Genomic DNA, 137,422 nt, shown 5'->3' on the forward strand with positions numbered 1-137,422 from the left:
TTCAGCGAAACCTGGCTCACGGTTTAGAGGACTGGTCTCCTCAATTTCACAGCTATACACCAACTCGCCTCGACCGGGCAGGCATAGGCAGTGGTGGAGGTGCGGCTATTTATCTCCAGCGTCATTATTCTTTTTTCACATAGTTGATGCTCTCACCAGCAACGATGGCGAAGTAGAATGTTCAGCTGTACAAACTAGACGCCCCACCCCTGGATACAGGCCGCATATTTTTTAATGACGAACGTTAACTTTGATTTGCGCACACATTATTTACCCACTCGGGACCTGAAAAACCTCATAATGTCCTACGGTCGTGAGAACGCCGTTTCCAGCCTTATTCGTATTAGAACTATTCCACAAGTGCAGATGATGAAATAGCAAATCTTAACGACTCGAGCAGAGGAATTGACGTGTGATCTTACTTATCATCAGCCATTTTACATTGTCACCCAACGTTTAGTCAGGAAAGCCATGGATAGCAACTATTATTTTGAGCGTCTGATTATATTAGACTCCTCCCTTAAGGATTAGACAATTGATCCGGATCATGTTCGACTCCTCATTGAAGAAATTTAGAATATACATCGAATAAGCAGATTGCACTTAAGAGTATTATGAAGAAAAACGAAAAAGTGTATGACTCATTTATAGACATTCTTCAACACTACAATATTACTGCTTTTCACTTGCAAAAGGTAAAAAATTGGACGCCTTGTGTTAATGCAGGGCTTAACAAAAACAAAAAAAGAGCAAAATCTTGCCAAGTGTCTTGCCAGGAAGTGTTATGCCTTATTTATTGAGTTTAGGCTCTTTCGAAGCAAACTAAAGAGTGACCTAAAGAAAGCAAAGAAAGACTACTGTGAAACGCTTTTCTCCTGAGTAAAATCGGACCCAAGAAAAATATGGACAGAAGTCAATTTCTTAACAGGAAAATGTCAGACTGGCAGCGCACCTCTACAAATAAAATTGATAAGAACTTTTAGAAGGTCAGTCAATTCCTAGCGGATGGCGTAAATAACGAGTTTGCGCATGTAGCAGCGCCTGCGACAGGCAAGGTGGAAGATTTGAAGATGAAGTGGGACTATGATGAAACTAGCCAAACAAATTCTGCTGTGTTGTTAGACGTCAGCCCAACTGAGGTCGCCCGGTTTATAAAAAGATTAAATGCCACTACTGCGAGTGGATATGACTGTATTCAGGTAGCACTAATAAGCGAGGTCTCGTCAACAGACTGTCTAATACTGGCGTTCCTAATAAACCTTCTGTTTCTGACTGGAATCTTTCCACAGTAATTGAAGGTGGCCAAAGTAATTCTCTTCCATAAAGGTGATCCTACAAATGATATCTCAAACTAGCATCCAATTTCAGTCCTGCCCACATTAAAAAAAATCATGAAAGCCTGATTCATGAGCGCCTTATAACATAGCTACACAATTGCAACATACATGGGCCATCTCAATATGGCTTTTAAAAAAACAAAACGACAGAAGCAGCCCTCGTAAACGTTAAAACTCGATTTATGGATAACCTTCTAAGAAGCTGTATACAATAGCTACCTTTCTCGATTTGGGGAAAGCCTTTGATTTGGTGAATCACGACGTCATGCTTAGGAAATTGGACAAGTATCGAATTAGAGGTATTAACTTAGGTATTTTACTGACTTTCTTGTCACGGAGGCAACTGTACAATAATTTAAACAATGTGAGGTCCCAGAAATTATTTCCAAAAGCAGGTGTTCAACAAGGTTCAACCGGGACCAGCCCTATTTTTCTTCTACATTAAGGGTATCATTGAGCTGAAACGCACACCTGTAATCACATTATTTGGAGGTGACACAAACATACATTTTACAGACGGCAGCATCAAAGAAATTACAAATGAAGCTAATGCTCGTCTGGTTGAATTGTCGAGATGGTTGATAAAATAAGTTGCGCCTTAATACACAATACCAAACTCAGTCTCCAGACCGTTAAGCACAATGCATATGATGATATCCAGATTAAGTTTGAAGACCATTACTAGGAGAAAGTACAGGCGCGAAAGTTTCACGGAATATAGTTTCACAAATATTTGTCGTGGAGTTATGTCAATCGCTTCATTTCGGAACTCGTGCGTTGTGTTGGACTTACTTTTAACTTAAGTGGCCTGTGTCCTACCTGTGGGGCTGAAGTTATCAATATAATACACATGTGATGCGGCGTTCGTTCCCATGGCTTCCTTGCTGAAATGGCGAGCCGGAAGCTCTGTGCAATCCATTGGTGACGGAGGAGGGATTCTTTGCCAAGAGCATTTGAAAAGCATCATCGGCGATTCCCATGAGGTTGTTCTTGACCTTGTCGGTCTCTGGCGTGGACGGGTTCACACGACTGCACAAGTCAACAATGTCCTCGATATAGCTTGTGTAAGATTCGCCATTTGGTTGAGCGAGGGCACGGAGAAGTTGTTCAGTGAAGAGCTTACTCACGGCGGCACGGCCGAAGACCTCCTCGAAGATTGTTTGGAAGGATTTGAAGGCGGACCTCGTCGGGATGTCAGCTTCGTGGTTGCGAAACCAATGATTGGCAATGCCCGTGAGGTAAAAGAGCACGTTGCTAAACTTAACGAAATTGTACCACCTGTTGTAAATGCCGACGTGTTCGTATGAGGCCAGCCAGTCGGCGACGTTGTATAGTTGTCAGCACCATTGAAGATAGTAGAGTCGCGCTGCCGTTGCGCATCATAGCACACAATAGTTCGAGAGACCCGCGGTGACGTCTGGCTAGCAGCGTCCGGCATCCTGGCCAGTGAGCGTAACGTGAGGCTTCAGGGTTCCAGGATGAGGAGAGGGATAAGAAGCGAGCTCTACAGAATACGATTCAGGGCTCAGTCTCAGCCCTTCCTTGCTGAAACGCTGAGCTGGAAGCTCTGTGTGATCGTCTGATTGTCGTTGTTGCTGTTGCTTTAGTGGCATGGCCCAAACCGCGTTGGTACTGCTCCTACTCGTCTTCGTCATCTTGTAATTGGCGTCGCGTTCTCTGACGCCGGTATAGTCCATTACATACGCCATTTTGTTGCAAATTGAAGTATTGCAAGCTGGGATGGAGTACTGCCACCAAATATAATTATTAGAGAGTATTAGTTCTGCAGAAGCCCGCACTTCGGATCGTATAAGATCATAAATTTCCAGTGTGAAACCTGCCGACACATCCACCGTTCTCCAAATATAATAGATATCCTGCCAGTTAAAAAATATGTACAGTTCAAGGCTGATACAATTGCTGTACAAAGAACAACTATTTGACGTTGACGTCTACCATATGTTCAGGAGATAATAGGTTATAAATCATGAAAGAAAGGTTAAAAAATCCAGAATAGACTATGGCAAACAAAGTATCTGCTATCAGGTATCTAAACTGCTCAGCCTACACGAATCTGATGTTGATTTCCGCCAACCATTCAGAGACTTCAAACCAAAATATCAAGAATTCTTGTCCTCTCCCGAAAATATTTTTAGAACCAGGAACAAACAAGGCGTACCAGTGAAGATCTTATAAAAATTGAAATATACCTGCGCTTAAAAGACACGGACTGAAAGATAGAGACACACACACATAGCGCTGGACTTACAACTGAATCTTTATTCGGGAAACACTGCTCTTTATGCACACCAGCAGCTGATAAAAATGGAAGATGGTAACACCCGGATGATAAAAAGTCGACAAACTGTCTCGTCACATGTCCAGTCCTACCTTCCCTTTTGCAAAAATGCCCTTTCCTTTGATAGTAGTGAAAGGGACGTGCTACTCACGCATGCATCCCCACTGTCCGCTATGCTCATGGCTTCAATTATTTCACGCGCCGTTTGGTCACGGTTCCTGCTTACTATCTTCGTCTCGTTATAGGAAGGTACACATTTACACTCTTGACAATGAACCACCAAATTCCCATCGCTTTTCCGTTCCATGTTCTTCCGATGTTCCCGGAGCCGCTCATTCAAACATCGCCCCGTTTGGCCTACATATGCTTTGCCACATGTAAGCGGCAACCTGTATACCACTCCTTCTGCGCATGCGACCATGGGGACTTGGTGTTTCTTTTTACACCCCTTAGTTTTTCTTTCTGGGTACGTTACTATTTTGCATAAGTTTTCCAATTTGTCCGGGGCTGAAAAAACGACCCTAGTTTTTACCTTCGAACCAATTCTTTTAAGATTATGGGACACCCCATGAATGTACGGAATCACCACCGTTTTCTCCTTTTGTTTTTCTCCCTCCTTGCTAGGCACCGTACCCTTTTTGCCAAATTTCTTGAGCATGCTTTTTGCCACCGACACTAAAACCTGATCCGGATAGCCTGCTTCCCTTAGCCTCACCACCTGCTGCTCAAAACTTTCTTTGACTAATTCCGGGCAAGATTTCTTCAACGCATTTTGAAAACATAACCTCACGATTGCCCTCTTCACTAATTTTGAATGTGCAGAGCTGAACGGAAGCAAACCTTTGTTACCTCTAGGCTGGTACATCCAAAATGTCCCATCAGACGCCAGTGACAGCTTGATATCGAGGAAGCGTATCGTGCCTTCGTTCATTTCTTCATATGTGATTATTAGTGGGTTAAGGGTTTTACTAAAAACAGCAAGTAGCTCTTGCACAGCAGAGTCATAAATACCGTCAAGGTGATTAAAGACCACTAAAAAGTCATCCACAAACCGGAACACTTTAACGCCAACAACTTTGTTTTGATCTCGCAACAGGATAGCCAACTTTCTGTCACACTGGGCAAGGAAAATGTTACTTAGAACAGGCGCGATACATGACCCGATGCAAACACCTTTCTTCTGCCGATAAACCGCATCATTCCAAGTGACGCACGTGGCAGCCAAATAGAAGGACAACATTTCCAGAAAATTGCTCACGCACATTCCCGTTTCATTTTGGAATGCTACACTTCCAAACTGATCAATGCAATCAGCCACGCATTGAAGCAACTCCTGATGTGGCAAGGAATAATATAGATCCTTTATATCAAACGAGCACGCCATGAACCGACTGTCTTTGTGATTGTCCAGAAAAGTTATAATCTGTTGGGAATCCTTCACCAAAAACGGATCATCGATACTCAGTAGGTTGAGCTTGCCTTTAAGAAATTCAGCAATTGACTTTTGCCATGTTCCCGACTCAGATACGATAACCCTTAGGGGACAACCAGGCTTGTGGGTCTTAGCCGTAAACATAAATTTCAGACTATTGCATTCACTCTTGTCTATACTTGAAACGAGTCTAGTTAATTCCAGTTTTTCACATAGTTTCTTCCCCTTTGCTTTCAAGCTGCGTAAGGAATTACGGGGAAGTTTCTCAAAAACTGAATTCACAGCCTCCAAAGCTTTTCTACCAAACATCTCTTTCGTTAAAACAACGAAACCACCGTCCTTGTCCGCAGTAAGTAAACATAAAGAGTCATCCCGCAGCACTGAAATAACCCGCCCTATTGGAAGACTGGTTTTCGCAGGCTTACATCTTTCGGTCCGTGTCTTTTAAGCGCAGGTATATTTCAATATGGCAAACCAACTCGCCCAACAAACCACTCTGCTAATCTTATAAAAACTTATGGGGTTTCTGTCATCCTAATATTGTTATTTCTCTTTCCTTCTCGTGCTGCTCTTCCTTAGAATCTAATGTAAGGTAAAACTCAATTGGATTCGTTGTTTCATTAGAAATATCTTGTGTGTGTTTGACATGTTTCAGTTTTTGGCTTAGAATGTGTCAAGCGTGCATGGTGCAGCTGTATCCTCACTAATACACAAAACCTCCAAAATGCACTTGTTTGGTATTTGAAAAGCACCGAAAATATTTTCACCTCGTTGCAACCGCGCGCATATTTAAATTCATGAAAATCTATTTCTACTGCTGCTGCCTGTAACTGTTGTGTGGGGCACTAAGGCTTCGTAAAGTTTTCGAGTCTATAGTCTTACCCCACCCAAAGGGATTCATCTGTATTTTTTTCCTATAGGTAAAAACCAATTTCATTTTCAACTTGTGACAGTGTACACGCCCACCCATGGAAAAGGGCCTGACCCAGTTCTTTTTTCCAGCACAGTTGCGCATTCAGTTCATGTTTTTGTCGCGTCACATTTGTTTTGAATGTTTCTCCAACGTGCATATACATCTATTCACTCAGTGTAGTCCCTGCCCACGGAAGCTGGGTCGAAGCAGGCCGGACATCCGCACGCCATTCCAGGCGAAAAAGAAAACGCACCCGTGTGCTGTGCGATGTCGTCGCACAAGAGGTCGAAATTAGTCCGGAGCACTCCACAACGGCGTTTGCCATAGTTCATCAGCTAAGTTGTCGTTCTCATTATGGCTACTGTCCCTGCTGCAGTACTGGTTGTGCTCGGCTTGTAGGCGCACACGCTTAATGAATCGTGTTGACCCTTTCTAGAGTGCCTCACATCTCATCGTCCTCATCAAAACTTCAGAAGGACCGCTGATTTTGTCTTCCTCTTCCAGGCTGATTACGACACTTGGTCCTAGGTGAACAACATAGTCTATGATGTAGTCCAGTTTTCTCATCATGTCTTCCTCATCGAGAACCTGCTGCACATAATTATTCCATTTCTCACCAGTCACTTGCATGACGCCTTCTAAAAACAGCAGGCTGCACGCCTTTGCGCTTAAACGTCTTGTAAGCACTGGTCACGAAGTCCTTGACGTCGCTCCAGAAAAGCTCTCTCGGGTTCAGCTGGCAGTGGTGGAGTGATAAGCGTATAATGAGGTGGCCATCATCCTCAGCGATTCAGTCCCCTCGGTATCGGTCGCCACCTGTGTTTACGTTGTTGACAAGCTACATAAGCTCCGCTTTCTCCACACAACACCTTTTCCGGAGAGCCAAGCCTGTATGTCTTCTTGGACTACTCATGCGTGGCTCCTTGACCTGCTTCCCAGAGTGATATGGCGCCGCGCTATCCATCACTATGACACTGCCTGGTTGTAGTTGCGGGAGCAGTTTCTGGGCGAACCACGTTTCGTAGTGGTCCCCGTTCATTCGCTACTCGTAGTAGCTCGAGCATTTCTTAGTTCGGAAGACGTCTCCCACGCTCTCGAGGAAACAACGTTCGCTGCCGCAATGCATGAGAACAAGTCTGCCGCTTTTGTCACTGGTGTTTGGAAGGCCAGTGAACAGTGCAGATAAACGTGCTTCGTGCGAACAATTGATGGTTCCGTCAGTACACATTCGACTGCGCATGTGGCCGGCATGTGGCCACATTTCATAGGTGAAAAAAAGGCCTACTCTGGCGTCGCAGCTCCGCTATCTGGCGGAGGTAAAGCCGGCGAGACTGAGCAATGTGTGCTGCTTCGATCGGCAGTGTATAACTACAGCGCTTCTTGCACTCGAAGTCGGCCTTCTTCGTGTTGTTCATTGTCGCCATGGAACCGGCCGGTAGCATGGCGTCTTCTTCGAAACGTTGCGGCAGTTGAAACACCCCCTCTCAGGAAAAAGTGTGACCTCCGCAACACACCCAGGTGAAAATGGTCCAGCTTCTTAGACCGCTCACCCACCGCTCGTCCGCCAGAATGTTTCTCCGGTGACATAACTCAGCCCGCATTCTCTTTCTACGATGCCCACCGATAGAGCGTTCGCTCGCTGACCTGGGTCAGTTCAGCTGTCCTCTTAATGAGCGAATCCATACTTAAACTGCCGCCGCAATCGATGCAGAGCGCTACGAGAGCGTTTAAAGATAACTGCTTTGCCTGCTTTGAGAGACGGCACACTTTCGGCAGAGGGCACAGGGAGACACAACCGACTTGACGGACGCCATGTTTGAAAATAGCGGTGCATCACTACCTCGATGCAGGCCTCCGTAGAGGTGTGTCCGTGCCGGCTTTACCTGTTGATTTAACCAGTGATTGAAACGCTCTCTATACCTGAAAGCATGAGTACAAACTATATTTTTTCTCAATTACTGTGTCCATTCGTTGAAAAATAGTCCGCTTATGAAATATTTGCGAGACTGTTGTGTTCCTATAGCACCGATTGGATGAGGGAGCGCTACCTTGCGTAGTGTTGAAAAAAAAACTTGCGAGGTGGTGTGTATATATTCTTTTTTGTCACTTGACTCCTTTTCCTTTTTCCTGGCTTTAATTTACCTGTTTCTTTTCTGGTTTATGATACAGGCTGATGTTAGTAGTTTGTCTCCATCCGCGTATCAAATGCTGCAAGTCCCACTGCCCCACAAGCCCTCTGATGTCTTGGGGAGGGCCATATATTTGCTTTCGTATACCACATAAGAATAATACGCTATTATTAGCATTCATTCTGAGCGCTACGATCACACTGCGTTTTAAAAATATAATAATAGTGAATTTGGACAGTGCTGAACACAGAACATTAAAGATAAATTAAAAAAACTTCTTGGCAATACTGTTCGCGTAGTCATTTGTCGCAGCCCGTTCCTGAACTAGTCTGACTTATTTTGCACACACTGGACTAGTACGGATACACATGCATTGGTCTGAAAATGTAGATATGCTCAAAGCACATTTTATTCGGTTCTGCCACTACAATATGCCTGCTGAATGGCACGAGAATCGTGACCGATAGCTGCTTTGAGTTTTGGTTAAGGACCGCTATCCGCGCCAGTGTCGATCATTTTTATTTTGTGGGCATAATTTCACTCTCTGCAACACCTGGGCTTCCATGTAATCGTTGCTTCCCTCCCTTTCTCCTCACTTATTTATTTATCTCAGAATACTGCAGGTCACTGCCCAAGCAGGAGTTAATTTGCATTGTTACATAACCAAAAGAATAAAATTATACAATATTAGCAACACACGGATACCAAAAGAACGAAACCAAAAGAATAAAATTATACAATATTCGCAGCACACGGATACAAAACACACATATAAACAATATTAGCATGTAAGTAGACGATTTAACGCACCAGAAAAATTTAGCGAGGAAAAAAAGATGCTGGTAACGAGTTCCAATCTTGCAGTGTTTCAGGGAAAAAACTGCATTTAAACTTCTAGCTTTGGCGAAAAGGGGAGTAAGTGAATGCTCATGAACTCTCTGAGTCGTTCTCACTAGGGGACGCTTAATGCACACTGCAAGTTTGAGTTTATTTTTTCCTGTTAAACTATTAAACAGGCATATCAATCTATTAATATTTCTGCGCATTTCTGGTGTAGGAATGTTATTTGAGATCATTAACTGGTAGCGAGAGTCTTCCTTTTTGAATTTACCGTATATAAACCTTGCCTAATTTTCACAGAAACTGATTTTGTTTTTAGTGTAGTGTAAAGGTTATGACGGACTGGTGGTACCGGTTCGACATAGGGGTGATGCATAACACTGGTTTTAAACTGAAATGTACGCGATTATTTAGGATGTGGATCCAAATAAGCAGGACGTATGGCAACCACAGTGACTAGTTAGGAATTTTAAAAATTATGATAGATTTAAGAACATGAAAACTGACTGAAACTTTCCGACAATGGTTACATTCACCTTTTTAATCTACAGAAGTGAAGTAATACAGCAGCTTAGCACCCACTTTACTTTTCAGTTGCAGCGTTGCCGGGAGAATCGAAAAATGTTGCGGGCTTACTTAGGAAATAGTGTGATACTTACGACCAAGATTGGGGTACACGTCGAAGACACCGCACTTGCTCGTCATGTTTTGATACACCAACCTGTGCCGGTAGCTCTGACGAGTATCTAGGTATAACAGAGAATAAACTGCCATGCGACCATCAAACCTTCATCGAATTTGACAGCTCGCTGGTTCAATCAACTTTCCTCAGTATACGGTTACAGTCTAACGACACTGTTAAGCAGCAGCACTGACAGAGCTTAGCTGTGTTACCTCACCACTGGGGGCATCGTCCAATGTTGCTGCGATGCTAGATAAGGCAAAGTGTTGCCGTTACATGTACTGACGAGCCACAGTACAATTCGTGTAGTTATAGCGGATGCTGTCATGATACTAGATGCGGTAATCGCGTGAGCCGCAGTGGAAACTATTTCTTTTCTCCTGCTCCTCGCCTGTGCGGACGCCAAACGTCACAAAATCGGCCTGTTATTCCCCAAATGAGGCGTCTATAGCCGCGACACTTTAACCCGTATTGAATGACAATGCAGGGGCATAAGTATGTCAGCACTGACCTAAACGGCATGACAAAGTCATGAATGCAATTAGAAGAATATCATGACGGCAATTAGCAGCTTAAAATTTCAGTCATTAATCGAATTGGTGGTTCATTTGTGAGAAACCACTACAGAAAAAGCACCTCTCGCAGCCTTCTAAACAAAGTTGAACGCCCATAAGCATGTCAATACCATACCTGAAATGAGAAACACATCCGGTAACATTTCGGAGAAAACCATAAAATAGGAATAAAAATTTCCAGTAAGAAAAATGATCAAAACTGCCCTCACCTACACTCAAAACATAATACTAATACAGTGTGAAGCCGCCGCCTATGCCAAAGATACAAGGGAAGTCTACTCCTTCCTGTGGCTAACGGACAACGCTAACAGCCGAAGCCGTCTCGAATTTCTCCTCGGTCGTGAAGTGGACGTAGTTAAGCTGATCATGATAACACGAGAAGATTCGTTTCGGTGATGGAACACCGGAAGTGCAATCATCACCACTGGGGCCTATTCAAGGCTGACCCTATATCCTCAGAGACACCGTTTAGTACATGATTGTTCAAAAGTTCATGGACGCTCTTCATGGTTCGAAGGACTCGTCACATATTTTGACAACATCGCCGCGAATCTCTGTAGCGTTTATTTGTTCATTCTTCAAAGCTGCCGGCACGCCGTTTTATCGCTTTGTTTGTGATAAAATGTGTGGTGTGTTTGCGATGAATGTCTTTTATTTCTCAGTGGAAGAACCCACTATTGTCTTCTTTCTGAAATAAACTGAATGGGCCTATTGTGAAACACTTCCAGCTTTTTAAAATGAATTCGGCGTTCCACTTCATTACTTCATTCGTACACACTATTTTCTTCATTCGCCTACAGCGTGGGCGAGCGCCCTCTATGTCTAAAATAAACCACAAGCCAGAATACGGGCTCCAAAAAACAGTCCCGCGCATCTAGTTGCATTCTTTCCAATGCGCAACAGCCGAAGCTCTTTTATTCGTTTCCTTCCAGCACTTTATGCAATTTTTTTAACCGCCCTTCAAAGATAAGCTAACCAGCTATTTGTGTTCTTTCTACGACGTTGAAGGCTATCAGTGTTTCAAGCTTGCAGGTAGAGAATGCCTGTTTTTTTCTGCGCCATTATTTAAAGTACAGAAGTAATCGCTGATTAGAGCTGCGGTAATCTTCAGGCTTCTTCTCACCGCATCGGTGAAGAGAAGAAAAACTATGAGATGAAACCGTGTGAGAAACTATATGAGCGCCCATGTTGTCTTCTTTCTCGTGTGTAGTACGTCTTGGCGCTTAATTCATTTTATTATGCCTGACAGCCAACTAGTCTAGCAGCTATGCGATGACTTCACGGGTGGTGAGATTTCAGATTTCTGCTGCCTTCGCCCACACCCTGCCGTGTGTTGTTGAATGCCTCCGAACATCGCTTCGCGGGGTTTACGTTTGGTGGCATTGTCTTTCTTCCACCGTGCAAATGTTCCTGCATTGCAAATCTATTGCCTTTGTGTACGACGTCGTCAACGAAGCCCTTACCAGTCACTCTACCCTGCAAGAGGCTTGAATGCCATGACCGTAGGAGATGGGGGAGGGGGTGGAGAGGCTGTTATGTCACCATTTTAAATACTAGCATGAAAAACTTCGTAAGCTTCACCTGCAAATTTCGCTCAATCATCCCCTTCGAACTGGTAGAATTCTATCACCTTTTTATACCCTTTAAGGGTAATTGTCATCGTTTCAGAACCGCAAACACTGGATGAAAATGGTCCTCTTTACTGCCTACCGTATTCCGGCCACTTGTATATTCCAATCCATTTTCTTCAAAATGAGGAGATAGAATACCTCGCCTTATAGACAAGAAATTTATTTCGTGCTCTATAAAGAACCGGGCTCCCCGACCGCTGAATCAGCAGTTTTAGGTGTACACTAATTCTCCGTTGTCAAAAAGATGCAATGAAAAACTTAAAATCACTTTCCTTGGTGTCTGTAACAAGTAGCTAACAGCAGCTGCATGTACTATGGCGTGAATTGCTCTATAAGGTTTCAGTGCTTTCTCCAATGCACCCAGCCATAACTACTTTAATTTGCAGAAAAAAAAACCATCACGAAAATTATGACGGCTATAACAGAAGTTTTCATGACATGCTTCTTTTTTGATCAAATATATGCTTACGGTATCCTTATGCACTTAGGCAGCTTCCATCGTAAAGCGAAGATGTTATTAAAAGCACAGCTTTTTACGCTGGAAGTAATGATCGTCGTGTTTACAACACCACTCCAACGCATTCATTTTATGTAAATGCGATCAGTTATTTGCTTCGAAAGTTGCAGATTTGGACGTCGTCCATCGAATTCGCTAGAACAAAAGGGCGGCCTTTCTCTGTGTTATCTTAACCCGCGCATAATTTTTGGCATTTTCGGCATAACTTTTTGGGATAATTTTCGGTCGCGCAAGTCGCTAATTTCCACTACGGTCTTTTCTTGGTACCGATGAATTGTTTAACTAAAAAACGTTTGCCATGCTTGATCTAACAAGTAAAAGTTGGATACTATGAGTCAATTAGTAGCGTTTGACGAAAAGAAAAACATCTGGTCACTTTCCTCCTTTCCAGGACAAAGCGTGCAGTTGGCAGACGCGTTTTCTTTTTTTCCGTTTATGCAGGTCGCTTTCGCCGCAGAAGACTGCGTAGTAGCGTTGAACCTCGCGAGAAACGCTGGAGTTATGTTTTAAGAAGCTTTTTTTAGCTCACTGACCTTTTATCATCAGCGTGTTCCTAGAAAAACGCCCTTTATATGTATTGTTCTGTCTGGAAGAAAAAGGATTATTAAATTTATATTCTTATAAAAGACAGAAAGCAGGAAAAGCTTACTTTGTGCCATTGACGATCTCTATTCTGAAGAAAGATGTATTCCTTGCAGTTATATTCTCCGTGATGTCCACTCGGCAAGTGAAATTAGTAAGATCAGGGGTGCTAGCGTAGGCCGTCCATATCGACTCCGTTGTATTGAGGAACTGCGAAATGTGTACAACAGCATTATTAACATGTAATACAGACTACAAAAATAAACTGGAATATTTTTCTTGAATCATAATCGATGAAACTTTGATAAACGCTTTCGCAGTTAAAGTTACTCAGTTTATGAGCTCACCTTTTATCTTGATATTATTTTTGCGCTATAGATCGCACTAGAATATATACGCTGGTAGAAAGACTTCATTGTTGGTACCCATGGTGCTAAAAATTTTTTCCCAGGTCGACTTGGCAAAGGCTTACCATGAAATCTCTATGACTCTCGCCAAATGGCAATCATGACGCCTTTTAGCCTCTTTCAGTTTCTGCGAATGCCAACCGGCCTTAAGAATGCCACTAATTCCTTTCAATGATTCACTGCTGTGGTAGTTCATGGAGTACCTTTCGTTTTCGCCTATGTCAGGTCGATGACATCCTCGTCGCCAGTAACTTATTAAACTCTCACGTTGAACACCTTCGACTTCTATTTCACCACCTTTAGTTTCAAGTCCTTATCGTCAACACCGCTAAATGTGAATTCGGTGTTCGATCCATCTAGTTCTTGGGCCACTTCCTCAACACCGAGGGCATCACGGCGCTTTCCCGAAAGGTTGAAAGCATCACCAACTCTTCTCTTTCCACTTTCTCGCGACCGCTATGCCGTTTCCTCACTTTGGTGAACCACCACAGGCGTTTCATTTCATCTTGCGCTACTATCGTCAAGCCCTTGGAAATGTTCGTCACCATCACCAGGCTGCATCGCTTTTAATGTGGCTAGAGCCAACAGACGACACCTTCACGGAGATTAGGGCACAATTGGCGAAGACTACATTGATTGTGTTCCCTACCTCCGAAACTCCCACTGGCCTCGTGGTGGATGCATGCGGGATTTCCGTTGGCGTAGTACTCGGCCTAGTAGAAACGGTTATCTGATGTGAAAACAAGGTACAGCGGTTTCGACCGCGAGCTTCTGACAGATTATTTGTCCCTGAAACACATCCGCTATTTTCTCAAAGGACGGCACTTCATTATTTTTAAAGACCACAAGCTTCTCCTGCCCACCTTCGGGTCTTCAAGAATGATTTACTCCCCTCGTAAGATCAAACAGCTTGTCTTCATTGCTTAATTTTCCGTAGAGGTTGAAGACGTCAAAGTATGGGTTGCTCGCATTACAGTTGACGCTCTGGGCCGCGTGAAAGTTTCTGGAATAACAGAAGTTTCGTATGAATAATTCGACGATGTGCAGCATCACAATGATGAGCTCCAGTGCTTAAGATCAGCACCAATCAGTTTGCATTGCAAGATACCACTTCATCAGAGAACACGCTGATCCCTTCTGGCACCTCCACTGGTCAACCTCGTTCTTTGGTCACGATGAATGTAAGATGCAGCATGTTTCATCATTTGAATTCTCTTCCGATCTTCAAATCAAAGATTCCCGAAGGCTTGTGGCTGAGCGCTACGTCTGTTCAGGCATGAATATCGACATGCGACCATAGGCACGTCTTATCTCGCTTGCCAGAGAGCCTAGGTGCATTGTCCAGTCACTTTTACTGCCGACCGAACATTTCCAGAAAGTTCGCAATGACATTCTGGCTTTTTCCTCCATGAAAAAAATATCTGTACGCCTAACCGTTGTTGAACCCTTCACTAGTTGGCCTTGAGCCCCCACTGCCAGGCATCACGAGGGAATTGTGGCACATGCTCTTTTGAGCACCTGGATAGCACATTTTGGCGTCCCAAACTAAACTACCACTGACAGAAGCCGGGCGTTTCAGGGTCCACTATTCCGACAACCAACCACCCACCACATCAAAACAACTGCTTAACATCCCCAAGCCAACAGCCTTGCCGAGCGTCTTTACAGGCACCTTAAAGCGGAACTCATGGCCCATGGCAACTCGGCCCAAAGGGATAATTCATTTGCACTCCTCCTTTTGGCTTTGGGTGCTGTTTCCAAGGAAGACTTGAAGACTTCCAGTGCGCCTCGACCAAACTAATTTATGGCGTCACCCTGTGTCTTCTGGCCAAGCTCCTCCAGACTCTCTCCCTCTACACACTCCTGGACACGCCCTCATTTCTCCAACTACTGCAAAACGCGTTGGCTACGCTTCGACCCATCCAGTCTAACAAAAACTCCGCAAAAGCACCCTCCATCTTCACCGACCTGTATTACGACTCGTCTTTCTTTTTTTCTTTTTTTTTTTTTTTTTTTACGACCGACGCCAATCGGCGATCCATGGAGTCGCTATATATAGGGACGTAACTGGTTTCGGGCCGCCAACCGAAACGCTTCACCATCCGCGTCTGTGATAAGACGACAGTCATGCCTATCGATAAATTCAAGCCTGCCTTCATCGGCAACACCACCATCCATAGCTTTCGCCTTACCTCTCTTTCTATGCGCCCGACCCCCTCACCGTCACCATCTCCAGCCCCTTGGTACCTAAGCGTGTTCATGTGTTCATTGGCTACCGGACTCGCCCTCAGTCGTGGCGCAGAAAATGTGGAGGCAGGAGCGCCAGCTTAGCGTTGCAGAATGAACCAGTTTGAAAGGTTTAGTCATGCCGGTAGGTCACGTCCAAGGCCATTCACGCTTATGCAACAGAGCCTTTAAAAACAATACAGAAGAGGATACCAACTAGTGAGGGTCAGATAACTTCCCCTTTTTTGACGTGCGTTGGAGGTTGTGCTGGAAAAACACGGCACCCTGAGAGAGAGAGAGAGAGAGAGACTCTTTAATGAAATGCAGAGAATTTAGCCGGTGTTTAAAAATCGCTGGCATGCTACTCTGCGTAGGAAGGGGAATTTGGGAGAAAAAGACAGAAGGAGAGCAGCGTGGAAGAGGTAAAAAAAAAAACCCGAAGATAAAATGCGGCCATGAAATGGGTACTAAGGATGCAATGGCGAGTATTGATGTAACCTATGGAATGATGGAGCGCATAGACCGACAAATGGGCTGACGAAGTTCACGGCACCCTGTATACGCAATATCTCCAGGCCGTGAGTGGACCAGAATCTTGGAGGAGCGCTAACTTAATAATAATACACAAGGAAGCATACCGTATTACCTAGATAAAATTACACCGATTAGCCAAGTGTTTGCCGCTATTAGCTGTTTGATATAGTGATCGCTAATAAAATCAGAGCAACCTTACACTTGAAAAAACCTTTGGCAGAAAAAAATCCGGCAGGCTTTCGCAAAGTCTATTCGACAACCTACAAGGACCTCCGGCAGATGTATCTGATTTCTATGTAATGTTATCTAGCCTTGCTGTTGTTTTCTTTTGGATTTGTAGCAGTGAGTTGCGCTGTTTTTTCTGTTCTTTTTTGTTGTTGTATTCTGTTGTTTTCGTTTACTATGAGTACTATATCTGTATCATATTGAATATGTATGTATATGTTTGGATATCAAGAATGTGTTATGTGATGCCGCCAATCTGCCGAAATAAGGGATTGTGGAGCCGTCAAGCTGTCCAAGGACAGCTTTTTTCTACAATCCCCCCATCTCTATTTGATGGCAAATAAAGATTTCATTTCAATTTTCCACCATCAATCAGGAGATAAAAAATGCGCAGAATATAATCAACTCTTATGCATAGCCACTATAGCTTTCAATACCGCATCGAGTAGGTTACAAAACCACCTCAAAGTCGAGCCATCGACATTCATGGAGGCGTTATGAAACCAGGGTGTAGAAGAGGCATATGTGAGGGTACTGTATAATACCCATAGCGGATACAGAGCCACCATATAGCCCTCCATAAAGAGAGTGACCAACTTTAAATCAGTAAGGACGCGAGGCAGGCAGACACGATCTCTTTTGTAACAATCACCGCGTCTTTACAGGAGCTATTCAGAGAACTGAACTGGGAATAACTGGGGATAAATCTTATGGAGAACGCCTTTGCAACCTCCGATTTTGTCATCACATTGCACAGCTAAGTAGAGCAAGCGACGAATTGCAGGCATGGCTAATGACCTTAAGAGGCGAAGCAGAATACTAGGGTCTAGAAATTAACACGCACAAAACTATATTAATGTTCAATAGTCTCAAAATGGAATAGCAGTTTACGGTAGGTGGCGAGGCGGAGGGACGAGTAAAGAAATACAGCTACTTAGCGCTAGTAGTCACCGCAGATCCATGCCATGAGAGTGAAATAACTAGATGAATAAGAATGGGGTGGAGCACATTTGACATGTACTCTTAGATCATCTATAGCAGTTTACCGGTGTCCCTCAAGAGAAAAGTATATACCAGCTGCATCTGACCACTGCTCACCTATGGAACAAAAACATGGAGGCGAACAAAAAGAGTTCAACCTAAACCGGGGCCAACGCAACAAGCTATGGAAAGAAAAATGATACGTGGAATGTTATGACCCAGGAAATAAGCACTGTAGATCATCGAAAAGAATAATTTAACGACATCCTATTCGAAATAAATAAAAATAGATAGCCAATTGTCGTTATGGGTAACGGACTGGATTCCAAGTGAAGGGAAGCGTAGCAAGCGGTGACGAAACATCAGGTGGGCGTGTGAGATTTTTGAGGGAATAGGATGGCCGTAACTGGCACAGGACAGAGTTAATTGGAGGAATTGAGAATTGACCTTTCTTAAGTAATACACGCAGTTGGGCTGATTATGATAATTAATTTTTCGTTATCGGTATAACTTGTAAGAAGTTGGACAGGCTACGTTACCTTTCTTTGCATTTTAATGTGGAAAGTCTATCGATTAGTAGCAAGGCATTTTTTTTTCCCATTTTTGCTTGGCACGTGGTAGGTGGGGACAGAGAAAATGCCCTAAGTACCATCTGCCACCTGCTACGGCTGAGAGATGGAAGCTTCACAGAGATGCCGACTTTCTGCCGTCAAGGCCCTCATAATGCTCTAGAGTTAAAATTCCTGTGTTCTGTGCGATGTCAGCGCACATTAAAGAACGCCAGGCAGCTTAAATTATTCCAGATCCTTGCAATACTATGTCCCACATAGCCCGTGTGTGTTAAACACCACAATTTACAAAATTTATTAGTGTTAGTCCTCCCAAAGGCAAGACAGACTACAGTCATTCTTACATGTTGAAGAGATCTATTGAAGATAAACCTAAGGGGCCACGCATTGGTCATTTGCTAATAGCAGAAATAACGAGGCATGGACTGCACGTTCTGCACGACGCCGAGCACAGACCATCACGTCTAATGGAGATGCAGACAGGCCAACCCATACCAGACATCTTTGTCATCGTCGACCACAAAAGACACCCAAATTTCTCGGGTGCCGTGGAGAAGCAGTGCATTGACGCGGCTGCGGTGAACCAAGGAAATTAGCTACAATGTTTACCCCTACTCTTTATGTGACGCCCATGAAGAAGGGGCCTTTGAGAAAATAGAAATGAATTGAAAGAGCTCCAAGATTACATGTACCTACAGAACCAGCGAGCAGAAGACAAAAATTATATGACGTGATAACATTAATGAGTTAATGTTCATATATGCGGAATCTGTCATTCTCAACTTTACAGTCATATGTCCCTGGGAGTCCTCATACCAGCCCTTGCGCAGTGGTGCAGCGGTTAAGGGATGGGCCACTGCCCTGCAATGGCAGGTGCTGCCACCCGTGGGTCCTGTGCGGCCCAAGTTGCTCTTCCCGAGCAACCTCTCGCGATCAGCCATAAATTTATCTGCCACATGCCAGGGTGGTTAGTTTGCTCACGATCCGGTGGTTAGATTGTGATTATCCTACAAGGTCACGTGATCTAGCTTGCCCACCTAGGTTGCTACTCCGGGGGCGGATGCCTAAGCCACCCTACACCACCCTATTTATCGCCCACAACGACGACGTCGGGTTTTCTAATTAACGGGGTCTTTAATGCTGTCGTGTTAAAATCCGAAACTCTAGATTTTAAAACGCACCGGTTATTCTCAAAATGAACCTTGTTTCAAGCTGTTTGTTAATAGCAACGCATGAGGAAGGTATGCTTTTAAACATGCAGTAACACCGCTCGTAATGCGCATTGCTCGATTGCATGTGTACACACTGTAGTTACTTGCATCATGGAAGATTCGAAATTCTTGAAACTCTGAAGAGTGGCATGCTTTTTTTTACAGAAATGATATGCGCAAAGCGTGTGTCAGTAACAGATGACTGTCTCGTTGTCATTTGCGCAAAGCGTGTGCCGGTAACAGATGGTTGCCACATTGTCATTCTTCTAGAGCTACTAACGCAGAGTGGAGATATTAAACAGAAATCCAGGCCACAAAACATGTTCCGCTTATTGGAAAGCGAAATAAATGCTATACTTATGAACTTCTTGAAAGGAAAGAATGGTTTTGTTGATATAAATCAATACTTAGCTACTTAGCTTAGATTGGAAATTACAACATTGAAGGGTATAGGCGAAAGCCGAAATCGGGCTTGCTCTTGTCAACCAGAACGCTAAAATATACCTAAACTAACAAACAGAATATATAACGCAGAGCACTGGAAACTTTTTATTGACCTTGTGTTTTTCAGAATACCCGAGGCCGAGCATTAAATAGGGAAAGAATCAGCAGTCCTTGTCTGAAGTCATTGATAAACGTCAGCATCCAGCCAATACAATGGTGACAAATTTGCGCAAATTACACAGTCAGTCATTTAGAACTCAAATCTTTCAAAGGCTCAAACCTTTTTTTTTGCCGATGGTCACTCTTACAAAAATCACTGGGCCTGGACACACTTGGTGAAATTTGGAATATCGCAGCCAAAACCTTTCAGACTTCACCACGATTAAGAAATCATTGATAATGAGTCCTACGCATTTAATTTCAACCCCAGAAAATCTCGTCCGCTGCGCGTCATAGCTATTAACGAAGCCTTAGGCAAACTTGATGAGCAAATCAACTTTTGCATCTTACATTATAACTAGTAGCTCCGTGGCTATGTGTGAGTGACTTCACATTCTTCTTCACTCCACATAATGTGAAATCCATGTCATGATAGAAGTACGTTTGAGCACGTGTATCCGTAATTATTTTAATTTCTTTCTCATTACCATTATTTAAATGCAACCACAATAGAATACCAGGCCAAAGGCTTTAGTTGGTCTCCATTCTGATCTTCATTTTTCATCCAAAGACATACATACTCTGTTTAAATGAGGTCGCCTTTGAGGACTCTAACTCTTGTTATTCTTTATTTTCATTGATGCTTGTTATCGTTTTCTGTAGATGCCCGACCTCTGTTTAACGCAGATTTGAAAGAATAACCACGTCTTCTTGAAACAATTTGCTTTGCAATGTATGAACAATGCTTTTTAAATCGTTAGCTGATAAAGGTTCGTCCCTTCGGTAGAGCGTCGTCGTTTTTGTGGCGGTAGTAGCAGCAGTTGTTGGCGTAACAGGAGTGCGGCAACCAGCCTCCGAGTAGGAGACGGGCTGCAACGACGTCACTCATAACATCTGTGTCGAACCATGGCAACGCACCAAGACGAGTGCTCTAAACCAATTGACGTCATGTGTGACAGCGTAGTTCTTCTCTCGCGTAACTTCTCCCACAGCTGCGACGACCTTCCGAAACACATGCATAGACCTTGTCTTTCAGATTCAGGCATTGGTTGAAAACCTCGAACGCACCCTCTCCTGCTTCTTAAACCATAAGCCTTCCTATACAACTATGAACGACTTGTAGGACAGGACGATTTGAACAGAAATTGCCACAATTAACAATAAAAAGGGGTCTACGTCTACATTGATGCCGCTCTGAAATTATTTACCTCAACATATCGTGAAACTAAAATATCTCCACACCTGTCGCTGAATCTCGCGTCACACAGTGGTAACTACCGTGCGTGAGTTTTTCCGCCACGTTGACTTTTGGGTATTGTGTTTACAGGGTTACCAGCCACTGTGTTAAGAACAGGCACAGGAACCGCATTCCCTAATATGTGTCTTACTTTCAGGCCACAACTTGTCGTTGCGCCACATGGTAATTGCAATACTGCATCTCATGCTAACGTCACATCTCGATACCGGCTCGACACTTGTGTATTTGCCTCGGCTCAGTTGTGATGCTGTCATTCACTACTGATTTGGTTCTAGATTAACGCAAACAACACAAACAGCGACGGCCTTAATTCTACATAGCAGGGATGACTACAACAATATTAGTGATGATCAGACCAAATCTTTCATTCACTCTATGATTGATTTCGTGAGTCTGCCAATACCTAACGGCTCTTTTTTAACTAAAATTTGTAATCTGAGGACAAAATTCATTCCGCCATCTAAATGAAAGATCGTCTATGATCGCCGTAACTCAAGAAGACATGTCTTCTTCTTCAGGATAAAACTATTCGCCTTTATGTACAGCTAAGTGCCTTGCCATGGGCGAAGCAAACCACGCGGCATTAAACATTAATCCGCTGAAACAAAGCACCATGTGTTTGCGTTTACTCTATCTGAATGGCTGCGCAGTAGCACTGAGCAGTTTTGGTGTTTAGACTTTGTAAGGCTTGTTTCCGATGGCCCCAGAATTTTCTAAACAACTTTGTTTCCTGTGTCCTGTACTTAGGTACTACAATTGGTCGCCCTTGCATACAAATGGGAATGCCCAATGTGATTTGAAAACGATTGTATTTGAACACACACGTATTCACTGCAAATTTTCAGTGCGTATTCTTAGTCCCATTTTAACATAACAAAGTAAATGCAAATTTCTTCTGAAAGGTATTTGAGAAGGGTATATGCTTGGGCTTGTTGGTTGATAACTGCAAGGTGAAAAACGTAGCGCAAAGAGACGAGGACACAGAAAGACGGACAAAACACGGCGCTAACTTCCAACAATGGTTTATTTCAGAAAGAAAGGTGGTTTTATAACGACATCACGACCAACACGCCGTCAAACCATGTGCTAGCACAGCGTATCAGCCAGATATGCGAGCTCTTTCGCCATCAATGATACAGAGGGGGTACTAACACAATCAAGCATGGGCGTGACCTAGATGATATGCGTGTAAAAGGGTTGTCAGCCCACTGCCGGTCGTGTCACTGCATACCGCTTCTTGAACAATGCATGGTTTTAAAAGTGCACAATAACCGGTTGACACGAGAAATCATAGAAGCGGAATGGATATCACTTTTGAAAGATGATTGTGTTAGTACCCCCTCTGTATCATTGATAGCGAAAGAGCTCGCATATCTGGCTGATACGCTGTGCTAGCACATGGTTTGACGGCGTGTTGGTCGTGATGTCGTTATAAAACCACCTTTATTTCTGAAATAAACCATTGTTGGAAGTTAGCGCCGTGTGTTGTCCGTATTTCTGTGTCCTCGTCTCTTTGCGCTACGTTTTTCACCTTGCAGTTCTTCTGAAAAGCATTAAAAATTTTACTGCAAGTTACTGGCTAAAAGTCTTCTTTGTTTTCTTGGATCCGTTATGAAGCCCTATTTCATTCTCGTTCTTTGTCCTCAGTCATTAACCCCTAGTTAAAATTCTGTGCACGCCTCATACCCAATTTGTTGCCTCCAGCAGACTTTCCGCTCTACAAGACGTTTTGACCAGGAGGAAAAACTTCTAGTCTACTACAGAGAGCTCATAGTCCCTTATGTAACAAAAAACGTCTTACCGCTACAATGTCTGTGCGAGCGCTTTTCACCACTACTGAACTGCCAGATTTCACTTGCGCATTTAAAGTTAAGCAGCTCAGCAGAACAAAGCATGGGAATCGAAATGCAGCCATCCTGTGCTTCCCAGGTGGTTGTGTCTGCGTCTCAGGTCACATCTCACCACTTATATACAGCTAGATTAGCGCAGCGACCTTTTTGTGGCGTCGGCCGCGCGTCTTGTGGTGATAAAATGTCAGAGGGCACAACAGGTGTCCCCCGTATCGTCTTGTTGATTTCACGCATAAGGCTACTGCCGTGCCCATCCGAGGCCATCCATTATGTCTATTCTTTGTACTGCTGCGCTAGATACCTCACAAGATTGTAAAGGAAACAGCCAAAGGAAAAGACCTTTTACTTTACTTCAATTTATTTATTTATTTATTCACGTTTCTACATTGCGCCCAGAGGGCATTACAGTAAGGGAAGGGGTATATTTCAAAAAGTGCCATGTAAAATTAGGCAGAATTGTCAAAACAATCATCAGGAATGGCAAGCCGCCGCGGTGGCTCAGCGGCTATGGTGCTCGGCTGCTGACCCAAAAGACGCGTGTTCGATCCCGGCCGCGGCGGCTAGAATTTCCTTGGAGGAGAAATTCTAGAGGCCCGTGTACTGTGCGATGTCAGTGCACGTTAAAGAACCCCAGGTGGTCGAAATTTCCGGAGCCCTTCACTACGGCGTCTCTCATAGCCTTAGTCGCTTTGGGACGTTAAACCCCATAAACCATAACCAGGAATGGCAAGTCACCAAGGTAACAGTGGCACAGTCAATTGAGAAGACGGCAAGTAGTTAAGGAGCCCCGACACAGGCAAAGCGCCAGCAGTATACTGAGCTAAAACAAGCAGGAAAACAGGAATACAATCTTTACTCTGTAGCCCGTAGATGCTGCATCAGCAGAACTGGAACTGTGTCGTCATTCACTGAGACGGCACATTCTGGCAGTCCGTTCTATCCTTTTATTGCTCGTGGGAAAAAAAGACGATTGGTATACAGATGCGCCAGGCTATCTTCCGTAGCTTGCAACTGTGCTCTTTTCTCGCGGACATAAATGCAGGTGGTTTAAGATAAAGGTCATATCAACTGAAATCTTCCCTCGCGATATTTGCTTCAGTATTGCAAGCCTAAATAAAAATTGGCGTGTTTCGAGACGGTGCCAAGAAGCGCTTTCTACAATGCGGTGAGGATAGTGTTATACATGTAGGAATTAGTTACCAAAACGTAAAGCCCTAATTTGAACAGCTTCTAATTCATTTATAAGCGTAGCGCAACTAGAGTTCCGGACTGCGGTTCCATATTCTTGCATGGAGCAGGCATCAGTAAAATTTAAAGTTTCCTTAACATCACGAGGGGCAGTCCTGAAATTGCGCTTGATGAAATAAAGTGGAAGGCCAGCTTTCATAGCTACTTATTCTACGTGCTTAATGCATGTGACGTTTCAAGAAAATATTATGTCAAGCTATTCAACGCTACCAGCAGAAATTACATATTTTTTTTATCCAAGTAATATATTGCCTCTCCATTTCTGTGCTTTCTTCTGAATGCGATATGAATACATTTTGAAAAAAATAAATAAAAAATAAGAGCATTTGCAGCCGCATGACGTGTTACGATTAGTACCTGTTTGCAGCTCAGCAGCATCGGCCTCTGTTTGATATATTTCGGTATACGACGCAGTCATCAATATTGTCGGATGTGGGAGGTGACGTTAGTACTTATATGTCATTTATGTAGATTAGAAAGAGTAGCGGTGCTAAAACTGATCCTTGAGGAATCCCAGACATAACGGATGATAAATCAGATTCGGAATCGGTGATTGAAACTTTCTGGGAGCGACCGAATAGATATCCATGTATCCATTTAAGAACAGCGGGCGTCGACAAAGATATGAAAGTTTAAAAACGAACAGAGTGTCTGGCACGCTATCGACAGCGTTCTTAAAATGTAATAAAACACAGTCGACTTGCATGCCGGAATCAAATGCAGAAAATATGTCGTTGCAGAATTCCAAGGGCTGGGTGGCGCAGGAAAAGCCTGCCGTGAAAAAATGTTGAGTATTAAGAAAAAAAAAATTTGAACTGAAAGTGATGGCTTCTACTGTCTCATGAGGCTATTCTTTCACTTAAACGAATATGACCATGCTGACAAATTTGTTTCAACGACAGCCTATGTCTGCTGAATCTTGACGTACGTTTTTAAAGAAGACGCGTCTCTATCGCAAAGACATGTGCGTGCTTGGTCTTTGAAGACCCGTAGATTTAGATGGTTGGGTGTGATTACTTTAAATTGCGCAAAGCGCGACACATCAACAAATATGAAGACAAATGGCACGATCCCAGGGCGGAGAGCTCAAGGGCCTAGTGGGAAACTTGGTCATTTAAATTTCGGTCGTACTCAGCACGCACTGAGCTTGTACCGGGGCGTCTATTTAGAACGTTCTTAGACGGGGACAGACAACTGACTACGGCTGGGCTGACCAACCTCTACAACCTCGCCCATAGACACAATAATAATGCTATGAAGCCAACGCGGTTACTTAGTCCTTATGGCACTTGGCTTCCAGAAAGACACGGGTTCGATCCCGGCCGCGGCGGTCGCATTTCGACGCTGACGAAATGCTAGAGGCCCGTGTACTGTGCGACGCCAGTGCACGTTAAAGAACCCCAGGTGGTCGAGATTTCCGGAGCCCTTCACTACGGTGTCCCTCATAGCCTCAGTCGCTTTGCGACGTCAAACCGCTTTAATTAAACAAAACCAAAACCAAACACCATGTTCACGTCATATTTCATGCTGTTTATCCGACGCCCTAAATATGTTCCTCAAAACCGCTGGTGCCGCGAAATTTGCTCGCACGGGGCCGAGGAGGTTGATTTAGTCATTTATTTGGGCTTTAAACTTTACGTATGCACAGCTTCCAAAAAATTGGGAAATGTGGTTTTAGGGGAATCCCCCAAGGTGGAGTAGATTTGTAATAAGGGAGTAATTACTCATTGACATCCACCCGAGCACAGCCATACGGCTACAAAGGAAACCTATACAGCTTTCTCAGAAACTTCGTAGTTAAAGAAAAATTCGTCCTGGTCCGGAGTTCGAACCCGGAACCACCACTACACCGGGGCAGTCGCTCTACCAACTGAGCTAACCGCTACTCCACCTCGGAGGATTCCCCTATACATATGACCAACATAGTTCTGCCTCGCCGATACCAAGCCATGTCTATTCTTTATACTGCTGTGCTGAACATCTCACAAGATGGTAATGAAAACATCCAAAGGAAAAGCATTTTACTTTAATGCAGTTTCTCTGCTGTGTCACAAGATTATTCTGTGAGCTGAAAGAATATGACCCCGGTGATCAAATTTATTTCAACGACAGCCCAGGTATGGCGAATCCTGACGTACGTTTTTAACGAAGACGTGTCTCTATCGCACAGACATGTGCGTGCTTGGTCTTTGAAGGCCCGTAAATGTAGCTAGTTGGGCAAGTCGTTGCTTTAATATAGATTGTCCACAGTGCAACAAATAGACAAAGACGAAGAAAAATGGCACGATCACAGCTCAAAGGCGCATAGGGAAACTTGGTCACTTTAATTTTAGTCGTACTTAGCACGCACTGGGTATGTACCGGGCGTCTATTAAGAATGTTCTGAGATGGGGACGGAGAGTTGAATACGGCCAGGCCGACCAGTTTCTTCTATATCTTCGCTCGCCAATAGACACAATAACGATGCTATGAAACTGCCGCGGTTGGGTGGTTGTTATGCAGCTCGGCAGCTGACCCGAGAGACGTGGGTTCGATCACGGCCGCGGCGGTCGCATTTCGGTGGAGGCCAAATGCTAGAGGCCACGTGTACTGTGCGATGTCAGTGCACGTTAAAAAAAAAATTGGAGGCTTATCAAGGTTAAGCCCAGTGGATGCGAAGCATGTTAAGCAGCTGCCTCAGTGTGGATGGGGCTAAGTAAGCGTTGTCGTCGAGCCGCATATTGAGCGCGCCGCTTGGCTAGGTGTTCTTCGCGTTCTTCATCGGTTTCCGTAGCACGCTGCAGCCTTCGTTTTGCATTCCTATTATTAACGTCCTTATTAACGTCCTATTATTAACGTCCTTACCGCATACACGCCCGGCGCAAAGACGCTGGCGCGGTTGCGGGCACAGAGACTGGCGCGACGGCGGGCGCGCGCCGCTTCATCCCTGGCGTGCCGTCACATATCACGTGATGCAGCGATGGTGGCGCCGCCGCCGCGTCACGCGCGACGGCGCGAACCGAAGTGTGGAGGCCTCCGCCGGGCGACGTCCGACGGCGCGATATGAGGCCCCATCTGCAGCTGGTGTAACGGCATCACGTGACGTCACATCATGTGATCTCACTTCAAGGTCAATGGTGGCCCGAAACCTGCGTTAATATGCTTCGCATAAAATCCCAGGTGGTCGGAATTCCCGGAGCCTCTCACTATGGCGTCCCTCATAGCTTCATTGCTTTGGGGCGTCGAACCACTTTAATTAAACCAAACCAAAATCAAACCTACTGTTTACGTCGTAACATCGATGTATTTCATGCCGCTTGTTCAACTCGTAATTATGTTCCTCATTACTGCTGGTGGCGCGAAATTTGCTCCCACGGAGCCGCGGAGGTCGATTTAGCCATTTTATTTGGGCCCGAAACGTTACGCGCAGCTTCAAAAAATTGGAACGTGTCTAATTGAGCGACACTATCTCAAAGACGCAAGAATAAATTTGTCAGCACAGGCATTGTAAGTCAGACTACGTCCACAGCAGTAAAAAGGTCCCTGCGATTTTTTTTTTCAATTTAAGCACCCTCTGCCAACCCTGGCTAATGTATCTCCGCAGATTTCATCTCCACATTTCACTCTGTAATATTTCGTCTTCTTTCCTTTAGAATAACATTTTCTCTGAAAGTCCACTTCATTACAATACCGTCTCGCCGCAATCAATGTTCTATCCATACCATTTACTTCGCCTTCATTTAGATCGTATACTCGTCACAAGTTTCTCAACTTTCCGCTGCTATCACCAGGGTTAACAAGTGACCTACCCCCAGTGTATGCCGTACTACTAGTGAAGGGACTAACGGCTCCGGTCTTCGTTCTACGTGCAGCAGTAATGCCGAGACACTTCAGTAACCATCAAAGATTCAATTTCGAGCTATTTCAGCTTGCTGATAACAGAGTTTTCCCACTTTACACGTAAGTTTTTCGTTGCCACTACTGCTCTTGGTATTGCCTTGCTCATGCTGCATCCGTCCTGCTTGCTGTTATCCTGAAATATCTTCGAGCAGCCGCGGTGTCTCAGTGGTTGTGCTGCCCACCGCTGGCCCGAAAGACGCGAGTTCGGCCCCCGCCAGGCGGTCGCATTTCTATGGAGACGAAATGCTGGAGGCCCGTGTTCTGTGACATGTCAGGGCACGTTGAAGAACACCACGTGGTCGAAATTATACGGAGCCCTCTAATCTGGCGTCCGTCATTGGCTCAGTCACTTTCGGGTGTTAAACCCCATATTACCTGAAATGTATTCTGCTGAGAAGTGCACGCCTTCGACATGCGATGAGAATTTCGCACGGAAAGGCACCTCCATGACACGCATCGAGTACACTTTCAATTTTTAATTGAAAAATGTAGTGGGGTCCACGCATAATCAATCAGGTAGCTAAAAAAAGACCGGTAATAAGTAACTACAATATGGGGACTCTAAGCTGGGTACAGTTCTTTGGGTTCATCAGGCGCGCCTACCCAGACTGACCACTTTCAGGCTTTATTGCTTGAGATAAACAAATAATTGTCCTACATTTCTGAGTTAGATGAAAAAATGATCACGCTGATGCTCTTGCTTGGAACTGTGCTCACCACTGAAAGATGTGTTAAGCATTTATCTGGTGACGACCTTAAGAAAGCTTTAAACTGACAAGGCAAGGAGTACCGCGGCTTGAGCCGTCGAGTATCAGCTCAACAGCAGTCACTTGATGTGTCAAAAATACAAAAACCAAGACAGGGCCTAAATGAGCTTGAACAACATAGCTGAGAACAGCATGCTGAAATTCATGCTCATGATTCTTGTCAAAGTGAAAGCTTAATGACTGAAATGATTACGCCTGCCAAGCTACTGAACCAACCAGAGTTAACTGCTGGCCCTATTCAACAACTACGGCACTTGTCAGAAAAGGCAGCTCCTCGCCAATTATCATTATGAGATTTGTAACACGGAATCTGAAGTAAATACTGCTCCAGTCTAAAAATTAACATCGAAATAAGGGACACGCAGTTCGATTTTTTTTCCCAGCGGATGACCAGAGAACATAAGATTATGGCATGTGTACACAGCATCTGACCTGGGTTCACGCCTATGTAAAATATATTTCCATTCTATATAGTCCTTCAGTAGCTTACTTCAGACAGACATGCTCTTTGTTGTAAAAAAACAAAAATGCTTTTCGGTTGGTCATGAACGCAAGGAAGCTGCGGAATAAACTTTGGAGGTTTAAGCCTATCCTCCCGAGCTGATTGTCAATTTGTTCTCCTGAATCGTTCAGAACCGTGGCTAGCCAACAGTGCTGATTTCTAATATTTATCAGGATATAGCCATAAATCATCGGGTAGAAAACCGCAGTGGAGGCGTGTCTCTCTGCATCTTTAATGGCGATTACAAGGAAAGTCTGATTTTACACGTATGCTTCATGATTTTGATGTCTGTAGCGTTCATGCAAGGAGACATATTGCCGCGCTATATCGAATATCTCCGGTCGCTCCTACAAGATTCTTAATAACGTCAATTACCTCCTATACTTCGTAAAGGTTCAAAACTTGTTGTCACTGTGGTTCTTTGTAACATCGATTGCATTTTCAGTATCAGTACAGTCGTTAAAATATTCTGTGCTGTGCTTGAAAACAGTCCAAAAAGCTTAAGTAGCCTAAGAAGATATCTTTGAATTCAAAAGCATTGTTTGAACCTTGCTTTTCCAATTCTACGAAGCATAACACTTGCTCTAGGTGCTCAGTTTCGATGTTCACGATCATTTGGTGTGTTAATTGAAACGGCAGCCTACCCCAAAGAACCAATAATCAGGATGGGTACAGATTTATTCCCCTCAACTTGAAAATATTGATCTAATAGAGTGTTTTGAACAGGCGCTATCTTCGCGTCCTTATTTCGAAAGGCACTTAGCACATGGCATATAAGGTCAAGGAAGTCACTGACGACAACAAACTTAAGCTATCCAAGCGCATAAAAAGCGCTAATAGGTTTTTTAACTAGTTCTACCTGACAGTAGACAATGAAAATTGCCAGAATTCAAAAACTTAGAAATAGATTCATCATTCGCATAAAGAAAACGCACTGTAAATATTACCATCCAAGACTAGATAATAGGGTGGATAGTTCAGCTAGTTGGATCATTATTATAATACTCGGCTGTGTGTAGCTTCTATGTTCTTGTTTCTTGTGTCGCGCAGTGCTTGCATAGTATTTCATTAATCTTTTCGTACCCCTGGGAGAGCTTAACAAACATTCCTTGAGCTAAACAGAATTATCCAAGCACTTACATCACCTGATTTAGAAACAGGTGGCGCAGATTACTCCGGTAATTCTTTAGCAAAAAATATAACACCATATCGACGGAGCAGATGCGGAAAACCTGGCCGCTCCTTAATCGCAGTAATTATTGCAGTAATTTCAACATTGCATCTCAGGCTAATTTCACACCTCGATAACGGCTCGACACTTGCGCCTCGGCTCAGTTGTCATGCTGTCATTCACTGGTGATGTGGTTCTAGGTTATCGCATACAGTTCAAACAGCGACAGCTTTAATTCTGCACAGCAGGGATGACAGCGGCAACATTGCCGTTGATCGAACCAAATTTTTCATTGGTTCTATTACTGACTTCGCGAAAAGGTCTATCGATACTCAATGATTTTTTTACAAAAATTTGTAATGCGAGGACAAAATACACTCCATCATTTAAATAAAAGACGTCTACCATCGCCATAGCTCAACAGCAAAGCTCCTTGCAATCGGGGAAGCAAATCACGGGACATTTAACATTATTCGGCTGAAACAAAGCGCAATGTATTTGCTTTTACGGTGTCCGAATGGTTGTAGAGTAGCCTTAAGCAGTTTTGGAGTTTCCACTTCGGAAGGCTCGTTTCTTATGGCGACAGAATTCTCTAAATCACTTTGTGTCCCGCGTCCTGTACTCTGATACTACAGTTGGACACCCTTGGTTAAAAATGTGGAAGCTTAATGTAATTTATTTTATCTATTGATTTTATTTTATTTGACCCTCAGGGCCGTGTAGGCATTGGAAAACGACTGTATATCAACACACACGCATTCACTGCAAATTTTCAGAGCGTATATTTAGTCCCATTTTACCATAATAAAGCAAATGAAAATTTCTTCTAAAAAGCATTGCAAATTTTTACTGCAAGCCAGTTCCGGGCTAAAAGTCGTCCTTGTTTTCTAGCAAATCGTTGACAGACTTTATTTCGTTCTCATTCTTTACCCTCACGCATTCACCCCTACTTTGAAATTTTCTTCACTCCTAAACCCTATTTGTCACCTCCGGCAGCCTCTTCCGCTCTATAAGACATGTTTTGACCAGGAGGCAGAACTTCTAGTCTGCTACAGAGAGCTCATGGTCCCTTGTGTGACGAAAATCGCCTTACCGCTACAATGTTTGTGCCAAAGCTGTTCATCACTGCTGAAGTGCCAGATATCGCTTGGGCATTTACAAATAAGCAGCTCAGAACGAAAAAGCAGGAGAAGCGAAATGCACCCATCCTGTGGTTCTTGGGTGGTTGTGTCCGCGTCTGAGGTCACATCCCCCAACTTATACCGCGTGTTCAAACTAAGACTTCACTATTTTTTTTTAAACGTGAAAGGCGTACTTTTATGCCGCGCGTCCACACCGGTAATGCGGCCAGGCGGACACAATTTGGGGTGATAAATATCGCGGTATGGTCAGTAATTAACTAAAATTCATTAATTAGCTTTTTATTGGATGAAGCTAGCGTGCATTTTGATAATGAGAACTTGGAGGCAGTTGCTTTTGAGGGCTACTTCATTTCGCACAATGTTAGTAACGCGCCTGTGTCCTGAGATACGCACGGCTAAAATTTCGTCCCAGTGCATCTAATTACGCATGCGAGAGAGCGGCTGTCGGCGTCAAGTACTTGACTCTTGTGACACAGATTTTGCTTACGGCACTCCGCCTTGCAAGAGTGCGCAAAAGCAGCGTAGCGGACGACTTTTCGTTCTGGGCCAACGTTTTCCGTCTTGGCGATCGAAACCAATGAATCACTGTGCAGGGTGTGGATTATACCCAGTGATGACTTTCTCGACTAGGCTAGGTGCCAGCGCGTAATTTAAACGCGGATTTCATAAAGTGGGCCTTGCGATGCTTTCCTCTAATTTTATTTCTTATTGTGGAGGTCTGCGGTACACTAAAAATGAAAGCGGTTTCTTAATAGCTAAGCTCGGTTTAACTTGCGAATGCGCATGGTTTCACATATTTGCGCCTTAGGCCAAGGCACATGAAAAAAAAAATCATGAAATTCGTTTTCACGGCAAGAAGTCCTTTCGCAATAGTGTTGGGCCAGCGCACAGCGTCAAACGAGGGCAGAAAGTGTTAGCACTTTGTCAGAGATATTAATTGGAGGTAGTGCTGTGTTGTATGTATTGCACATGGTGTGAGCAGTGAGCTGAAATAATTCTAAAGGGTCGAGGCTTATCAGATTGAGGCCTACAAAAATTGGGCACTGTGGTTTGGCGGCTTTTGACTGCCTGGCCAATCTAAAGCGGTATCGCGCCTTTGCATCCGGCTGCAGGAGCAATCTGTCAAGATTTCCCTTCTTCCGGACCGAACAGTGACTCATCGGTTTCGATCGCTCGCTGAACACTCCTGCAAGGCGGAGTGCCATAGGCAACAACTGCGTCACTCGAGGGAGGTGCCTCCAAGGCGAGAGCCGCTGTCTCGCATGCGTAATTAGACGAACTGGGACGAAATTTTAGACGAGTGCATCTCAGGACACAGGCGCGCTATTGAAATTGTATAAAATGGAGTTGCCCTCAATAGCAGCTGCCTACAAGTTCAGAAATTAAATATGCCCGCTAACTTCGACGAATAAAAAGCTAATTACTAAATTTTAGTTAATTACTGAATTCACGAGGACAATTATTACCCCAACTTGTGTCGGCCTGGCCGCATTACAAACGTGCGAAAGCGTAATTACCGTACGACCTTCCACACGAAAAAAAAAATCAGCGATGGCTAACTCTGAACGCACTGTATAGAGATAGATTAGCCCAGCGCCTATATTGTGGCGTCAGCCGTGCGTCTTGTAGCGCATGAAATGTCACACGGCACAAAAGGTGTTCTCCGTATCGTCTTGTTTAATTTCACGAACATGGCTCACTGCCGGGCCCTTCCCAAGCTATCCATTATGCCTAAAGTTTGTACTGCTTTGCTGGACACCTTACAAGATGGTAATGAAAGCTGCCAAAGGAAGGAAAACTTTAATTCCATTTATGTGCTCTTTAACTGGATTATTCTTTAAGCTAAATGAATATCAGCCGGGTGATAGATTTATTTCAACGACAGCCCATGTGTGGCGAATCCTGAAGTAGGTTTTTAAGAAGACGTGTCTCTACCGCTCAGACATGCGTATGCTTGTTCTTTGAAGACTCGTAAATGTAGCTAGTTGGGCAAGTCGTTGCTTTAATATAGGTTGTGCACAGTAAAACAAATAAACAAAGACGAAGAAAAATGGCGCGATCGCAGGGATCTCAATCACAGCTGAAGGGTCCATTGGGAAACTTGGTCATTTTAATTTTGGTCGTACTCAGAACGCACTGAGTATGTACCGGGCGTCTATTAAGAATGTTCTGAGATGGGGACGGAGAGTCCAATACGGCCAGGCCGACCAGCTCCTTCTACATTTACGCTCCCCAATAACGGTGCTATGAAACCGCCGCGGTGTCTCAGTGGTTATGCTGCTCACCGCTTACCCGAAAGACGCGTGTTTGGCCCCGGTCGGGGCGGTCGCATTTTGATGGAGACGAAATTCTAGAGGCCCGTGCACTGTGAGATGTCAGTGGACGTTAATGATCCCCAGGTAGTCGAAATTATACGGAGCCCTCCACCCAGGCATCCGTCATCGACTCAGTCGCTTTGGGGCGTTAAACCCTAAAATACTTCAAATGCATTCTAATAAAAACTGCATGTCTTGGACATGCGGTGAGAATTTCGCTCGGAAAGACACCTCCATGAAACGCATTTATTTATTTTTATTTATTCACTTCTACATAGTGCAGCTCCATTCGCAGCTATAGTGGGAGTGGGAGGTGTGCATAGAAAATCCAAGATGACCTATACAGTGCAGTGAAAAAAAACACGAAAACGCAAGTATAAAAGAAAGTACAATTTCAATTACAGTTTAAGAGGTTAATCAAATGGATCAATATAAGGGGCAATTTCGTCAATAAATTCATGTAATTTAGGGGTGCGGAATGAGCCAGGAAGCATATGCCAAGCCTCGATGGTACGAGGGAAAAAGCTGTATTTAAATTCGTTGGTACCAGCATAATAAGGGACGAGGCTAAGTTCATGGAAATGTCTTGTGGTAGTGAGTTGAGATGGAATAATATAACTGGGACAAGAAAGTCGATAATGAGCATGTGCAGCACAATACAGAAATTTCAAAGATTCTAAATGGCGGCGCCTTGAAGCGTAGTTAGCTGCAGTGAAGGAAGCGCGAAAGTTGGCGAAAAATTGCGGTGATACTGTTGACAAATAAAGCGAACTGTTTTTTTCTGAACACTTTCGATCTTGGTAATGTCTTTCAGTTTGTGAGGATTCCATATGACGCAGGCGTATTCATGTATGGGACAGATTAATGATTGATACATTAATAATTTTACTTCTTTTCGAGCTGAAGCTGAAGTACGTCATAAATATCCTAGTTTCATTAGGGCTTTGCTGCAGATGAAATTATTATGCTTCGACAGAGATAGGTTAGAAGTAAAAAGATGTAAATACTTATTTTCGAACGTCACTTCTAGTGGAAAGCTATTAGATGAATAGGTGAAAACAGAGGGCGAAGAGATGTTAGAAAATGTCATGACTACCGAATTGGGAACATTAATGCTCATTTGCCCGTCATTACATGATTCACAAAATGTAGTAAGTGATTCGTTAAGACGATAATTATCCTCGACGGATTGAATGATGTCATACAGAACACAGTCGTCGGCATAGATGCGACTTTTAGAAGTGATATTATTCGGCAGGCTATTAACGCGAATTAAAAAGAGTAAGGGTCTTAAGACGGAACCTTGAGGCACACCGGACGTGACCGGGTCCACATAGGATTCGCCTGAATTGACTGACTCGTACTGAAGCGGGCAGAAAGAAATTTAGATATCCAGTTTACCAAACATGGGTTTTTAATATCAGGTTTAGTTTGAACAAGAGTTTAGAATGAATTACAGTATCAAACGGCTTAGAGAAATCAATAAAAATTGCACCAACTTGATTACCACAATCTGCATAAAATCATGGACTGGTTCGGTAAAAATTGTATTTTCGTCAACCCTCAGAAAAAAAATTTTTTATGTTTCAGAAATATACATAAGCCGGTTACCCTCAGCCGACCTTTATACTTGCACTCTTCTACTTGTGGCACTCATAAATGTTGTAAATGTGTGTCACTAAGCACGGAGTCAGTGGTTAAATATTTAGGCCTTTTTGGGACAAACGCTTGACTTCAAATGACCATATCAAGCACGTGCGAAAAATCTTACGGAATACGGCGGCTTTAATTTACAACCTGCTGGAGAAATGTCCTCTTAATTTAAGAATTACAATATATAAAGCATTAGTGGAGTCTGTGTTGCGCTATGGAGTCCGTTTATATGGCACATGCTCTGAATGAATATAAGAGCATGGTCCGAGCACATCTTAAACATAGTAGCTGAAAGTTTGAAATCGCTCAACAGACTGAGAAGGTACCTAGCCGTGTCCCCTCCATTCATCCGCAAACTCGCTTACGAAACATTCATTCGTACTAAACTAGAATATACCTCACCCATTTGGAATCCGCACCATTCATACCTAATTGAAGCATTAGAATCAGTACAAAGTCGTGCAGCCCGATTTATTACTTCATGTTACGGTCGCAGAACCAGTGTTTCTGGCATAAAATCATCGCTTGACATACCGCCACTGTCTTTTCGTCGTAAAATTTCCCAACACTGCCTTTTTCACAAGTTATACTACAGTTGTCCTCAACTGCACTGCACACTTCTACTCCCTCCCAATAGAAAATCTCGTCGTCTTTTTAACAGCCTGAGCCTACAGCGTTTACCAATGCCTTTCAAAAATCCTTCCTGCCATCCGCCATTGAACAGTGGAATGAGCTGCCTGAGGCAGTTGTAACTGAGAGCGATCCAAATAAATTCAAAACCCTGCTTTTATCTTACCTTTTTCCTTAGCACACTTACAGTGTAATGCCCGACACTTTTGAGTACTACCTCTGCATGTGTTACATTGTTGAACCCTTGTCTGCTAATCAGTGTTCCCGTTTTCTTCCTGTATATATAGCGTGATGGCCACAGTGTACCTGTGATTGTTCCCTTTTTCATTTTTCAGTGCTCTTTTAACAATTGTTTTGCCTTCTTCACTGTTGTATCTCAAATGTTCCTATTGTTTGTGATTTCGTTTTTTTGCTACCCCCTTATGTAATGCCCCGCTTAGGGGTCCTTAAAGGATGACTGAAGCACTTTTTTTGAAAATCAGGCTGGCAGTGGCAACCTATAGTTTTTCATGCTGTATACTCGAATATCGCATCCAAATAAGGCAAAAACAAGCGCGAATTACCTTTTTTAGCAAAAATATGCGGCCTCTGCCGCGGGGCACACCGTACGGCGCGCCGCCGCCCGTGACTGGTCGAGAGAGGTCGTGACGACACTTTGAGGACTGGAGAAGCTGCCGATGCAGATCCGGCGCTGCGTTGAGTGCAGATCGCAGCTTTCCGTGTCGTTGTAAAAGCGAATATGGCGAATATTTCTTTACTGACCTCTAAAGAAAAGTACATTACAGTTTGTTCATTCCACGTATCACCTGAAACCAAAAAAGACACGAGCGAAAAATTCTACGCCCAGCACAGACATACGCCAGCGTGAAAGACGCGTATGCAGACCATGCGTTAAAGGGGCCAGTACAACCTCGGCTCGTATTCTCGGAAAGGAAGGAGTGCGAACAATACTCAAGTGAATTACCACCACCGGACGCCTCCTGGCTCACCCGAAAGAGCGTCATCCTGAAGAAAAGGCCCAAAGCGCTGCGTAGAAAAAATCCTGTTCTCAGTACCCGGCGTAGTAGGTTGGGGCAAGAAAGTATTTCAAGGAAACGATGAAGCAGCACAAAGTTGATGTCAAAATGAGCGAAGCGCAGTGGCCAGGCAGTGCGAGGCATGTCACCACAGGATAGTGATGCAATCATTGTGCGCTCGAAACCAAGCCAAATACGCGCACAAGGCTGCTGCTTCACTCGTGGCGCGTTCAGCAGATGCCTGAAAATATTAATCGCTCCCTCGGAAACGTTCGCCCTTCCTAGATTTGCAGTTTAGGTTCAGTAAAGTGGTGGCCAACTAAATGTGTGTTTAAAAGCCAAGCTAGCTGCAACTCTCCCGCTGCCACAACTTGATCAAGATACCGAGTAATGTTGCGAAACATGGTGTTTTTTTTGCAAAAAACTTCGTTGGCATTCATTTCTCTCTTAAATTTGCATCCGAAATCAGAACGTCGAACGCTTTCATTTTAATCGCTTAGCTACAATTAAACGAGATGCCGCATATGAAGAGCTTCGATGCTTGCTTGCTTCGCTTTATTGTGCTTAGCTTTGGTTGCTTGCTTGGACACGTCGAACCGAGTACAAAATCACTAACCGAGCCTTGCTGAGCACGCCTCAGGTGGTCTGGCTATCAATCTAACCTGAGGAGAGCGACATATTCTTGAGCCTCTATAAGGTTTCTGCAGGGGCTAAGTGAGCATGTTTCTGCTGATAGAAGAGGCGCTTCTTCGGAATGGTGACACGCCTCTCATGCGCGAGATCGAAGGAACTGTGTCATGGCTCAGCCGCGCCTTTTCGTGAGAAATTTCCAGAGATCACATTAGGGACAAGCCCTGCATGTAGCCGCACTTACGAAAGTGCTTCGAGCAGAGTACGCTTGCTTTGGTCGGCTTGGATTCTTCGTCACAGCAGCGAGCGCTTGCGCTGCGAGCTTATGGTGGAAAACAGTGGAAGACGACACAGTCGCGGCCGTGGTTGTTCGTGGACACGAACGCAGAGTAGTACCTTGTGTAGAACATGATTCTCAAGGTCGGCTGACACGTTTTGTGCGTCACAACGCACGCAGTACGAGGAACAACGCATGCAGCACGAGGAACAACGCGCGCTGAAAGCTCGCTCGAATGCGCCGAAGTATCCCCGGCTCCTCAGCGTGACGTCACGTTGGCCGACATGGACGAGGTTTCCCTATAGTGTACTAGAATTAGGAGTTATAGTTTCCCACTCCGCTGTTCTCCTTTCCTGCGCTCTCGCGTGGCGCGGGAGATTTAAACATCGCGCGTTCAATTGGTGATTGCGGCACTGTTTTAGCCAAAATCAAAAGATAATTTCACAGGAGTGATAAGCACTGACGCTACTTCAAAACCTTAAAGAATTGGCTGATTCAAATATCGCCTCAGTATCCCTTTAAGAAAAAATAAATGATGATGATGATGATGATAAAAAATGCAAAAGATTGATACGCTAATAAAAAGAATAGTAAATAGTATCAGTTACGGCACACATTTACACATGACCTCCACAAAAGAGAAGTACTCCAAATTAGGCATACTCACGGTACGCGAAATGTTTCGGTTTTCGGTAGTTACGAGGCACCATTTCGAAAGTGATTTCAAAGTACCTGTACACTAAGAAGTCACTCTCAGGAAAATGGAAAGATACATTGAGCAAAGTGTTTTCACAAAGTGCGGAAAAAAAAGTAGAAACTATTTTATCCCCGTGCTATTTAACGAACTTAACGACGACCTGCGCAATATCCAACAAAAGAAAACTATGGTGAAACGCATCAAGAAGTGGTGCTTAGCAACAATGCAAGAATGAAAATTTTTATGGCTTTGCAGGTGTCAACAGCTCCTATTTGCAAACCTTATGTGTCTTGCCTTCTTAGATGTGCTTATCATGTATTACTGGCCTTTACCCTTTTGTTCTCATTTTTCTCTTTTTTTTTTCGTGGCGAGCAGGACGGAATCCTGCTATGTGATCACTGCTGTGGATAACAAATTTACTGAAAATGTATCCACCAACTGCCAGGTCAGCCAACCAGCGCTATGTGCTTAGGCTGACCAGCAGGCTTATGTGTATGAAAAAGTGGTGAATAAATTGTAATTTATTGTATCTTAAGTTAGAATAAATGTAATGAACAAATTCAGATAATTGTTTTATTGTGATAAACCCTCGTCTAAATCCATGCTGAACACTAGGTAATATGTTGTTGGTTTCTAAAAACTGTGTGATATGTTTGTGAATGATATGTTCCAACATTTTGCGTGATGAGGATGCTAGCGATATGGGCCTGCAGTTGAACAGAAGCTGTTTGGCACCAGATTTGTATAAATGAAGCCCTTTCGCCGACTTCCAAGACACAGGAACTGTACCAGAAGTGAGGGATGTATTGAATATGGTGCGCAAATAGCGAGCTGTCCATAATGAATAACGAACTAAAAATGCATTAGGTATGCCGTCAGGGCCATCACATTTCTTAGTGTCTAAGCGTAAGATAAAATTTAAGAGAAAGTTCTACATTACTGGTTGAAGGAGAAGTACTAGAAAACGGCGGTAATATATAATTATCATGCGTAAAAACGGACTGGAGAAAGGTGTTGAAAACGTCTGAAATTTTCTTAGTACACTGAATTATCTTATCGTTTTCTATCAACATATTGTACGCAGAGACCTTTGGCAAAACAGTGCACCAAAACATTTTAGGGTTATTGGTGAGAAAAGTTTTTAACTCAGTGCGAAAAAAGATATCTTTTGCCGACTTTATTGAGGCGTAAAGTTCTTCCTTTGCTTGCTTAAACCGAAGAATCCTCCCTCGATTTCTTGTTGATTTCAAATGCCTAAGTGTTTTCACTCGGCGAGACGAGTGTAAAATATCGCGATTGACCCATGGCAGTTTGGGATTGTTATTTTTTGTATTCAGGGGCATAAAAGGTTCAGTACACATTTTAACAATATTCTCAAAACAGTTAACAAGAGCATTAACATCCTTTGAAGAACACAACAGTAAGAAGTCATCAAAGCAATGAGGCAAATAGTCAGTGATTGAAATATACTTTGCTTTGCTAAAATCCCGTAAAGAGGCAACAAGAAGCTGTGGTTTAGTAATGTCACATATGATAGAGAGAAGAATCGCTCACTGATGCATGGTTAAGGTGTTAAGCTTCGACTATGAGTGGAACACGACAGCGTCTGCTTGCAACGCTGCCAGGGAGTCCACAGCACGCCACCGCCCGTTCGGCTGTATACCTTGCTCGTCGGTAAATTGATTTTTGAGGAAAGGAAATGCATCTGTCTCGCGTATATCGGTGGACACCAGAACCTCGCCGTAAGGGAAGGGAGGAAGATGGGAGTGAACGAAGACACCGTATCCACTAGACGCCCCTTTGTTCATTATAAACCATCGAGCTGGCATGGCGGAGTGGTAGCGTGCTCGTCTCGCACTCTGTAGACCCAGGTTCGATTCCCGAACTCGACCAATTTCCTACTCGATTTTATTTATCTGCTCTGGCTAGAAAGGTTATTTAGGCTAATTGGTTAATTCACTAATTAACCGAACTCAGTCCCACTTACTTGGAGCATCACTATACCATACCTTTAATTGGTTGCACGGTTACTCGCCAAAGTACAATTAACCCCGTTTGAAATCCGCCCACTGTGACGTCACGACCATTTCGACCAATTGAAAAGCGTGACATTTCTGTAGACAACTCCTGCTTACAACGATGAGGCATTAAAGGCTTCCGCCTTAATATTAATCACTGCGTTCGTGACTACGTTTAAAGTGCAGAGAGCTAGCTCTGTTAACCGCATGTATTTGGTACGTACTTGTAATAATCAGTATATTGGTTCATCGTTGAGCAATACGAATCTACTTCCTGATTTTCTGGAAACGAGAGCTACATGCTGTGGTCACTCGGAACCCATTTAGAAGCGTTGATGCATTATCAGTGGCGCAAATGGCAACAAACGAAGGCCTCGGGTTGCGTGGTCCGCCTGGAGAAAGCTCAGTGGATGATCTCACAGTTTCCTCGATGATACCAAACTATTTTTGCTCGTTTGCCGTGATCATGAGAACCGGCAACTACCGTATACAACTCTCACGATACAGAGGCTCTGCTCGCTGATAGTTGTCGAAAGGAGAGAGTTTTGCATGTCACTTCCTCTTTGGTTTCCGGGCTGGTTTCACTCTCTTACGCAAGGACGTCCTCGTAAAAGGCCCCTAAACCACCACCACTCAACGACCGTCCTCATAGGAGCTCGTCTCTGCAGGTATGCATTTCACGCTGTTCCTGCTTTGCACCGTTTTTTTTTTCTGGAAAAAGGGTTCTCAGCTGACTGCCTTGCTAATGTCGCACTCTCGCGTTGCTTCCGGCTATTCGATGTTTCTTTAACGACATTTTTCTTTTTGGCGTGATGCCGCTTATTATCCTCTCTGGCAATAAAAATCCCAGCAATTCACTTTAGATTCTTCCAGTACGAAAGTGCGCTCGCAGCTTGCTAATGGAATCAAAATGATTCCTTCATTTCAAGCTCCAGGTTTTGGCATGTATACATTCTGAGCTCAACGAGATACCATGGCAGGGTTAATGGAATGTTTGAGAAGCTGTTCATTGATATTATGCCTCCATTTTTTTAAGCTTAAGGAACCAACACTTCTCTTGTTCTCTGTAAAATGTCAGTGCCGGGTAAGCTGCCGTCTGACGCCGCCAATGTCGCCCTTCGTTTGATCGCTCGACTTCGAGTAGTTAATATATGTTATACGAGTAGTCAATAGTCCAGCTCTCACACGACGCTGCTAAAGCACTTCCTCCACTCCATTATCTTAGAGTAACTAATGTATGATGTCATCTTTTAGTTGTGCACCGAACAACGTGATTCCGGCTCTCCTTCTCTGCACAGACAACGCTGTAATAATTAGCCGTTGCCCACAATAATACCAAAGCAAAACACCATGGCGCCGTGTAATAAGTATGCAACGCACTTCAACTTAGGGAAACAAAGGGTTGATTTTTGCATTGAAAAACGCATTGGACAGCACGCAAACCATGTAGCGGTATAACGAAAAGTTTTGAAAGAAATGTAGAACGTCCGCTGAACCGCCAGTGGTGTAGGTAAGTGAAAATACCAACCATAAATACCGCACGGAGAGTCTTTAACGTCAAACACGAGGTTTGTAGCACCATACAACAGACACGGATTAGCGTACAAGGAGAGGCGAAATTATCGCCGCGAAATGCATTCATGCACTAGAAATGAACCCCTTTTCCAGTGAGTTGGTTTCTAAATGATTGTAAGATTTCATTTAGAAGCCTTCATTTCACCATTTGGCTCAAAAATGACGCATTCAACTAAATCACGGTGCTAGAAGCTCTGCTCTTGCATAGTCTGGTGCGTTGTTCTCGCACATGCCGATATAGATGACTGAATTATTGGTTACCACTGACGGCCGCAGTTTATTCATAAAGCGTATTGCATAAACATTTGCTGAAAAAGCTTCTCGCGATTATTCATTTCATTTCATTTCATTTATTTTCCTTAAAGGCCCGGTGAGGGGCATCATATAACGGGTGGGTACAATATTCGTTGGCGGCAAGTGTTAACACGATGACAAATGAGCATTAAGATTGTCAAGGTCGCGGAGCACATGATGGCATTTAAAGCCACATTGATAGCACATGATAGCATTTAAAGCCACATGTCGAGGCAAAGTACAAGGGTTCGCTACTATTATACCAGGTGTTTCAGAGATGACAACGTAATTCTGAAACCTAAAAAAAAGGCTTTCCGAGGCAAAAAATATGGCTATATGAGGATAGTGTTAATAGTGCTGGCGGACACGAGAAAACCGGTGAATTGTCTTAAGTAGGTAGTAAGCTGGTTGCTAATTTTAATCATCAACCTTTTAACCTAGTTGAAATTAGAGATTTATAGCCGGTCGTCAGTAATAGCATGATCAGTTTTTAGAATATGAGAACGCGATTACCGTTGGCGCTGTCGCTCGACAAAATTTGGCTTTTTAGACTAGTTACATGCAGTGGAAAGGTTGCTTTGCCTGCATGCTTTTCGAAAGCGCATGTATTTTGGCACGATGTAGCCAGATTTGTCGGGTGACAGCACCAAGGATAACTGGGTTTTCGAAATTCTAAAAACAGATTTGGCTCTTATTATAACGACCGTCTAGAAGTCTCTAATTGCAACCAATTTTGCCTAGCTTTGGTAGTGAAATGTTGATTATCAGAAATGAGTTAACCAGCTTATTAATTAAGACAATTCACGGGCTTTCCGGTGTCCGCCAACGCTCGTAATACTATGCCAGAAAAGCCATACTTTTACTCCAAATAGCATATTGTTACGTGGCGGCCAGCCGAAGAATGAGACATGGTGAACCATGGCTACGAGATGATTTAATGGCCGCTGGCCTAGCACGAGCACTCCGTCCCGCGCCACTGCCAGCTTCGTATTCGTCACACTACCCGGGGCCTCCGAGTGATCGTCCCGATCGGTGACGAACAGACGGCGAAATGGCGATGGTCTTGAGTGGGGGGTTGAACAGGATGTAGAAGATGGTGCAGTGCTGGCCGCCACGATGAGAACGATGAGAGAATGAGTCCCGGTCCACGAAGCATCCGGGCCGGAGGGTGCCAGGAGCTGACGGCCGAGGTCCGTGGACGCACCGGACGGCAGGGGCAGGGGAGCGGTGTATTCACGTGTGGGTCTTGGGTCTTGGGTCGGTCTGGTCTCGGGTCGGTCGGGTCTCGGGTCGATCGGGTCTCGGGTCGATCGGGTCGATCGGGTCTCGGGTCGATCGGGTCTCGGGTCGATCGGGTCTCGGGTCGGTCGGGTCTCGGGTCGGTGGGGTCTTGTGTCGTCGTGTCTTGTGGTCCGGGCGGGGGACGGGGCTGGGGTGAGCGGCGAGGTCGGTTCAGGTCCGGCGGGCTGGGGCACGGCCGTGCGGCGCTGACCAGGTACTCACGGCCGACGTCCACGGCAGGCCCAGGACGCCGAAGCTCCGTGACCAGGATGGCGATGAAGGGACCCCAGCACCTCACACCAAATGTTACGTGGCGGCCAGCCGAAGAATGAGACGTGGTGAACCATGGCTACGAGATGATTTAATGGCCGCTGGCCTAGCACGAGCACTCCGTCCCGCGCCACTGGCAGCTTCGTCTTCGTCACAATATTTTTGAAAATTAATTCCAGTCTTCCCGGCCACATCTGGTATATAATGATCAGAATCTTCGCAATTTTTCATGAAACTGTTGTTTTCCTCTCACCTCCTGTCTTTATATTCATTTTTGAGACGGCGCAAAAAAACAGGACAGAGCAAGGGACGCACACATTGCGCTTTAGTGTGTGTCCCTTGCTCTGTCCTGTTTTTTCTCGCAGTTTCGGAGATGAATGTAGCGCACCAACTATCCCGCCAGAAAACAAATCATGTCTTTAAGCAGTAGAAATTACTACAGTGAAATTCCTTTCATGTTATTTGAGCTAAGTGTTTTATTTTCAGGTCAACAATATGAAAGCGTGTGTTCTCTTCGCCATCCTGGTGGCTGCTGTCAACGTGTGCCGTAAGTAGAGCCCATACTTCTGCTTTGATATTCCCTGAATGGTGTGTGGCACCAAATCTCGAGCACATAAATGAAGCCAGGGTTAGATTAAGAAAAGCAATAAGCGAAAGGAAGACTAACATCGAGGAGACTATATCGGTGTCTTAAGATGAAACATTTGGGACACTAACAACGGGAAACAGGATACGTGAAGGACTTCAGCGAGAGAACTACGGCGCGTTTTTGATTTGAGTGTTCCGATATGCATTACTTTACAAATCTGAACGTAAGGGAACTGAAGCAAGTGCTTCATACTGGACGTGGTACCTGCTCATAAATAATTCTATATGCAACGTAAGAAACGAGGCTTCCTTGCGTAAATTGTACAGCAACTTATACAACGAGGGTCCGGACTCGTAACGAATAAAGCTGATTGTCGCCCGAACATGATCTGCGCAAAGTAGGCGGCACACGCTGCTGTTCGCTTGCTGTTCTGCCCGACGAGGACCATCTGATCAAAGGCTGTGACGATTGGCTTCGCTTTACTACAAATAGAATCTTGTTTACAGCAAGAACAGAACGGCACGTATTTTTATTATCAGCAGTGTAGGAAAATGCTGTTGAAAGCACTGTTCATCGACAGTCTAGTTGATAATTTCGCAAGGTCTGTAACTGGCAGTCAAAGACTCGAAATTTATTGCAGGCAGTTAATTTCTTCAAGTGTCCTTTTCCTACTAGAGAAGAAAGGAACAGTATTCGGAAGTAATGAATGAAAGGGATTTCGAGGAATATGAAATATCGCACGCTCCACGCATAGCACTGCAACTACTGGCGATCACGGAGCCAAATGAAGCGCCAGAAATGTTACCCCGAAATAAGACTTTTATGGGTACGGCAGGAAATGCACGACCTGCCATAAAAACAGCGTACAGAAGACGCGCACATGACAGCATTTCTTGTGAAGCCTTTGGTTTAATCAGTTCCCGCAGGGAATTTCGAGGACTGAGATCCCATGAAATAATTCAATTAGGCAGCAATAGTTTCTCACACAATGCTAGCTGTGCAATTAAAATGTACACTGCGATAAAAGCTGCGATAAATTAATCACACTTCGCAGCGGTAAACTTCTGCAAAAACAACTGTCGACTCTATGCGGACGACAACACGCCTTGTCAAATTGGGGTAGAAACTCCACATCGATGTAAAGCGGTTTTTTTTTCTTTTCGCCAACTCTGATATACTTCTCTTAACCACTCTTTGACTACCAGTTTTCATTCAACAGCTAGGACAAGCCAATTTATTACGTGAACTGATGGGCATGACTGTAAAGTTTTGCAGTGCTGTGTGGCTACTGCTTGTTCCTTAGTTCTGTGTTCATTTGTTACGGTTTTCACAATTCTGATATGCAAATCAGATATAAAAAGGCATGAAATGTGGAGCAGTCTGTATAACCACATTGCGTATTTAGAGGTTCATGTGACATGATGAAGTCTTTCATTATTGCTGATTGCATTTGTGCGGTTGCGAGCAACTATGTTTCGAATGCTTGGTACGCTTTCGCTTTGTCAGTAGTATGTTACCATGCCTGGTTTTCCCAATGACTTCCAAAATTCGGATATCGGCGCATACCGAAAATTTCTGCAGAATAACAGTGTTAAGGCCTAAGTTCTACGCTTATTTTTATATGCGAACAAATTGTTCTTCATCTTTTTTTTTCAGATTCAGAAGACTGTGAACTTCTACGCATACTGTGAGTTGAAAAATTTACTTGAGCGGGTTTTTCGAAGGAGTGAAGAACATCGAAAGGCTGCGCAAAAAAAAAAAGATCAACATAGCAAGAAAACTCCAGAAATCACCGCGGGAGCCTACTACTGATGGATGTCTTAAGACGAAATCATAATACAGTTCACAATCGTACACAAGAAAGCAAGCTTTTGAGTAGAGCTCAGCGATTGCGGAAGGCTGTTTTCTCCAGTAGGACGTCATGAAGCACGTTACCCAGGTATTAACAGGCTTCGTGGCCTCTGGGCTTTCCAGCTAGCTTGATTCGTGCATTTCTGGTTTCTCATTTACTTACATAACAGAAGATTGCTTGAGTACACTCCGTAAGGGGCCGAAAAGCCAGCTTGGCGAGCAATGCAGGATGCGTGGATGTCACCTTAACCTAGAGGAAACAAAATTAGTTCCAGAGGCATAAACCAGGCTGTAAAATGAATCTAAGAGTGCCGTTCACACCAGAAAACAGAGCAATAAATGTGACAACGCTTTTGGGCTGTCGGGAAAAAAAATGGCTTGCTGGATTTGCTTTGACTCTTGGCTTGTGTATTTCTGTGAACGTGATAAGGCTAGGTGATCTCGAGATAAAATTTTATTTGATAATATGAGCCTGCGGTTTTGTTTGTTTTTTCCTGTCCACAAGACTTATTGCAATGAAAAATGAAGATTAGTTTTTGAGGAAAGGAAACGACTCAGTATCTGTCGCGGGGACTCAGTGGTTACGGCGCTGAGCTGCGGACCCGAAAGACTCGGGTTCGATCCCGGCCGCGGCGGCAGAATTTCTATGGAGGCCAAATTCTACTTGTACTGTGCCACGTCAGTGAACGCTAAAGAACCCGAGGTGGTCGAAATTTCTGAACAATTTCACTACGGCGTACTTCATAGCCTGAATTGCTTTCTGACGTTAAACTCCCATAAACTAAGCTAAACCAGTATCTGTCTCATATCAAGATGGACACCCGAACCGCGCCGTAAGGGAAGGGTTCAAGGGGGGAGTGAGTGCACAAAGGAAGAAAGAGGTGCCGTAGTGGAGGTCTCCGAATAATTTTGACCAACTGGTTTTCTTCAACGTTAACTGTCATTGCACAACACACGGGCGCCTTTCTCGTTTCGCCTCCATCGAAACACGGCCACGCGCGGTCGGGTTTGAACCCGGAAACCCCGGCTCAGTAGACGAGCACCTTAACCACTGAGCCACCGCGGCGGGTACTTATTGCGATGCCTTTTCCTTTTCCGTGCTACGATTCAAATATATATATAAGCTTGCCTTGAGTGCAAGAGCACGGGGTCTTCAGTCCTGCGTCAAAACTCGGCTGCCATTAAAGGGGTCGTGAAATGTTTTCCGAAAATTTTGAACGACGTATGTATTTGAAATTCTGACCCTTCATTCTATAGTATACCTTGGTTCGTTTCATCGTCTGGGTTGATTGAATAGCGAAAAAAACTAAATTTCGGTTTCCCAGCGCGCGTCCCCCTCAACTCACAGCAAACGTCATTTTAAGAAGCCAATCAGAGGCTTCTGTCGTCAACACAACATGGCGGCTTAGCGAGGCCTGTTTAGCCATAGTTGACCGAGGTTACAGCACACATATTGACTCGAATGTGGCACCGTCGTCTGCTCAGAATGGAGTCTGCTAGCTGTCAAGCTGACACATGTGCGAAAACTTGGCCGGCGCGCCGCACCAGTCGCCGTTTGTGAACTGTCGCCTACTGCAAGCAGGGACACGGAGCGGCAAGCATCTTTGCGCCGCTAGCCTCATGCCCGGCCCACATCCGGTGTAACACTTTGCCACCGCACACCAGCGCCTGCGCGCTGCTTGGCTACTGAAGTTCGGACCAGAAAAGACAAAATAGCGATGTTATCAGAAAGACTGCCGGCTGTACTCGGGCGGCGGCAAAGCATGCCTGCCCACGTAGCGCGCTTTCAGCAACGGCGCTGGACGCGGGCGCGCCGGGCGACGAACTGCACTGCTCTCTGGCTGTCCTGGTCGTCGCTAGGCGTGTTGCGCATCGAAGCCGCGGTGGACAGCGCTTCGGAAGTAGCCTGGGTTACAATAAAATGCTTGCTTTTGGCATCGCTTTACTGTCAACAGCATCGTCTCACAACAAAAAATATGTCATTATTGCGGTGCGCTCGGCAGCGGAGCTTTATAGCGGACGCCAGGCGCGCAAGCCGGACCGCAACGGCCGGGCAGCGGCAGCTGAGCGGCGGTTGTGGCAAGAAATTTGCTCGTATTACAGTTGCTGCTTCTACCAGCAACTCGGCATTGTTCAACGATCCTCAAAAATGATCTATTTTCCACACTTCTTGCTCCCACAGTTTATTATTTACGTGAAGAAAAATCTTTAGCTCATTTTTATGACGCCAGCGGGCGTTTGCCGGCCGGCCTGCAGACTCGCTGTATTTCACATTCGCACCAGAAAAGACAAAACAGCCATGCTATCAGAAAGGCTGCCTGTTATATTCGAGCAGTGGCAGCCTGCCGAGCTTTCGGCAACGACGTCGCCTGCGGACGCGCCGGGCGATGAACTTCGAGGCTTGCCGGCGGCCCTGGTCGTCGCTAAGCCTACCTGGTTTTGCATCGATACTATCGATACCGCAGCTGAGGGAGCTTCGGAACTGGTCAGCGCTGTAAAAGGTACTACTCTCGTCACCCCTTTAACTGTGAACCTGTCCCATAATAAAATAAAGATATGCTCGATTTCCGCGACGCCAGCGGAGCTAGCAAATGCCAGCTATGCGAGCGGCGACCAGGCAGTAAATAAAGCGGTCATGGGATGAAATTTGCCTGTATCGCCAAATTAAATACTGCCAGCAACTCGGCATCAGCCAACGATCCTCAAAAATCATTTAATTTTGGCATTCATCTATTCCAGTGCTTGTTATGAGCGTGAACAAATAATACTAGCGTGTTTTTCTGACGCCGGCGGCCGGCATCCAGGCTGGCAGGCCGGCCCCGAGAAACGCGCCCCCCACGTCATTATGACGCTGGCGCTCTGCGCGCTCGCATTCTGCCCCTTGTCAGTGCGACGCGCCGCGTGCGGCCTGTCATTGACATCGGTTGGGCGCAGGCGGCGAGCTGCTGTCAGTCGTTGTTACGCCGCTCGCAACGGCACGTCGCGCGCCGGCAAGTCATGCCGAGAGCCCGCGACACCTCTGCCTGCGGGATCCCCGACCGTGAACCTCCGAACCCGGTCGTGGACTCGAGTCTTCATCTCTATCGCAAGGGGTGGGTTGACTCGCAGCCCCATCTGCAAATTATGCCTAACCCTCTTCACGCTTCTGGAATATATTTTTCTGCAGCAAAGAACAGAAGCGCGGAGCCGATGCGCGCCGCGATAGCTGACTCGTTCGTATCGAGTTTATGTAAACAGAGAGTCGTCGAGATAGGCTGGCCTTGCTCAGCTCGGTTCTCTGACTCAAACCACCACTGTCAAGGAACACCACCTAGATAGGTTCACGTAAGCAAGGCTATGTCGAGCCATTGATACTGAAGCCAAGCAGGATGGAGAAGCAGAACCGAAACCGAAACTGGTCCCAGGTCAGTGATTGATGTATGACCACGCGCTGCAATTACGCGTGCAAATAATTGGAAAACGTTGTTTCACTTTCTGAATTTCTCATAAAGCTATTATTTTAGGGCAAACAAAAGTTGAAGATATCTGTATGTTTCTGAAGATCTTAAAATGACGTAGTCTTGTAGTGCGTGTGCCAGCCGACGGCGGCGCATGGTCGTTTCATGAACGCAAAAAGGCAGCGATTTCGAACGGGCTTTATTAAATGCAGACTCAATATTGAGTCGAAATATTTCGGAATCAGCATGTCTAATGTTTATGGAAGCAGTAAAAATTAAAACCGGCAGCTTCATTTTCTTTCATAACCCCTTTAAGCAATGTTCGGTGCTTCATCTAAAATCCGCCATTAGGCCTGAAAAAAATTCATGTTTTGGGAAGTTTTTCTTTGATCAATTTAGAAAATCGCAGTATTTTTTCCTGAGCTATCTTGAGGTATCATTTAATTAATCACCGCACTTCATCGAAGCTGATGGAGGCAAAAGTGCAAGATTTTGCAAAATACTGCTCGTTTTACGTGTTCTTTATCTTTTCGGCACTCCACTACACTTTTATAGCTCTTTTGAAGATCGCGAGAAAAGTTGGCTACGGCTCTCGCTTAAAATAGTTGTTAAAAGAAGAAATGAACAAGTCATTTTAGATTTTGAGAGCGTAAATGACTAGAAATAACCCGTACCTCGTGCGTGAGTTTTACAACTTTTGTCAATTTCAGCTCCACATGACTACCGTATTTACTCCCGAAATGGTCAATCCGTCTGATTGGTCAATACTCCAACCTGGGGAGCTGAAAAAGAAAAAAAATTGAGTGTAGGCTGGAATTTAGCATACGCAGCCCAACGAATCCTCTGAGCCGCCAAGATACGATTCAGATGTTTGGAACTGCGTATTGCATATCGTTTATGCGGGGGCGCTGAAAAAAATTTAGGGAGCACTTTGACTGTCTTAAGTGCGCAGAGGCGATAGCGTTTTCCGCACCACTTTGACTGCCTCTGTGGCACTGGTGACGTCACACATATTTGATGACTAATTACTAAGTAATGGCAAATTACAAATGAATGGCTAATTGTTGATTAATGACAGAATACTAATTAACTGCTAATTAGTGACGCTTAAGCTTCGCCTTTAGGAGTGGAACGCGACATCGGGTTGTAGGGCTGCCAGAGTCCACGGAACACCACCACCCGTTCGGCGGGATGCCTTGCCCTTCGAACGCAACGCATTTTGAGGAATGGAAATGGCTCACTAATTCTCTGTCATTTCGGTGGACACCTGAACTGCACCGTACAGGAAAGGATAAAGTGGGAGTGAAAGAAGAAAGAGGGGCCGTATTGTATGTGAGGAAATGAAATTACGCAGTAACTGGCTTACATATTCGGAGGACACCGGTCATCCGTTTGTAGACGAAGGGAGGAAGTGGGAGTAAAAGAAGAAAAAGAAAGAGGTGCCGTAAGGATGAAACTGAAAATTGTATTTGAGGAAAGGAAATTATGCAGTAACTGTCTCACACTCGCTCCTCGCGCATGCGCAGTTGGGGTTCTCCATATATCCGCGAAATCACTCACACCTTGAATAGTGTGTCTTCCGCAACAAAACAGGCTTTCGGAGACACCGTTGCGTTTGTGCTGAGAGTAAAGACGACAGTAAAAGCGAGATATGCAGGAAAGCGTGACTGAAAGCAAGAAATGAAATTGAAGTAGAGGTAGACATAGGCCTAGCAAGGCAGCATGATGAGCCGGTCCCGCTCCCGTCTTATACGGCCTCGCAGAGGAAGTCGAGGCTTGTGCCTCGATGAGCTGAGCCGGTGATACAGCAGAAAGCATCACCTTTCCGTTATATTAACGTTAATATGAATATGAGAAGCTTCAACGTTGCTGTACATGAACGCTAGTAATTTGTTTAGCAGAGAAGCAACGATAGGGCCAACGTGCTGTCGGTGAGAACACTGCACGGAGGGGCCCAGTGCTTATCTAGCCCTAGCTCAGGTACAGCCTTTGTCAAAAGTTTGGAGCCCAGGGGGTTTGCTTCTGAAGCACACTGTCTGGTTCTTAATGCATCTCCAGCGCTCCAAATTTGCTGAAAGTAAGAAGATTTCTGGACCTACCACCTTCAATGGGTAGGGCTGCCACGAATGTTACAGGAGTCTCACTGCGAGGCTTAGAAGCAAACCCCTTGTGCTCTAAACTTTTGACAAAGACTGCACTTTTCCGCGGCTCAGAGGGCCGACGGGAAACAAAACAGCTTGAAGAAAACGGCAAAAGTTCAATCCTAAGCCTTTGTTTCTCCGCGCTTCTCAGCAAAATTTTTTTTCCATGCCGAGACACCTCGCAAGAAACTCGTCGGTTTCCAAGCTATTTGTTCTGATCGACAACGATGTGTTCCAGCACCCAAGTATGGTCTACGTGAAGGGCATTTTGGGCATACTGAAAGTGCGCTTACAGTGACTCCAACAGAATGGTTGTTTCAAGCGTAGACACACCGATATTCACCGAGTCGAAAAGAAGCTCTCGAAAAGACGTGCAGGGCTCTGAACATCGTATTTTTGCGCACTTTTTTTCACGCGCGGAGAGAAGGCGGTCTCCGATCCGAACTTCTTTATTGCATTTAAAATCACACACTGAACGGTGCGATTTCTTCGTGGGAGCAACATGCTACTGTCATGCGTAAAGGAGAGACAGGGGTGCTGCTGACTACTTGCACTGGGACCACTTATCGCATAAAAAACCATGCGTTGTTAGTTATCAGGCAAGTGGGTTTAGTTGCCGTCACTAGAAGCGGAACAACTCATACACTGAGAGATAGGTAGATAGATAGAGAGAGAGAGTGAGAGAAAAGGACGGAAAGGCAGGGAGGTTAACCAGGCGATGCCCCGTAGGCTACCCTACACTTGGGGAGGCGAACGAGGGGGAAAAAAGGAAAAAGAGCGGCAATGAAATTAGTTTTTCAAGTGTCCATCGACCACTGTGTCACGGGCACAGAGGGCGCGCACTAAAAACTTACAGATTATAGACGGGAATACAATCCCGACTCCTTTAAGAATTTTAGGAGTGCTTCCACTACTTTCCTTTGTGTGGAAGGTTGTGTCCAAGGCCCCAGAACCTTGGGCTCTGTTAGAGGACGCGAGTCCAAGAGGTAGAGAGTAACAGTCAGGAAACCGCGCTCTCGCTCAAAGCGAGGGCAGCAACAGAGGAGGTTTCCGATCGTTTTATCACAACCGCACTGCTCACACGCTGCAGAGTCTCCCATTGCGATGAGATTGGAATAGGCGTTTTTTAACGCCACTCCCAGCCACAGGCGGCACAAGAGCTTAGTATCACCGCGGGGGAGACCGAATGGTATATGAAGTTGAAGCATAAATAACGCATAAATTTGCTTCGTGTGCCCGAATGTGCTCACTATGAGTGGCTCTTGCCACACTTAGACTTATCCTTAGGTGAAATTAGAATTTTCATGTGGGCTAGTCAGTTACTGGTCGTGAAAGAGATATCGGCGCCAAAAATACGAGGGCGACGAAGATACACACAAACGCCCGGATTAGCACTGAAGCTAGTCCTATACCTTGACGGTTTTACAATTTGTCGTTTCCGTGTTCCTCTGTCTTCCTTGTAAATTTTGCACTCGCTTATATTCTAGCTAACTGTAAGTTCACGCCCGATAAATTGAATATCCTGTAGGGGCAGCTACAGTGCTGAGGGCATGCAATTAGAATTGAGGGATTGCTCACCACCACCACCATCATCATCCTCATCAGCCTGGCTACGCCCACTGCAGGATAAAGGAAAATCCTGTATCTCTACAATTCACGCTGTACTGGGCTGGTAATTCTGCAGAAGTAATCTTTGCTCGGTATTTATTTCCAGGCTTCGGCGGGTTCTTTTTCCGGATTACAGGCCTTCTTTTGACGACAGATACCCTGAGCGTGAAGGGGAACCACAGGTGCGAGGTAATGACATTTTTTTCCTCTCAAAACATTGCATTATGGGCCCCTTCTTTGCGTCACACACACAAGGCAACCCTCAACCCTCCTCATAACCACGCATTTAACAGACCTGACCGAAAGGGATGTCGCGTTCTATGCCCCTTGTGCGAACAGGGTCACTGAATCTCGCAAGGATTGAGAAAGAGGATTACGTTTCAAAAACACACCACGCAGGGAGTGGAGTCGTGCGCAGTTAAAAATCGTGCACGAACGCCCGAACAAGCAGTGCATAATAGCTGCAGTGCGCTTTTCTCACCTAGCGCAGTGTTCGTGTCAAAACAGAGAAAAACAATTGGAGATGCAAACGCTAAACGTTTTTTATAACTGCTGCGGAAATGCGTTTCCGCCGACGTCCGACGGAAGCCCCGCTTATATCGAGGCTACCCACTTTCTCGTATACTATTTCTCCCTCTTTCCATTATGCCAAGGTATCCTAGATAAGCTCGCCTACCCTTAACAAAAACTAATGCGTTTGGAATATACGGTAGGTTATTTAAATTGTATTTTAAACATATTTTGTATTCGTGAATGCAACAAAAATATGTAGGAAATACGTTCCTGAAATTCCATGCTTGGTATTCGAAATATATTCTTAAAATGTGCCAAAAATACCTCACTTAAGGCATACTTCGAGCACTTTTCAAATACGTGAAAAAATATGTATGCAGTTTTAGCATCTTATCAATGTATTAAAAGTTTCTTTCGCAAATATGAGATTCATTCTTCCGAAGTACACTTCAATTCCAACAAGCGGGCAGTGCTTTTAAACGTACATGTATGCAGTTTTAGCATCTTGCCAATGTATTAAAAGTGTCTTTCGCAAATATGAAATTCATTCATCCGAAGTAAACTTCAATTCTAACAAAGGGGCAGTCCTCTTAAACGTATTTGCAGCACACTTCTAGCTGCCGTTAGACAGTCGAGTGCTCGAAATCGCGTTTCGGGAAATGGCATTTTCGTGTTGTCAATGTATTTGAAGTGTTCTCCCGTAAATACGCAATAAAGTCGTCCAAAGAATACTTAAATTCTGGGAAATTGGTAGTCCACGCCTTAGCACATTTGCAGCGCACTTCAAGCTGCCGTTGAAGAACCTAAGAAATTGAGTTTCGGCAAATCGAATTTTGGTTTTGGCAATGTATTTAAAGTGTTTATTGGTTGTTTTATTGGTGTTTGACGTCCCAAAGCGACTCAGGCTATAAGGATCGCCGTAGTGAAGGGCTCCGGACATTTACACCAGCTGGGGTTCCTTAACGTGCACTGACATCGCACAGTACACGGGCCTCTAGAATTTCGCCTCCATCGAAATTAAGCCACCGCGGCTGGGATCGAACCCACGTCTTTCGGGCCAGTAGCCGAGCGCTGTAACCACAGAGCCACCACGCCGGGTGTATTTAAAGTGTACTTTCGTAAATACGCAATTAATCCGTCCAAGTATACTTAAATTCTAACAAATGGGCAGTCCGCGTAAACATATTTCCATTACACTTCAGGCTACCGTGGAACAATCTAGGGCTCCAAATGACGTTTCAGGGAACAGTGAAAACTCTCCCTTTTCTGTAACTTCTTTTATGGTAACTTGTCCCGTTATGGCAACTTGTAGCAGGAAGGTAATCACCACTTATTTACAATACTTGCGGAGAACGTGATAGCTTTATACCGGTAAAGGCGCCTTAGGTGATTCCGGGCCTGAATATGCCAGCGAAAAGGACCACGACCGGCAAGGCGGACCGGCAAGGCCGACCGGCTCCCTTAGACGCCCGAGTATCTGTTGGTTGACAGTTCGACTCCTGGCCTATTCCTGACGCAAGCTTAGACTAGCAGTTCGGTTCCAGATCGTACCCAGATTCGAACGCGACAGTAGGGCACTTCTGGGATAAATTTGGGGCCCACAGTCTTTGCGCAAAAAACGCCTCACCAGGCAAGACAGTGCGTCGCTGTCGGGGGGTATATATAAGGCAAGCCAAGGATGGCGCTTATCGGAGCATTTGTTGTGTGCGGCGGCACTTTCGTCGTCATTTTCAGTGTAGGTATCTTTGCCGTACCCATTCCCTCACGTGACCTTACAATCTCACGCACCTCTTGATTGATAACTACGCGTCTACTATTTGTTCTGCATTTGATGCATTAACCCGTCTCATTGTTTGAAGCCGACCAGTAGACCTTTTTCAAGCCGAATTAAATATATTTTAATGTATTAAATGTATATTTCTGGCCTATTTCTAATGCATTTAATGCATATCTTTCGTACATTGTTAATGCATCATAAATATGGTCAGCGGGCAAAAATAGACAGTTTTAGTATAGCGTACGCAAAACCTTTGCGTACGCAATAAAATAGCGCATGTAGAATGCGCATGCGCAGAGTGCTAAAAGAAGCTTAGCGTTTAGCGTACGCACGCAATTTTCTGGAAATAGCGTAGCGTCTTTGCGGGGCTTGCGGAGACAACATGGCGGCGCCCTGTTTGCCCGCTTCGGTTCTAAAATACCTCGTCATTGAGTTATTCGGCGCTCAACTGGCAATAAATGGTGGTATTCGCTTCCGCTTTCTGTCGTTTCACTGGGACGCAATGTTATGTGCAATAACTTGCCGGTACTCTTGAGAGAGCAGTCTGTTTTCAAGCCCGTAAGCCTAACGACAGGTTGTGTACACTGTCGTCATGGCAACGGCCATTTTTAGCACTTCTCAAAACGACCTCAATTTTTTTTTCGACGTGTGGTGGCGCTAGGTACTTACCCAAACGGGGCTGAACCTGGATGTTGTATGTCTACTTAGCGCCTATTGCGGAACGGTCCGCAAACGCTCAACTAAAGGTGTTGTTCGCGCTTTGAATTTAGCGTACGCAAACATCTTGCGTGTTGCGTTCGCAAAAAAACGCAAACGCTATACTAAAACTGTCTAATGTACTTTCCACGTATTTTAAAGAACGCTGGAAATATTATACCTAGCATACTTAGAAAGCATTCGTATTTCAGTTTAAGCATAAGGACAAGGAATGCGAAATAAATATGAAATTAGTACAATACATTTGAAATGCGTTTTCAGCACGTCCTCTTTTTCGCTAAGGGTAGCCCATTTTTAATTGAATACGCCTACTACAGCTAGATAACAATTACAACCTATTCTCCTATGTACGGACGGACACGTATGTTGCGCATGCTATAGCTCGGGAGGTGGAGAATGTCAGACTTTAAAGGCATCCTTCGCCTTTAATGCTCTCTACTTCGGCATGCATGCACTGCTGACGCAGCAGTAAATATAACATTGTGTGGAGAAGTTATAACTACCATTCACTCTATTGCTCCCCAGAGGAAAGGGGATATTGAAGGTTTTAAAGCATCAGAAGCGCTTAATAGTAAAATTCGTGACTTCCACAACTCAACGAGAGGTGGACATTTCGGACCAACTATGCGCTGTGCCCTGTGACTTCGGCTTACGTTGCCACCTGGAAGCCCCCGCATCGCTTTCGTGTATTGCGCAGTTATGTATACAAACTTGAGTTGCGCAGTTAACCCTCTCGAAGGTAGCCTCTTTCGACGCACTTGAGTCATTTTCGCTTCTCGCAGTCATTGCTATGTTAAATATTTTCATTATGAGTTTAGAACCCCAATACCATTATCAGTACTGGGGTCGTGGGTGCGGTTATAGAGAAAGGAAAGGCGCAGGAAATGTCTGAATGGTGGTGGACACGTGAACGTATTTGGGGGGAGGGATGAACGAGGTGGTCAAACGAGGGAGAGGAAAAGAGTCGCAGTAGACGCCAGGCTCATTTCTACCCCCTGGGGTTCTTTAATCGGCACTGACATCGTACAGCCCGCAGGCGCCTCTTCGTTTAGCCTGCTTCTAGATACGGCCTCCGCAGCAGGGATTACTCCTCGTAACGTAATCCACCACAGCTGAACACATAGGCACTGTGTCCCCGCGACTGGTCAGCCGAACTGCACATTTAATCTCACTTCGCACGAATGACACATCCTATTTCCACACTAGCTGTCACAGCTTCTGAATGGTTTGGTTTATTGGGGTTTAACGTCCCGAAGCGACTCAGGCTATGAGGGACGCCGTAGTGCAGGGCTCCGGAAATTCCGACCACTTGGGGTTCTTTAACGTGCATTGACATCGCACAGTATGCCTGGGACGTTTTTAGTGCGATATCATTAGAGGCCTTATCGTGGGAAAAAAATATTTTTCATCGCAAGCTAAATTCGCTCATTGGCTGGTTGGAAGACACGTCAGCAGACCAGAGAATGCCCATTGGCTGGAGATTAGTCACGGCACCAGAGCGGAAGCTACGTCATTTCTAATGCTATCGCACTGCCAGTTTAGAATAGAGTTAGGGGACCCTACGAATTTTTGGTAACACAGACAAGCATGATAATTTTTTTTGGTTCTCTTCTAGAAATAAACAATCCCACAGGATCGAGCAGCAGCAGGCCCCTAGGAAACGACCAGCTGAACCCTCCCCCAAGCCCCAGCGGAGGCCTCCCTCGTAACACCTTGGAATGGGTGCTGACGAGTCTTCAACAGCATCCTCTCGCACGTGGAGGAGGACTGCTGCCAGTAAACAGCCGGCGCAGTCTCTTGGGTGATGTACGTGGTGCGCTGCTCGCCATACTGAACCCAAATCTTGCGCATTAGTGTTCCATGGCCAGGGAACAATGGCTCATCTGTACTAATTATACTTGCTAGCGCTAAGTGAACAGACGAGACAAGAACACAAATACACAGGACAGACGCTAGTCTTCAACTGCCGTTTATTCGAAAAACAATCAATATATGATATCTCAAAATAGCTGAACTCACACACGCGCAGTAGCAACGCCACGCCTCAGGAACATCATTTCTTTTTTTTTTGACAGATTAACAGACGGGGTGCTGACGCATTTCGAACCTTCACTATCAATGCACATAGCTTCAAAAATTTCACGTTCCGCTTGGGTTTTCATTGTAACTAGAATGATTGTTTCTGAAAAGATTGGTGTGCAAGGTACAGGGTCAAGGTCGCCAGGTTGCCGTTCGATAAAACAGCGTTTGCAGTGCGCAGGACCCAATGCATATGCCATCCTTCTGTACGTATTCTGCACCTTCATGCTTTATGACAGTCGACGACAGGTAAAATGAAGCAAGGTTTAAAAAGCTTCAATTGACATGCCAATAGAATTCTGAAATTACAATGGCGTTCCATTTTCAATACAGTCACTCAACGCAATCACGATTTCCCCCTGCGGCATCGAGTAAAAAAGGTCTTTTACATCTACTGAAAAGGCAAGATTAACTTGCGTGTGTGTGAGTTCAACTATTTTAAGATGTCATATATTGATTGTTTTTTGAATAAACGGCATTTGAAGACTAGCGTCTGTCCTGTGTATTTGTGTTCTTGTCTCGTGTGTTCACTAAGCGCTAGCAAATATGATTCCAAACGCTTTCCAACTAGCCCAAGTTTCCGCCTTAACATCTGTACTACGCCTGGAAGCAATAAAAAATAACGGTTGTCATTTAATGCTGGTACTTGAAGTGCCGAGTTTTATTTGGAAAATGCTACACTGATATTTTGAAAGTTGTCAGTTATTCAAGAACGCACTAACTAAGATTATATGTCAGCTACGGCGCCATTTATTTTTTAAATTCAATTCAATTTTCTGCAAAACGTCACCAGTCATATATTCTACGTCGCTGAAAGATCTCTGCGCTTTCGTGTGCCACAGTCAGCTGTGCGCTGCAGTTAAATAACACTCTTCCAGGAGCACCTTACACATACAGGACATGGAGAGAAAACAATACTTTCTGTCACAACTATCGATCGTCAACCAGCTGCCTGGCGCAAGCCGTTGAGGCACGGGGGCAGCTTTATGCTTCCCTGTTGCCTAAAAGCGAGCGTTGGACAACATTTATTTGCTCAGGTCAGTGAACCCGTGCGTGGTGCACGTGTATCGGTGCGTCGGTCATCCAAAAGGAACTCAAGGGGTTGAGGGTTTAAAACAAATCTATACTTACAGGCAGGGAGAAACAAGAAAAAGTAAAAATGAACAGAGGGAGATGCAGAAACTATACAGAACACGAAACGCGACAAGCAAGTGGCGGACAATACAAAAATAAACTCGTGCACCTGTAGCGTAGAAAACAATAAGGCGTACAGTGCGTTGAATGCAGGAATATACAACACGTTACAGAGGTAGTTAAAGGAACAGTACGGCGGACAGTTCACATACGGTGGCCGAGGCGATGACTCCGTTTCGGGTGGCTGTCGATACGGCGATGGTTCGAGGGTGGCGGTCCTTGTGCGACGGAACGCGTGCCTCGGCGCGGTAATTCGGCCCTCCACGCCCGCAGACACACCACCCAAACTCTTTAGCTGCCGGTCTCCTCCTGACTGTTCTCAGCTTCCTTCAACCTGGACGGGCCGGCACCCGGAACACTTTTTTCCTTCCCCTCATCATCAGGACACTTTTCTCAACGCGGCGACGACGGGGCAGAGGGGACGAATTATCCCGCGAAGCTCTCTCGGAGCGCCGCGTGGTACGGGAGGGCAGGAGGGAACGCAAAAGACATGTCTTCCGTGACAGCCGACGCCGAGTAGGCCAGGCCTGTACTCTCCAATTTCAAAAAGAGTGCACCCGCAACACCGCACTTGAACTTGCCACGCTTCCTGGAACTCCAGTGTCGGGTTCGTTCGCCGATGGCCGAGCTCTGAGCGAGACCTTGACGGACCCCCAAGAATAGCCGTGCTACGAGCCTCTTACTGCGCAATCTGAACACCCGCTCTGCTCTCTCCCGATGAGCCACGTCCCGTTGGTATGTGACACACTCGTTTGCAGGAAACAGTACGGCATATACAGGTAATTCATCAAACACAACTGTGACCAAACTTGAGAATCATCTGCCAGTTTACTCTTGATTAATTTTGAGAACATATTTGCTTGTCGTTTCGACACTTCCTTACTGACACTGGAAATTGCATACGTAAATAAAAAAAGTCAGTTTAGTGCCACCATCACGTTGTGCACCCGACTGCCTAGTCGGTACTAAGAAAAACCTTCGTATAAGACTTGGGCCGGACTTTTCGTGAAGCTTCTAGACATTTGACCGGACAGTAGCTGCCTGCTACGTACTCAGAAGTTGTTGCCCGTGACTATTCGCTGAATGGTATTCTGACACTTCTTTTCTTGTTGAAACGGACTATAACACGCTCTTGCTGTATGTACTGATGCAGTACTCGCAAAGTCGGTCCTTGTATTGAGAGAATCTTCGCATCATAAGTAAGTGGTGTAGCGGATGGCTTTAAGCAAAAAACAAAAAAACAAACGATAAAAATAAATGGAATCGGTTAAAACTGAACTCGAAAGCAGCGGTTTCTGGGCATGTTCAGGGTCGCTGACGACTGTTTTCGTCGAGCAACTTTCTCGCTAATTTCGTCTTTAAAGCACAAAAATGCTGACTAGGCACTCACGAAATATCCGCCGACGTTTTAAAACGAACATCAACGACAATATAGCCAAAGGGCTGCATTGCCTCCTTATAAGGCTACCGAGGTCAAAACCGAGCACCTAAACGCAGGCCGTTGACTCAATGTCGCAAAGATTTCTGTGAGTGGTAGCGAATTTCACATGTTGAAAATGTGGGCTGGGCTCCGTGGTTCAATCCTGAGCTTCTTCGGCTTACTGCTCAGGTGTCTTCACCTTGTTGGTGTCTTCATCTTACTGCGGCCTCGCAGGCAACGATCGTCAAGCGAGGTTGACGCGTGGCGACACCTCCTTGCTCTTCCCCTTACCCCTTTCCAGTGGTGATGGTGCGCGACTTCTGGCTACTGAATCCTGGCAGACGCAACTCTCTTTCTGGTGGGATCCGCAGCGTCAATATAGACCCCTTCTTCATATCGACCCCACTTGTGAATTCCGCATGCCACGCAATTTGGATCGACGTGATCGTAATTGCCTGCACCGAATTCGTGTGGAGGTTAGCTTCACTAAATTTTATCTTCATAAAATTGGTGCGTCAAGTAGGCCTTTGTGCCCGATATGTGGTGTGCGCGACGATCTTCAGCACTTGGTCAGCCGCTGCCAAATCTTTGATCCCCATCGCAAGGCACTGTCAAGTGCTTTAGGACTCCGTCAGGACGGCCCCGTGCCCCTGGAGCATGTTCTTTCACCCTGGAGTGATGCGGCTTCGGCTGAGCGAGGGACAAAAGCACTCTGAGTTTTTCTTAGGGACACGGGTTTAGTGGACATCGTTTGATAATCCGGTGTGTTTGTGAGTGTGTGTTTATGTGTACCTGTGTGTTTGGTATGCTTGATGTAACCGTAATTTTTTCCCATTTTCACTTCTTTTCGCCTTCTTCGTTCACCCTCATCTGGAGTAGCATGCTAGGCTAATAACCTGGCACACCTCTGTTTTATTCATTAAACTCTCTCTCACTCTTGCCCTTGGCGCAGAGAGCGCTGAACACGATTCACAAGGTATTGTTACGGACCAAGAACAAGCGAGATTGCCAAAGCTCTCTGGTCAATACGAGTCACGCGCGAAGTCCCATTGCATCGAAAGATGCAAATTTTGCGGCAAGCATGGTCATAAGACCAAGGCTTGTCCACTAATCAAGCGGAAATGTTACAGGCATGTACGGCCAGGTGATTTAGCGAAAATGTGCGGCAACTGAATCAAGCAGAGAAACCGAAGAAAGTGATAGCAGCGCGTCACAAAAGAGCATCAATAAAGTTGGTGGCAGTGCGCGATATTAGCATGAAACCCAAAGGTCGCCACTATCCCTCGGGTTCTTCAGTTCCTAAGTGAACGCTGATCGCGTGCACGATGCAAGACCGCAAGTGTTTCCGACGATTGTGCTGCCAGATCGCATCGTGCAGTGCACGAAAACTGAAGCTGAAGTGCTTAAGTAACTGCTTGCTAGAAGCTCGGTGCTTCTTCGTGCAACATCTGCGAGTTTGTTGTTCATTCAGCGGGACATATTATTTGTGGAGAATTCAACGCTAACAATGAAATCTTGGGCAGCTCCCACAGGTGTGCGCCAGGTGCGAAACTTGACGACCTTTTCGCAAAGCATTAAATTGAGCCCCTAAACGACGGCAGTATAATATACCTCCGAGGTGTGACGGCTTCCAGCTGCATTGATGTGACCTTCGCAACAAGTGCCGCTGCTCAAAACTTGTCGTGGTGTACTGAGTTAGAAACACATGGCAGTGGTGTACCCAGTTCTCATATCCCCTGGTAATGCACAGACGTCACCATGGAGGAAACTTCTAATGTCGGCAAATTTGGATACCTCCAAGAATACAATGAGGAAGGGAATTGCAGCTCCAACCCAAAATGAGGAATTAGTCTTCACATTAGCTCATTGCCTGGACGACTCGTGGGTTTCGTACGGCGTGCGTGCTGAGCCCTCCAATGAGAAAAAGACGTGTCCGATTTTCGGCGCATAATCCTATTTTTTGAGTGATGCCACGCGCTCAAATTGGTACAACGATTCTTCGGAGTCTTCGCCTACTGATCCATTAAAAGTTGGCGGCACCCACGACTGCTGCAGGATAATCAGGGTCGACATCTGTGGCGGGGTTGTGGTGCTCGTAGCAGTGTATTTTCGGTGTCTGGTGCGGTCCGCAGGGTCCCGAACTAGCGTTGTGCCCTTTGGAGACGTCGGCAGGCTCAGTGAACGGGTGACACATCCTCCGGTGTGAATCGCAGAGGGCTGCCATCGCGGCTACGTGGACGGTACGTGGGCGGTTACCCGCACCTTAGAAAAGGTGCGGGTAACGTAGAAAAACTAAGAAGCCTTTTGTCCCTCGCTCAGCCGAAGCCGCATCACTACAGGGTGAAAGGACATGCTCCAGGGGCACGGGGCCGTCCTGACGGAGTCCTAAAGCACTTAACTGTGCCTTGCGATGGGGATAAAAGATTTGGCAGCGGCTGACCAAGTGCTGAAGATCGTCGCGCACACCACATCTCGGGCACAAAGGGCTACTTGATTAGCTAATTTTATGAAGATAAAATTTAGTGAAGCTAACCTCCAGACGAATTCGGTGCAGGCAATTACGATCACGTCGATCCAAATTGCATGGCATGCGGAATTCACAAGTGGGGTCGATATGAAGAAGGGGTCTATATTGACGCTGCGGATCCCACCAGAAAGAGAGTTGCGTCTGCCAGGATTCAGTAGTCAGAAGTCGCGCACCATCACCACTGGAAAGGGGTAGGGGGAAGGCAAGAAAGTGTCGCCACGCGTCGACCTCGCTTGACGATCGTTGCCTGCGAGGCCGCAGTAAGATGAAGACACCAACAAGATGAAGACACCTGAGCAGTCAGCCGAAGAAGCTCATGATTGAATCGGGGAGCCGAGCCCTCATTTTGAACAAGTGAAATTCGCTACTACTCACAGAAATCTTTGCGACATTGAGTCAACTGCCTGTGTTTAGGTGACCTCGGTAGCCTTACAAGGAGGCAACGCAGCCCTGCGGCTATATTGTCGTTGATGTTCGTTTTAAAACGTTGGCGGTTATCTGCTGTGTGCCTACTCAGCATTTTTGTGCTTTAAAGACGAAATGAGTGAGAAAGTTGCTGGACGAAAACAGTACTCAGCGAGCCTGAACATGCTCAGAAACCGCTGCTCTCGAGTTGAGTTTTAACCGAGTCCATTTATTGTTATCGTTGGATGTTTTTCTGTGTTGTTTGCTTAAGGCCATCCGCTACACCACCTACCGATGATGCGAAGATTCTCTCGATACGAAGGCCGACTTTGCGAGTACTGCATCAGTACATACAGCAAGAGCATGTTATAGTCCGTTTCAACAAGAAAAGAAGTGTTACATTACCATTCAGCGAATAGTCAGTATAGTTCATTTCAACAAGAAAAAAGTGTCAGATTACCATTCAGCGAATAGTCACGGGGAACAACTTCTGAGTACGTAGCAGGCAGCTACTGCCCGGTGAAATGTCTAGAAGCTTCACGAAAAGTCCGGCCCAAGTCTTATACGAAGGTTTTTTTTAGTCCCGACTAGGCAGTCTGGTGCACAACGTGATGGCGACACTAAACTGACTTTCTTTATTTACGTATGCAATTTTCAGTTCCAGTAAGGAAGTGTCGAAAGGACAAGCAAATATGTGCTCAAAATTAATAAAGGGTAAACTGGCATTTTTGTGCTTTAAAGATGAAATGAGTGAGAAAGCTGCACGACGAAAACAGTCGTCCGAGTCCCTGAACATGCCCAGAAACCGCATCTTTCCAGTTGAGTTTTAACCGATTCCATTTATTTTTATCGTTGGATGTTTTATGTGTTTTTTGCTTAAAGCCATCGGCTACATCACCTACTTATGGTGCGAAGATTCTCTCGGTAGAAGGGCCAACTTTACGAGTACTACATCAGTGCATACAGCAAGAACATGCTATATTCAGTTTGAACGAGAAAAGAAGTGTCAGATTACCATTCAGCGAATAGTCAGGATGTTACAGCCTGTTTCAACAAGAAAATAAGTGTCAGATTACCACTCAGCGAATAGTCACGCCCAACAACTTCTGAGTACGTAGCAGGCAGCTACTGCCCGATCAAATGTCTAGAAGCTTCACGAAAAGTCCGGCCGTCGGGTGTACAAAAGGCACTCGGGTGTAAAACGTAATGTGGGCACCAAACTTACTTTCTTTACTTGCGTATGCAATTTTTCAGGGCCCTCAGTGTCAGTAAGAAATTGTCGAACGGACAAGCAAATATGTGCTTAAAATTAATAAAGAGTAAACTGGGAGATGATTGTCAAGTTTGGTCACAGTTGTGTTTGAAGGACTGCCTGCTCATGCTGTATTGTTTCTTGCAAACGAATGTGTCACAGACCAACAGGACGTGGCTCATCGGGAGAGAGCAGAGCGGGTGTTCAGACAGCGCAGTAAGAGGCTCGTAGCACGGCTGTTGCTGAGGGTCCGTCGAGGTCTCGCTCGGAGCTCGGCCATCGGCGAACGAAGCCGACACTGGAGTTCCAGGAAGGGTGGCAAGTTCAAGGGCGGTGGTGCGGGTGCACTCTTTTTGAAACTGGAGAGTACAGGCCTGGCCTTTGCGGCGACGGCTATGACGGAAGTCTTTTGCGTTCCGTCCTGCCCTCCCGTACCACGCGGCGCTCCGAGAAAGCTTCGCGCGTTAATTCATCCCCTTTGCCCCGTCGTCGCCGCGTTTAGGAAAGTGTCCCAAATGATGAGGGGAAGGAAAAAAGTGTTCCGGCTGCCGGCCCGTCCGGGTTGAAGGGAGCTAAGGACAGTCAGGAAGAGACAGGCAGCAAAAGAGTTTGGGTGGTGTGTCTGCGGGCGTGGAGGGCTGAATTACCTCGCCGAGGCTTGCGTTCCATCGCACAAGGACCACCGCCATCGAGCCATCGCCGTATCGACAGCCACCCGAAACGGAGTCATCGCCTCGGCCCCCGTATGTGGACTGTCCGCCGTACTTTTCCTTTAACTGCCTCTGTAACATTTTATATACTCCTGCATTTAACGCACTGCACGCCTTACTGTTTTCTACGCTACAGTTGGATGACTGTACTTTTGTATTGTCCGCCACTTGCTTGTCGCGTTTCGTGTTCTGTATAGTTTCTGCTACTCCCTCTGTTCGTTTTTACGTTTTATTGTTTCTCCCTGCCTGTAAGTAAAGACTTGTTTTAAACCCTCAAACCCTTGAGTTCCTTCTCGATGACCGACGCACCGGCACACGTACACCACGCACGGGCTCACTGACCTGAGCAAATAAATGTTGTCCAACGCTCGCTTTTAGCCCACAGGGAAGAGCAAAGCTGCCCCCGTGCCTCAACGGCTTGCGCCAGGGAGCCGGTTGACGATCGATAGTTGTGATAGAAAGTATTGTTTTCTCTGCTTTTCCTGCATATGTGCAAGGTGTTCTTGAAACAGTGTGTTCTTTTTTTACTGCGGTGCATCAACAGCTGACTGTGGCACACAAAAGCGCAATGACGCTTAAGGGGTGTGGAATATATGTGTTGTTGTTCTGCAGAAAATAGAATTAAATTAAATTTAAAAATAGAAATGGCACCGTAGCTAACATAAAATTTTATTTTTTTTATTTACAAGATACTGCCGGCCTCAATTTGAGGCGTTAGGCAGGAGTGGGCATATCAATAATACATCAAGAAAACGAAGATAACAAAAAAAAAACATTGCAAGAATTTAAGTGAGAAGAAGAGACGAAATCCAGCAGTAATAATAGTAGCGAAAATAAAAGCGCGACAAAAACAATCAAGGCGCGTACAGGGCAGCATGACACAACCACGCATGCTCAATCACTTGAGCAAGAAACGAAAGGTACAAAATGCCAGTTAATGCGTTCTTGCATAACTGGAAACCTTCCAAATATCAGTGTAGCATTTTAAAAATAAAACTCGGCACTTCAAGTACCAGGATTAAATGACAAGCATTATTTTTTATTGCTTCCAGGCGTAGTACAGATGAACCATTGCTCCCAGACCATGGAACACTAACGCGCAGGAGTTGGGAGTGGTATGGCCAGCGGCACACCACCTGCAACACCCCAGAAACCGCTCGGGCTGTTCACCGGTAGGTGTCCTCCTCTACTCGCGAGCGGATGCTGTTGAGAATGCGTCGCTGCCGATTCCACGGTGTGACGAGGCAGGCCTCCGTTGGGGCTTGGGGTAGGGTTCATCTGGTGGTGTCCTCTGTTGGGGCTTGGGGTAGGGTTCATCTGGTGGTATCCCCTGTTGGGGCTTGGGGTAGGGTTCATCTGGTGGTGTCCTCTGTTGGGGCTTGGGGTAGGGTTCATCTGGTGGTATCCCCTGTTGGGGCTTGGGGTAGGGTTCATCTGGTGGTATCCCCTGTTGGGGCTTGGGGTAGGGTTCATCTGGTGGTATCCCCTGTTGGGGCTTGGGGTAGGGTTCATCTGGTGGTATCCTCCGTTGGGGCTTGGGGTAGGGTTCATCCGGTGGTATCCTCTGTTGGGGCTTGGGGTAGGGTTCATATGGTGGTATCCTCTGTTGGGGCTTGGGGTAGGGTTCATCCGGTGGTATCCTCTGTTGGGGCTTGGGGTAGGGTTCATGTGGTGGTATCCTCTGTTGGGGCTTGGGGTAGGGTTCATCGGGTGGTATCCTCTGTTGGGGCTTGGGGGAGGGTTTAGCTGGTGGTATCCTGAATTCCAGAAGCCTGTAAGATTGTTTATTTACACGAGAGAACCAAAAACTAACCAATTCTCATGCTAGTTTGTGTTACGAAATTAATAGGGTCACCTAACTCTATTGTCCCTTGGCAGTGCGATAGCATTAGAAGTGACATATAGCCTGTCAAATCTTTAGCTGGCGTGCGCGACGGCCGCTTTTTCGGCGCTGCTGCTCTTTACGACGAAGCAAACTTTCGGAAAGCTCTTTATTAAGCACGCGCTTAGTGAGCCTGTGCTTAGAGTTGATATTTTCGCAAGTTTGCTCCGTCACAAGGAGCACAAGCACGGGAAACGTGGCCGTCACGTACGCCAGCTAAAGATGTGGTCGGCTGTACCTTCCGGTCTTGGGCCGCCACTTTATTCCATCTAAATGGGCCTTCCCTGGTCTGGTGACGTCACTTACTTCCAGCCAATGGGCATTCTGTTGTCTAATGACGTCGCTTCCCTCTAGCCAATGAGCATTCTATGGTCTGGTGACGTGTCTTCATCAGCCAATGAGCGAATTTAGCATGCGATGACAATTTTTTCCTCCAATAATGCTTCCAATGCTATCACATTAAACGCGTGCCAGGCATTCAGAAGCTGCGGCACCTAGTGTGGAAACAGGGCGTTTCATTCGTGCGAAGTGAGATTAAATGTGCAATTCGGCTGACCAGTCGCGGGGACACGCTGCCCATGTGTTCAGCTGCGGTCGATTATGTTAGGAGACGGAATCCTGGCTGCGGCGGCCATATTTAGAAGCAGGCTAAACGAAGAGGCGCCTGCGTGCTGTACCATGTCAGTGCACATTAAAGAACCCGAGGGGGTAGAAATTAATCTGGCGTCTACTGCGACTCTTTTCCTCTCCCTCGTTTGACCACCTCGTTCATCCCCCCCCCCCCCAAATACGTTCACGTGTCCACCACTATTCACACATTTCCTGCGCCTTTCCTTTCCCTATAACCGCACCCACGACCTTAATACTGCTAATGGTATTGGGGTTCTAAACTCATAATGAAAGTATTTAACATAGCAATGACTGCGAGAAGCGAAAATGACTCAAGTGCGTCGAAAGAGGCTATTTTCGAGAGGGTTAACTGCGCAACTCAAGTATGTATACAAACTGCGCCATACACGAAAACAATGTGGGGGGGGGGGGGGGGGGAGAGCGGGGGGGCTTTCAGCTGGCAACGTAAGCCAAGTCGCAGGGCACAGGGAATAGCTGGTGCGTAATGGCCACCTCTCGTCGAGTTGTGGAAGTCACGAATTTTACTATTCAGCGCTTCTGATGCTGTAAAACCTTCAATATACCCTTTCCTTTGGGGAGCAATACAGTGAATGGTAGTTGTAACTTCTCCACACAATGTTATATTTACTGCTGCGTCAGCAGTGCATGCTGAACTCGATAACAATAAAGGCGAACGATGCCTTTAATGTCTGACATTCTCCACCTCCCCAGCTGTAGCATGCACAACATACGTGGCCGTCCATACATAGGAGAATAAAATTTAAATGTTATCTAGCTGTAGTAGGCCTATTCATTCAGAGAGTGGGCTAGGCGAGCTTAACTAGGATACATTGGCAGAACTGAAAGAGGCGAAAGTAGTAGACGAGAAAGTAGGTAGCCTCGATTGAAGCGGGGCTCCGTCGGGCGTCGGTGGAAACTCAGTTCCGCAGCAGTTATAAAATGACGTTTAGCGTTTGCATCTCCAATTGTTTTTCTCTGTTTTGACTCGAACACTGCGCTCGGCGAGAAAAGCGCACTGCAACTATTATTCACTGCTTGATCGGGCGTTTGTGCACATTTTTGCACCGCGCACGACTCCAGTGCTCCCTGCAAGGTGTGTTTTCGAAACGTAATCCTCTTTCTCAATCCTTGCTAGATTCAGTGACCCTGTTCGCACATGGGGCATAGAAAGCGACAACACTTTCGGTCAGATTTGTTAAATGAGTGGTTATGAGGAGGGTTGATGGTTGCCTTGTGTGTGTGACGCAAAGAAGGGGCCTATAATGCACGGTTTTGAGAGAAAAAAAAAATTATTACCTCGCACCACTGGTTCCCCTTCACGCTCAGGGTATCCGTCGCCAAAAGAATGCCTGTAATCCGGAAAGAGAACCCGCCGAAGCCTGGAAATAAATACCGAGCAAGGATTACTTATCCAGAATTACCAACACGTAGCTGGCCCAGGACAGGGTTAATTGGAGAGATACGGGAGTGGCCTTTATCCTGCAGTGGGCGTAGCCAGGCTGATGATGATGATGATGGTGGTGAGCAATCAGTCCATTGTCCAGCATGGCCTCAGCACTGTAGCCGCCCCTAGAGAATACTCATTTCATCGGCCGTGAAATTACAGCTAGCTAGAATATAAGTGAGTGCAAAATTTACCTCCGCCCTCACTTCTATGATTCCAAAGCCGGGCAAACCTCCTTCTCACTCTAACCGCCGCCCTATCTCCTTGACGTTATGCGTTGGTAAGACCCTTGAGCGAATGGCCCTGAGTCGAATCTCTATTTTCTTGAGGCCAGGGAATTCTTACCCCATTCTCTGCGGCACACTTGCAGCACACCTTCCTGTCACCTCCTCGCACTCAAGTTCATGCACTTGGGATCGTCAATGTTCGCAAGGCCTTCGACGGTGTTTGCCACGAACACATCCTTTCGGAACTCGCCTCCTTGGACTGTGGCTCCCGCATGTACTCTTTTATCCGTTCATTCCTCTCTCAACGTGTGGCTCGCTTTCGAGTTGACAACCATCTGTCCGACGCACACCACCTCACCCGCGGCACAACTCAAGGTGCTGTTCTCTCTCCTACGCTCTTCAATCTCGCTATGGCCCCTCTCGCCTCACAGCTAGCTGAAATTCCCGACCTGCATCATATATTTTACACCGATGACATCACTCCATGGTGATCATCTGGCTCTCCCGGTCACGTACAGGACACCCTGCAACGTGGCCTAGAACTCGACTCCTTTCTCAACACCGCTGGCATCTCTCCTGCTCCTGAAAAATCCGAGCTTCTCGTTCTCAACCATTCCTCCTACCAGCGCTCACACAACCACTTCGTCTATCTCCACCTTTCTGGCTCTCCCATTCCTATCGTCTCGCAGTGCAAAGTTCTTGGCTTCGCTTTGCATGCTGCCAAGAATTTGGAAGCCCTCCACCACGCTGTCACCACCTCCCCCTCGGTAACTCACCTCCTGCGGCGCGTGGTCCCTCGACGCGCAGGTCTCCACGAGGCTCATGCGTGCCGAGTTGCCCACGCGCTGGCCCTCAACAAGGTCCTGTCCTTTGCACCCTACGCTTCCTTCACTCAGACTCAACTTAGCGATCTCGAAACTGCCCTTGTGTCCTCTACAAGGCAGCTCTCAATCTCCCTATCACTACCTCTACCGCTAAGCTATTTGCAACAGGCCTTTTTCATCCTCCCCGTTCTCTTCTCACTCTCCATCGTGACTCGACAGCTTGCCCGGCTTTGCCTTACCCGTCAGGTCAACGGTTATTGACTCAAGCGGGTATCTCGCCCATTCCAACCTCCCCGTTTACCTCTCCTGCGGTTCCTGCGGCAACGCCCTGTACCATCTCCACCTCCCCGCTCCTGAAACCCACACCAGCGGGCCGTATCTACGTCCTCCTGATGCACTGTGCCTCGAGGTCCTCTCCATTGCGCATACCCTACAGTCATTTTTTATCCTTCATCTTTCCAAGAGTACACAGACTATTCAGAACTCACAAGCCGCTATGCACCTCATACAGAAACGCACCCTAACCCCTTCTCTTCAGCAGGAGGTCGAACGAGCGGTCTCCGCATTGCAGCCTTCCACCGTTTTCCTCCGCTGGGTCCCTGGGCATTCAGGGATTGACGGCAATGAGCTGGCCGATCAGCTCGCCCGCGACACACTTTTCCGGGCACCGTTGATCCCCTGGCCGGAGCCCTCGGCTGGCGGTGGCAGACTCACCCTTCGGCGCACCATAAAAGAGGTCTACCTCGAGCTCCGCCTCGACAAACGCCTTTACCCTCCCCCTCATTTTTCACTCACGGTGCCGGAGGCTCGCCTTCTTCGGCACATCCAGATGAGTGCAGTCATCCACCCGTCCCGCCTCTTTCTCTATCCTTATCGATCGGACCCTTCCTGTCCCAACTGCCCCTGTATCTATGCAGACCTGGCCCATTGCCTCTTCTATTGCCCGGCTGCTCATCATTAGGATTCTTACCCCCCCACCTTCCCTATTCATCACCACCTGGCTCGACTGCCTTGGCGCTGAATCGGGGGAGACTCAGCGACTTCTGGTCGCCCAGGCGGTCGACATGCTCGACCTGTAAATTATGGTCGAATAAAGGTCTTCTTCTTCTTCTTCTTCTTCTTCTTCTTCTTCTACTACTACTACTACTACTACTACTACTACTACTACCACTACCACTACCACTACCACTACCACTACCACCACTACTACTACTACTACTACTACTACTACTACTACTACTACTACTACTACTACTACTACTACTACTACTACTACTATGTTAGCGCTAATAGAACGGAAAGGTGGTGGTTTCTGCGGTATCGCCGGCTCGGCTCATCGAGGGACACGAGTCGTCTTCCTCTCCGAGGCCATATAAGAGGGGAGCGGGGCCATCTCATCGTGCTACCTTGCTAGGCCTACGTCTACCTCTACTTCAATTTCATTCCATGCTTTGAGTCACGCTTTCCTGCATATCTCGTTTTTGCTGCCGTCTTTGCTCTGAGCACAAACGCAGCGGTGTCTCCGAAATCCTCTTTTGTTGCGGAAGCAACACTACGCTAGGTATGAACGATTTCGCGGAGCCTTGGAGAGCCCACCCTGTGCATGCGCGAGACGTGAGTGGGAGCCAGTTACTGCGTAATTGCCTTTCCTCAAATAAAATTTTCATTTTCTTCATTTCGGCCCCTCTTTCTTCTTTCATTCCCACTACTTTCTTTCCTCTACGGTGCTGTTCAGGAGTCCACCGAGATGACAGAATTAGTGCGGCATTTCCATTCCACAAAAAGCGCTGCGTTCAAAGGACAAGCCATCGCGCCGAACAGGTGGTGGCGTTCGGTGGACTCCCTGGCAGCGTTACAACACGATGTCGCGTTCCACTCCTAAAGGCTAAGCTTAAGCGTTATTAATTAGCAGTTAATTAGTATTCAGTCATTGATAATCAATTAGCCATTAATTAGTAATTTGTCATTACTTAGTAATTAGTCATTAAGTATGTGGGACATCATCCAGTGGTGACGTCACCAGTGCCACAGAGGCAGTCAAAGTGGTGCGGAAAACGCTTTCGCCTCTACGCACTTTAGACAGATAAAGTGCTCCCTGAATTTTTTTCAGCGACGCCGTATAAACGATATGCGATACGTTGCTCCAGACAACTGAATCGTATCTTGGCGGCTCAGAGCATTCGGTGAGCTGCGTATGCTAAATTCCAGCTCACACTTAATTTCTTTTTTTTTTCAGCTCCCGAGTTTGGGGTGTTGACCAATCGGACGGATTGACGGTTTCGGGAGTAAATACAGTATTCATGTTCAGCTGACAGTAACCCAAGTTGTAAAACTCATTCTAGTCATTTCCGCTCTCAAAATCTAAATTGGCTTGTCAATTTAATCTTTTAACAACTATTTTAAGCGAGAATCGCAGCTAACTTTTCTCACGATGAAAGAGCTTCAAAAGTTTAGTGGAGCGCGGAAAAGATAGAAGGAACACGTAAAACGAGCAGTACTTTGCAAAATACTGCACTTTTGCCTTCATCAGCTTCGATGAAGTGCAGTGATTAATTAAATGTACCTCAAGACAGCTCAAGAAAATATACTGAGATTTTCCAAATTTTTCGAAGAAAAAGCTCACTAAACAGGAATTTTTCTGCGGCCTAATGGCGGGTGTTAGGTGAAGCACCGAACATTGCTTAATGGCAGTCGTGTTTTGACGCAGGACTGAAGACCCCTTGCTCTTGCACTCAAGGCAAGCTTATATATATTTTAATCGTAGGCACGGAAAAGGAAAAGGCATCGCAATAAGTACCCGCCGCGGTGGCTCAGTGGTTAAGGTGCTCGTCTACTGAGCCGTGGTTTCCGGGTTCAAACCCGACCGCGCATGACCGTGTTTCGATGGAGGCGAAACGAGAAAGGCGCCCGTGTGTTGTGCAATGACAGTTAACGTTAAAGAAAAACAGTTGGTCGAAATTGTTCGGAGCCCTCCACTACGGCACCTCTTTCTTCCTTTGTGCACTCACTGCTCCCTTTATCCCTTCCCTTACGGCGCGGTTCGGGTGTCCACCGAGATATGAGACAGATACTAGTTTAGTTTAGTTTATGCGTGTTTAACGTCAGAAAGAGATTCAGGCTATGAGGTACGCCATAGTGAAATTTTTCGGAAATTTCGACCACCTCGGGTTCTTTAACGTGCGCTGATGTCGCACAGCACACGTAGAATTTCGCCTCCGTCGAAATTCAGCCGCCGCGGCCTGGATCGAACCCGCGTCTTTCGGGTCAGCAGCTGAGCGCCGTAACCACTAAGCCACCGCGACAGATACTGAGTCGTTTCCTTTCCTAAACAAACAATTTTCATTTCTCATTGCAATAAGTCTTGCAAGAAACGAAACGGCGGGCTTATATTATCAAATAAAATTTTAACTCGAGATCATCTCGCGTTATCACGTTCACAAAAATACACAAGCCAAGAGTCAAAGCAATTCCAGCAAACCATTTCTTTTCCCGGCAGCCCGACAGAAAAAGCGTGGTCATATTTATCGCTTTGCTTTCTGGTGTGAACGGCGCTCTTACATTTCATTTTCCCGCCTGGTTTATGCCTCTGGAATTAATTTTGTTTCCTCTTGGTTAAGGTGACATCCACGCATCCTGCATTGCTCGCCAAGCTGGCTTTTCGGCCCCTTATGGAGTGTACTCAAGCAATCTTCCGTTATGTAAGTAAATGAGAAACCAGAAATGCACGAATCAAGCTAGTTGGAAAGCCCGGAGGCCACGAAGCCTGTTAATACCTGGGTAACCTTGCTTCATGACGTCCTACTGGAGAAAACAGCCTTCCGAAATCGCTGAGCTCGACTCAAAAGCTTGCTTTCTTGTGTACGATTGCGAACTGTATATTAATTTCGTTTTAAGACATTCACTGGGAGTAGGCTCCCGCGTTGTGTTCTGGAGTTTTCTTACTGTGTTAATCTTTTTTTTTTGCGCAGCCTTTCTATATTCTGGACTCCTTCGCAAAAACCGCTCAAGTAAAAAAAGATTTCAACTCACAGTTTGTCTAGAAATGCGCAGCCATCTGTATCTGGAAAAAAAAAACGAACAATTTGTTCGCTTATGAAAATAAGCGTAAAACATTGGCCTTAACACTGTTATTCTGCAGACATTTTCGGTATGCGATCATATCCGTATATTGCAAGTCATTGGGAAAAGCAGGCTTGGTTACAAACTACTGACAAATGCGCGTACCAAGCTTTCGCAACATAGTTGCTCGCAACTGCCCAAACGCTCTAATTACGCAATGTGGTTATACAGACTGCTGCACAGTTGATGCCTTTTTATATCTGATTGCATGTTAGACCTGTGAAAACCGTAACAAATGAACACAGAACGAAGCATGAAGCAGTAGCCGCAGTGGAAAACTTTACAGGCATGTGCGTCAGTTCACGTAATAATCTGGCTTGTCCTAGCTGTGTAATGAAAACTGCTAGCTAAAGCGTCGTTAAGAGGAGTATATCAGAGTTGGCGAAAAGAAAAAAAAACCGCTTCACTTCCATCTGGAGTGCCTACCCCATTTTGACGAATACCAGAAAACTGACCTTCCTCGCTACGAACCCAAGCAACAACACTGCACGTGCGCCGACTGCAGCCCTGTGGTTCGATTCTTGCTAGACTACGTGGGAGCCCACCCTCGAGTTCTTAATCAGTTGAGCAAAACCGTTGCAGCTCTTTATGTCACAAAATTCATGCTTTGTGGGGAAGCTCAGCTTTCTATGGGCTCATATATGCGTGGCATGTTGTCAACATAAAGTCGACAGTTGTTTTCGCAGACGTTTACCGCCGCGAAGTGTTGTTAATTTCTCTCAGCTTTTATTGCAGTATACATTTTAATCGTACCGCTAGCATTATGTGAAAAATAATTGCAGCTTAATTGTATTATTTCATGGGATCTCAGTCCTCGAAATTCCCTGCGGTAACTGATGAAACCAAAACCTTGACAACAAATGCTGCCATGGGCAACATTTCTGGCGTTTCATTTTGCTCCGTTATCGCCAGTAGTTGCAGTGTTATGCGTGGAGCGTACGAGATTACACATTCCTCGAAATTCCTTTCATTCATTAGCCCTCCATATTGTTCTTTTCTCCTGTAGTAGGGAAAGGACACTAGAAGAGATTAACTGGCTGCAATAAATTTCGAGTCTTTGACTGGCACTTACAGAGGATGCGAAATTATCATCTTTCTAGACTGTCGATGAACAGTGCTTTCAACAGCCTTTTCCTACACTGCTGATAATAAAAATACGTGCCGTTCTGTTCTTGCTGTAAACAAGATTTTATTTATAGTAAAGCGAAGCCAATCGTCACAGCTTTCGATCAGATGGTCCTCGTCCGGAAGAACTGTCAGTGAACAGCAGCATGTGCCGCCTACTTTGCGCAGATCATGTTCGGGCGCCAATCAGCACTATCCGTTCCGAGTCCTGATCCTCGTTCTATAAGTTGCTGTACAATTTCCGCAAGGAAGCCTCGTTTCTTACGGTGCATATAGGATTATTTACGCGCAGGTGCCACGCACAGTATGAAGCACTTGCTTCAGTTCCCTTATGTTCAGATCTGTAAAGTAATGCATATCGGAACACTCAAAGACGCGCCGTTGTTCTCTCGCTGAAGTCCTTCAGGTATCCTGTTTCGCGTTGTTAGTGTCCCGAAGGTTTTCTGTTAAGGCACCTATATAATCCGGTCAATATTAGTATTCCTTTCGCTTTTCTCATTCTGACACTGGCTTTCTTTATGTGCTCGAGATTTCGTGCCACACATTATTCCGCAATGTCAAAGCAGAAGTATGGGCTCTACTTACGGCACACGTTGACAGCAGCCACCAGGATGGCGAAGAGAATACACGCTTTCATATTGTTGACCTGAAAAGAAAACACTCAGCTCAAATAACTTAGCAAGGAATTTCACTCTATTGATTTCTACTGCTTAAATACATGATTTGTTTTCCGGCGGGATAGTTGGTGCTCTACATTCATCTCCGAAACTGCGAGAAAAAACAGGGCAGAGCAAGGGACACACACACAAGCTCAGTGTGGGTGTCTCTTGCTCTGTCCTGTTTTTTTGTTCTCGTGCAGTCTCAAAAATGAATATAAAGACATGAGGTGAGAGGAAAACAACAGTTACATGAAAAATTGGGCAGATTCTGCTTCTTATTTATTTATTTATTTGAGCATACAGTTAGTCCCTTCTTGGGAAGGTTACAGGAGGGGATTTATAGGCAACAAAGATGCAAGTTAACAACACAATAATACAAAAGCCAGCAATCAGGTTTAAAAGACAAGAAATCAGCCTTCATATGCGGACTCACATAGAGTGAGAAACAGAAGACGGAAGATAGCCAACTCCGGCCTTCAAAACAGGTGTTCAGACACGTCTCAAAGTATTCCTTAATACAATCATACACTGGGCACACGATCAAGTGAACAAAAAAACATAAGACCAATACAGACTGTGGATGGTCATCAAGTCTGGCTTGATGACAAAACTGATGAGTCTGCAAGCTCAATGAATTTTTGTAAGGAATGCTGCGCAGTTATAGATTTATCTAGGGTGTTCCATTCCTTTACTGCTCGGGGAAAGAAAGAAAAATAACACGTGTTCTTAGCACAAAAGCATTCATTAATCGTATAATCATACTTGTGACGTGTTTCTCTAGAACGGTTAAATATAATGTAAGTAGCAGGATCCATGCTGAATGCGTTATCAGTTAATTGATATAAAAACCTGAGTCTATGGAGTGTTACGCGACTCTATAATGCGTCTAGGCCTGCGCGGGAAAGCAGCTCGCTGAGAGAGTCAGTGCGCCGGTATATGTGGTAGATAAAACGAACCGGTTTTCGTTCTTATATACCAGATGTGGCCGGGAAGACATTAATTAATTTTCAAAATTATTGTCACGTTCTTAACCAGCGGCCGAGGGTCAGTCAACAGCGGCGTAGCCCAGGACGTGCGCTTCCAGATCACTTCCACACACATACTTCCTCCTTTTCTTGAAGTGCGCTTTCGTCTGCACGAGCGCTGGCGTCAATATGCTATTTAGAGTAAGAGTATGGCTTGCGTGGCCTAGAATTACGAGCGTTGGCGGACACCGGAAAGCCGGTGAACTGTCTGAAGTAATAAGCTGGTTAACTCATTTCTGATAGTCAACTTTTTCATTAACACAGCTAGGCAAAATTGGTTGCAATTAGAGACTTGTAGCCGGTCGTTATAGTAACAGCCGTATCTGCTTTTACAATTTCGAAAACCCAGTTATCCTCGGCGCAGTCGCCCGACAAATTTGGCTACATCGTGCCAAAATACATACGCTTTCGGAAAGTATGCAGGCAAAGCAGCCTTTCCATGCAACTAATCACAAAATCCAAATTTTGTCGAGCGACAGCGCCAACGGTAATCGCGTTCTTATATTCTAAAAACTGATCATGCTATTACTGACGACCGGCTATAAATCTCTAATTGCAACTAGGTTAAAAGGTTGATTATTAAAATTAGCAACCAGCTTACTACCTACTTAAAACAATTCACCGGTTTTCTCGTGTCCGCCAGCACTATTAACACTATCCTCAAATAGCCATATTTTTTGCCTCGGAAAGCCTTTCTTTTAGGTTTTAGAATTACGTTGCCATCTCTGAAACACCTAGTATAATAGTAGCGAACCCTTGTAATTGTTAAATACATTGCCTCGACAACGTAGTTTTAGATGAATAATCGCGAGAAGCTTTTTCAACTTATGTTTACCCTATACGCTTTATGAGTAAACTGCCGCCATCATCGGTAACCAATAATTCAGTAGACTATATCGGCATGTGCGAGAACAACTCACCAGTCTGTGCAAGAGCGGAGCTTCAAGCACCACGATTTAATTGGATGCGTCATTTTTGTTCCAAACGGTCAAATGAAGGCTTCGAAATGAAATGTGACCCTCATTTAGAAACCAACTCACTGGAAAAGGGGTTCATTTCTAGTGCATGAATGCATTTGGCGGCGACAATTTCGCCTCTCCTTGTCCGCTAATCCTTGTCTGTTGTAAGTTTGACTCTTGTTTGACTTTAAAGACTTTCCGTGCGGTATTTATGGTTGGTATTTTCACTTACCTACACCACTCGAGGTTCAGCGGACGTTCTACATTTGTTTAAAAAATTTTCCTTATAGCGCTACTTGGTTTACGTACTGTCCAATGCATTTTTCAATGCAAAAAGCAACCCTTCATTCCCCTAAGTTGAAGTGCGTTGCACACTTATCACACAGCGCCATGGTGTTTTGCTTTGGTGTTATCGTGGGCAGCGGCTAATTATTACCGCGTTGTCTGTCAGCCGGAGGAGAGCCGGAATCACGTTGTTGGGTGCACAACTAAAAGATGACATCATACATTAGTTACTCTAAGATAATGGAGTGGACGAAGTGGCTGAGCAGCGTAGTGTGAGGGCTTGATTGCTGACTAATCGTGTAACATATATTAATTACTCGATGTAGAACGATGAAACGAAGGGCGACTTCGGCGGCGTCGGACGGCAGCTCGCCAAACACTGATATTTTACAGAGAACATGAGAAGTGTTGGTTGCTTAAGTCTAAAAAAACTGGTGGCACGATATCAATGAAGAGCTTCGCAAACATTTCGGTAAACCTGCCGTGGTATCTCGTTGAGCTCAGAACATCTACAGGCCGAACCCTGGGGCTTGTAGTGGAGGAATCCTTTTGATTCTATTAGCGAGCTGCGAGCGCACTTTCTTACTGGAAGAATCTAAAGTGAATTGCTGGGATTGGTATTGCGTGAGACGATAATCAGCGGCCCCAGGTTAAAAGGAAAAAAGTCGTTAAAGGAACATCGAATAGCCGGGAAGCAACGCGAGAGTGCGACATTAGCAAGGCAGTCAGCTGAAAACGCTTTTCCAAAAAACTGTGCAAAGCAGGAACAGCGTGAAATGCATACCTGCACAGACGAGCTCCAATGAGGACGGTCGTTGAGTACCGGTGGTTTGGGGGCCTTTTATGGGGCCGTCCTTGCGTGAAAAACTGAAAGAGGGCCGGAAACCAAAGAGGAAATGAAATGCTAGAGTCTCTGCTTTGCACCACTATCAGGAAGCAGTGCCGCACTATCGTGAGAGCCGGACGGTTATTCGCGGTTCTCATGTTCGCGGCAAAGGAGCTAGATAATTTGATATCAGGGAGGACGTTCTGTGCTGATTCACCTGATTCACGGGGCTTTCTTGAGGCGGATCATGAACCGCGAGGCACTCGTTTGCGCCATGGGCGGCGCTGATGTTGCAACAGCGCTTCTTGCAACACGGTTCCGAGTGCTCACAGCATGTAGCTCTCGTTTCCAGAAAATCAGGAAGTAGACTTGTATTGCTGACTGGTGAACAAATACGCTGATTATCCCAACTACGTGCCCAATACATGCGGTTAACAGATCAGGCTCTCTCCAGTTGAAACGTAGTGATGAACGCAGTGATTAATGTTTATCAAAAGCTAGTTTTTGTGTTACTCCAAAAATCTTTCTTCTCGATGGCAAAGCGCGTAAAAATCTTCGCAGCCAACTTTGGAGCTCAGTTGGTCCTCGTGAATAACAAAATAAGAAACTTGAAATGCGTGCGGGCGCTGGCCAGTGTACGTATTTGTATGAGTGGAAACTAAAACAAATAGTAATTCGAAAATAATTGCATTGCTCCCCATACCTTTCCAATTGACCCTGTCCTCTGCCAGCTGCGGCCACATTATCCCCGCAAACTTTTTATCATGCTTTATTTCGCCATGTACAGTTGGAATATAGGTAATTGTTTCCTTGACTTGCGGGCTGCACTATAAATTAAGAAATTGGGTAAGCACCCAGCCCTATAGTCTCGAGGTTAGCGGTGGGTTCTTGCAGACATGTATGCAAAGTTGTTTTCTCGGAGTGGTCCATAAAATAATTTCTCCTTGTAAGTTATGCATGCGCTCCAGCACTGATGAATTCGTTTCTCTTGTAATTTTTTGCTATACAGCGTTTCCGAATATTTCACTTTATCTTTCACGGCAACCCTTGCAAGCGTTGCCTTCTATTATCACCATGATGTCTGCTCTTTATTCTTTGCGTTCTTCTGTTGGTTTCAATACTACAGCCTTGCGGTGCTCGACAGATTAATTATGTGATGAGAGGAGGAGTGGTGCGATTTTAATTATTTGGAAATTGTGCTTCACCGACATAAGAGGCGGTGGGCTTCCAATATTGAAACCTCTCCTTGAACTTGACTGGCATCCCCTGCAGTACAACTTATTGGCCCGACATTGGAAATGTATTGGCAGACGCCAGTCGTACACAGGACCAGCGTGGAGCCATTCATTCCAATACTGGCCCGATTGTCTGCCCTGCTTAGTATGGAACTTGGTAGCACGTCTTCGGACATAATCGTGTAACCAGATTTTGTCATTCGTTTTCCCTTTCTTTCAGGGTCAATAGCGTCACGTCCACAAACCCACGTGACTAATTATTGTGTTTAGATATTTCAGTTTGCAACCATTTCCACACTATGTACGAAATTTTGGGCTGCTGTTCTGCATTGAAAGCCGAGCTAATCGGCTTTCTTCAGACCCGAAGAGGCTATTCAGGAGGCAAAAATGGTCGTTTTCGAAGAAAAACGGCGTGGAAACGAATTGCGAGCAAGTTTGTCTCTGCGTTTACGGCACCCTCTGTACTCTGCATGTGCGCGCCGTTGGTTTGGTCTGGGCTCCTGCTGGTACAAAATGTGCGCTAATGACTTCAGCTCACATTAGAAACTTTTTTACCAAGCCCCGGGGTGCGATATCGAGCCTGACATCAGAAATGGAAGCGGAAAAATCATTTTTGCGATGGGCACCTCCGCGTTTGACGGGTTCTATATTATTGTGTCTCTTCGTTTGCATGACTGGCAAGCATGACGGCTTTAATATCTTCTTCAGGAACTGACTCGTCCTGACGTAAATCACTCAGAACAATAAACACAGCTGACAAAATAAAAGAATTTTGAGTAGTGATGTGTACATTTCAGAATATTCATTATACAACAGCGCTGAAGACAAGGCACAAAACGAAGAAAAGACGACAAGAGCACTGACCTTCAACTGAATTTTAATACATGCTTGTGTCCATTTTAACCCCTCCTGCCAAGAAAAAGTTTAAGAGAACATAACTTATCAACCCATATTACTACCTATGTTTCCGCAGAGCCGCCCTCCTAAAACACCATCTCACGGCTGACAAACACTAACAAATGAAAGATACTAACTAAGGAAAGGTACAGGAAAGATACTAACAAAGGAAAGACACTGTTCCTAGATTTATAATTATATCTCCAGCCCCGGCATGTATGCTGGAAGTATTGCCCTCGTTCGGCCAAGCGTCTGCTCAGCTATCAGTCCGGCCATCCAAAGTTGGTTCGGGATGGCTCTGCCTTGTCTTGTATCCGCAGGGCTTTAAGTAGTTCTTGTCTGCATCAAGTCGCGGGAAGCGTGGGCGATCTGCTTGCCAGGCTCCGGGACGCAGGTTATCCTAGCATGGTGATCGCAGGATTGTGAAGAAATATTGATTATCAAGAGCAAGTGTGAACAGAACCACGTGCCAAAGGAACCTTATCGTAAAAAGCTTGCCGTATTGCTATACGTACATGCTTTGTCGCACAGAATGAGAAAAGTGGCTGAGGAAGTACAACGTTGTACTTGTTTTTTCTTCGAGCCGAAAACTGGGTAATATCTGCCCAGCAGTGGGGCCAAGGCATAGTAGTGGTGGGTTTGGGTTGTGCAGTAAGCGTTCTCTACCGTATTCGAATTTCTTGTGGCGGCTACTACGGGGGTCAGAAGGGTCGTTGTTTAAACATCCGCCTCATGGAAGACAATAATTCGCTAAGCAGAGGCACCGGTTCTAATCTTCCTATTCATTATCGGGAAAAAAATCACACCTGCAACCCATCGCTCAATCAATCATCAGTTATTATGAGAACAAAAGTAACTGCGCAAAAGGACGGGACAAGAGTTGACGTCATTTTTTCTGCACCTTGCAAGTTGTCGCGTTTGTGCAATTTGGCGAGAAAAGATAAGCAAAAGAAGGTTGAGTGTGGCATTAACCACAGGAATAAGTTCGTACAGTGTACATGCAATGTAATTTATCAGATTCCCCTGAGTTGTGGTAAGTTCTACATAGGGCAAACTGGCCGCTGCGTCAACATTAGATTATTAGAGCACGCAAATTCCTTAGAAGATTCAAGGGGGCAGCATCTGCCTAAGCATTGTCACACTTGCAAGCATGATGACAGAGATTGTAATCCGCTTTTCTATAGGACTAAGATTATCGGACGCTCGAGGGATAAGAAAGAACGAGAAATTATCGAGGCCTTGGAAATCGCGAGGTTAGGGCCTGATAAGTGTATTAGCGATGCTTCCGTACACCTGTACCGCAAGGAGTTCGAGTTCCTTGATTCCACGAGATGAGTATCCCTTCTGTTTTTTGTTTTTGTTTTTTTTTGTGGTTGGTGCGCATGCGCTTTGCTGCTGAAGGAAAGAGGAGTTGATGGAATAAATCAGTTGTCAGTCTGCGTTTGTCCCGTGTGGTTCTCTTTCTCTTGTCCCGTCCTTTTGCGCAGTTACTTTTGTTCTCATAATGTCGTACCAACTAGCCCCTCACCGCACTCTTCTAGACATCAGTTATTTTCGCACAGAGTAACGAGACCATAAGGGAGGTGGTTGAGACTTATCTTATTACATAGGGCAGTTTCTCTTGCATCAGCCAACTGTCATTATCACTTAAAAGCCGTGAATTCAGGTTGCTGGAGGGTGCCTTTGAGGAAACATAGGTAAGTAATCTGTTAATAAGTTAGGTTCTTCTTAACTTTGTCTCGGCAGGAGGGGCTGAAATGAATACAAGCATCCAATAAAATTGAGCTGAAAGTCACCGCTCGTGTCGCCTTTCTTCTCTTCGTTTTGTGCCTTGTCTTCTGCGCTCTTGTATAATGGGTCGTAACCAACTTGGCTAGCTTTCTGTCCTTCCAAACATTTGAGAAAAACAATTGTAAACTTCCCTGTTAATCTTAACCCGTGGGAGGGCAAGTGTTAAGTCAATATCGACTTCGTGAGCGAAATGGCAGCATCTGCACGCGTCAGAGGAGCAGTGAGACCACACATGCGAACGTTCCGCGCGCTGTTTTCGTTAATTATCCCCTTAGAAGGATCTGGGTTTCGGCTAGCGGGCAGTCAACATGAAGATCCATAGTGCACAAAATTCAAAGGCCAAGCACAAGTTTATGTTGTTATGTTGTACTCATATTAATTAAGTCCACAAATACGCATCCGAAAAAAACAAGAAGTAGTGTTCTTGTGAAGAGCCCACCTCCGCCGAAAATGGGAGGACTCGATACTGAGTCGAAAGCTTGACCATCAAACCACGCATCTGTCGGCGACATCAAATGTTCGCTTAAATATCAATGCGCGGAGAGCACCACCATACGCAAAAAAAAAATGTCGTCGAATCGTCGAACAGGCAAATGGCAACGAAGTCTAGCGTTCTTGGCGTTTGTCTCTGATGGCTAAAGCTCAAATCCCTCCAACTCTGTAAGGATTGATAACATTCTCTTTGGAGAACCGCCGTGCGTGTTCCCATTGCGTATCCAGTTCAAGACATGGCTTACGGAACGCTGTTGCTAACTATTTCAAGTCCTCTCAGATGTAATATCTCAGATATATCTCCGAGATATATATCTCAGATACAAAATGCGGGACGCCAGAAACGCCTTTTTCCATGCCAAGGCCATCCAACTCAGATTTCAGGTTGGAAGAGCATTTCACGCGTCACAAAAAGTATACAACCGTTTTTAAGAGCTCCAAAAAGATGTTATTCTATCAAGATATTTCTGACACAGTAAGCAAAAATACATCAAAATTGTGGAATGCGCTAGCATCTGTGTTGTCTTTCTCTACCCTGTCGTCCTTGTTTTTTTAGCGCTACTACTATGTCCTCTCAAGCCCAGGACACGGCAGCCGTTTTTTTTTCCACGAAGTTCGTGCGGCCGGAAACGTCGTGGCGGCGCGACGTCCGGCCGGAGATATATGAAGAGGATAAGCGGCGGCGCGCCCCCAAGTATCCTTCATCGCGAAAGCAAATGTGATCAAGTGGCAGATACCACTGAGTGGGGAGCTCTTTGAGAGCAGCTACGCTGACTCTTCTGTTAAAATCACGAAATTGCTCATTGCGACACTCCTGTACTCATTTCAGCGCGCGTGCATAGGTATCTATAACGATATACGAGCTTTATGCTTGCCGTCGCGTACTTCTGGATGCCCGCTCAGCCGCGGATACCACGGGCTGTGCTTTTGTTCGACACTTTCGCTTCGGTCGCGTTCAAATCAAATTTTGACTGCAGGTAACTCAGCTACCATAAAACGAATTAAGAAATTTCTTGCTTGAGGATATTTGCGAAATGGCGTCCTTTAACATCCTAGGCATACCGTAACTTTATTGAGAGCCCATTCAGAGCCCCTTTAAAGCAGCCATAGGACCAATAAGGCGTATACTAAAAATAATATTTACCCAGTGCTTTATTAGGAAGCGAACTTGAATATCACTGCAATATTATCCGGTGTTCAAAAGTGGTAACCTGCACTGATCCATCACAGTACCTCGCAATATCTTTTGTGTACATTGCCTGCAAACTAATGGAACCCATGACTTATTCTGAAGTCGCCTTGTACCTTGATAGCAACGCATTCTCCTTCCCTTCGCTTATCAACAGAGACTATCGCTTGGGTCTCTCTTGTAAACCAAAGCTTTTATTTTAATTCAGCTCTGAGCTCCCTTTGGACTCTGACTCATTATTTCCAGCTAATGAATTTTTAGGCTCTTCAAAGACATTCGAGAGTGTTCAATTTACGACTCTCGCTCTTCTCTCAACCTCGATCGATAAATTTTATCTCGGATTAAACCCTTCCTCATGGACTGCTCTTTGTGCAAATCTATTGGAGGGCCACCTTCAGCCGCAGCCGAGGTACTTCGTGGGATTCAGCGTGAATAACGGCTTGGTGAGCTTGCCTTTGTCATCTCTATTGACGACCTCCCCATGCGCTATTTATTTGTTTATTTATTTATTTATTTATTTGAACATACTGCAGGCTGAGCGCCCAAGCAGGAGTGGTATACATTTACCTAAAATCCAAAAAAGCATGAAAGCACAAGTTACAAAACACATCAACGCATTCATATTTCATAATTAATACGCCTGTTCGCGAAAGATTGCGTCCCTTACCGCCGAATCTGTTCTCAAAAAGACCAGATCATTTTTCGGGCCTACCCAGGTTTAACAGATGACAGGCATACCAAGCCGCTGGCGAAGCTCAATATCTTTGAATGCAAATAAGTAAGTTTCCCGCAAGCACTGTAGTGCCGCTGACGCGTACCCATCAAAACTGAGTAAAAATTTCACAAGCGCGAGGATATCGTTACCTCGGTGTCTTAATCGCCAGTAATTTAATCTGGTCGGAAGATATCATGAAACTGGGCGCTGAAAGCTCAGAAACACCAGGCCTTATCAGAAGAACATTATGTTTGTCACCTCAGGCGTCCGTGAGCTGGCATAAGCAACTTTTGTTTTGAAACGAAGCTTGAATGCGCGTCTGCAATTTGTTGTCCATATCAGGCTTGCTTAATTAATGCATTCGACTTTGTTCGGAACAACGCACCTCGCTTTATATTTTCAAACTATGAATGTAATGTCAGTGTGATAAATATAAAATCAACAATTGATCTTCCTGCACTCCTCTTTCCTTGCCAGATATCATGAGCAAGCGTACTGCACATGTTTTTCTCCAACTTCAACCATCCGTGGCAATCAATTATTCGCCCACATGTACGTACTACGTCACGTCGTTTAATAATACAGTGGGGATACAGCCGCTGCAAGGGTCAACTTCTTTTAAAAAGTCATTTTCACCCGCACCAAATCATTAGTTGAATGGACTAAGAGATCAAATTTTCATTGAAGGGAATCGTGTTGAATTTAAAGAGAGGTTAGTGTGTCTATTTCAACATTGCAATTATGCAAATTGCCTTTCGCAAGCTATCTGTTCACACAGTCGAGCAACTGGCTGACTTAGTGTTTTAGGTACATTTTACAAAGACACCTCACCTCCAGCACGCCTCCTCTCCCCCCCGCCGTAAAAAACTCTTAAAGGTTGAATAAATCAGGATGAGAAAAGGAGTCAAGGGATGACAAAGTTCTAGATTTTAATTCACTAAAACATGTAAACAAGGTTCTTCTTTACACTTCTTGCTGCATTATTGAAATCGCGCTTTAATTTGTACTAGACACACAGCCATCTTGATATTATCTTTGTTTTTGTTGAAATTATTTATCTAATAAGGCTGCTGTTTTTTATAAATACTGAGATATGTAAAACAAGACGTTGATAAAACAGTTTAAAAATCAAATTAATATGTTTGGTGACTCAAAAACATATCTCGCGCAAAGTTCTAGAAACAACACATCTATAAGTATTGAGAGCGAGTAACAAATTCATGCGAGATACATATTATCGTTTGCACATGTACCACAGTTTATAAGAATGGTTATCATTTGTGTTTCGTAACATTGATGGTGTAGCAGACAAAAGAGAGCCTACTGCAAGGCTAACCCTTTCATGACACTGTTTAGAAACCTGATCACTGCGACTGATATCAGACACGCGAATTTTTTTGCCGAATGTAAATAAATAATAGCCAGCTAAGCGAACAACGTATTTCAAAGAAAAGAGGAACCTATGAGCAATAGCTGATAGCACCTGCGTGCAGCCTAAGCTTGGTTTAAGTGCGTCTTATACGTAAGCGGTGATTCACAACATGCCCGCGGCGCGAAGCAAAGGACAATCTAGAACGTCTTCGCGCCCTGAGAGTCCAATGCGAAGCCCCGACGTAGTGGTGCAATGTGTGGCGCGGTGATAAGTCTGTGGCTTCTAGTTTCCCGCTACAAGCTCCGAGTGCACGAGGCCACTCCACATGTAGCGATAGCAGCGGCGGAAGGGCTGCAGCAGATGCCTCCCTTTAGGTCAGCGGCTGCTAGCGGCGTTGTGCTTGTTTTTTTTTTATGGGAGATCCGACAGTGAAGGCAGTACTGGGAGGAGTAGACTGGAACGGCCGACTTGGTGTCAACTTCTCCAAGTGCACTTCGCCCTGTGAAATTTCATTCAACTGTAGGATACAACTTAAGCCTGCAGTGAAGCTCTACCCACATTCAGCCTCCGAGCACTGAATTCTTCCACGACGAAACAGTAGACCGCTGCTTGAACGTTTCTTGTTACCTAAACAAGAAGCTTATCTCAAGGAAAAAATTATTAGATAGGTGGATTGTTTGATATAGGCAAACATTAAAAAGCTGATTTCGTTTACTGTTGAGATCTGCCGGTGGAGTAATCCAGGACGCCGCAGACCGCAGCCTAGTGTTAGCAACTGCTGTTTTTTTTTTAAGTTGTATCCTACTATAGTGCTATGGTGCTACAAGGCGAAAGAAAAAGAGTTGTTTGAAACCGGTGTCTATGAAAGTCGGTGAACCTAATATAAGCGAAACGTTTTCAACACAATGACCAATTTGTTAACCGAACAATCGTTTTCATTTCTGAAAAGTTCTTTCATTGCGTTTTTTTTTGGCAGCGGGGAGAAGAAGGGGGGGGGGGGGAGGGGCTAAGGCACTTGCAATAACTTCACAAAAATACTCAAGCATTACAGCTAGAAACAATTATGAAGAAAAAGTGCTAGCGGGTCAAGCAGGACAGCTTAGTGTAATATCCTCTTAGTGCACTTCCTGCACCCTTAAAATAAGCACATCAGCAGCAAAGTAGTATTATATACTATAATGCAGGAGCAGGTGCGAGTTCAGCTGTGTTTATTTTTGTTTTCGAGTTAGTTTTCCAGTGCTGTTATCATTCAGTTTTATGCGCTACTTTTTTGCTGCTTGTCTGTTTTTTCATGTTTTTTTTATTTTCTTCGCTTTCTTGGAATGTTGTATTATCGTACATTTTACCTGCTTGGTTTTGCCGCTTTTCAAGTGTTGTTTTGGTTTCTGGTGTTGTTGTTGTTCCCCCACTCATCTCTGAAATTCCTCGGCGCTTCAGGATACTGAAAATAAATAAATAAATGCGCTGAGGCACTATTATCTCCTGAAGAGCAAATGAAAGCGAGGGTGCTTAACACTTCTGCTTAACAGTCTTCGCATCTTCAAAATGAAATTAGCCTCCTCTAGTATTAAGCTTCCCCTAGCTAAGAGCTCGTTATTTTGCTGTTCGTGGCTGAAGTGTCCTGTTCCCATTTCAATTCCTGCTGATAGTGCGTTCCTGCCGGCCCAAGCTATTCGTTTTCAAAGCTTACCTTCCAATCGCGAGACATCTGGGAATGCTGCGCCAAGGATTGACATGGACATGGTATCCCTCTTACCTGTAACGGGAATTGCCAAAGGACAGTCAGGACGCATATTGTTGTATTCTAATCCATTCTACTCAAGAACGTGTTTTTGCTATGTGGTACAGCCCTAGCGCATTAGCGTCAAAAACATTATGGGCTGTAAAAGGGCTATCTTCATCTGGAGGCCATTTTTCGGTAAAATATTCGCCGTAATAGTCGCAGCTGTAACAGCCACTAGAGTAGGAAGTGTGATATGTGTGGCGGAAGAAAATGTCAATAATGTCTGCCCCGCGAAATTACGTAACCACTTTTCCTAAATACAGAACAGAGCGCTAGATCTCATAGCACTCAAGAAATTCATTAATACCTGCGCTGTGTAGAAAAATTTCTGATTTTACGATCTCAATGTGCAAAGGAGTTCAGAATCAGTTTACCGTTCCCAGTTCAGATCGAATGCCACAACGGCTCGCATAATAAATCTAAACCAGAGGGGTGCTACTTGTTACAGAAATAGCTCTCCTTAACACTAGAATAAAAAAAGCCTTATTTAACCAAAGCTAACGCAAGTAGATAAAGCTAGTTCTTGGAAACATTGATACAGCTCAGAAGTGGAGGAAGAAGTGCTTCGCCATCTTGCTTGTGACCCCTCGGCAGTCTGGAACCCTTCTTCTGTCCCCAACTGCGTGTCGTGCAATACTCGTGATAAACTTGGCGGAGGTGCTGGGTACGCTTCCAGGCCCGCGTAGGCTACCGACCAATACGCATCGCACCACAGTTCACCAGTGCCGCGGTGCCCGCTTTTGTGGAGCGTCGCATCAATTCGGACTCCTTCCGGCTGCAACAAGGGCGACGCACCCTCGGTCTTCGGAGGCACCAGCTGCCATGGCAACTGAGACCAGGCTCCCGGCGCACATCCTCTGTCACCAGCCACGAACACCCCCGTTGTTTCATGGCGACGTGTTCGAGGACGCCGAGGATTGGCTCGAGATCTTTGAGCGTGTTGCCCGTTACAACGGCTGGAGCGACGACCGTAAGCTGCACAATGTTTATTTCGCGCTTGAAGAGTAGGCTCGGACATCGTTCGAAAACCATGAAGCTTCGTTTACATCCTGGGAAGCCTTCTGCCGCAATTTTGCAGCCACATTCCCGAATGCAGACCGTCGAGAGCGAGCAGAAGCTGCGTTACACTCGCGCAACCAGCGCCATAACCAGAGTGTACGCATGTACTACGAGGACATGGCCCACCTCTTTATAGGCGCGGATCCCAACATGACGAGAGAAAAGAAGCTTCGCCACCTCATGCGGGGTGTCAAGCAAAAGCTCTTCGCAGGACTCATGCGCAGCCCACCGCGCACTGTGACAGAGTTTCTCACCGAGACGGCCACTATGGAGAAGACGCTTGAAAAGCGAGCCACCCAATAGAATCACTACATCAACACCTTTGGGCCTGATCACATCTATAGCCTCTCAGTGTCAACGCGACCTTTCTACTCGAGTTGGTCCGATCTGTCGTCACAGAGGAACTGGAGGCCTTCCGGATGCTGTCCGATGCACCATCTTTCCCGCCACTGAGTGAAGTCGTCTGGAACGAGGTGCGCCTAGGGATGTAAAATTTCAAGAAATTTTGAATGGCATGAAAAAACGTTTTTTTTTCTGTTTTTTTTCATCAAATATTGGAAATTTTGCAAAACGTGACAAAAACAGGTTTATTTGCAACAGCACTACGATCAATAATAATGCTTCGAAGTTCAGTCGAATATGCAGATATAGATGTGATATTGCGAAACGAACTTCTTGTTCTATTGCACCGAGAAGATAAATAACGATTTGCACTTCAGGCGAATATAAAGATATAAATATCATATTTCTAGAACGAACTTCTTGTTGTTTTGCACCGAGAAAGAGAACATGAAAACTGATCTATAAGTCACTCGATATCGGACTCAGAGTGACTGTCGCTGGAGGCGGCACTACGCGCAGCAGCATGGTTTGAAGCTGTGTCCATAGCTAGGTTCGACTGCAGGTAGACAAGCTTTCGAACGCGTTCCCCTAAAAGCCTCTTGCGAATCCTTGTATGGATGTTTCAGAAACATGATCAGTTTCGTTCGCAGCTGGCGGATGATGGTGGTATCTGCAGCAGTCGGCAAGCCAGACGAGTTAGCGGTTGGTTGGTGCAAAGGCCTTGCCACCAGGTAGATGGGGTCACGTGCTTCGCTGAAGACTCCTGTCCTGGACCAAAGTCATGCGGATGTCCTGTACTCTGCTACGTTGGAAATCAAGAACCTATGCTTGTATTTGGCTAAAACCGTTTACCTGCACAGCAGGCTATGTTATCTATGCCGTGTGTGTAGCGCTGTAGAATTTGAAGCCATTTTGTTCTACTGCAGCAGTGAGTTCAAGTATTAGTGTGTTTTTAACTGGAGCCTGGATATTATATGTGACCTGACCTTCAAGCCGCATACTCGCAGCACGAACGTTTTAAAAGCACTACCTGGCACCGGCGATGACGACTGCTCTCCAATCGTTCAATGATGCACGCTGTCATGGTTTTCAAAGCAAACACAAAAACCTAAGCTGAAGGCAAGCAATCATAAAACTTTGAAATTCCATTGTGAAATTTTCGATGTTTCTTTCCGTTTTTTCTCGTCTGAAAAAAAAAACGAAAAAAAAACGGTTATTTTTTTCCAAAATTGCAGTGTTTTTTTCAGGCCTTCACATCTATAGGTGCGCCTGGCAGCACAACAGCCCCAAATTTCTGAGGTTCCTCACCAGCATGATGCAAGGCCCACGTATGCGTCCGTCCTACGTCAGGCCTCTGGGTACGACGTGACTGCCGTGACTCCAGCAGTGCTCTCGCCGAGCTCCCCTCGTGGTAACGCTCCGCCAGCCTACCAGCGACCGCGAATGAGTGAAGTGTGGCGTGCCCCGGATCGTCGGCCCCTCTGTTATCACTCTGGCGAGGCGGGTCACCTCTACAGGGCGCGCCCATACCTCCACGTGGGCCTGCGTAATTTCGCGCCGGACGACCCGTGTCCAAAGAACGGGGAACAACCGCATGAGATAGTATATCATCTGTAGTCGCGCCAGAATCCCGTCACGTCAGACCACCGGGAGGCTCAATCCCCGTCGCTGAGCAGCTACCATTCTCCAGGCCCCCGTCAAACCGCAGGCTCTGGACGCCGTTTTCCCTGTCCACACCAGGAAAAGTAATTCCAGCGGCCTCTGGAGGCAAGGCCGCTGATGCAGGGACTTGTGAAGATCTTCCTACGCCCCTGCCACGCGACGATGTTTCTCTGGGACCGAGTAGCGACAGCATCCGACGTGCTACCTCCGATTTGTGCGTTAAGATTGATGTAGTCGACGTCGCCGCTTTGTTGGATACTGGTGCCGATTATTATTTCATGTGCCTTGTCCTCGCCCTAGAGCTGAAGAAAGTTTTCACGGGGTGGTCGGGGCCTAGCATTCCTACTGCTGGGGGGTCACCTGATTATCCCCGCCGGCAGCTGCACAGCTCGTGTCGATATCCATGGATTTGTGTACGTCGGCGAATTTGTAGCCCTCCGTGAGTGTTCGAGGGACTTGATCCTCGGTCTCGACTGACAACAGACGAACGGTGCTGTCATTGACCTACAGGAAGCACGCGTCACGTCCTCGACGAAACGGGCCGTGCAGCGCACTGCCACAGACGATTCACACTTCAATGCTCTGCGACTTGTTGACGGCGACGTAATAGTGCCACCCCGATCTATTGTGCTAGTTCTCGTGAGGAATAATTTATTCCACGACTACGAGGGTATCGCTGATGGCCACGTACCCCTGCTGCTCGATAAGGGAGTAGCCGTCGATCTCGGGCTCGTTCAACTACAAGACTGCTGTGCTAGTGTGGTCCTTACAAATTTTGCCAACGAGTTTCAGCACCTCGCCAAGGGCACTGCTGTCGCCTTCCTGCATGACTTCTCCGTGTTGCCTCAAGTGTGCGCCCTGGAAACAAGCCCTCAAGACCTGGCCCCGCCATGTCCTGCCCTTCCGTCCGCCTGAGCGCCCGAGCGGAAAACTCTTCTCTCGGCGCTTCTAACCGACTTCGCGGGTTTTATTGCCACAAGCTCTAGGGTCGGTTGTACGCCTGTCGCAAAGCATCGCATCATCACCGACGAGAATACATCACCCGTATGCCAGCGCCCATACCGCGTTTCTTCGGCGGAACGCGAAGCCATTAAAAGTCAAGTGGACGAAATGCTTGGCGACGATGTCATTCAACCGTCGACAAGCCCATGGGCGCCCCCGGTGGTCCTCGTCAAAAAGAAAGACAACACCTTGAGATTTTATGTCGATTGCCGTAAACTGAACAACGCGACCAAAAAGGACGTTTACCCGCTCCCCAGGATTGATGATGCACTCGACAGACTACGTGATGCCAGGTTTTTTTCTTCCCTAGATCTCAAAAGCGGCTACTGGCAGATAAAGGTGGACGAGGGAGACCGCGAGAAAACTGCTTTTTTGACGCCTGATGGTTTCTAGGAATTTAAGGTGCTCCCGTTTGGACTATTCTCAGCGCCGGCAACTTTCCAACGCATGATGGACAGACGTGCCTCGTATACCTGGACGATGTCATTTTCTCGTCCACCTTTGAGCAGCACTTGGAGCGGCTGCGTGCTCCGGGCGTTCCAATGTGCGCAACTTACTATAAAGCCAGAGAAATGATATTTTGGATTTTGAGGAGCTTCGTTTCCTCGGCCATGTTGTCAGCGCGCGCGGTATTCTCCCAGATCCCGACAAGACCACTGCTGTTTCCAGTTTCCCGCGTCTAACTGACAAAAAGACTCTTCGACGTTTTTTTTTGGGACTGAGTTCTTACTATCGACGATTCGTCCAAGATTTCTCCAGAATAGCTGAACTCTTAACAGGGCTTACCAGAGACGACACACCCTTTTTATGGGGAGGCTACGAAGAGGGTGCTTTCGGGGAGCTCCGCTGCCGCCTGCAACGTCCACAGAGTCCATTTCGATGACGCCACAGCAACCGACATACACACCGATGCTAGCAACGTAGGCCTTGGGGCGCTCCTTATATAGTGAGTGGCAGGATGGCGCCGTACGAGCCATCGCTTACGCAAGCCGTACACTTTCGCGCTCGGAATGCAACTATTCAACGACTGAGAAAGAATGTGTTGCGGTAGTCTGTGCCATCAGTAAGTTCCGCACATACCTCTACGGAAGACCTTTTCTCGTTGTCAGTGATCACCGCTCGTTACGCTGGCTGGCCAGCCTAAAAGGTACATCTGGGCGGTTGGCGAGGTACAGCCTCCGTTTCCAGGTGTACGACGTAACGGTCGTGTGCGAGTCGGAGCGGAAGCACCAAGATGGGGCGCCAGCGGACCTGGCTTCCCCGCAAATCACTGAAGACTTCTCTTTCCTTGGTGCTGTTGGCACAACCGATATGACGCAGCTTCAAATGGAGGACCCAGAGTTAGCGCCGGATATCGCGTACCTGGAAGGCTGCGGTGGCCCCGCGTTCCTTGTGTTTTCCTTCGTGGGCTTCAATCTCTCACTCTGCGAAACGGCGTCCTGTACAAGCGCAACTTTGAGAGCAACACCGTAACGTTTCTACTCGTAGTCCCGTCACAGCTGGGACATGATATCTTGAGCGCTTGCCACGACGAATCATCTGCCGGCCACTTGGGAGTCAGTCGTACCTTATCAAGAATTCGGCAGAGGTACCAATGGCCCAGATTACTTCCATCAGTGCGGACATACGTCAAAACCTGTCGCGACTGCCAACGCCGTAAGTCTCCTCTCTTCAAACCCGTCGGGTTTATTCACCTCATAGCCCCTGCGAAGACTACTTTCCAACAAGTAAGCTTGGAATTGCTCGGCCTTTTCCCGAAGTCATCGACTGGAAAAAGTTGGATTGCTGTCGCGACGGATTATTTGACACGGTACGCTGAGGCAACGGCGCTTGAAAACGGAACTGCTGTCGAAGTAGCTGCGTTTTTTGTACCCAACATCGTGCTGCGGCATGTCGCTCCAGCGATTATCATTACTGAACGAGGTGCTGCTTTCCCGGCCCGGTTGACTCACGCAGTCCTAGATCTGACCCACACCAGCAATAGGCGTACTACGGCGCACCACCAACAGCAAATGGCTTGGTGGAACGCCTGAAGAGAACCCTGGGCGACATTCTGTCCATGTATGTGGACGTGGAGCATAAAACGTGGGACCAAATTCTCCCATACGTTACATTCACTTTCGATACGGCCCTGCAGGAGAGAACGCGGCTCACGCCCTTCCAGCTTGTCTTCGGTCGTCTAGTTATTACTTGTTTGGATGTCATGTTGCCCGTCGACCCTCAGTGTGACCGACAGCTTGATCTTGACGTCGCCGCTTTCGTTCAGCGGGCTCTGGCCAGGCAGCAAATACGCCGTCAACAGCGCGTCGACGCTGACCGCTACAATCTCGGACGGCGATTTGTTACGTACGAGCCAGGCGACCGTGTGTGGGTTTGGGGTTTGCTCCGGCCTTGATGTGCAGTCGGGCCAACATTCTAACACACACCACCTGAATGAGTGCCAGCGGAATGCGTGCTTCTTTTAAAAATTTCATGTTTTGCTGAGCACGACCTCTTTTGTATTCTCTTTCTTTTGTTATTTTTGTAAAGGCTGTGTGTACATTTTAAACAAACGCATCTTTCGAATTCAGAGTCTTAGGATGCCTCTCGTAAGGAGTAAAAAGCTATAAGTAAATTGCAGCAGTCACATGTGCACGAACTTTATTGAGCATGACAAGAAACATGATTTAAAACATGAACAGCCATCGTCACCCGTAGTTGTCAAGTAGCACTTTTAGACTCGAAACAGAACCTGAAAAGTTCGTGTATCTTTTCATAGAAACGTGAAAAAAAATTAGTGCAGCCATAAGCTCTATGTGACCTAGAAAACAGATCCTGAAGGAACAACCGTATATTTCTCAGTTTGGATGAACCCGGAAGTGAAACGTCACAGGAATTGCTAGCTTCTGTGTCACAGTTGCTCTCTTCCGAGTTAGGAATCCAATATGTAGGCATTGAACGCTGTCACATACGTCGTAAACGAAACAATGAAAGGCGAGGCTTGTCATTTTCCAGCTGCTGGACTTCAGAACCAAGCTTGTTGTCCTTAGAAATGCCAGTGAACTCAAAGGATTTGACAGATGCATCGAGAAACACTTTTCAGCACGTGCGAGGCAAATTCGAAAGGCTCTATGGAAGCACTCCGTTGACGTTCGTAAACGAGCAGCGAAATTTAGATTGCAGTACGACCCCCCTGATAATCGACAGTGTTCGCTCTTCCTCGACCGCTTAACTGCGAACGGTGAGCCCATTGTTTTTAATGCAGTGACTGCAAGCCGACCCTTGCGGGACTGGAGTCCCTGCGAAAGTATCCGGACGTGCATACGGGCAGTTCTTGGAGTTTTACATCCCTGCGGAAAGCTTCATCTGCGTTCGCATTTATCCACAACACTGCTTGGAGGAGAGTTTGGCTCCGTTGAAATTGAACAGGACTCGGTTTGCTCTCCTTTTCTCTGGGATTGGTCGAGCTCTGTCCTTTGTGTATCTGTTCACACACGTCACTTCGGTGGGTGCAGCTTTTAAGCGTGTCGAACTTTGTTATTTGATTCTTTAACTTACCGTCTTCTGGCGGCCTCCGTCACACTAAATGTACTTCAAAATGCTGCACATGAAGCAAGCAGTCGCTGTACTCGACGGCGACATTTCAAGGCAATGCAAGGAAAGATAAGCGGCGCAGCATCTGTATCTGTGTAACTCCCCCAATAGTTAGGTCTCTGGGTGGCCCCCTCGCACACTGCCCGCTGAGCCGTTTTAGTGAGAAACCACTACCTCACGTGGTCTAACCGGCTCGCCGAGTTTGTTTGAAGCTTGACCTTGAAGGTGACCTTGGCAAAACCTAGCATATTACTGCGACTGGGTTCCGAACCCACGGCTGTGCGAAGGAATCAGCTTCGCTTGCCACTGCAGGAGGGCACTGTGCTATCGTCGCAACTGATCACACCTCGTGTTAGACTGCAGCACACTTTCGCGTTCTGCTTTGCATATCGTCGTTTCAGCAAATTCCATCTGCGGCGCGATCAGCTCAGCTTAACCACAACCAGAGCTTAACCTGGCTATGATATTGTCGCCAGACGTGCCGACGACCCAGCAGTGCAAAACCATAAGTCAACCAGGCTAAACATATGCTTTCCCCCGACTACTCGGTTTAGCTACATTAAAACCCTACCCCTTTTAACGCTGCGACACAGCTCGCGCCGTCTATGGAAGCTGTATCCGGACGTGCGAAAACAACTTAAAATAAAAAAAAAACTGCTTCACAGTGAGCTTGTAATGTTGAAAGTTGGCAGTTGTGCTAGTGATAAGCCTTAAATGTTGAGTGTGGTCAATACACCGTGTTTTAAGAGAAACCCTATAACTACAACCGCAGTCTATGTTGTGCTGCGTAGGAAGACAGTGTACTTGAGCCCCGAACCTTCTGATCCTTGCCAGAAATGTTGTCGCCCAGTGACCATGCCCATGTCGTTATTTGCTGTCAGATAGTTTTTTTTTTTGACGCAGTGTATTCCGTTTTCAGGTTACAGAAAGTGCCTCAGCTCGCGTTTATAAGGGCGAGTACATGATATCTTATTTATGCTTACCGTTACTGATTTCCACAATTACCTATGAAAATGAACAGTGGCTTTGTGGTAACTATTCACGGTTTTACCATAAGAAATTTCTTTTTCATTGTGACATAAGGGAGACACTGGTGAGGTCTTTACGTGTTATGGATATGCGAGGTTGCCACTGATGAATTTATACACTGAAATACTTGTGTAAATGTCGAACTAAGAAGATTTGAGCACAGAGAAAAGATCAAGGACTCTGCATTCACCGACTAAATGTTAGTACGCCCATAGCGTTAAGTTCTACTAGTACTACCTTGTGAACTAATGTGATTTTGTGTCTGTGTGCAGCGTTATGGTATTACGGTACTGATGTAAAGGATGAATGCGTGCTGATTAGTACCTTGATAAAATACAAAATTAAATTGGCAAAGACTAACTATGCATTGAAAACTCATCAGAGCTCAAAAAACGTGGCTGCATTGCGCCTGACAGAATTTACCATGTACGCCGTAACATGCCAAATTGACGTCAACGTACAAACTCAGTCTGGCAGCGGGCGGCCGTCTTGAGAACAAATTATATCTTAGGCTCACAAGTTCTGCAGCCCCATTACGAATCCTGACAGGCAGTTAACCGGTGCTTCAATTTGCAGTCGACGCGTGTCGCTTGAGTCGCCTGCGCGAGGAATACGATTACCGTTTGCAGGTTAATTCCAAGTTTTGCTCCTACTTGTACACTATTTCCCGGCGCCCCAGTAATGGTACCGGCAGCTGAATTGTGGGAGCGTTGTGATCAGCTTTTCTCTAAACTAGGCATGACCATTGCGACCAAAATCGCTATTCTAAATATTTTACAGGCCCAGCGGCGCCCTGTACCACACAACTGCAGAACGTTGGCCCTAAAGAAACACTAAAAAAAAAGTAATGCGTAGCAGGTGGTTTGGAAAACATTTTCCCTTGACACATGAAACTGCTACTTGCCTGTCACAGCCTTTACTTAAAAGGCTACTGAAGTGGTTTTAGAATTCGATGAGTTTAAGGTTGCCGAAGGTGCGAAACGTGCAAGTAAAGCCTGCGAAATCGTTTTTGCTCTAGCATTTAGATTGGTGGCGTAATCGCCGAATAAAGTTGTCGGCGGCGTTCAGGCTTCTCTGAAGTGCACAGCGACGGGCAGAGGCCCCGATAATGACGTCACGTATGACGGCCCTACGTTTCCAGCGCAGAAACGGTTATTCCATGCAAGAAAACCGACGCTATCGAAGGCAAAGCTCACGATGCATTGTTTGGCGCCATCTGACGGCACACAGCAGCATGCAGGCGCAAGCAGTGGACATCTGAAATTTCGGCGATAATGACGTCACTGCCGAGTTTTCCCGCACACCTCCAACGTAGCGGGAAGAATCCTTAACATCGTCGCGGTTTTAATCGATGATTACGACATCATTTTAAATGCTAGTGCAAAAATAATTTTCATGCTTTATCTAGAAGCTTGATAGATTCGAATTCATGAATAACCTCGACTTCTCAAAAAACCGTCTCAGCTTCCCTTTAATTCCTCCTATGAAAAGTGACCTGTTTTAAGGCTCACATTCGAGTGAAAAGTGAGGACCTTGCGGGTCCCGACAAGCGAAACGGGGAACCGCTTGGAGAGGGCTCTTGCGAACGAATCATGCAACAGGGAGGTAACCCGGCCGACGGGGAAGTTCCTGCGCTTTGGATCAGATTTTACGCGATCCAGCGGCGCTGAGATAAGGGTTCGCACTCTTAACAGCAATGATTACTCCTTCGCCCTTCCGCGGACCCGTCTGGCGCGTTGGTCGTAATCTCGGAAGGCAGGTTCATTTTCAGGGAAGGAACAAGTGGCAGTACGTCGCGCGATAACGGCCTGCTAGAAACAACGCTAGGTCTAAACGAAACACAGACACAGTGCACTTGCCTAACAAGCGCTCTAAGAGTGCAAGAATGAGAAGCAGAGTTGATCTTGTTTTATCGGAACTACGAGGAGTAACAGAGAAAGAAAAGCAATCTCCTCGTTAAATTTGCATCACTCCAATACGCTGCCCGCTAATTGCGAAGATACAGGCATACATTAAAGTGGATGATACTGATTGTGCCTGGAAATCAATGTCATTGTGGATAGAGAAAGCAGTGTTCAGCATTTTGTAATTACGAGTCGCGAAGGCTTGAGCATACTGTGAATATACTTGAAATAAACGTAAATAAGCGCTAAATATAACTAAAAGTAAGAAGAAAAACACGAGAATATAGGTTACGGTCTGCCTACCGTTATGCGACCGTGTTTGGCACTTAGCAGTAATGAGTGCGTTCAAGAGGAATACTCCGTTCATTGAATTAATTCGCTAGAAAGTGCAGGCTATTCTACCGGGCGTTTTTTGTACTGTTTACAGTTCATTACGTTAAACGCTGCGAGAGACTGTTGGTGCGATCTGGACGGGTGGACTGCACAGCAAGGTGCCCATTATATGTGTGATTAGACAATTAACAAAAAATCACTAACCAACTTTTTACTTTGGATTTCAAGGGCCAAGAATATAATAAGAAATTGAAGGACACCTACTTTGAAGCTGAGCCCAGTGTATAAATTTTCTTTATCGGCAATGCGGTTCGAAATATTGATCGTCAAAAAGACTCATGTTTTATTCCTAAAGTTGGCTTCCCGCAATGCACAATTCTTAAATAGCGTCGCTCGCATTTGCAATAAAGTAAATACGCTAGCCGTTTGTCGATTCTATGCCGTAGAATCAGTTAACGCGGTTTCTTCGACACTACTGCGCCCAGTGACGTTATTTTAAAAATGTGCATTGCAGGAAACCAACTTTCCGTGCTAAAAAAATGCGTGTTTTTGACGTTAATTTTTTCGAAATGCATTGCCGATAAGTACAGCTTGAAAACATCACTAAGCTTTTGTATAGACAACCTTCAATTTCTTACTAAAATGTTGGCCCTTCAGAACAAAAGTGAAAGAGTATATTAGTTAATTTAGTCAATTAATTGTTTAATCCCTCAGCTCTATGACATGCATAATGCCCGCCGTTCTGCACAATGCACCTGCGCAAACTGCGCCGACCTATCTTTCGCAAGGTTTAAAATAACGACCTGTAAAGAGTTAAAAGATACCCCCGGTGTCGCTAATTCCGCTTCATTACCAATTCCGAAGAGATCCTGAAAGTACCTTTACAAATGTATGCTCAACCATTAAATTCATTGTGTTGATCGCTCGGACATTTCGGATCCTATTTACAACCTCTGCGCGACCCCAATAATTTCAAACTAATTTTATAGTTATCTAAGCAATCAACTGATTACGTTGACACCGGCCTCCCGCAGTGACTGAGCGGCTATTGCGTCCTACTTCTGAGCCCGAGTCGTGACACTGCATCGATAGAAGCTCTAGGAACGCAATAAAAAAATGGATGGGACACTTACGCTCCGCCTTATTAGAGGTATGGCGCGATAGCGTAATGGGTTAATGCTCATGTACGCGGAGTTGGTCTGCTGTCATAGATCGCTGGCGGTAAACTGAGAATGAAAATTGGTTTAATGAAAGAAATTGACGCAGTAACTTTCTCGCATATGTCGGTGGACACCTGAACGGCGCCGTAGGGGAACGAGTCCTAATTGCTCTTGGCGCAGCGGTATAGCAGCCTCTCGCGATTATACTCCATTCCATACATAGCAGGCAACACTGCGGAGGCTGCGGAAGTAGTGCGTCCGCGGAACCAGATTACTCCGCTACGTATCATTCCTTCTTCTCAAGACTTATGTCAGCATCTGGACGGATACAAAGAACGATATAAACCGAAGTTGTAGCTTTGAAAATCACAGTCGAAGCTGTCAGGCGATGAGTGTTCGGGTCCTCTGGCTGCAATTTCCAGCGAGTGTGAACTACCTTTTGGGCGCGGATTGAGTGAGAGCGATTCGCCCTACCAACCACGTATCATATCGCCACATGTAATTCTTGCTTCCCGAAGTCTCATTGAGCCGCAGGACGAAATTCTGGCAAGAGGTCAAATGAACTCTAGAAGGTGCCATCCACAGCACTTATAGTTTGTCACAACGAAATATGCTTGTGTTCCCTTTGGTTGAGTGGCGAACTGTTTTTTGGTCGCGCACTTAGCCTGTGCGAACAGGAACGCTAGCTTTGGCAGCGTTGCCTGCTATGCATGAAACGGAGTATAATCAGTCAGTGCCTCCCTCCACGGTGGCTAGTTTTCTCACAATCCGATTGGCCAGTTGCGGTGACGCGCATGGCCACGTGACCTGGGTAGCGCAGCTGGGTTCCTTCTGCGGGCATTTTGTGCCCACAACGCCGACGGCGACGGCCGGGTTTCTGCAAAACGGGAACCTTAGCACTATGGCGTTAAAACGCCCGTTCACTGTGACGTGTTCATTTGAACTAGGTGGTCTGAATGAGCACGACGCTTTCATCTACAGCGTCACTAGTAACCGATGGGCAGCTTCGCCACGTTAAACCCCGCATGCCACGGCATTATGTGACGTGTACAGCATTAAGGACCACGTCAGCAGCGATATCGTGGAGCCTTCTCTACCATAGAAGGGATGAGTGCTTTATTAGCCTCCCATCTATCGCCTTGTCTGCTAACGGGGCTCCTTTCTTGCGCCGCCGACTGCAATGCGCCCTTCCTTAGATAATTTGATTTTTATCTCTTACCTGATAACACTTATGATCACCTTGGCGTGTGCGTTGAGGTTGACCACGGCATGAAGCAACCTTTCATTCTACCGTTACTTGTTCTTCCTACGTGTGTATGATTGTATTTCATCCTTATGTAACGACAGCTATACGTCTCCTTCGAAATACCGCACCACTTGCGAGTCATGGCCTTCCTCACCTGCTTTGCTGTTGCACCGTCTGCATACCATTATTGCAATCTGTTAGTGCAGTAGCGCTACTATTCGGATTCTCGCGAAAGCCGGATATCTTGCCTAAGCCGATGTGACCTTTGTCCTTTGCGAGTGCAGATGAGGAGAGAAGAATGAGAAGTGTTAGTAATCATGCCATATATGACCAGAATGATTAATTTCGTATTGGTATCATATTATATGTGCTTTTTAAATTTCCCGTCATAGCGCTAGGAGGAACATCATCAGGGTTTAAAGGGCACCGCGGCATGTCGGAAGCGACTAGTCCAGTGTTCAACTGCCGATTAAAAATTACATTCTGATATGGAACTGAGCAGCATGGGGCATAAGACTCGGGGTGTGGCGCTTTCGAGTGTGTTCCACCTGTATTCACATGGCCCGGGTGAACTGTTAGCTGGCGCAGTAAAGGGTACACGGGGCGGAAAGTCGTTGGTGTGGAGCCCGATGAGGTGAAATGGTCAAAGGCAAGGGCAGAGGCTGGAATGAATGAGTGTACTTGCATGAGCATGATGATGATGAAACTTTATTTCGTCAACGAGCAATTAATGGTCAGATCATCCAGTGGAGCCAAGTTTCCCTTCTCCCCCTTTACCTTGGACTTGAGGGTTCGTGAAGTGGCATGCTGCGGCATCCAAAGCCCGATGCACAGCCCTTTTTTGGGGTTTTGTTGTGTCCCCTTATTGCTTTTGTGTGTGTGCGCCCCCGCGTCCTCCTCCTAACGACAGTTCGCATCCTCTTCCTAACGACCACTCAATCCTCCTCCTAACGACCGCTTGCCCCTCGTCGCACGCTGTCGCCGGATGCCCCCCCCACGGTGCGCCCCCGCACCCTCCTCCTGTTCTGGGAAGCCACTCCCTGCCGTGGACGCGTCTCCACTCCCTCCTTTCTTCGGGCGGCCAGTTCGGCTCCTGCCTCGGTCGACGCTGGTCGCATCCTCTTCAGCTTTAAATAAACGAAGTCTAAAAGTACCGTGTGCGTCTTTCGCTGCATTCAACACAGCGACCGGACACGACAGTGGCGACGAGAAAGTGGATTCGACCCGCGCTACGCAACGCTATTGACAAGCCATGGCTACGCGAGGGTTTCCCAATCAGATACCAGAATTCAACGGCTCATCGTGGTCATCGTGGGTTGGACGCCTTCAGTTCTACTTTGAAGCTAACAACATCACAGACCCAGCCTTGAAGAGGGCCAACCTGCTGACGCTGTGCGGGGAGCAGACCTACGATACTGTCTGCGCCCTTATTCAGCCAAGCACACCAGCGGCAGTGTCTTACGAAGACATCGTAAAAGCGCTGCAAAAGCACTACGACCCAAGGCCATCCGAGGTCTACAGCCGGGCTCGCTTCCAACGACGAGATCAACTGGGAGGAGAAACTGTGAGCGCCTACGTAGCCGCGCTCAAGAAGCTCGCTGCCGACTGCAATTTTGGAACGCTGTCGACAACAGCTACCGGGCAGGAGGGAGACGCAGCTTCTTCTGCTAACACCACCATGCTTCCCTTGGACGTGATGTTACGCGACAGATTTGTGTGCGGACTGAGTGACGAGTCACTGCAGCAGCGCCTGTTCGCTGAGAAGGACCTCACATTCAGCAAAGCTTACGACATCGCCGTTCGAGCGGAGAGCGCCGGTCACCAGCAGAGAGGGATTCGCCGGAACACCGAGCCGGTACACCAGACAAGCAACCAGGTGCGCAAGCCTTCTGTTGTTGTAAAATCGGTCAAAAAGGCACAACGCTGCTGGCGGTGTGACGACCAACACAACCCCCAGGGATGTCGATTCCAGTCAGCCACGTGTAATTTTTGCCACAAGCGAGGGCATATCGAAAGAGCATGCATTACGAAACGGAGACTTGCCAAGATAAAGTCACCTTCCCAGCCTAATCACAGCGTCAACGCCTCAGAGAATACGCCGCTATCTGATCTCCATGGAACAACATCAGCAACACCATCTGTGTTGTACGACCTGAACACCATGAATCTCGGCACGCGACCGAAGATTTTTACAGAAGTAAGCGTACATCACCAGCTGATTAAGTTCGAGGTGGACTCCGGCGCAGCCTGTACTCTGATCAGTGAGGACACGTTCCGAACTTCATGGCCATCTGACGCACCCGCCCTGCAACAAGACGACACGCACCTGCGAACGTGGTCAGGACAGAATCTGCCACTATTGGGCTCTGCCAACGTGCAGGTTAACTACAACGGCCAGACCCATACGCTACCTCTGCTTGTTGTGAAAGGCACAGGATCAAGCCTTCTAGGCAGAAACTGGTTTTCTCCACTAGGCGTGATGATATGCGGCATACACCAGACGCCGAGCCAGAACATGGTTAGTAAACATCAAAACGCCGATGCGCTAAGCCGTCTGCCACTAGACGCAACTGTTGACGAACCATTTCCACCAGGAGACGTTCTGATGTTCGAAGCACTGCCAGAACCTCCGCTTACAGCAGGCACAGTTGCAGCATCTACGCAGAAGTGCGCAGCTCTCCGGCTAGTTTACACAGCTGTTCAACAAGGCAACGTGCATAAACTCAAAGGGGACAACTTCGACGCTTACCGCAGGCGAGCTACAGAGTTGAGCACCCATCGCGGCTGCATCATATTTGGGTCCCGAGTTGTGATGCCGAGAGAACTACGCGCACAAGCTATGTCTCTCATCCACGCCGGACATCGGGGCATCGTTGCAATGAAAAAGTGTGCCAGAAGCTACATGTGGTGGCCTGGCATTGACAACGACATCGAAACAGTGGTGCGAGAATGCAAGCCTTGCCAGAGCAGCCGGAGCGCCCCGCCGAAAGCTCCTGTCCCAGAATGGGAAAAGCCAGACACACCATGGCACACACTGCACATTGATTTTGCAGGACCAATTGAGGGCTGCACTTTCCTTGTGGTCGTAGATGCCTACACAAAGTGGCTTGAGATAAGGCAAATGGGACAGACGACTTCGGCAGCAGTCATTGACAACCTCCGATCACTATTTGCAACGTTCGGCCTGCCGCGCAAGGTAGTGTCGGACAACGGAACACCGTTTGTGTCTGCGGAGATCCTCAAGTTTTATCGCGACAACGGGATCTCATCAGTTACATCGGCCCCCTACCACCCAGCGACAAACGGACAAGCCGAGCGCTACGTAGCCGAGCTAAAACGCGCCCTTGAAAGAGATCAGACAGGCTCGCTGCAGCGCCGCCTTGCGCGCTTTCTCTTCAAGCAGCACACGACGGTTCAGAGCACAACAGGCGAGACCCCCTCGAAAATGATGTTCGAGCGTGAAATGCGAACCCAGCTCACAGCCATCCTCCCCGAGCCAAAGGCAGAGACGTTCCGGGAAGAAAAAGCAATTCCGCGCTGCGGCACGCTTAATGAGGGGCAGCGCGTCCTCGCCCGACAGTTTCTGAAAAAGCCACGCTGGGAGGAAGCTACAATTGTCAGACGCATAGGCCTGCGCTCTTGGCTCGTCAACATACATGGCACAGTAGCACGCCGACATCTCAACCAGCTGCGTAGATTTACGACGCCGTCTGAGAGCTGTCCGCCAGCGGAGAGAACACGTGCACCATTTTCCCACATAGCCTGGCACCTCTTCCCGGAAGAAGAGACTTCGCCCAGGACAGACCCAGGAGACACAGCGAACAACAGCCAGCCTACAAGTGTTTCTCCCCCGAGCGCACAAAGCCAGCGCGCCTCCACGCGTGAGCGCCGACCCCCTGCACGATACCAGGCAACTTTCTAAGGGGGAAGGAAGTGTTGTGTCCCCTTATTGCTTTTGTGTGTGTGCGCCCCCGCGTCCTCCTCCTAACGACAGTTCGCATCCTCCTCCTAACGACCACTCAATCCTCCTCCTAACGACCGCTTGCCCCTCGTCGCACGCTGTCGCCGGATGCCCCCCCACGGTGCGCCCCCGCACCCTCCTCCTGTTCTGGGAAGCCACTCCCTGCCGTGGACGCGTCTCCACTCCCTCCTTTCTTCGGGCGGCCAGTTCGGCTCCTGCCTCGGTCGACGCTGGTCGCACCCTCTTCAGCTTTAAATAAACGAAGTCTAAAAGTACCGTGTGCGTCTTTCGCTGCATTCAACACAGCGACCGGACACGACAGGTTTGAGGGTCCCAGCTGGTCCCCATATCCTCCAACTCTGCTTAGTTAGAGAGGCCTGTAGGAGCTAGGTCCTAGCTCGTTCAACGCGCTGATTTCTTGTCTGAAAAATCTTAACTTCGCTCCGGTCGCCTCTAGGTGCCGTTGCAGCTTCCCAAAGCTTCTCGGTGTTGGCGTTTCTCGGCCGTCTAGGAGCGAGTTACCAGCACCAACTGCTAGATGACAATATAATGCGGGATAAACGAAGAACCACTCATATGGATTGGGTAGAGCATCTGTCTGGACTTGCCTCAATGTTACGTGCTCGAGTTTGGAAAGAGATTTGTCGGGGGATTGGTAGAGAATTCTAGCATTTCGATAGTGTATTGTTATTTCGTGATATGCAACTCTGGCGTAACCAATATCTTCCACACTGGTGGCCTGTAACATGGAGTGAAACACTGCGCCCCGAAAAGTTTACCGTGCTCCGGCGTGCCCTCCCTTCAGTTTACGTCTACGACTTCGGTCTATCGCCCTTCTGGGTGAAACATCCGCACCGATGGTTTTTCGAAGCTGGAGCCCGAAACATGCGAGGCAGGGAGTGTGCACTCCACGATAGATTATGCACTTATGTCGCATAGGATGTGTAATAGGTTAGGGGTAATGAGCACAGCCAAACATGGCTCGAGAAGTCCACGTAGTCCACAAACGTATCAAGCTGGGTTTCAGAAGAGAAAGCAATGTAGGGCTGAGGGAAGATGAACATTCAGACGGGATCTTTTACTTAGAAAACAATAGCAAGCAGCAGGTGAAGAAATTGAGAAAGTAATTTTTGAGGATAATGAAACGGAATGGACTTATACCCAATTAACTCCATTACCTGAGCTAGAGCTGGCTAAGTGGGAGCCAGGTCAAAAGGGAAAAGAATACGCAAGACCCGGAATTGGTGGGAAGAGGAGGTGAAGAAGACCGTATAGAAACGTCAGGAGGCATCCAGGAAACGTCAGGAGGCATGTGCAGATTATGGCTGCAATGATCATGTTTCCGCCTTTTTATAAAAAGATACACGAGCGTTTCTGGTTCTGTTTCGAGTCAAAAAGTGCTTCTTAACAACTATGGGCGAAGATGTCTGTTCATGTTTTAAATCAGGTTTTTTTTCATGTTCAATAAAGTTCGTGTACATTTGACTGCTGCAGTTTAAATATAGGTTTTTACTCCTTACGGGAGCCATTCTCGGACTCTGATTTCGGAATATCATTTGGTCAAAATGTACACACAGCCTTTAGCGAAAATACCCAAAAAGTGAACACAAAAGACGATCTTCCCAGTCAAAACATGAACTTTTAAAAGGAGCATGCAATCCGCTGGCACTCATTCAGGTGGCCTGTGTTAGAACGTTGCTAAAACACATACACGCACACACAAACGCTTGCGACGAAAAACACATGCGCAAGCGAATGAAAATACGAGCACACGCGCGCACGCACACACGCAAGCAATCCCGCATTGGCATTTCGAGGCATGAAATTCTGTTAATAACCTTGGCCACTTTGTACGCTGGTGTGAATGAGCATGTATGCCTCCGTTTTAAAGAACCCTCGCAACGAAAATTTTAGCAATGTTTAAGCGGAAGTACGAAACAAACCAGCTAGATTCATACCATCATCACACTGTGGTTTTCAGAACGTATCGGAATTGAAGCATACCCTAAAATTTTACACCTCTTACTACGATTAGCCAGTGTGCCTGATTATCGTTATTTCATATATTATAGCGACCACAGCCTCAGGAAATTCTCTAGGAATCCTATCTACCATGCGCCTTATTGTTGTAGATAAGCCCGTGGTATCTTCTTAGTTTCTAAGTCTTTCGACCTTTCTCGTGGAGAGGAAAACTGCCCTCAAGTCTTGACAAATAAGATCTGAATTCTGAGAATTATTACTTCAACCCGGAACCCTTCCAGACTGCAGGTGCGCGTCAGTAGACATGATTGGTGCGGCCTATGATGACGTGTTATCACAGCCACTGGTGCTAGGTTTTCTCGGCGTCGAGTGGCTCGTTATCATCGCACACTCATTCCTTCTTCCCGCAGAGTTCTTGATCGCCCGTTCGTACAGACCTGTTTAGGTTTCTTATTGGCAGACAGATATCCTTTCATCTTTCGTTTCCTCTTCGGTTTGGTTGGGTTTACGTTCCTCTCAAGGCTATTTATTCTTATCCTAAAAGAAAAAGGTACCAGCGGAACTGTTTTTTTCGTCCTGAAATAAGAAAGAGAGGAGCGGGGTGTGTGCTCATATATGATATTAGTACTGTCGCCTCCCTTCCTCTAATTTTCATTTTATGCTTATTTAACCCCTAATAAGTCTTCTCCACTTGCCCAGTTGCCGTACAACCAGTACTATACTTTTTTTTGTAGAATTTCTAGTCGTTTCCCGGTTAAACTGAGTTTGATAGTACATCTGGTTTCCTTGACTGCGAAGGCAGGTATAGAATCAAAGGTCTCCGTTCTGTGACAATGTGTTTTGTCGGCCCTGTGGGTCGCACGGTCGCAGTTTCTATTTTCAAGTTTCGCAACCTTATCTGTTAGAACAAGATCGGACTGCTCTGTAATCGCAAAGAGGCTTTTTTGCATGTTACTTGCTGCCTTTCAATGTAGGGGCCGAGGGGCATGCAATCCACAATTCCTGACTTTTTTTCCTTCGACCCTTTCCATGTGCACATGGAAAATAAATAAACTTAAACTGAAACTGAAACAAAAAATCTCGCTTTTGCAGAGCTGGCTAAGCTTCAGCCGACAGGCATTGCTGCTTTAGCTGCTTTCGAGACATTGCTTGATTTATAGGCTGATTTTTTTATCCACTTCGCGTTCTGTTGTGAGGTAGCCGGTACTGCAATATTCAGTCTGTTATAACATGCTATCAGCCTTGAGGGGGCTGCGAATGTTAAGGCAACTGGCTAGAATGCTCCCTCTTTCAAGCACACGAGCATGTTATTAGCGTCCCGTTTAAAGCTCGAGGTTTGTTTGTATACCGGACGGGAAATATTCAGCAGATTTCGTCCCGTTAATTATGATTTTCTAATTCTCGGCAGGAAATTTTGACACGGCGTGAATTGCTTCGGACTTGAGCCTTGTGGCTCATTTCACAGCGGTAAATAAACTTGAGTGGGGTGGCCGATCTAACTCAATTTCTTTTTTTTGTCGATTCTACGGCATATAAAGGGCTCGTGCGCCGATTTCAGGGTTTAGTCAATAACAAGGGTGCCGAATCGCCCTAGCAGATATAAAGAATCGCGAATGGAATCAAAATGAAATAAAACTGGAATGAAAGGGTTGCATTATCCTGCTATCCCGGTATTAGTGCTGTCTATGCAGTGAAGGGGGCGTGTGAATTTATACCGAGTACGATAGTCTGAAGGCTTGTGTCACAGACCTGCGTCGATCAGTAGCGAGAGCCACGCGACCAGTGAGCGGTGCGAGGGACGTACAGGGATAAGATTTGACGTCAGAGGGTAAAGCTACAGCTCATGACCAAACCCGCCGATAAAAAAGGATATTCGTCAAGCCCCACTGCAGCAAGAGCGGCTCTGTAAAGTCGTCGCTTGCACCCGCTTGTAGGCGTTTCTTTTGCGTGTGTTTTTTTATACAGTTACACCCCGAGCCGCTTCGCCGGAATGCCGGTCGTTCCGGGCGGGGAGGAAACTTTTGTTTGTCCTTTGAATGCTGTTTGGAGTTCTGTTTCGTACAGCGGTACCCCCGAGCCGCGTCGGCGGGGCGCCGCGTGCCTTCGGGGGCGGAACTTTTGTTTGTCTCTTGTTTGTCGTGCGGAGCGGGCCCCCTGACTCCTTAAGCGAGACGGACCGCGCGTTAATCACCCGCATTTTGAGGTGTTTGTTTCCGCGGGTGAACTCGCACTTCCCGTGGAGTGAGCATTGTGTGTGCTACTGGTTTTGTCGGGTCTTGTTCGCACCGACATGTAAAGCGCCGTGTGTCTCCGTAGACGGTGCCGCTTCGCGCATGTGCGGGGCTCCGGACGCCTTCGACAAACCACACCCCGCACATCTGTTAGGTGCCTGCGCTTGCGTTGCTTTTCTTTACCGAATGTCGGAGCCGCTGGTCGTAAATTTGCGCTTCTCCTCGGGAATGGGTTTCCTAACATTGCGGACCGGGGCCCAGACGCACCGGCGCCCCAGCCCCGTCCGCGGTATTCCCCGAAACCGGGGGAAAGTGTCCTTGGGAATATGAGAGCGCTGAACGAATAATTGTTTTTGTGGAAGGAACCCAGCCACGGCCGCGAGCTCTGAGCGGGCGGCACTTGAGGTCGGAGTTGGGTAGGAGAAGGACTTCCTCCCGCATGCTCGCTTAGGACGACGGACTGTCCTACGTCCAGGGGCGGCCCAGCTCAGTTATTCTTTTCTTTGCTGCTGTCATCATTATAACTGTACTGTACCTTTTTGTTGTAACGAAGAGTTAATTAAATTAGTGTTCTCAGTTAATCCGGCCAATTCGAGAGGTTCATTGGGCGAAGCAGGGAAACGGGACCTACCAAGAAGAAAGAAGAAACTACAAACAACGAACAGAGGAACGACACAAAGTTTTACTGGCGCCGCGTGCGACAGGATCACCGTTTCCTGTCAGACATCGGCGAACTTCAGGCCTTTCGAGGACGAAGACGATCGGACCGACGGACCGTGCCTGAGAAATGTCTCCGCCGGAAAGAGGACATCAGCTGAAGAATTATCACAGCATAGTGGCCAATGGACCGAGCCAGCTGTGCTTACCGTGCCGACGGACCGGCACATGGACTGCTGAAGTACTAGCGACGCAGCAACAAGAGGCGTCCACTACTGCGGCCAACGGACCGAGCCAGTGGTACTGAGCGCTTCAAGGTTTAAGGGAAAAAAAGATCAGCGCTGAGCGACTGACGACGCAGCAGCCATCGACTCCCAGAGCAGTGATCGACGGAGGGAACAAGCGGCTCTGGGTGTGTCAACGGACCGACACATTAGCGCTGACGGACTAGCGTTACAGCAGCCGCAGAGTTCCGGCTCGACGGACAACGGATTGAGCCAGCGGTGCCATTAAACCACAAGAGGCACATCGGCGCTGACGGACTAGCGGTGTACTTTCGCGTTCGCCCTGCCTCACATCGAGCAGCGGCAACGGAAAGCAGCGAGACCTACGGGCGGCAAGGGACGGAGACTGTGCGTGAACTCGGCCGGAGGGAAAGACGCAAGAGCAACAGACGCGGGTGTCTCGGGGACTGCAGAGCAGGCAATTCCTGTAGGAAGGTGAGTGGTCCTCCTGCTGGTCCTCGGAACCCACTGACGCGGAGTTGAGGAGTTAAGGCGAGTCGCAGGTCTTTTGTATGATTCTACGTAGCGGTGCAGTGGTGGCAAAAATGAATACAGATGAAAGTGGTAGTAACACCACAGACTCTAGCATAGATCAATTGACGGGTACAGAAAGTGTGACGGGATCAGCGAAGGGGACAGGTAATGCAGCAGATTCAGGTGCGGCCATGCGGCGGCTGGAGATGGAGATGGAATTGGAGTAAAGGAAAACTACGATGATTATCGAGTGAGAAAGAACCCGGCAGTTGGAGCTGCAAACCGGTTCAACACAGGGCTCGCAAGCGGGCGGGCGGCAAACGCGCGAAGAGACGCTTGCATATTTCGGTAAGCGTCTAAAGAGTTTGCTGAGCCCGATTCCAAAAGATCCAGAAGTGCCGGTATGGCTTGAGGGGATCGAGGGCATTTTTCTCTCATATAAGGAGCCGGAAGGGGTTAAGAGCCATTTACTTTGGCCTCTGGTAAGTGGAAGGATTCCACACCTTTTCTCCAAGCTCTCTACCAAAGAGCTCGGCAGCTACGAGCGGGTCAAAGAGACCGTTCTGTCCGAGCTCCGACTTTCCCCAGGTGACTACCTCAGGCAGTTCCCTAGTGCGCTGCTGGAGCCAAACGAGACCTGGCAACACTTCGCTTCGCGAATTGAGAGCTACCACGCCTTTTACATGTCGGCGCGGGGAATTAAGACACTCGAGGACCTCGCTGCCCTGAACGTGGCAGATCATATGAAGCAGGCGTTGAGCACCGAGGCATGCAAATATGTCAGGCGAGAGGAAGGAGATAGCTGGGTAAAGCCTCACGAAATAGCGAAGCTGGTGGAGGCGTTCGAGGACTATGAGGGGAAAGGCTCGGGAAAGAAACAAATATTCGCGGCCAAAAGCCCCTCTGGCGTCCACCAGCCAGCATCTTCGAAAAAGGAAACATTAGCTTCGCGGGAAAAGCCACCTCCTTCGAGGTCCCCGGCATGCTTTATTTGCAATGGGCCACATTTTGCGCGGTCGTGCCCTAAAAACCACGTCACTGGTAACACGCACAAGAAAAGCGTAAACAGGGTAGCTCAAGGCAAATATAGCGACGCTGGCAACCATGGAGACGTAGGTATGGATACAGCCGGGCGGACTGCTACCGTGGACATTCAGTAGAGCGCGGAGCCCCCGAAGGCGGATGGACTGCCCTCTCTGGAGTACGTCGACTTGAGATGCGGCGAGGTGGTTCTGAGAGCTCTAATAGGCACATGCGCTTAAATATCTGTGATCAAAGAGGGCGCTATACCGAGCTACCTAACGGAGGAGGTAGGAAACGTCACACTCGTTGCCGCTTTTGGTGCTAGAGTGGTGGCTAAACTAGCTCGGGTGCCACTTAGCATAGCAGCAGGCGAGGATCGACATGTTAGAGAAAGCGCGTCACTGCTGTGCGCTGTAATGAAGGAGCTGGCGTCCAAAGAGGCAGACTGCTTGCTCTCCGCCGAGGCTTGGCAGATGCTTGAACACGCACGCAACAACGCTTACGAGATGCCCGGGGAGAGAATGAAGATGGCCGACACGCGGTGCGCAGATAGCTGGGGGGACGAAGACCCTCCGTCATTGGCAAGCGTCGAGACGGAGCTGGAAACGGCGGAAGTACTAGTGTCCGCGAGCGAACTGCTCCCCGAGGAGACAAGAGCGCAAGATAATGAGGTATTCCGTGATGCGCAGCGGTCGGACGAGAGCCTGGCTGATGCCTGGCGCCAGGCCAAAGCGGGTAGCCACGGGATGTTCGTGCGGGATGGGCTGCTCTACCACAAAGACAAAATTGCCGGCTTAGTGTACGAACAGCTAGTGCTGCCGAGGGAAAGGAGAAAAGAAGTACTGATTCTGGCGCATGAGTCCCCGTGGGGAGGGCACGTCGGGAAGAGGAAAACAGCGAACAGAATTAAGAGGAGCTTCCACTGGCCAGAAGTCAATGCGGATATCAACGAGCATTGCCGAACCTGTCAAGGGTGCCAAATGAGATCCGACCGCCGAACGATAGACCGAGTTCCTATCACACCGCTCACGCGGCCTACTTACCCCTTTCAGGTAGTGAACGTCGATGTGATCGGGCCGCTGAGTCCTCCATCAGCTAGGGGATACAAATACGCACTTTGCGTTACTGACCTTCACACACGATGGCCAGAGGTAGTGCACCTGACGTCGCTTACAGCACGGAAAGCGTGTGACACGCTGCTCGAGATTTTCTCACGCACTGGCGTACCAGAGACGATATTCAGTGACCAGAGTACTAATTTTGCGGCGCAGATTACGCAATTGTTCTGTGAGAGAATCGGCAGCTCGCCGCGGTTCTCTACTGCGGACCACCCAGAGAGCAACGGTTCCATAGAGAGATGGAACCGCGTTTTTAAAACCATGCTGTACCATGTAATCGACAGAAACAGGCGCAACTGGGACAAATGCATACCTTTCCTGCTCTGGGCATACCGGGAGGTACCGCATGACACGACGGGAGTTTCTCCATTCCAAATGCTCTACAGGAGACGCCCAACCGGACCCCTGTCTATACTAAAGAAAACATGGGCAGGAGATGTAGATATTCCCAACAGTTTGAGAGAACCGGCAGCCCGATACTTGGAGAAACTGCGGGGACAGTTGCAATCGGCGGCTGAAGTGGCAGGTCTGGCCGCCACCGCGAAGCACGGATCCTACACCACGCACTACAACCGCCGTGCGCGTGCAAAACGTTCAACGTCGGCAATGAGGTAATTTTGTTTCGCACGGTCAGCCACGGAAAGCTCGACACAAGGTGGTGCGGCCCTTATAAGGTCAGTTCGAAACCACGCGAAAATTCGTGCGAAATAATAGTGGAACACGGCAAGTGGAAGGTTGTGCATGCCAACCATCTTCGCCCCTATCACGCAAGGGTAGGCCACACAAGCGTTATTTTTGGTGAGGATACTGAGTTCGGAGAAGTTGAGTGTGCGCCACAGCCTGAGGAGCAGCTCAGTAGTGGTCTACCGGCCAGTGCGACACAGCATTTGACCGCGACCAGAGATCGGCAGATACGTCAGCTGTTTCATTTGTACGATGATGTGTTTCAGGGGCGGCCGGGAAGGGCGCGCATCGGAGAACATAAGAGAGTACTCAGGGAGGGTTGCAGCCCGAAAAAGTGCTATGCATATCGCGTGCCAGAACTCCTTAAAAAGGAGGTAGCTAGACAGGTGGACGAGCTCCTAGATTTAGGGCTCATATATCCAGCCTCGAGTGCTTTCGCTCACCTCGTCGTGTGTGTCACTAAGAAGGATGGCTCACTCAGGCTTTGTGTGGACTACAGGGCCTTAAACGCTGGAACTGTAGACGACGCGTTCCCTATGGTACGTCAACAGGAACTAATATTTCGCGTAGGTGGTGCGGAATTGATTATCCTAATAGACCTCAAACGAGGATATTGGCAGATTCCACTAGCCGAAGAAAGCCAGGAGCAAACAGCCTTTGTTACCCATATGGGGCAGTTTGCATGGCGCGTCATGCCGTTTGGGCTGAAGAACGCCGCCGCGACATTTCAAAGAGCCATGAACGATCTGCTAAGAGTACACCAAGAGTATGCGTGCGCATACTTGGACGATATAGCAGTTTTCTGCAGAACGTGGGAGGAACACCTTGATAACCTCAGAACGGTGTTCAGCGCTCTGCGCAAGGCGGAATTCAAAGCGAACCTACAAAAATGCCAGGTCGTGGCGCCGCACATCAGATACCTGGGGCACGTCGTGGGATCGGGACAGCATGGTCCTGACCCCGAAAAAGTTGCCGCCATCAGTGAGCTGGCGACACCGTGCACAAAACGCTAGCTGAGGAGTGTTCTCGGACTCTTCGGTTACTACAGAGACTACGTCGAAAGCTACGCGGATATCGCTCGACCCCTCACCGCGCAGACGGGAAAGAAAGTGCCAAATTGTATCCCCTGGAATCGAGAGGCAGATGAGGCTTTCAATAAGCTAAAGGCGGCGCTTTGCACTGCGACGATGCTCTCGACCCCCGACCCCGAGAAGCCGCATTGGCTATTTGCGGATGCGTCTGCTTTTGCAGCGGGAGCCTGCTTGGCACAAATGAGCGAGCCGGGTAGGGAGTTGCCCATATCCTTTGCGAGCCACCGGTTCAGCGAAACGCAAATGAGGTGGGCAACCATCGAGCGGGAAGCTTTTGCTGTGATCTGGGCGCTCCGCAGGTTTGACACGTGGGTATGCGGGGCACGCGTGCATGTGGTGTCCGACCGCAACCCCCTTGCCTATCTTTAGTCCAGCCATCCAGCCGGCGCAAAACTAGCTCGATGGGCGTTGGCCCTGCAGGGATACAGTGTGACAGTGACCCACAGGACGGGAACCGCTCACGCCAATGCTGACGCGCTGTCACGTTTGCCTCGCTCACGCGGGGAGCGAGTCTCGAACTGAACACTGGAAACAGCTGTCCCCACCTGTGGTTTCCGAGGGCAAGCATAGGGACCACTTCAGTGGTTGTTTTCGTGTGAGTGCATAGTGCATAGGGATGTTAGTGTGATGGTGCATAGTGTGATGTTATACGTCTCGCATGTGGCGACTATCCTTGTGTGTCATGTCATGAGGCGCCATGTTGTTTTCTTATGAGAGTTGCATGCTGGACAATAGGGTAGAGTCGACGACGACCTTTAATATGTTACTTATCGTGTGCAACAACCAGTGAGGTTGTTGCAACGATCTTAGAAGGGGCGTCTAAGGTCGTCGCTTGCACCCGCTTGTACGCGTTTCTTTAGCGTGTGTTTTTTTATACAGTTACGCCCCGAGCCGCTTCGCCGGGATGCCGGGCGTCCCGGGCGGGGAGGAAACTTTTGTTTGTCTTTTGTATGCTGCTTGCAGTTTTGTTTCGTACAGCGGTACCCACGAGCCGCGTCGACGGGGCGCCGCGCGCCTTCGGGGGCGGAACTTTTGTTTGTCTCTTGTTAGTCGTGCGTAGCGGTACCCCTGGACGGACCGGGCGTTCATCACCCGCATTTTGAGGTGTTTGTTTCCGCGGGTGAACTCGCACTTTGCGTGGAGTGAGCATTGAGCGTGCTACTGGTTTTGTCGGGTCTTGTTCGCACCGACATGTAAAGCGCCGTGTGTCTCCGTAGACGGCGCCGCTACGCGCATGTGCGGGGCTCCGGATGCCTTCGACAAACCACGCCCCGCACATCTGTTAGGTGCCTGGGTTTACGTTGCTTTTCTTTGCCGGATGTCGGAGTCGCTGGTCGTAATATGCGCTGATCCTCGGGAATGGGTTTCCTAACATTGCGGACCGGGGCTCAGACGCGCCGGCGCCCCAGCCCCGTCCGCGGTACCTGGATTCCCCGACACCGGGGGAAAGTGTCCCTGGGAATATGAGAGCGCTGAACGAATGATTGTTTTTGTGGAAGGAACCCAGCCACGGCCGCGAGCTCTGAGCGGGTGGCAGTTGAGGTCGGAGCTGGGTAGGAGACGGACTTCCTCCCGCATGCTCGCTTAGTACGACGGACTGTCCTAAGTCCAGGGGCGGCCCAGCTCAGTTATTCTTTTCTATGCGGCTGTCATCATTATAACTCTACTGTACTTTTTTGTTGTAACGAAGTGTTAATTAAATAAGTGTTCTCAGTTAATCCAGCCAATTCGAGAGGTTCACTGGGCGAAGCAGGGAAACGGGACCTGCTAAGAAGAAAGAAGAAACTACAAACAACCAACAGAACAACAACATAAAGTTTTACTGGCTCTATCAGCTTACGGATAGGTCGCACGTCCAAACCAGCGACTCCTGGAAGCACCGGTGCGGCTTCCCAGTATCGAGCTTTGAGGTGAGTGCCAGCACAAGATAGTTATATTACTAGCCGTCAAGGAAGTGCTCAGTAATTTCACCACTCTGGTGTCCTAGAATCCAGCGTAGCTACTCGCCCTAACCGAACATTTTGCGTAGGACATAACCTTTAATAGACCATGGTGAGCTCATCGTCCGCTAAAGGCGGTAGGGTATCTATCCACAAAAAAAAATTATAGCTTGAATTTTTCTTTCCGATTTAAGCAAGAGCTCTGCAAAAGATATGAGAAATCTCGCCCTAGGTGCTATTTATTGGTTCTGCAATCAATAGCGGTGAACTCCGTGGGAGAAGTTATTTCCTTGTTGTTCGATTAGGCAAGAGCGCGACTGCGAATTAAACGTTCGTAGGGTGTTGTGAGGCTGTACTGTGCCGACGAAGGCTGGTCCGGAAGCTACATTGTCTAGCACTTTGCACACGCAAAGGTGGTTAGGTGTGTATGATTTTCATCCTTACACTATTAAAAGGACAATTATAGAAATAAAACCAACAAGCTTGGCATTTTACAAACAAATACTTAATACATTAAAGGGCGTTTGCACGGATCACCGTCCGTCGGAAAGGACGCACCGTTGCGCGATAGTGGTTGCCGTTCCGATGCGTCATTTTGCTATGGCGCTATGAATGTACGGAGAAGCTGTTCCTCCGCATTCCGCGACGCCCAGCCCCTTACCAGCGACAATTAGCCACAGGCGCTCCATGATACATAAAGCCATAACATGGCAGGAGATATCACGCAACTTTAGTGCACAAAATGTTCTATCGGTTCCAGACGTGGAAACGTGCGTCCTATCTATTGCAGAGAAATATTGAATTTACAGCGAACGCTATTCTTCCAACTCGTACAGAGCGACGCAGAACAACTAGTTTAGCCGCTTGGTTTGTTATGGCCTCAGTCCTCTTCTCGAGCGAAGAAGAAATGGGCAGCAGAGGCTGTCTTCTCTCTATATTATGTTCGCGCTAGCCATTTGTTACATCCGGCACCTGATGCATAAAACTTACAGAAGGAAGATAGCTGCACCGAAACAAAGAGTTGTCGTATTCTCGGCTGTCTAACGCCTGTTATCGCTGTTTATTATGAAGGCCATTCAACAAGAACCATGGAGAACATCTGGAGTTTTCCCGTTTATTTTTCAAGCCTCAGACCACGCGAACGGGTTCTGACCTATATATAAGAAGGCACAGCGAAAATTTCACCGGAGAGGAATTCAAACCGAAACTTACAGCAAGAAGAAAGAAATGGTCTTAGGCAGTCTTTTTTGGCCATATAGACTTTTCAGACGACTGCCACTATTGCAAAGCACAGAACTTTGGCAAGTTGGCCACTTAGGTTTCTTTTCTCGCGAAAGGATCAAACCCTTGGAATCATTTGCTCCTCTTTGCATGAATGAACGAAAATTGATCAGGGCCTCTTATTTGTTAAAAGTGTTTATGTGCGTAATCAGCCGTTACATTGAAAAGGTGACAATATTGTGGGCCGTAATTATAATTTCACACACTGCCACTAACTAAATTGCAGAAAATCTGGGACAGACGAGCGCCTGCCACATGAGCTTAGTGAGATCTCGTTTGTAGCGCTTTGTCACTTTCTGTCGCGGTAATGGCATGAGGGACTGTTTCGCAAAAAATGGCCCTGTTTTTCGCATGTTGATTACTACCGACACAGCTTATCATAAGCGAAAATTAATGCGTTCCCCTGCCTACCAGTGGAACGTCATAAAGCCGCGCATTGCACTCTCGAAATCCTGCCGTGGGGGCTCATGGTGAAATTCATGGGTTTGTTATGGCTTTAATAAACACTGGAGGAATTTGAGCATGACTCCAGAAAAGCACCACGGAGCCAACACACTACTTAGAGCCAGTTTGCTTTTTATTCGAAAGAGTGAGAAAAATTATGCTCGTATATGCCATTTTGAAACTTGAATATGCCATGATTTTTACCTTGATCAGCCATGTAGCGTAACTCTGAGGTTAGATAGTCCGCAAAAAGTGAAGGAAAAAAAAAAACGTAGGGCTGATACGAATAAAAGCCATTCCCTTCTTTGGATCAGTATAATGTTTGGTGGCTACCACACCACTCTACGTTGTTTTCCTGCCTTTGTACGTTTGTGTTATATGTCCCTTCTAATGGCATTTGTTGTTGCTGAGGGTATTAAATGAATATATAAATAAATTACTGTTTCAATAAATATGCTGTAAGTGGCCTCTTAATACGGAGGGAAGTGTTATGGCGCAGTTGTCATAAGACGCTGGTGCGATGTAGGGCAATGTTTAAGAGTTTGCGTACTGTCCCCAATTTTGTCCGCTTTCTCTCATGACTAATTTAATTAAAGGTCAAGTTTTAGTACAGGTTAGTTATTTCAATGTGTGGTTCAAAGCCACATTATAGTCAAAGAGCTTAATTTGGTCTTGATCGTTATAATTGCCTTTATTATAATATAATATTCATTTATTCCACTGTCTAACTCATTAGGGGCTTTAGTAGCTAACTGCAGGGGGCTCATCTTCTCTACCCTAAGCAGTAAGCCTCCTGCACCGTTCAAACTCAATGTTATTCCGATACTCAGGGCAAGATGCCGCTTCATCGCTGTCATCAAAGGGATGACTTCGTCCGTCGAAAACGTGATGAGTTTTCATCGAAGGTCGATGATCGCCTGATGTTCATTTAGAAAATCCATGCCAAATATTACATCGCGGGAACATTACTGTAACGCTATGAATATCGCAGGAAGGGTATGTCCCTTGACTATCAGTCACCCTGTGCATCTTCCCGGTGGCATAATAAGGTGTCCTCCTGTGGCGCGAATTTGCGGGTCGTCTCAAGCGGTCGTTACTTTCCTGAATAGAGCGGCGAATGTTTCATTAATCGCTGAATAATTGGCCCCTGTATCGACTAGACCGGTAAGTTTCACGTCGTCGATAACCACCTCTAAGTCAGATGTCCTGGCTCTTGCGCTGCAGGTCGTCCTCTGCGTCGGGGCACGGATTCGTATGGTATGTGAATCGTTGGTAGGGCGTATCGTCGGGGTTTTATGTGGTGGCATCATTCTGAAATTCGGTAGTTTCGTGGTCGAGCTCTTTTTTGTGTGTGGCGTCGGCGTAGTCGATGCGACGTCTTCATGCGGCGTGGTCGGTGGAAGGTCTTCCTCGTTTCGCTGCTGAGCACCCTCACCTTCAAAGGTTGCTTTCTTTAGTTTCCCCTGTGGAGGCTGGGGGACCTTCTGCGAAGAACCGCTGCGCAGCTGCGGCCCGGCGACGCAAAACGTGGCGTGTACGGTGATGGTGAGCGGGAGAGACGGCTAGATGACACGTACTCCTCTCGGCGCAGGTACGAGCCGATATCCCGCGCTCTTTGGCCAGGAAAGGTCTTGAGGCTACAATTGAGAAGCCACGCAAGCCCATTCTTTTGTAGGGTCAGTGTCGAAGAATGTGTCCGGGTTCGCCGCAATGAAAACAGTGCAGGCAGCGCTGGTCGGAGGTCCTCCAGACGTCGGCTTTTCTTGGGTGAGCTTGCAACTGAGTTGGGCGGACAGACGATTGTGATCTTTGGGGTGGTGTACATGCCTCCTGGCGCTATTGAAGGACGCCTTTGGCAGCGCACCGCGGCCGCGTAAACCATGACCTCGGGCTGTGCGGCTGCCGGTGTCGCGGTGCCTGTTGCACTTCTTCTCGAACGTCGTCCATGACGGTGGCTGCTTGAGGCTGTGGGGAAGTTGGCAGCAGTCGTCGTCGCTGGAGACGGTCTTGGCGTCTGGGCGAACCGCACAGACACAAGCCAGGGTGGTTTTACTGCCCAATCCGGACGTCGAGGGTCTTCTCGCTCGTTTACGCTTCTTGCATAAATTTCTCGACGCCTTTTTTGCAACCTTCAAAAACGCTGGAAAGGCTGAAAACGAGTTGTTCTTTTATGCCGTGCATTAAAAACTGAACTTCCTTTTCCTGGTCAGCTCGCGGCCGGCGCGACGAAAGAGGTGCTTCATTTCTTCGACGTAACCGCGGACGGGCTCGTTCGGAAGCTGGATCTTCGAGCAGTCGTTGAACTGTTTCTTTCCTCACGACACTGGTCAATGCCTTCAAAAGTTCCTTCTTGAATATGGCTCATGTCGTTAGTAGTGTTGTGGCTCCATGGTGCTTTTCTGGAGTCATGCTAAAATTCCTCCAGTGTTTATTAAAGCCATAACAAACCCATGAATTTCACCATGAACCCCCACGGCAGGATTTAGAGAGTGCAATGCGCGGCTTTACGACGTTCCACTGGTAGGCAGGGGAACGCATTAATTTTCGCTTATGATAAGCTGTGTCGATACTAATCAACATGCGAATAACAGGACCATATTTTGCGAAACAAAGCACCTCATGCCATAACCGCGACAGAGAGGGACAAAGCGCTACAAACGAGATCTCACTGAGCTCATGTGGTAGGCGCTCGTCTGTCCCAGATTTTCTGTAGTTTAGTAAGTGGCAGTGCGTGAAATTATAATTACGGCGCACAATATTGTCACCTTTTCAATGTAACTGCTGATTACCCATATAAACACTTTTAACAAATAAGAGGCCCTGTACCATTTTCGTTCATTCATGCAAAGAGGAGCAAATGATTCCAAGGGTTTGATCCTTTCGCGAGGAAAGAAACCGAAGCGGCCAACTTGCCAAAGTTATGGGCTTTACAATAGTGGCTGTCGTCTGAAAAATCTATATGACCAAATAAGAATGCCTAAGACCATTTTTTTCTTCTCGCTGTAAGTTTCGGTTTGAATTCCTCTCTGGTGAAATTTTCACTGTGTCTTCTTATATATAGGTCAGAACCCGTTCGCATGGCCCGAGGCTTGAAAAATGAACGGGAAAACTCCAGATGTTCCCCATGGTTCTTGTTGAATGGCCTTCTTAATAAACAGCGATAGGAGGCGTTAGACAGCCGAGAATACGACAACTCTTTGTTTCGATGCAGCTACCTTCCTTCTGATAGTTTTATGCATCAGGTGCCGTATGTAACAAATGGCTAGCACGAACATAATGTGGAGAGAAGACAGCCTCTGCTGCCCATTTCTTCTTCGCTCGAGAAGAGGACTGAGGCCATAACAAACCAAGCGGCCAAACTAGTTCTTCTGCGTCGCTCTGTACGAGTTGGAAGAATAGCGCTCGTTGTAAATTTAATATGTCTCTACAATAGACAGGACGTATGTTTCCACGTCTGAAATCCATAGAACATTTTTTGCGAAAAGTTGCGCGATATCTCCTGTCTTGTTATGACTTTTTGCGTCATATAGCCTCTATAGCTAATTGTCGCTGGTAGGAACTGGACGTTGCGGAATGCGGAGGAACAGCTTCTCCGTAGATTTATAATGGCATAGAAAATTACGCATCGGAACGGCAAGCACTATCGCGCTACGGTGCGCCCTTCCCGAATGCGGTGATCCGTGCAAACGCCTTTTAATGTAGTAGTATTTGTTTGTAAAATGCCAAGCTTGTTGGGAAAAAGCCGCTGACTTTTTCCCGTATGGTATGGTTAAAGATTGGATTGGAAAACGTTTATTGTCAGCACTGAGCCCTAGTGGGTATTATACTAGGTGGCTTCGAGCCCATGGCTCTTGGCGACCTTGTGAGCCCACTCAGTGGCCCGGACTTGCGTCAACGGGTCTGAGCTGGCCAGTATAGCCTCCCACCGCTCTAGAGAAGGGACTGGTAGTAGGTCCGCCGGTGGCGGCGCCTTTTTGCAGCTCCATAAAATGTGGTCATATCCGGCTATCTCGCCGCATTGTTTGCAAGTAGCGTTGTATTGTGTTGGATACATGTGTGCTAGTCTCGACGGGCTAAAGAAGGCTCGCGTCTGGAGCCGACGCCACGTTACCTCCTGGCTTTTGTCGAGCTTTTTGTCTGGTGGCGGATAGATCCTCCTTTCCAGTTTAAACTGATTGGTGTATTCGTGAAATGATATGAATGCATCTCTCGTGAAATTTGGGGACTCGACCCGGCTCACTGCTCGGCTGACATAACCTCGAGCTATACTGTGAGCCAACTCGTTTCCCCTGTTCCCCGAGTGTGCCGGCACCCATATTAGTTCCACCTCTCTTTGGTCCCAGTCTTTATGTCTTAATATTCGTTCTGCCTCCTGGGAGATCATACCCCGCGCAAAATTGTTGATAGCCACCTTGGAGTCGCTAATTATGGTGACTGCTTTGGTGCTGGCCATTGCCATGGCGATAGCCGCCTCCTCCGCTGTCCCTGAGTTTTTTGTTTTGACCGAACCGGCCGTTAATGTTTCACCCGAGTCGTTCACGGCCACGACCACAAAGGAGTCGCCTCCTTCGTATTCCGCCGCGTCTACATAGGTTGTGTGTTCCGAGCCTTCGAGCTTGGCTTCAAGGGCCTTTGCTCTGGCTCTCCTCCTGCCTTCGTGAAAAGCAGGGTGCATGTTTTTTGGAAGTGGTTTAATAGTGAGTAATTTTCTAACTTTGGTCTGTAATTTTGCCTGCGCGTTTCTTTCCGGAATTTTATCATGTAATCCTAGGTTGCTCAGGATCTTTCTCCCCGGGGGTGAGGTCGCAAGCCTCCTTAATTGCGCAAATATATGTGCCTCGCATAGTTCCGTGGTGGTGTTGTAGATCCCCAGTTTAAGAAGTCTTTCCGTAGGAGTGCAGTGGGGCAGCCCCAATGCTGCTTTATATGCCTGCCTTATGATCCCATCTATTTTATTCTGTTCCGCCAGCCCTAGCTTGAGGTAGGGAACGGCGTAAACTATTCTGCTTATCACGAAAGCCTGAACCATTCGGCAGAGATCTTTCTCTTTGACTCCCCGTCTTTTGTTAGCTATTCGCCTTATGAGCCTGGTTGTCATGTTAATTGTGGACTTAAGCCTGTTTATTGTCTCTGTGTTCTTTCTATTGTCCTGTATTATAAGTCCTAGGACCCTGATTTTGTCAACTCTGGCTACCGGAGTCTCATTTACCAGTACGTGAATGTCTCCTGCGTTGGTATCGCGTTTGCTAGCCCCCCGGATCACCAGAAGTTCGGATTTGCTTGGCGAGCATTTTAGTCCTGCCCATTCTGCGTATTCCTGGACAATATCGATCGCGTGTTGGAGATTTTGTTCTATTTCCCCATCGTTTCCTGTATGCGTCCATATTGTTATGTCATCCGCATATAGCGTATGGTTTATACCTTCGACAGTCTTCAATAGCGGCGGTAGGTTCTTCAACGCCAGGTTGAATAAGAAAGGAGAGAGCACTGAGCCCTGCGGAGTTCCCCTATCTCCCAGGTTAATAGTTTCTGACTGGATATCTCCTAGATTTATTTCTGCGGTTCTGCCGGTTAGAAAGTCCCTTACGTAATCGTAGGTCCGCTTTCCAGGGGTAATCTCCGCCAGATTAGTTAGTATGACCTCGTGTTTGACGTTATCGAAGGCTTTATGTAGGTCTAGGCCCAGTATAGTTTTGGCGCCCCCTTTGTTGGGCGGGTCTATGATGTCTGCTTTGAGCTGGAGCATGACGTCCTGCGTGGACAACTTGCTCCTGAAGCCTAGCATCGTTTCAGGAAATACCTCCCTTTCCTCTGCGTATTCCTGGAGTCTGTTTAATATGACATGTTCCATCAGCTTCCCCAGGCAGGACGTTAGCGATATCGGCCTGAGGTTGCCCACTTCAAGTTTCTTCCCGGGTTTTGGAATAAAGATTACTTTGGCATGTTTCCATTGTGAAGGTAGACTACCTCGTTTCCATATCTCATTTAGGTAATCTGTGACTGCCGTGACCGAGACTAGATCTAGGTTCCTTAGCATTTTGTTGGTTACCCCATCTGCCCCCGCTGCCGACGTGGTTCTTAGTTGACTCATTGCTCTCCATACCTCCGCTATCGAGATGTCCTCATCTAGCTGTGTGTTCTCTGCTCCTTGGTAAGCTGGAGATGAACCCCCTTTGTCTGTGTTAAGGTACCTGCTCTTCAGTTCCTCTATTAGGTCCGCGGCTGTTCCCTGGTATTTGTGAATCAATCGTTTAAGCTGCCCTTGTGCCGCCGACTTTGTTTGTCCTGGGTCTAGTAAGTGGCGAAGAAGATGCCACGTGTTCTTGCACCCTAGCTTTCCATTCATTTCATCGCAAATTTGTCCCCAGTGTTGACGCTGAAGCTCGTTTGTGTAGTCTTCTATCTGTTTTTCGAGTGTCGATATTCTCTTCTTTAGCCTTCTATTGTGTTTCTGTTTTTTCCACCTCTTCAAGAGGCTCTCGTGGGCTTCCCACATGTGGGCTAGCCTCGAGTCTGTGATGTCATGTTCGGTGGTTGGGGTCTGTCTAGTGTGACTGTTTACGTCTTTTTTGAGTGTCTCAACCCATTGATTTAGATCCGATATCTCCCTCGGAGCGGTTCTGTCCCGGACTTTTCGGAGGGTGTCCCAGTCTGTCAGCTTCGTTTCGCGCAGCTTCCCCTTCATCGGCCTGGTTTGTGTTTCAATCTCTATGATGTAGTGATCGCTACCCAAGGTGTGTCCTGTGTTTGACCATCGTTCACCCTCGAGGTCTTTGCCTAGCGTCAAGTCTGGGGACGTGTCTACGCTGACGCTATTGCCTATCCTCGTGGGGTCTTGCGGGTTGTTTAGTAGCGTGAGCCTTAAGTTTTGGATTTCTGTCCATAGTTTGTTTCCCTTAGGGGAGGCCGTTCGATATCCCCATGCCGGATGCGGGGCGTTGAAGTCCCCCGTGATTACTAATCCCTTCTTATAAGATAGTCTAATGGCTTTACGTAATAGGTCCGCCAGCCCTGTGCCCCGGTTTTTCGGTGAGTTGTATATATTCAGAATAAAGAGACTGTTGTCCCCCTTTCTGTTTGGGATTATTTCTAACATCACGTAGTCCTCGCTTGTGTTTTCGAGTGCGTGTTGTGTTGCCGTTAGATTTCTATGCACTAGCGTGGCCGTGAACGACTTGGGTTTGTGCTCTTTTTGCACTTCTAGCGGGGTGTACGCGGCGTAGCCATTTAATTTGACCATGCCGCTTGCCTCCTGCAGCGTGATTACGTCCGGTGTGATTATGTTTTTTTGAATGTGTGCCTGCAGGTTCCATCTTTTGGACTGGAAGCCTCTGCAGTTCCACTGCCAGATTCTAATTTGTTGGCTAGGGGCCATGATGTCCTATAGAGGCTGCTGCTGCGGTTGCAGCGAGGGGAGGGTGTTGCCGGCAACAGGGGGAAGCCTGGCTTCTATGTTTGCTAGTTGTTCCAGAATTTGCTGGAAGCAACCCATGGTTCGTTCCCTGAACGTGACGAATTCCGCCGTCAGATTGTCAGCACGTTCGGCTATTTTGTCTACCCTAGCGGTAAGGGCATCAATTCTAGCGTCTTGAGCGTCAACCCGCTTCAATAGTGTGTTCATGTCCGGCCTAACGTTCATGTGGGTTTTAGCCGATGCGTCCTCGTTAGGACTTTCTGCCGCCTTTTTGGGAGTACTGTCGTCTGTGTTTTCCTCTCTGGGTAGAGGTCTTTTCAAGGGGACTCTGGTGTCTGTATCCATTGCGTTTTGAATGTCTCCCCCTTCATATGTGTCACGCGGGGGCGCCTGACTCGCGTTTTGTGATTGTTGCAAAGGAGGTTTTACGACCACCTTCGGCTGTTTTGTGTTAGCGTGAATGAGTTTCCTCAGCTCCGCCATTTCCTTCTTTAAGGTGTCTAGCTCTCTGTCCCTCTTAGCGAGCTGCTCTACCAGTTCCTTCTCCCGAGCGGTTTCCCAAGAAGAGGCCTTATCTGGCCAGCTCACCTTTTTGCCCGCGTCTCTGTCCTTGCTTGAGCCTCTTCCTCTGCTCGAGCTGCTCTCTCTGTCAGGACCCGAGCTGGCGCCTCCGGTCCCCGGTAATGGTGGGAAGGAGCTCGATCTGCTTCTCCCCCGGTGGCCTTGGCGGGTGCCGCTGTGGTCCCTGGTCTTCGGTCTTGGTTGGTGTCCGGAGTCAAGTTGCCCCAGGTCGTTCTTGGCTTTAAAAGGTGCTTTCTTTGCCAGCCGATACTTGCAATTCCGGCTGCCGGTGTTGTGTGGCCCCCCGCATACGATGCATTCGGGCTTGCATGTCGGCAGTTCTCCCTCCGGTGGGTCTGGATGGTCTTCGCCGCATCTGCGGCAACGCTTTACCCATGGCTTATAGCACACATCCGTCCTGTGTCCCGTCTTCCTGCAGTTGTAGCAGGTCTCTACCCGCTCTCGGTACGGGTAGACGATGAACACTGATCCCCAGTAGAAGACTTGTCTGGGAAGCTTTTTCTCTCCAAAGGTGATGAGAATAGATCTGGACTTGCCAATTCTTCTGGCGTTGAGTACTTCGATGTCCGGGTTGCGTTTGATGAATCCTTGACGGACTTCTTCCGGTGTTCCGATATCATAGGCGTTGTATACCACGCCCTTAATTGCGTCGTCGGGAGCCGCGACGTAGGGTGCCATGGCGAGGGTCTTCTCCCCGATAACTATCGTCTTTATCCTCGCGTAGGTGCTCGCGCGTTGACGGTTCGGTGTGCTGATCGTGTACGTGTTGTTCACGGAGTTGATTCTTGAAGTGTCTTCGTCCAAGACTCGAGATTCAATGTGACGCTAAAGCTTGCTGGTGTGCTTGAAAGGGAGCATTCTAGCCAGTTGCGTTTGCATTAGCAACCCTTTCATTCCTGATAGCATGCTATTACCGACTGAGCTTCGCAGTTCCAGCTCTTTCTCACAACAGCACGTGAAGTACAGATAAAAAAAATGAGCCTATTAAATAAAGCATTGTCTCGTAAGCAACGAAAGCAGCAATGCCTGCCGGCTGAAACTTAGCCAGCTCTGGAAAACGAGATTTTTTTGTTGAAACCTCTTTGCAACTACAGCGCAGTGCGCCCTTGTTCTAACAGATAAATTTGCGAAATTTGAAAATAAAAAAAAACTGCGAACGTTCGACCCCTCGGGCCGACAAAACACTCCGTGACGGGACGGAGACCTTTTCATTCTATACCTGCCTTCACAGCCAAGCAAACCAGAAATACTATCATATTCAGTTTATCCAGAAAAAAGACTAATTCAAAAAAAGAAAAGTATAGCACTGGTTGTACGGCAACTGGGCAAGTGGAGAAGACTTATTAGGGCTTAAATAAGCATAAAATTAAAATTAGAGGAAGGGAGGCGACAGTAGTCATATCATATATAACCACACACCCCGCTCCTCTCTTTCTTATTTCATGACGAAAACAACAGTTCCACTGGTACCCTTTTCTTTAAGGTTAAGAATAAATAGCCTTGAGAGGAACGTAAACCCCACCAAACCGAAGAGGAAACGAAGACGAAAGGATATCTGTCTGCCAATAGGAAACCTAAACAGGTCTGTACGAACGGGCGATCAAGAACTCTGCGCGAAGAAGGAACTAGTGTGCGATGATAACGAGCCACTCGACGCCGACAAAACCTAGCACCAGTGGCTGTGATAACACGTCATCATAGGCCGCATCAACCATGTCTACTGACGCGCACCTGCAGTCTGGAGGGTTTCCGGGTGCAAGTACTAATTCTCGGAAATGAGATCTTACTTGTCAAGAAACTTGAGGGCAGTTTTCCTCTCCACGAGAAAGGTCGAAAGACTTAGAAACTAAGAAGATACCACGGGCTTATCTACAAAAGTAAGGAGCACGGTAAATAGGACTCCTGAAGAATTTCCAGAGGCTGTGGTCGGCATAATGTATAAAATAAGGATAATCGGGCACATTGGCTCCCCGTAGTAAGAGGTGTAAGATTTTAGGGTGTGCTTCAATTCTGACACGCTCTTAAAACCTCAGTATGATGATGGTATGAATCTGGCTGGTTTGTTTTGTACTTCCGCTTAAACATTAGTAAAATTTTCGCTGCGAGGGTTCTTTAAAAGGGAGGCATATATGGTCATTCACCCCAGCGTACAAAGTGGCCAAGGTTGCTAACAGAATTTCATGCTTCGAAATGCCAATGCGGGATTGCTTGAGTGTGTGCGTGCGCGCGTGTGTTCGTATTTTCATTCGCTTGCGCATGTGTTTTTCCTTGCAAGTGTGCATGTGTGCGTGTATGAATTTAGCAACATTCTAACATAGGCCACCTGAATGAGTGCCAGCGTATTGCATGCTCCTTTTAAAAGTTCATGTTTTGACTGGGAAGAAGGTCTTTTGTGTTCACTTTTTGTGGTATTTTCGCTAAAGGCTGTGTGTACATTTTGTACAAAATGATATTCCCAATTCAGAATCCGAGGATGCCTCTTGTAAGGAGTAAAAACCTGTAAGTAAACTGCAGCAGTCACATGTACACGAACTTTATTGAACATGAAAAGAAACCTGATTTAAAACATGAACAGACATCGTCACCCGTAGTTGTTAAGAAGCACGTTTTGACTCGAAACAGAACCAGAAACGTTCGTTATCTTTTCATAAAAAGGTGGAAACAAGTTCATTGCAGCCATAATCTGTACACGATCTACAATGCAGATCCCAAAGGAACAATCTTATAATTCTTGGTTTGGATGAACCCTAAGCGAAACATCAGTGGAATTCTCAGCTTCTGTATCACAGTTGCTCTCTTCCAAGTTCGTAATCGAATATGAAGGCATAGAGCGCTGCCACAGACTGGGTAAAAGAAATAATGAAAGGCAAGGCGTGTCATATTCAAGCTGCTGGACTTTAGAACCAAGCTCGCTATCCTTAGCAACGCCAATAAACTCAAAGTAAACTTCGAAAGGCTCTGTGGAACAACTCCGTGTAAATATAAGCCTTTCCGTTAGGCCAGTCTCATTACTCATAGAGCGGAGATGTTTACAAAATTTCTGAGCTGCTTTTCTATCCTTTTTATATACTTCTGACACCGAGTGGGCCGCCTTTGACCTAATTTTCTCATTGATGAAATTCTTGGACACTGGACGGGAAGATCACTGGCGGTGAGGGCCTGCCAGACCCTGCTGCGGTTCATGCGAGTGTAGGGCTGGGAGTTTGCCTAAACCTTTTCGCCTTATACTTTTTCTCATCTCACCCTTTCCCCCTCAAGTTTATATCCCCTCATCCTTTTCAAGCCCAGTGCAGGGTATCAAACTGGTTTCATTTACCGGTTAACCTCCCGGCATTTCCTCCTCCTCTTCCTCCTCCTCTTCCTTGTTCGTCAAATAGGATGCTTCCCTTCTGGACTTTATGAAGGTATCCCATTTTCCGTCCCCTTCAGCTTCTGGTTCCTCCCTTTTCTTGGAATATCTGTGTTCCCTGGATGCCTCCTGACGTTTCTATACGGTCGTCTTGGCCTCCTCTTCCCATCAAGTCCGGGGCTTGCGTATTCTTTTCCCTTTTGACCTGGATCCCACTTAGCCAGCTCTAGCTAAAGTAATGGAGTTAATTGGGTATAAGTCCATTCTGTTTCATTATCCTCAAAAATTACTTTCTCAATTTGTTCGGCTGCTGCTTCCTGTTGTTTTCGAAGTAAAAGATCGCGTCTGAATGGTCATCTTGCCTCGGCCCTACATAGCTTTCTCTTCTGAAACCCAGCTTGATACGTTTGTGGACTACCTAGACTTCTGGAGCCATGTTTGGCTATGCTCATTACCCCTAACCTATTACACATCCTATGCGACATAAGTGCATAATCTATCGTCGAGTGCACACTCCCTGCCTCGCATGTTTCGGGCTCCAGATTGGAAAAACCATCGGTCAGGATGTTTAACCCAGAAGGGCGATAGACGGAAGTCGTAGACGTAAACTGAAGGGAGGGCACGCCAGAGTATGGTAAACTTTTCAGGGCGCAGTGTTTCGCTCCGTGTTAGAGGCCACCAGTGTGGAAGATATTGGTTCCGCCAGAGCTGCATATCACGAAATAACAATGCACTATCGAAATTCTAGAATGCTGTACCAATCCCCCGAAAAATCTCTTTCCAGACTCGAGTAGGTAACATTGAGGCAAGTACAGACAAATGCTCTACTCAATCCATATGAGTGTTTCTTCGTTTATCCCGCATTATATTGTCATCTAGCAATTGGTGCTGGTAACTCGCTCATAGACGGCAGAGAAACGTCAACACCGAGAAGCTTTATGAAGGTGCAACGGCACCGAGAGGCGACCGGAGCGGAAGGTCAGATTTTTCAGACAAGACACCAGCGTGTTGCACGAGCTGCGTGCCGAGCAACCGGCCAGCGGCTATTGCTGCAGACGCGGCAATATTCTCCAGAATGCATACCCCGTGGCCATCCCAGGGGCGACATAACTCTATTATTCCAGTGCGCCGAGGGCCTAGCTCCCATGGGTCTCTCTAACTACGCAGAGTTGGAGGATATGGAGACCAGCTGGAGCCCTCAAACCCCACAAAAAGGGCTGTGCATCGGGCTTTGGATGTCGCAGCATTCCACTTCACGAATCCTCAAGTTCAAGGTAATGGGGGAGAACGGAAAACTTGTTACCTGTCGTGTCCGGTCGCTGTGTTGAATGCAGCGAAAGACGCACACGGTACTTTAAGACTTCGTTTATTTAAAGCCGATGAGGGTGCGACCAGCGTCGACCGAGGCAGGAGCCGAACTGGCCGCCCGAAGAAAGGAGGGAGTGGAGAAGCGTCCACGGCAGGGAGTGGCTTCCCAGAACAGGAGGAGGGTGCGGGGGCGCACCGTGGGGGGGCATCCGGCGACAGCGTGCGACGAGGGGCAAGCGGTCGTTAGGAGGAGGATGCGAGTGGTCGTTAGGAGGAGGATTGAGTGGTCGTTAGGAGGAGGATGCGAACTGTCGTTAGGAGGAGGACGCGGGGGCGCACACACACAAAAGCAATAAGGGGACACAACACTTCCTTCCCCCTTAGAAAGTTGCCTGGTATCGTGCAGGGGGTCGGCGCTCACGCGTGGAGGCGCGCTGGCTTTGTGCGCTCGGGGGAGAAACACTTGTAGGCTGGCTGTTGTTCGCTGTGTCTCCTGGGTCTGTCCTGGGCGAAGTCTCTTCTTCCGGGAAGAGGTGCCAGGCTATGTGGGAAAATGGTGCACGTGTTCTCTCCGCTGGCGGACAGCTCTCAGACGGCGTCGTAAATCTACGCAGCTGGTTGAGATGTCGGCGTGCTACTGTTCCATGTATGTTGACGAGCCAAGAGCGCAGGCCTATGCGTCTGACAATTGTAGCTTCCTCCCAGCGTGGCTTTTTCAGAAACTGTCGGGCGAGGACGCGCTGCCCCTCATTAAGCGTGCCGCAGCGCGGAATTGCTTTTTCTTCCCGGAACGTCTCTGCCTTTGGCTCGGGGAGGATGGCTGTGAGCTGGGTTCGCATTTCACGCTCGAACATCATTTTCGAGGGGGTCTCGCCTGTTGTGCTCTGAACCGTCGTGTGCTGCTTGAAGAGAAAGCGCGCAAGGCGGCGCTGCAGCGAGCCTGTCTGATCTCTTTCAAGGGCGCGTTTTAGCTCGGCTACGTAGCGCTCGGCTTGTCCGTTTGTCGCTGGGTGGTAGGGGGCCGATGTAACTGATGAGATCCCGTTGTCGCGATAAAACTTGAGGATCTCCGCAGACACAAACGGTGTTCCGTTGTCCGACACTACCTTGCGCGGCTGGCCGAACGTTGCAAATAGTGATCGGAGGTTGTCAATGACTGCTGCCGAAGTCGTCTGTCCCATTTGCCTTATCTCAAGCCACTTTGTGTAGGCATCTACGACCACAAGGAAAGTGCAGCCCTCAATTGGTCCTGCAAAATCAATGTGCAGTGTGTGCCATGGTGTGTCTGGCTTTTCCCATTCTGGGACAGGAGCTTTCGGCGGGGCGCTCCGGCTGCTCTGGCAAGGCTTGCATTCTCGCACCACTGTTTCGATGTCGTTGTCAATGCCAGGCCACCACATGTAGCTTCTGGCACACTTTTTCATTGCAACGATGCCCCGATGTCCGGCGTGGATGAGAGACATAGCTTGTGCGCGTAGTTCTCTCGGCATCACAACTCGGGACCCAAATATGATGCAGCCGCGATGGGTGCTCAACTCTGTAGCTCGCCTGCGGTAAGCGTCGAAGTTGTCCCCTTTGAGTTTATGCACGTTGCCTTGTTGAACAGCTGTGTAAACTAGCCGGAGAGCTGCGCACTTCTGCGTAGATGCTGCAACTGTGCCTGCTGTAAGCGGAGGTTCTGGCAGTGCTTCGAACATCAGAACGTCTCCTGGTGGAAATGGTTCGTCAACAGTTGCGTCTAGTGGCAGACGGCTTAGCGCATCGGCGTTTTGATGTTTGCCGCATATCATCACGCCTAGTGGAGAAAACCAATTTCTCCCTAGAAGGCTTGATCCTGTGCCCTTCACAACAAGCAGAGGTAGCGTATGGGTCTGGCCGTTGTAGTTAACCTGCACGTTGGCAGAGCCCAATAGTGGCAGATTCTGTCCTGACCACGTTCGCAGGTGCGTGTCGTCTTGTTGCAGGGCGGGTGCGTCAGATGGCCATGAAGTTCGGAACGTGTCCTCACTGATCAGAGTACAGGCTGCGCCGGAGTCCACCTCGAACTTAATCAGCTGGTGATGTACGCTTACTTCTGTAAAAATCTTCGGTCGCGTGCCGAGATTCATGGTGTTCAGGTCGTACAACACAGATGGTGTTGCTGATGTTGCTCCATGGAGATCAGATAGCGGCGTATTCTCTGAGGCGTTGACGCTGTGATTAGGCTGGGAAGGTGACTTTATCTTGGCAAGTCTCCGTTTCGTAATGCATGCTCTTTCGATATACCCTCGCTTGTGGCAAAAATTACACGTGGCTGACTGGAATCGACATCCCTGGGGGTTGTGTTGGTCGTCACACCGCCAGCAGCGTTGTGCCTTTTTGACCGATTTTACAACAACAGAAGGCTTGCGCACCTGGTTGCTTGTCTGGTGTACCGGCTCGGTGTTCCGGCGAATCCCTCTCTGCTGGTGACCGGCGCTCTCCGCTCGAACGGCGATGTCGTAAGCTTTGCTGAATGTGAGGTCCTTCTCAGCGAACAGGCGCTGCTGCAGTGACTCGTCACTCAGTCCGCACACAAATCTGTCGCGTAACATCACGTCCAAGGGAAGCATGGTGGTGTTAGCAGAAGAAGCTGCGTCTCCCTCCTGCCCGGTAGCTGTTGTCGACAGCGTTCCAAAATTGCAGTCGGCAGCGAGCTTCTTGAGCGCGGCTACGTAGGCGCTCACAGTTTCTCCTCCCAGTTGATCTCGTCGTTGGAAGCGAGCCCGGCTGTAGACCTCGGATGGCCTTGGGTCGTAGTGCTTTTGCAGCGCTTTTACGATGTCGTCGTAAGACACTGCCGCTGGTGTGCTTGGCTGAATAAGGGCGCAGACAGTATCGTAGGTCTGCTCCCCGCACAGCGTCAGCAGGTTGGCCCTCTTCAAGGCTGGGTCTGTGATGTTGTTAGCTTCAAAGTAGAACTGAAGGCGTCCAACCCACGATGACCACGATGAGCCGTTGAATTCTGGTATCTGATTGGGAAACCCTCGCGTAGCCATGGCTTGTCAATAGCGTTGCGTAGCGCGGGTCGAATCCACTTTCTCGTCGCCACTGTCGTGTCCGGTCGCTGTGTTGAATGCAGCGAAAGACGCACACGGTACTTTAAGACTTCGTTTATTTAAAGCCGATGAGGGTGCGACCAGCGTCGACCGAGGCAGGAGCCGAACTGGCCGCCCGAAGAAAGGAGGGAGTGGAGAAGCGTCCACGGCAGGGAGTGGCTTCCCAGAACAGGAGGAGGGTGCGGGGGCGCACCGTGGGGGGGCATCCGGCGACAGCGTGCGACGAGGGGCAAGCGGTCGTTAGGAGGAGGATGCGAGTGGTCGTTAGGAGGAGGATTGAGTGGTCGTTAGGAGGAGGATGCGAACTGTCGTTAGGAGGAGGACGCGGGGGCGCACACACACAAAAGCAATAAGGGGACACAACATTACCACTGGAGGATCTGACAATTAATTGCTCGTTGACGAAATAAAGTTTCATCATTATCATCCTCATGTACGTAAACTGATTTACTATAGCCTCTGCCCTTTCTTCGACCATTTGAGCTTATCGGGCGCCAACCCAACGACTTTCCGCCCACGTCCCCGTTACTGAGCTCCTAACACTTCACCCGGACCATGTGAATACAGGTGGCACACACTCGAAAGCGTCAGCCCTGGGTCTTATGCCCCATGTTGCTCAGTCCCATATCAGAATATCATCTTTAATCAGCAGGTGAACACTGGACTAGTCGCTTCCGACGTGGGACGGTGGGAAATCGAAAACGCACATATAATATGATATCAATACGAAATTAATCATTCTGGTCATATATGGCATGATTACTAACACTTCTCATTCTTCTTTCCTCATCTGCACTCGCAAAGGACAAAGGTCACATCGGCTTAGGCAAGATATCCGGCTTTCGCGAGAATGCGAGCAGTAGCGCTACTGCACTAACAAATTGTTGTAATGGTATGCAGACGGTGCACCAGCAGAGCAGGTGAGGAAGGCCATGACTCGCAAGGGGTGCTATATTTCAAAGCAGACGTATACCTGTCTCTACGTAACGATGATATACAATAATGCACACCTAGAAAGAACAAGTGACGGTAGAATGAAAGGCTGCTTCATACCGCGGTCAGCCTCAACGCACACGCCAAGGTAATCGTAAGTGGCATCAGGTAAGAAGCGATAAAAATCAAATTATCTAAGGAAGGGCGCATTGCAGTCGGCGGCGCAAGAAAGGAGCCCCGTTAGCTGACAAGGCGATAGATGGGAGGCTAATAAACCTGTCTTCACTTCTATGGTAGAGAATGTTCCACGATATCGCTGTGCTAAATAATGCGGCTCACGTCACATAATATCATGGCGAGCGGAGTTCAACGTGGAGAAGCAGCGCATGGGTTACTAGAGACGCTGTATAGGCGAG

General features: G+C 47.0%; 1 protein-coding gene across 5 annotated transcripts; it reads right to left on the reverse strand.

The window, feature by feature from the left end:
• Positions 1–67,012: 67,012 nt before the first annotated feature.
• On the reverse strand, positions 67,013–89,816 carry LOC149334025 (uncharacterized). Of its 5 annotated transcripts, XM_089556174.1 has the most exons (6): positions 89,773–89,816; positions 80,350–80,432; positions 77,223–77,283; positions 75,423–75,453; positions 70,195–70,277; positions 67,013–68,158 (listed from the first exon to the last, which is right to left on the reverse strand). In XM_089556174.1, the coding sequence occupies exons 3-6, from the start codon at positions 77,272–77,274 to the stop codon at positions 67,479–67,481; spliced, it is 846 nt and encodes a 281-aa protein (XP_089412300.1). In that variant the 5' UTR covers positions 77,275–77,283; positions 80,350–80,432; positions 89,773–89,816; the 3' UTR covers positions 67,013–67,478. The 5 variants fall into 5 exon arrangements, with proteins under 5 accessions (XP_089412300.1, XP_089412302.1, XP_089412301.1 ...); XM_089556176.1 differs by lacking the exon at positions 70,195–70,277; XM_089556175.1 differs by lacking the exons at positions 80,350–80,432; positions 89,773–89,816 and having other exon boundaries at positions 70,195–70,247; positions 77,223–77,286.
• Positions 89,817–137,422: the final 47,606 nt, after the last annotated feature.

This window comes from Amblyomma mixtum, chromosome 8 (assembly GCF_055824585.1).
Source record: "Amblyomma mixtum isolate Tamu chromosome 8, ASM5582458v1, whole genome shotgun sequence".
In the NCBI taxonomy this organism is placed as follows: Eukaryota; Metazoa; Arthropoda; class Arachnida; order Ixodida; family Ixodidae; genus Amblyomma; species Amblyomma mixtum.

Bases quoted from the DNA above. Each gene is read 5' to 3' on its own strand.
- LOC149334025 (XM_089556174.1), bottom strand. From the start codon at position 77,274: ATGAAAGCGTGTATTCTCTTCGCCATCCTGGTGGCTGCTGTCAACGTG. The intron at 70,278-75,422 runs GTGAGTTGAAAT...ATTTATTTCCAG, and splicing joins TGCGCATTTCTAGACAAACT to GCTTCGGCGGGTTCTCTTTC. The intron at 68,159-70,194 runs GTAATAATTTTT...ACAATCTTACAG, and splicing joins AGGGGAACCAGTGGTGCGAG to GCTTCTGGAATTCAGGATAC.